This window comes from Procambarus clarkii, chromosome 48 (assembly GCF_040958095.1).
Source record: "Procambarus clarkii isolate CNS0578487 chromosome 48, FALCON_Pclarkii_2.0, whole genome shotgun sequence".
Lineage (NCBI taxonomy): Eukaryota > Metazoa > Arthropoda > Malacostraca > Decapoda > Cambaridae > Procambarus > Procambarus clarkii.
In genome coordinates, this window is record NC_091197.1 from 20,724,614 (window position 1) to 20,868,792 (window position 144,179).

Here is a 144,179-nt window from a genome sequence, read left to right on the forward strand (position 1 = left end):
GTGACCTAGAGCAGGTCAGATACCAAAAAGAGAGGGGTCCCAGTGTCAAGACGGGCAGGTTCAGGTGAGTCACAGGTAGACTTGAACCTCTCCACTCGCTAGGGGTACATATAAGGCCAGCTCTTAGCTGACTGGGGGTGCCCCAGGGCGAGCAATGGCACCTGGTACAGAGGGACGAAGGCCCGTGGGACGACCCCAACCATAGGTTGGAAGGGGGTGAACCTTGACAATTTATAATGTAAATCTCTCTTTTCAGCTAATTTTACTGGATCTGTTCACATTTGTAGAGTTGTGATTCTACAGGATAGCTCTATGCTGGAAAGTTTGCTGCTAAGTGGTGCAGCTAGAGTCACCTGTTATGTCCACCAGAGGCTCAACCCCAAAAAGACAGAGGTGAGTTTGTACATATATATAAAAGTAATATATATATATATATGCGAACAAGCCTGAATGGTCCCCAGGACAATATGCAACTGAAAACTCACACCCCAGAAGTGACTCGAACCCATACTCCCAGGAGCAACGCAACTGGTATGTACAAGACGCCTTAATCCACTTGACCATCACGACCGGACATAATGAGGTGATAGCCGAGGCTATTTGAACCACCCCACCGCCGGCACTCGGATAGTAATCTTGGGCATAGCATTTTACCAAATCACCTCATTCTTTGGGGCACACGTGAGGAACAGAAATGCGAACAAGCCTGAATGGTCCCCAGGACAATATGCAACTGAAAACTCACACCCCAGAAGTGACTCGAACCCATACTCCCAGGAGCAACGCAACTGGTATGTACAAGACGCCTTAATCCAATTGACCATCACGACCGGACATAATGAGGTGATAGCCGAGGCTATTTGAACCACCCCACCGCCGGCACTCGGATAGTAATCTTGGGCATAGCATTTTACCAAATCACCTCATTCTTTGGGGCACACGTGAGGAACAGAAATGCGAACAAGCCTGAATGGTCCCCAGGACAATATGCAACTGAAAACTCACACCCCAGAAGTGACTCGAACCCATACTCCCAGGAGCAACGCAACTGGTATGTACAAGACGCCTTAATCCACTTGACCATCACGACCGGACATAATGAGGTGATAGCCGAGGCTATTTGAACCACCCCACCGCCGGCACTCGGATAGTAATCTTGGACATAGCATTTTACCAAATCACCTCATTCTTTGGGGCACACGTGAGGAACACAAATGCGAACAAGCCTGAATGGTCCCCAGGACAATATGCAACTGAAAACTCACACCCCAGAAGTGACTCGAACCCATACTCCCAGGAGCAACGCAACTGGTATGTACAAGACGCCTTAATCCACTTGACCATCACGACCGGACATAATGAGGTGATAGCCGAGGCTATTTGAACCACCCCACCGCCGGCACTCGGATAGTAATCTTGGGCATAGCATTTTACCAAATCACCTCATTCTTTGGGGCACACGTGAGGAACACAAATGCGAACAAGCCTGAATGGTCCCCAGGACAATATGCAACTGAAAACTCACACCCCAGAAGTGACTCGAACCCATACTCCCAGGAGCAACGCAACTGGTATGTACAAGACGCCTTAATCCACTTGACCATCACGACCGGACATAATGAGGTGATAGCCGAGGCTATTTGAACCACCCCACCGCCGGCACTCGGATAGTAATCTTGGACATAGCATTTTACCAAATCACCTCATTCTTTGGGGCACACGTGAGGAACACAAATGCGAACAAGCCTGAATGGTCCCCAGGACAATATGCAACTGAAAACTCACACCCCAGAAGTGACTCGAACCCATACTCCCAGGAGCAACGCAACTGGTATGTACAAGACGCCTTAATCCAATTGACCATCACGACCGGACATAATGAGGTGATAGCCGAGGCTATTTGAACCACCCCACCGCCGGCACTCGGATAGTAATCTTGGGCATAGCATTTTACCAAATCACCTCATTCTTTGGGGCACACGTGAGGAACACAAATGCGAACAAGCCTGAATGGTCCCCAGGACAATATGCAACTGAAAACTCACACCCCAGAAGTGACTCGAACCCATACTCCCAGGAGCAACGCAACTGGTATGTACAAGACGCCTTAATCCACTTGACCATCATGACCGGACATAATGAGGTGATAGCCGAGGCTATTTGAACCACCCCACCGCCGGCACTCGGATAGTAATCTTGGGCATAGCATTTTACCAAATCACCTCATTCTTTGGGGCACACGTGAGGAACACAAATGCGAACAAGCCTGAATGGTCCCCAGGACAATATGCAACTGAAAACTCACACCCCAGAAGTGACTCGAACCCATACTCCCAGGAGCAACGCAACTGGTATGTACAAGACGCCTTAATCCACTTGACCATCACGACCGGACATGAGTTTTCAGTTGCATATTGTCCTGGGGACCATTCAGGCTTGTTCGCATTTGTGTTCCTCACGTGTGCCCCAAAGAATGAGGTGATTTGGTAAAATGCTATGCCCAAGATTACTATCCGAGTGCCGGCGGTGGGGTGGTTCAAATAGCCTCGGCTATCACCTCATTATGTCCGGTCGTGATGGTCAAGTGGATTAAGGCGTCTTGTACATACCAGTTGCGTTGCTCCTTTGAGTATGGGTTCGAGTCACTTCTGGGGTGTGAGTTTTCAGTTGCATATTGTCCTGGGGACCATTCAGGCTTGTTCGCATTTGTGTTCCTCACGTGTGCCCCAAAGAATGAGGTGATTTGGTAAAATGCTATGCCCAAGATTACTATCCGAGTGCCGGCGGTGGGGTGGTTCAAATAGCCTCGGCTATCACCTCATTATGTCCGGTCGTTATGGTCAAGTGGATTAAGGCGTCTTGTACATACCAGTTGCGTTGCTCCTGGGAGTATGGGTTCGAGTCACTTCTGGGGTGTGAGTTTTCAGTTGCATATTGTCCTGGGGACCATTCAGGCTTGTTCGCATTTGTGTTCCTCACGTGTGCCCCAAAGAATGAGGTGATTTGGTAAAATGCTATGCCCAAGATTACTATCCGAGTGCCGGCGGTGGGGTGGTTCAAATAGCCTCGGCTATCACCTCATTATGTCCGGTCGTGATGGTCAAGTGGATTAAGGCGTCTTGTACATACCAGTTGCGTTGCTCCTGGGAGTATGGGTTCGAGTCACTTCTGGGGCGTGAGTTTTCAGTTATATATATATATATACAACTTTAGAACACTTTCCCACCAGGAGACTCGAACCCTAGCCAGCACAGAAGCCTTCCAGCAACTGGCATAACAGGTACGCCTTAACCATATGCCAGTTGCTGGAAGGCTTCTGTGCTGGCTAGGGTTCGAGTCTCCTGGTGGGAAAGTGTTCTAAAGTTGTATACTTAACTCTCGTGTTTAGGAGAGTTGTGCCATATATATATATATATACTTTATATATATATATATATATATATATATATATATATATATATATATATATATATATATATATATATATATATATATATATATATATATATATATATATATATATATATATATATTAGTATGCTTTGGTAGCAGTCTTTCTTGTAAACATATATTGTTAAATATGACCGAAAAAGTGAGATTAATAATTCTAACACGAATTTTCTCAATATTTCTTATGTTTCTTTTTACTGTCGATGGTAATTGAAAAATCCAAAAATTCCAAAATTCATTTTTATTTCTAGTCTGACACGACGCTTGAACGCGTTTCGTAATAACTTATTACATTTTCAAAGAATTTAGTTTACACACACAACTGTAACCTGAAAACACTAAACAGAGTTTTACTTATACTAACACTAAACAGTTGTTTTTGTTGTTTCAGATTTAGCTACTCAGAATGAAGTGTCCATGTAGCACGGGCTATGGTGAGCCCGTAATTGAGTTCGGTTATTCGCGATAACCTTGTTTCTGTGATATTTGGGTCAAAGTTTTATATGGAGGTGGGGATTCCTCCTTTTTCCCTGTTTATTTATCGCTTCTGTTTTAGTGCACTGGTTTTAGTCTTGTTTTATTAACATTATCTCGGAGGCGGATGTAGATGCAGAATGCTCACTAGTGAGTCCCATTCCTCAACGGCTTTTTTAATCATTGTAGTCGCGGTGGAATGTGCATCTAATGCAGTTGCTGTCGTTGGATTAATGTTGAGTTTGATGCGCAGGCCTTCAGTAGCATCACATTTCAGTAAGTAGTGCAATAGTGGCGCCTCTGCTTCTGTTTCACAGATGTGACACTCTTTAACTATTGGGTTTATTACCTCCCAGCAGCACTTGTAACCAAGTCTGAGTCTGTGTATGGCTACTGCAATGTCTCTGGATATCTTTTTGCCAGGTTTGAAAGAGGAGTAACCAGTAGCTTGTTCGTACCATATCGCAGTGGATCTTCCTTCCGCTACTTTGGCTCTGTGACGACTTTTGATAGTTGAAAGTATTTTCTTCTTGATTTACTCCTTAATCTGCGAGAAACTTGGAGGTATTTGAACCTGTACAACAGGTAGAGCAGTGGCAGTTTTTGCTAGTGAGTCTGCCTTTTCATTATCATCTATGCCAATGTGACTTGGTATCCAATTTAGGGTGATTGACAGCCCTAGATTATGGGCTTCTTTTCCTATATGTTGAATTTCTGTGAGGAGTTGTATATTATCTCTGTGCTGACTGGATAACAATGCCTGGAGCGAAGATTTAGAGCCGGTATGAATGATGACATCATGTAAATTATTCTCAATTGTATAGTTTATTGCCTCCTTCAGGGCATATAATTCTGTTTGCAATGTTGAGTACCCACTATTCATGCTCCAGTAAGCTTCATGGTTGGTAGTGTAAACTGCTGCCCCAGCAGAACCTTTCTCTTGATCAACTGATCCGTCTGTGAAGATGTGAGTCGTTGTAGGTCTTGAGATGGTTTCCATTTGTTGTTCTATTACTTCCTTGAGCCTCTGAGGGTCACATGCTGATTTTTTAACTGGTAATCCTTCAATGATTATCTTTAGATTCAATTCTTCCCATGGAGGAGGCTGTCGAAAGTATTGATATGGTCTATCTTCCCCTTTGTTTTTAATGGTCCATTTCAGGTCCACTTTCTCTAGAACCTTAACCACATTATCCATCCATGAGCTTGTTCTATATTGAATGTTTTTCTGAAAGGATCTCTGTATGCTGTCTTCGATTGACAGTCTGGCGGTTGTTCCAGTAAGTTTTCCTATTATGGTGGCTATCCTTTGTTTCATCCTGTTTTCTAATGCTGGTAAATTGGTTTCCATTCTAAGATTCTCTCTACGCGTCTATATAGGTGCTCCCAGCATTATTCTCAGAGCATCATTTTGAGACACTTCCAGTTTTTCCCATTGGTTATCACTGAGGGATGTAAGAGTAGGGGCAGCACAGTCAATGAGTGACCTAACTGCTTGATCGTAGTACATTTTGAGTACTGGTAGAGATGCACCATCTCAAAGACTTGTCAGGGAGCGCAAAGCTGAGTTTCTGGCTTTACAGCGTTGTCGAAGATATTCAATTTCTTGAGTGAATTTCAACTGGTTGTCTATTATGACTCTCAGGTATTGAAAAGAGGTAACCCACTCAATTTCATGTCCTTGTATTGCCAGTCTGATGTCTTCAGTTCTCATTTTAACGGCCATTGCTTTTGTTTTATTGTTGTTTATTTTCACTGCTGCGTTCCGCTTCTCTGCTGATAATATCTAGGCATTTTTGTGCATGGTTCCTGGCGCCTTTGCCATTGTTGATGACCACAAAGTCGTCTGCATAGTTAAGAAGCTTGACTTTTGGTAGCTTGAGCTTCATGAATTGTTCCATGAGACAGTTGAAGAGGAAGGGGCTTAGTATTCCTCCCTGCGGAGTTCCATTTTCCAGCTTCTTTGAGGTCGATGTTTTTCTTTGGAATTTGACTTTAGCTTCTCGGTTAAGCAGGCTTCCTTTGGCAAAAGCAAGAGCGTGTCCTTTGATTTCCTTATCCACAGTGCTGGAGCACTGGCTAACTCGAAGGCTTTTTCAAGGTCTAGAAAAATAAGGATTCCAGGTTTGTCATTCACTAAACTGTCACTAAACAGCTTATCCGTCTTGCAGGGTCCGTGAAGTCTCCGTGGTGTAGTGGTAAGACACTCGCCTGGCGTTCCGCGAGCGCTATGTCATGGGTTCGTATCCTGGCCGGGGAGGATTTACTGGGCGCAATTCCTTAACTGTAGCCTCTGTTTAACTCAACAGTAAAATGTGTACTTGGATGAAAAAACGATTCTTCGCGGCGGGGATCGTATTCCAGGGACCTGCCCGAAACGCTACGCGTACTAGTGGCTGTACAAGAATGTAACAACTCTTGTATATATCTCCAAAAAAAAACAAAAAAAAACAATATACTCGCACTTGAGTGAGGTGTTATAGTGCAACAGTCTTGGATGAGGTGAACAAATTTGTGACAAATGGAAGACAGAACACGAAACGATGGGTATTAGTTGGATGGAAGTAACTGCAGAGGGCCTATTGCCCCATACTTCCTCACTAAACTCTGTTTAGTGTTTTCAGGTTACAGTTGTGTGTGTAAACTAAAGTCTTTGAAAATGTAATAAGTTATTACGAAATGCGTTCAAGCGTCTCGTTAGACTAGAAATAAAAATGAATTTTGGAGAATTGATTTTTCAATTACCATCGACAGTAAAAAGAAACATAAGAAATATTGAGAAAATTCGTGTTAGAATTATTAATCTCACTTTTTCGGTCATATTTAACAACTTATATATATATATATATATATATATATATATATATATATATATATATATATATATATATATATATATATATATATATATATATATATATATATATATATATATATATATATATATATATATATATATATATATATATATATATATATATATATATATATATATATATATATATATATATATATATATATATATATATATATATATATATATATATTGGTGTATACTGGCAGCAGGTTTTCTTTCAAACATGTTTCATTGAATATGACCGCATATTCTGTATTTATTATTTTCTGGTTTAGGGCTTCTATCCCTCTAACTATTTTCTTAGCATCAGGGCTTAATTGAAATAGGAGTTCTCCAAAACTCATTTTCGTACTTTTAAGGTGAAGAAAAGAAGTGATTTACTAATCTTTGTGTTTAGATAGGAGATGCCTCGTATGGGCCAATAAGCCTTCTGCAGCCCCTATCTTTATCCCTTATGTATCCCCCCATGTTTTCACCTTCATTGTATTATCACCTGACCTAATGCGGGTATAAAATCAACTAGTATTGTAAGATCTGTTCACTTGAGAATGAACCATGGAGGTTCGAAACGTCGTGCAAATTATACAAATAAGTGTAATACACTCTATAGTAAATCACTTCTTTTCTTCACCTTAAAAGTACGAAAATGAGTTTTGGAGAACTCCTATTTCAATTAAGCCCTGATGCTAAGAAAATAGTTAGAGGGATAGAAGCCCTAAACCAGAAAATAATAAATACAGAATATGCGGTCATATTCAATGAAACATATATATATATATATATATATATATATATATGTCGTACCTAGTAGCCAGAACGCACTTCTCAGCCTACTATGCAAGGCCCAATTTGTCTAATAAGCCAAGTTTTCACGAATTAATTGTTTTTCGACTACCTAACCTAACCAAACCTAACTTTTTCGGCTACCTAACCTAACCTAACCTATAAAGATAGGTTAGGTTAGGTTAGGTAGGGTTGGCTAGGTTCGGTCATATATGTACGTTAATTTTAACTCCAATAAAAAAAAATTGACCTCATACATAATGAAATGGGTAGCTTTATCATTTCATAAGAAAAAGATTAGAGAAAATATATAAATTCAGGTAAACTTGGCTTATTAGGCAAATCGGTCCTTGCATAGTAGGCCGAGAAGTGCATTCTGGCTACTAGGTACGACATATATATATATATATATATATATATATATATATATATATATATATATATATATATATATATGTCGTACCTAATAGCCAGAACGCACTTCTCAGCCTACTATTCAAGGCCCGATTTGCCTAATAAGCCAAGTTTTCATGAATTAATGTTTTTTTGTCTACCTAACCTACCTAACCTAACCTAACCTAGCTTTTTTTGGCTACCTAACCTAACCTTACCGATAAATATAGGTTAGGTTAGGTTAGGTAGGGTTGGTTAGGTTCGGTCATATATCTACGTTAATTTTAACTCTAATAAAAAAAAATTGACCTCATACATAGAGAAAAGGGTTGCTTTATCATTTCATAAGAAAAAAATTAGAGAAAATATATTAATTTAGGAAAACTTGGCTTATTAGGCAAATCGGGCCTTGCATAGTAGGCTGAGAAGTGCATTCTGGCTACTAGGTACGACATATATATATATATATATATATATATATATATATATATATATATATATATATATATATATATATATATATATATATATATATGTCGTACCTAGTAGCCAGAACACACTTCTCAGCCTACTATGCAAGACCCGATTTGCCTATTAAGCCAAGTTTTCATGAAATAATTGTTTTTCGACTACCTAACCTAACCTAACCTAACTTTTTAGGCTACCTAACCTAACCTAACCTATAAAGATAGGTTAGGTTAGGTAGGGTTGGTTAGGTTCGGTCATATATCTACGTTAATTTTAACTCCAATAAAAAAAAATTGACCTCAAACATGATGAAATGGGTAGCTTTATCATTTCATAAGAAAAAAATTAGAGAAAATATATTAATTCAGGAAAACTTGGCTTATTAGGCAAATCGGGCCTTGAATAATAGGCTGAGAAGTGCGTTCTGGCTACTAGGTACGACATATATATATATATATATGTCGTACCTAATAGCCAGAACGCACTTCTCAGCCTACTATTCAAGGCCCGATTTGCCTAATAAGCCAAGTTTTCATGAATTAATGTTTTTTCGTCTACCTAACCTAACCTAACCTAGCTTTTTTTGGCTACCTAACCTAACCTTACCTATAAATATAGGTTAGGTTAGGTTAGGTAGGGTTGGTTAGGTTCGGTCATATATCTACGTTAATTTTAACTCCAATAAAAAAATGACCTCATACATAGAGAAAAGGGTTGCTTTATCATTTCATAAGAAAAAAATTATAGTAAATATATTAATTCAGGAAAACTTGGCTTATTAGGCAAATCGGGCCTTGAATAGTAGGCTGAGAAGTGAGTTCTGGCTACTAGGTACGACATATATATATATATATATATATATATATATATATATATGTCGTACCTAGTAGCCAGAACTCACTTCTCAGCCTACTATGCAAGGCCCGATTTGCCTAATAAGCCAAGTTTTCCTGAATTAATATATGTTCTCTAATTTTTTTCTTATGAAATGATAAAGCTACCCATTTCATTATGTATGAGGTAAATTTTTTTTTATTGGATTTAAAATTAATGTAGATATACGATCGAACCTAACCAACCCTACCTAACCTAACCTAACCTATCTTTATAGGTAATGTTAGGTTAGGTAGCCAAAAAAAGCTAGGTTAGGTTAGGTTAGGTAGGTTAGGTAGACGAAAAAACATTAATTCATGAAAACTTGGCTTATTAGGCAAATCGGGCCTTGCATAGTAGGCTGAGAAGTGAGTTCTGGCTATTAGGTACGACATATATATATATATATATATAATGTACCTAGTAGCCAAAACGCAGTACTTGGCCTACTATGCAAGGCCCGATTTGCCTAATAAGCCAAGTTTTCCTGAATTTAAACATTTTTCGATTTTTTTTTCTTATGAAATGATAAAGCTATCCATTTCATTATGTATGAGTTAATTTTTTGAAATTTGAGTTAAAACTTACGTAGATATATGACCGAACCTAACCAACCCTACCTAACCTAACGTAACCTATCTTAACCTAACCTAAACTAACATAGTGAAGTCAATAATTTATGTTCTTTACATAATATAATAATAATAATTAAAATAAACTAATTGGAAAAAATTATTGAAAATAAAGAAAATCACTCGGCCTATTGGGCAAATCGAGCCTTGCATAGTAGGCCGAGAAGTGCGTTCTGACTACTAGGTACGACATATATATATATATATGTATATAACTTTAGAACACTTTCCCACCAGGAGACTCGAACCCTAGCCAGCACAGAAGCCTTCCAGCAACTGGCATAACAGGTACGCCTTAACCCGCTCCACCACCCGCTCAGACCCTTAAAAGAGATGGTAATTTCGGAGTATTTAAATAACCCAAAGATCAACATCTCCCAAGAGCACCAGAGCAAGTGAGGGGTCATTTATACGTTAATTTCATCAAGTCCCTGTTAATATGGGAAGACACAGTGTCTCTGCTTAAGGCACAGCTCTCCTAAACACGAGAGTTAAGTATACAACTTTAGAACACTTTCCCACCAGGAGACTCGAACCCTAGCCAGCACAGAAGCCTTCCAGCAACTGGCATAACAGGTACGCCTTAACCTTATGCCAGTTGCTGGAAGGCTTCTGTGCTGGCTAGGGTTCGAGTCTCCTGGTGGGAAAGTGTTCTAAAGTTGTATACTTAACTCTCGTGTTTAGGAGAGCTGTGCCTTAAGCAGAGACACTGTGTCTTCCCATATTAACAGGGACTTGATGAAATTAACGTATAAATGACCCCTCACTTGCTCTGGTGCTCTTGGGAGATGTTGATCTTTGGGTTATTTAAATACTCCGAAATTACCATCTCTTTTAAGGGTCTGAGCGGGTGGTGGAGCGGGTTAAGGCGTACCTGTTATGCCAGTTGCTGGAAGGCTTCTGTGCTGGCTAGGGTTCGAGTCTCCTGGTGGGAAAGTGTTCTAAAGTTGTATACTTAACTCTCGTGTTTAGGAGAGCTGTGCCTTAAGCAGAGACACTGTGTCTTCCCATATTAACAGGGACTTGATGAAATTAACGTATAAATGACCCCTCACTTGCTCTGGTGCTCTTGGGAGATGTTGATCTTTGGGTTATTTAAATACTCCGAAATTACCATCTCTTTTAAGGGTCTGAGCGGGTGGTGGAGCGGGTTAAGGCGTACCTGTTATGCCAGTTGCTGGAAGGCTTCTGTGCTGGCTAGGGTTCGAGTCTCCTGGTGGGAAAGTGTTCTAAAGTTGTATACTTAACTCTCGTGTTTAGGAGAGCTGTGCCTTAGGCATATATGTATATATATATATATATATATATATATATATATATATATATATATATATATATATATATATATATTATATATATATAATATAGTTATATATATATATATATATATATATATATATATATATATATGTCGTACCTAGTAGCCAGAACTCACTTCTCAGCCTACTATTCAAGGCCCGATTTGCCTAATAAGCCAAGTTTTCCTGAATTAATATATTTACTATAATTTTTTTCTTATGAAATGATAAAGCAACCCTTTTCTCTATGTATGAGGTCAATTTTTTTTTATTGGAGTTAAAATTAACGTAGATATATGACCGAACCTAACCAACCCTACCTAACCTAACCTAACCTATATTTATAGGTAAGGTTAGGTTAGGTAGCCAAAAAAAGCTAGGTTAGGTTAGGTTAGGTAGGTTAGGTAGACGAAAAAACATTAATTCATGAAAACTTGGCTTATTAGGCAAATCGGGCTTTGAATAGTAGGCTGAGAAGTGCGTTCTGGCTATTAGGTACGACATATATATATATATATATATATGTCGTACCTAGTAGCCAGAATGCACTTCTCGGCCTACTATGCAAGGCCCGATTTGCCTAATAAGCCAAGTTTCCCTGAATTAATATATTTTCTCTAATTTTTTTCTTATGAAATGATAAAGCTACCCATTTCATTATGCATGAGGTCAATTTTTTTATTGAAGTTAAAATTAACGTAGATATATGACCGAACCTAACCAACCCTACCTAACCTAACCTAACCTATCTTTATAGGTTAGGTTAGGTTAGGTAGCCGAAAAACAATTAATTCATGAAAACTTGGCTTATTAGGCAAATTGGGCCTTGCATAGTAGGCTGAGAAGTGCGTTCTGGCTACTAGGTACGACATATATAAATATATATATATATATATATATATATATATATATATATATATATATATATATATATATATATATATATATATATATATATATATATATATATATATATATATATATATATATATATATATATATATATTGACAGAATCTTCATTTTTTTAGGAGGGTGCCAGTCCACCCGCCGAGGGAGGGGTGACTACGCATAATAAGGAACATGACAAGAATTCTCCTACAAAGAAATTCAAATTAAGAGATGAAGAGGTAGAGGAAGAGGGCGAGATGGAGGTCATCTCAGACGATGTGGTAGAGAAGGCACTTGTCTCTGAAGATGTGGCTGAACAAACAAAACGTCCAGAGGTAGACAATGAACCAGAGGGGGAACAGAGCGATATACCAGAATAACAATGACAACATTAATAGAGACTTTGTATAGTAGTGCAATTAAAAACTTTAAACGATTGATTGATTATTATTTTCTTTATTGAATAATTGTAGCTATAGGATGGATGGAAACACACTCTCTCACTCAGTTAAACAAGTAGACTTTGATTCAGTCTTGGGCAGCTTCTAGAGACAAATAATGTTCTTATACTGATAAAGCCACACAAATATTTTCCATCCATTAATGATACCTGAAAACTGATGTCAACCAACGATAAACTCTAATAAGAGAGAGAGAAACCATGTAACTCGCAGAGACAAGTAAGATTCTGATAACACCACACAAATTACTTTCCATCTGTTGAGAGGTGGGACCAAAGACCCAAAGCTCAACCCTCGTACAGACACAAATGTAAAGCAAATACAAATAGTAAATACACACATGTTTTAACATGTTTGACCATTGAGAGGTGACAAATAGGTGAGTACAACTAGGTGAGCTTACACACACATACACACACACACAACCTGACAGTTGAGAGGCGGGACCAAAGAGCCAGAGCTCAACCCCCGCAAGCACAACTAGGTGAGTACACACACACACACACACTCACACACACACACAAATTCACTACAAATGACAAGGAAGTGTGTGAGGAACTGAATAAGAAATTCCAGGAGGTCTTCACCTTAGAGCAAGGAGAAATTCCGGAGATAAGACAGGGAATTGTTAACCAGGAACCACTAGAAGAGTTTGTGATTACCAGTGGGTAAGTAAGGAAGTTTTTACTAGAGTTGGATGTGACAAAGGCTATAGGTCCAGATGGAATTTCCCCTTGGATACAAAAGGAAGGAGCAGAAGCACTGTGCCTGCTCTCTCCTAGTGGATAACAAATCACTGGCAACAGGGGAACTGCCAGAAATTTGAAAAGCAGCTAATGTAGTCCCGATATACAAGAAAGGGGATAGACAGGCCTGTGTCCCTGACCTGCATACCATGCAAGCTGATGGAGAAGATTATGCGAAGAAAACTAGAGGAACATCTGGAGCGAAAGAACTTTGTAACACAGCATTAACATAGGTTCAGGGATGGCAAGTGCTGCCTCACAGGGTTAATTGAATTCTACGACCAGGCAACAAAATTCAGGCAAGAAAGAAAGGTGTGGGCAGACTGCATATTTTTGTATTGTCAGAAAGCCTTTGATATAGTACCACACAAGAGACTAGTGAAAAGCTGGAGATGCAGGCTGGAGTGAAAGGGAAGGTACTCTATTGGATAAAGGAGTACCTAAGCAACAGAAGACAATGAGTCACTGTGAGGCGTGAGGTCTCAGATTGGCGAGACGTCACAAGTGGAGTCCCGCAAGGGTCAGTCCTTGGACCTATACTGTTTTTGATATATTTAAATGATCTCCCAGAGGGTATAGACTCGTTTCTCTCAATGTTTGCTGATGATCCAAAATTTATGAAGAGGATTGAAACAGAGGATGATAGTAGGAGGCTACAAGATGACCTAGACAGACTGAATGAATGGTTCAAGAAATGGCTGCTAAATTTCAACCCGAGTAAATGCAAAGTAATGAAATTAGGCAGTGGAAACAGGAGGCCAGACACAGGATACAGAATAGGAAATGAAGTACTTCATGAAACGGACAGAGAGAAAGATCTAGGAGTTGATATCACACCAAACCTGTCTCCTGAAGCCCACATAAAAAGAATTACGTCTGCGGCATATGCGAGGCTGGTTAACATCAGAACAGCCTTCAGGAACCTGTGTAAGGAATCATTCAGAATCTTGTATACTACATCTGTAAGATCAATCGTAGAGTATGCAGCCCCAGCATGGAGCCCGTACCTTGTGAAGCACAAGATGAAGCTGGAAAAAGTTCAGAGGTATGACATTAGACTAGTCCTAGAACTAAGAGGCATGAGTTACGAGGAAAGGCTGCGGGAAATGCACCTTACGGACACTAGAAGACAGAAGAGTAAGGGGAGACATGCTCACTACCTACAAAATCCTCAGGGGAATTGACAAGGTAGACTGGGATAAACTATTCAGCACTGGTGGTGCGCAAACAAGGGGGACACATGTGGAAACTGAGTACCCAAATGAGCCACAGGGACGTTAGAAAGAACTTTTTCAGTGTCAGAGTAGTTAACAGATGGAATGCATTAGGCAGTGATGTGGTAGAGGCTGACTCCATGCACAGTTTTAAAAGTAGATATGATAGAGCCCAATAGGCTCAGGAATCTGTACACCAGTTGATTGACAGTTGAGAGGCGGGACCAAAGAGCCAAAGCTCAACCCCTGCAAGCACAACTAGGTGAGTACACACCCACACACACACGTTTAAACATGTTTAACTATTGAGAGGTGGGTCCAAAGAGCTGAAGCCCTACCCACGCACAGACACAAATATAAACCAAATACAAACAGTATATACACGCACACATGTTCAAAACATGTTTTAAACACACACTCACACACGCACAAAAGCATTTTTCCCGCTGAGAGGTAGGGGCCCCAAGAACTGCAGCTCAACCCCCACGTAAGCACAATTAGGTAAGCACAATTACACCCCTCAAACACCGAGGTGAACTCACACACACATGCGCACACACTCACTCAACAAAAACATTCATCCACTGATATGCGGGGTCCAAGAACTGAAGTTCAACCCCCACGTAAGCACAATTAGAGTTACATCCCTCAAAAACCGTGGTGAGAACAACTAGTGAGCGCACACTCACACGCGCACACGCACACACACAAAAAATCATTCTTCCACTGAGAGGCAGGGCCCAAGAACTGAAGCCCAACCCCACGTAAGCACAATTAGAGTTACACTCCTCAAACACTGATGCCAAACACTGATAATCACATTTAATCACTGATAATCTCTCTGAATGAATGGACAAAGCAATGTTCCTCGATAACATATCTGATAAGAACCACGGTTATATCAAGATCTTAGTACGATAACAAGTGTATCGCCCTGTCAATCAAGCAACTACTTGTCTGCGAGGACACTGGACAATCTGGACATAAATGGCATCGAGAGCCAAACTCCGAGAACCCAGTACAAGAGCTATACAAAGCATCCTGCTCCAAAGAGACAGGGACCGAGGCAAACACCCGGTCAATTGAGACAGCACGGAGCCCAGAAGAATCTGCACATACTGCACAGCTGCAATATGTGCAGCTGTGCAGTATATATAATTCCTGAACCTTACTGTGAGCCGAACCCAGAGCCAAGGCATCCATGAAGACATCAGTGAGGGTGGAAGGAAGGCACCAATTAACCAAACCTTGAAGAGCCCTAAGAGAAAGCTGGCAATACCAGCCAGTAAAGGGCCAATGGGACTTGCACACAATGATCACAGTGGGGATGAAAAGGACTGCCCCGGAGATACCAGAATAGTTGCCAATACTAAACCATGCCCAGATGAAAAACAAGGCAGGCAAAGTTTAGGCTCCTGGACAACTGATGAGTCTTAGGGGAGCTTACTCAACCCTAACAGACGGTGACGCTTCACCTGGATTTGAGGTCCAGGGAAATCATCCAAGAGTCAGTCTTGAAAATGAGACAGACCTGGTACAAAGTGATCATCTGGAAGGAAGGGGACAAGGAATGAACTGCTTCAGCTGCAAATGATCGAGGAAGAACAAGAGGTCCGGCGAGTCTCATTTTGGAACCAGGAAAAGGCGGAGAACCCAATTAAGAAATTAAATAGCTTCGACCACACCGGAAGCCACCCTTTCCGAGATGACCTAATGCAGGCGAGGAGAGGAAGCCTTCCCGGAAAGACGCGAATCCCAGGGATGGGGAAGAACTGACCAACTCCACTGCCGGCCTCGGTAAACAACCCTAAAAACCAACGAATTGTGGGACTAGGAGTCAGTAAACCTGATGACCCGATCCCCCCCACCCCCTGCCCTGTCAATAGGGCAAACTGTGAAAGGGCAGGTGCAAACCACGAGAGGCCACCTTTCGAAAAGGGCGAACACACTGCCAACCAGATGGAGAAGGACTTCGCCATCGAAAGCACATGCAACCCAGCATCTGACTCCACAGATAGCCTACTTTGACCAACAGCTGGCAATGCCCCAGCTCTACCCAACCGTCTTGATGATGAAGAATGAGAACCCTGAAAACAGAGGTAGTCTGAAATGGGTCATCAAGCTGCAGCCGCCGAAGAGAGGAACTGTGCAACATTATCTTCTGGAAAGAGGAGGGGAGAAAAGGGAGAAGCAGACAGAAGAGCAAGGACCCACACCGAATACAGAGAATGGGCCAGAAATGCTACCAAGGGCAAATACAACTATTTAGGAGAACAAGCAGAATGCTGGAGCCAACATGGAGCTAAGTATGCCATACATCAGCTATAGAACTGAAGATGGAGATGCGAGCTGACGGTGGCATCAGGTGGAGGTGAAGGTCTCATATCTGGGGACCTGCACCTCCCAAGCCCCAAAATGTACATGGATATTTGGAATGTGAGGTAGTAATTTGTTAACAGTAGTAGTTTGAGGAGGCAAATTTTTAAAGATGGCGAGTTTGATGTGCTAGGTTACTTTTCGATGATTTCGGGGCTCAGCATCCTCGCGGCCCAGTCCCTGACCAAGCCTGTTGCTGGACGGGTCAACCTAGGCTGTTGGATGCGGCTGCTTGCAGCCTCAAATGAATCACAGCCTGGTTGATCAGGTATCCCTTGGAGGTGTTTAACAAGTTCTCTCTCATGAACACTGTGAGGGGTCGGTCAGTTATGCCCCTTATGTGTAGTGGAAGCGTGTTGAACAGTCTCGGGCCTCTGATGTTCATAGAGTTCTCTCTCAGCGTACCTATTGCACCTCTGCTTTTCAACAGATGTATTCTGGATATCCTGCCATGCATTCTGGTCTCATGTGGTGTTATTTCTGGGTGCAGGTTTGGGACCAGCCCCTCTAATATTTCCCACGTGTAAATTATCATATATCTCTCCCGCCTGCACCCTAGTGAATACAGATTTAGGCATTTTAGTCGGTCCCAATAAGTGTAGTTGTTTTACCGAGTAGATTCTTGCAGTGAAGGATCTCTGCACGCTCAGTTCAGCAATTTCTCTAGCTTTGAAAGGGGCTGTTATTGTGTAACAGTTCAGTACTGTATTCCACTCTAGAGAGCACTAGCGTCTTGAAGAGAATCATCATTGGTATAGCAACTCTAGTTTGAAAAGTTCTTGTTATCCAATCTGTCATTTTTCTTGCAGTTGTGACAGCTACTTTATTGTATTCTTTAAAGGTAAAGGTCTTTCAAAATGAGTACTTTACATTGCTTTTTCGTTCTATGTTATGATTTGACTGTGTTTTGTACGTGGTTTCTGCTTTTATATTTTCATTTTTCCGTAGCACAAGAGCTGGAACTTATCTTCATTAAATACCATATTATTTTCTATAGCCCATTGAAAGACCTGATTTACATCTGATTAGAGGTTTGCTGTGCTCTCTATATTGTTACTCTTATAAAAATCCTAGTGCCATCTGCAAAGGATGATACAGTGCTATAAATTATGTCCTTGGCTGGACACAGAATACTGGAAGCTATGGAACATGTTTGATCTGCTAAGAGAAACATTCACTGTACCACTGCCCCAATTTTCCTGATTGTGACGCCCTTGTTGAGCGGCTCAAAGATTTGCAACATTACACGAGGAGCCTCAGGAAACACAACATCCTCGACTGTGAGACCCAATTACATACCTGTAATAGGTGTAACAAGGGTCAGCATTGTGCGGGGACACAGAAACAAAGTCTCCAACCCCCAGGGTGGAAGATAACATTCGCACCACAGTACAGTATTGCAAGGTGCGACAGAAAATTTGTGTCCTAGTAACAAAGACCAAAAATACTACAACTTTGCCTACTGCCCAACTCACCATCCAGATAAGAGGGCCAGGAGGGTCCATACCCGTAGGTTGTTTGACCCAGGGTCCCAGAGAACATACGTGACTGAAAGGGTGACAAATGACCTACAATTAAAGCCTGTAAAACAGGTGACCTTAAATATTTCGGGGTTCCTAGCTGACACTGGACCTCAAGTCTACCAGGTGGTACCAACATCAGTACGATTAGGCAGCTACGTCTGTCAAGTACAGGCCCTTGTGGTGGACACAATTCCAATAGACCTACATGTACAAGGTCTGGGAGCTACTGCCAAATTCCTGAGAAATAGAGCAATAAAATTTGCAGATAAAATTAAGTCTGATCATCTCACCGACTTCGGAATCCTTGTAGGTGCAGACTACTACCACCAATTCATCAGTAGCTCTACTAAATATCATGGTATAAACATGTTAAATTCTGCAGGAGGCAAAATTACTCAGAGGCCCAGTATTAAGCCTGAGGAGACCTATGCCTGCAGATAAACAATACCAGTAGAAACTAAATTTGTCAGCTGATTATACAACTCCAGTAGCATTACACTAAGGAGATTACAGCTGACTATATCAATAGAGGTTGATCTTAATATCATCAGTTAAAGCTGAAGATGAGTTCATGAGGCCTCAGTGACAAATAAGTGAAGCAGTAGCCTAAACAGCTACAAATCACTGCGACCAATGTCACTAAATCCACTGCAGTCTCAGACCCATACTTGACTTTAATGGTTGATTATTCAATCCTCTAAATCAATTAACCTAATTAAACATCAATTTGTCAGCCAAATAAACTCCAGAAAATAAGCACAAAGGAGCATGACTGACTATATAAATCCGAGGACAGATTTTGACACATTTATTATTTAATTAAGATGTATTCCATGGGCCTCAGTGTTTATATATATCAGTGACCAGTTACCTGAACAGCTTTAAGATAATATAACTAATGTCATTGTTCTCACTGCAGTCCCAGAATCATACTTGACTATAGTACTTGTTCACATTTAGTCTTCTGGGTTAAACAAAATGTAATTAGGCTAGAAATTTTGCCTCCTAAGAATTAGCAGGGAAATGGAATCGCCTAAGATTTTTACCCCCCCCCCCCCCCAGCAACTCGAGTACGGGGACATCCGTCCTGTACGAACTGACGCACAAATGTGTGATTACTAACTACTAATATCAAATTAATCTAATAATTCTGAGGATGATTATCGGTGTTCGTCAGTCCTAAGTAATGGACTTTGGCCTGTGTTCGGCCCCCTGCGAATTATGTCAGAAAACCCGACACCATTTACTACCATTCAATACAATATGCAGATAATATTGCTGCTGTTTGTAATAATAAATTATCTCTAGAAATAGTGATTTAATCACTCATAGAGGACCTGGCAAAGTGGAATTTCCGTCAATAGAGAATGGGGGACATCATAGCCACGTCGCTATTAATTTCACCAGCTAATTCTGTTGGGAATTATTCTTAATATAGCGGTCTCGGGACTGTAAACATCATAAAAACATTTCCCTTGAACCAGCTTAATTATCAGCATCAAAATATATTAAATGTGGGCCCTTTATCCACTTTGATAAAACGCATCAGGAGAAGAAGGGATGCATGAGTGGGAGGATGGCGTCAGTCGGCCATTGCTTTTAACAAGTTGTTTAGGCAAATTTAGCTCCAATAATTATCCCTTGGACAGCTGTGTTATGGGAGTAAAGTGCTTCCATTATCAACACACAACAAAGTCTACTATCCAGGGAGGTGTTTTTTTCCGATTCCTATACTATCTAGCTTATTAGAGACCTTTAATATTTATATTTAGTATATATTCCAGCTAGGACACGAGACAACGACAAAACCAAGGTAAATATTCTTTGGTCCTTATCTCAATCAATATACCAATATTTCCCCTGATATAGCTGTCATATATAGGATTACTGCTATTATTTGTGAGTGCCCTATGTCAGGTGTAATTGAAGAGGAAGAAATATAACTAGTTACCTAACACCAGTACATGGTATTGATGCCAGCCTCAACCACGAGGTGTGATCATTCTTGTTCATAACTGGTGGGCCAGGCCTACCAACAAAAAGATAAGGCCTCCTAATTAAATAAGTTACATGTGTAGTTCAATACTGGAGGGAATGTCTACTAATCAATAAATTTTGATTGAAAGATTATACATGTATATAAACCATAAACCCCCAATAATGTGTTAGGAAATTGATTTGTGGGAATTTTAAGCAGTTCACTTTTATTCATCATACAATTTGCTATCGAAAAATATAAATTAAATAAATATAAATCTCACATGTCATTTCCCCACACCTCAGACAACACACAGCTCTTCTGTTTAAATCCCTAAAAATGTTAAAACATACACTCACTTCACACATTCGTTTGTGATATTTTATTTACAATTACAAAAGCTTATTCCAAAATTCTAATCTGATTTTAAACAATTCTTTGATAGATGTAATATAACCCATGAGCATCATAACAGAAATAAATATGTCTTTGATATTTGACACACTGGAGCGCCTCACTTGGATCATTGTGTCCAAGCATGGAGACCTCATCTTCAGCAGGACATAGCTGCTTTGGAGTCACCGAGAGATTCCGCACCGCTCCTGTGCCAGGTAAGTCCACTACGGGCTCACCATAGCCCGTGCTACTTGGAACTTGTTCCGAGTAGCTGAATCTATAACAACAACAACATGCTTTGGAGTGACAAACAAGAAGCAATGGTTTCAAGCTCAACAAGTCACAATGAAGGACTAAAAACAGAAGATGCCTTTTCACCCACATGCAACTGCCTACCCGCCGAAGCCGTAAATGCCAAAACTCTGTTAAATTAACAAATCCAGCTGGAAATTTTTTTAAGGCAAATGGGGAAACCAGGGACCTCGCGGCTGAGCGGACAGCGCTCGGGGGTCGTAGTACTAGAGATCACGGTTCGATTCCCAGCCGAGGGGGAAAGATATGGGCAGAATTTCTTTCTTTCTTCCCTGTTCAACTAGCAGTTAATTGGTATCTGAAAGTTAAAGAGCAGCTATGGGCCGCTTCCTAGGGATATGTGTGTGTTTTGAGAGAAATATGTTTTATATTAGAATAGAATATAGAGAATTTGAATTTTGAATTTTTGAATTTTGAATATGTAGTAAACATAACAGAGGGAAAAAATGATTGGTTAGGAAGGCGGGATCCAAGAGCTAATAGTTCGAATCTGCAGGGCCAAATAGTAAATACAAATAATGAACACCAACAACTGACTAATCACTCACCAAAAATAAACAAAACTGTCAGAGTTACTTAACTACTCAGTTCATTCCTTTTATCTCTCTCTCGTGTACAGCGAAATCCCGAACACGAGTAAATACCCCGAGAACTAGGGAGGGTGGAGCGAGAGAGGAGGGGGAGGGGGGAGAACAAGAAGGAAGAGGGAAAGAGTGGGCTGGGAGAAGTAGGGAGAGGACTGAGGGAAGGGAAGAGGACAGGAAGTAGTGGCTGAGGACTGGAGGAAAGGGAGAGAGAGGGGGAGGGGAGGGGAGGGGGGAGAGAGAGAGGGGGGAGAGAGAGGGGGGAGGGGAGGGGTGAGGGGGGGGCAGCAGGAACCATATTTGCATATCATTACACTTGACTAATTAGGTCTCGCGAATAACCCAGCCATTGGGAAAACAAGCTCAGGGTATGAATTTATAACACGGCCGGGTCCTCCACACACGAACGAGCTTGTCAGAGCACAGTTCCCACCGCAAATATCCGCACATTACCCGGCCAAGGTAATCACTGTGAAAAATTAATTAGGCGCGCGAGGTAATGAAAAAAGTTAGAAGCTAAACATAGCAATTTTGTTCCACTGTTGGTTAGTGTGTTAATATCCACATCCTTTTCTATTGTCTGTATCTTATTTTCTCCTATTTTTGTCTGTATCTTATTTTCTCCTATTTTTGTCTGTATCTTATTTTATATTATTTCTGTTATATTTGTATCTTATTTTATTTTATTTTTGGAGTATTTCCTCTCACTAAGACTCTTTTCAAATTATCTATCATCTTTATAATATTTAAGACAAGTTGTATCCCTCTGTATGTCCAGGTACTTGGGTTGGTCGGTAGAGTGGCTGTCCTCATATCCCACCTCCTATTTTTCCTTCATACCCCGACTCCTATTTTATCCTCATATCGCACCTATGCAGACGATGAGTCATAATTTTTTTTTGTTTTGAGATATATACAAGAGTTGTTACATTCTTGTACAGCCACTAGTACGCGTAGCAGTTTCGGGCAAGTCCTTAATCCTATGGTCCCTGGAATACGAATCCCAGCCGCGAAGAATCGTTGTTACAACCAAGTACACATTTTACTGTTGAGTTAAACAGAGGCTACAGTTAAGGAATTGCGCCCAGTAAATCCTCCCCGGCCAGGATACGAACCCATGACATAGCGCTCGCGGAACGCCAGGCGAGGTCTTACCACTACACCACGGAGACTGTTATCTCCGTGGTTATCTGTTATAAATTGTTATAATAATGTGACTGAAGATATGATGACCAAACCACACATCAGAAAGTGAAGAAACGACGATGTTTCGGTCTCTCCTGGACCATTATCAAGTCTTGTAACTGAAGAGAGGATTGGGTAATTCCATGATGAAGATCAAGCCACCCAAGTAGTGGCACGGGCACGAGTAGCCTGTAAGTGGTAAGAAGAGAGGTGATTGACTGATTGATCGCAGAGGCTCAAAGCAGTCATTAGAACAATAAATGGAAACCATCACTAGACCTACAACTTTGCTTTGGAATTTTGACACAACGTTCCATTCAAATACGAGCGTGTTTTTATATACCTACTGTATAGATACCACACCTGTGACAGGTAAAAACATGTTTATTTTGAAAAACAGCGCCATCTGTTGGATGTAAAAGCAACACACGCTATACTAAATATTTTACGAAGTCCATTTCAATGTTTCCGAAAGTTCAGTCAGGCGCAGGCAGTCACAGTGAGAGGGTGTGTTAGCTGGAGCTCTGACTGTAGTAATATTATCATGGCAATAATGGAAGGTGTAGTGAAGGAACTGATGAATCTAGTTGGAGCTCTGAGGAGAGAGTTGGAATCCCTACGGGAGGTACGACAAATTAAGTTAAATTAAATTACATTTTTTATTCAGGGAAAGTACATACATAGATGCTGAGTTACAAATATAATGTTGGATTTATAAACAGAGTTAGTACATACAATACCTAAAGCCATTAATACGCATAGCATTTCGGGCAAGGTGTGGGGGAAAAACACTTAGACTAAAACTTAATAGTAATTGGGATTAAAGTACAAATTGTGTTGAAAAAAAGGAATTAAAAAAATCTGTAGCAACATCAGGAAGAAACAAAAGAGGAGACCAGTATTAAAAAGACCTCGTCTTGGAAAGTCGTAAAGGACAGGGATCTTAAGAAGACTTTGACAAAGCCGCCTACAGTTATCCTAAGGACTTCTAACTCATTTGCCGTGTTGGAGGACGAGTCCTGTAGTGAGCCTGCGGTTCGTTCGAAAGGGAAAGCAACGAAGCGCAGGTCCCTCTTAGTGCTCAGAAAGTAAAGGAATTTTGGTTGTGGGAGATTCCCAGGTGAGGTATTTGGATAGAACTTTTTGTGCCAGAGATAGGGGAAACAGGTTTGCTATCCGAGCGTTGGAATTGGTGATATTATTAACAACATGAATGATATGGCTGGAAATGGGAACAAACCCATTATTTGTATTAGTGCAGGTGTAAATGATGTTGGACGAATTAGAAGTGAGGCACTGATACAGAGGTTTAAGACAGCCATAGAATTAGTTAGGAGCAAGGGAGGAATCCCGATCATATGTGGCATACTTCCAAGAAAGGAAGTTGGGAATGAATGATTGTCGAGGGTACTTGGTGTTAATTTCCGGCTGGAAAAATATTGCAAATCAAATGCGATAATCTTTCATAGATAACTGGGAACACTTGTATGGAAGAAATGACATGTATGCTCGGGATGGGGTGCATCTATCGAGGGCTGAGGTTGTTGTTTTGCGAACTCGTTGGAACCAGTGGTTAGAGGTGTTTGTTTGGGTTTGGGTTTAAACTGTTAGAAGATAGTGGTATGGGAATTAATATGGAGGAAAGGAGGTAATAAAAGTATGTGTTTGTAGGGGAAAGAAATTGGCAAAATGATCAGGGAAAGAGAAGGGCCTCAAATAACAATACACTTAGGGTATATTACACTAATAGTAGAAGTCTAAGAAACAAAATACACGATTTAAATGCTCTTGTCTGCACATAAAAATAGGTATTATTGCACAGTACCGAAACGTGGATGAATATAGAAAATAGAGAACTATTAGCTGAATATCAAATAAATGGATTTAAACTATTTTACAAAGATATATTAGACGAGGAGGGGGAGTAGCCATATATGTTAGGGAAAATTTGAAATGAAGTCTTAAAGAGGGAATCAAAACTGAGCCACACACAGAAACTATTTGGATAGAATTAAACGAAAAAGCAAATAATCTTATAATAGGAGTTATATACAGGCCACTATACTTAGACAGGATGGAAGCAAAGCATCTATGGGATGAAATATCTAGAGCATCTAGATCTAACAGTATTTGTGTCATGGGTGTCTTTAATTTTAGTGGAATAAATTGATTTAACAGAACAGGGAATACTGAAGCAGAAGATTTTCTCGAATTAATTGACGATTGCTTTCTTAGCCAACACATTAAGGAACCAACGCGGGAAAATAATATTTTAGACTTAGTGTTAAGTAACAGGGAAACACAAATTAATGACATCTAAATAGGGAGTGAGCTAGGGAACATTGACCACAAAGATTTAGCATAGACTGGAATAGAGCTGCAGTAGAAAATTCTGTTAAAGTGCCAGATTTTCGAAAAGCTGATTTTAATAGCCTAAGAATTTTTTGGGGTTAAATAGATCGGAAAGTCTTGGGTATGGGGTGTGGGCCGGTCTTGGAGCTAGACGTGAACCCAGCGATAAGAACATAAGAACATAAGAACATAAGAACAAAGGTAACTGCAGAAGGCCTATTGGCCCATACGAGGCAGCTCCTATTCTATAACCACCCAATCCCACTCATATACTTGTCCAACCCGTGCTTGAAACAATCGAGGGACCCCACCTCCACAATGTTACGCGGCAATTGGTTCCACAAATCAACAACCCTGTTACTGAACCAGTATTTACCCAAGTCTTTCCTAAATCTAAACTTATCCAATTTATATCCATTGTTTCGTGTTCTGTCCTGTGTTGATACTTTTAATACCCTATTAATATCCCCCCGGTTATGTCCATTCATCCACTTGTAAACCTCTATCATGTCACCCCTAACTCTTCGCCTTTCCAGTGAATGCAACTTAAGCTTTGTTAATCTTTCTTCATATGAAAGATTTCTAATTTGGGGAATTAACTTAGTCATCCTACGCTGGACACGTTCAAGTGAATTTATATCCATTCTATAATATGGCGACCAAAACTGAACTGCATAATCTAAATGGGGCCTAACTAGAGCAAGATATAGCTTGAGAACCACACCAGGTGTCTTGTTACTAACGCTGCGATTAATAAATCCAAGTGTCCGATTTGCCTTATTACGAACATTTATGCATTGATCCTTTTGTTTTAAATTCTTACTAATCATAACTCCCAGATCCCTTTCGCAATCCGACTTCGCAATCACAACACCATCTAGCTCGTATCTTGTAACTCTATCATCATTACCTAACCTCAGAACTTTACATTTATCAGCATTAAACTGCATCTGCCAATCCTTTGACCATTTCAAAACCCTATCTAGATCAACTTGAAGTGATAGTGAGTCCTCCTCCGAATTAATTTCCCTACCGATTTTCGTATCATCGGCAAATTTGCAAATGTTGCTACTCAAACCTGAATCTAAATCATTTATATATATTATAAACAACAGAGGTCCCAGGACAGAGCCTTGAGGCACTCCACTTACAACATTTTCCCACTCTGACTTGATTCCATTTATACTAACTCTCTGTTTCCTTTGGTATAGCCATGCCCTAATCCAGCTTAATATAGCACCCCCAATACCATGAGACTCTATTTTTTTAATCAGTCTTTCATGTGGCACTGTATCAAAAGCTTTGCTAAAGTCAAGGTATACAACATCGCAATCCTTACCACTATCAACTGCCTCAACAATGCTAGAATAAAAAGATAACAAATTTGTTAAACATGAACGGCCATTTATAAAACCATGTTGCGACTCAATTATTAATTTATGTTTTTCAAGATGAAGACGAATTTTATTTGCTATTATAGACTCGAGTAACTTTCCCACAATAGACGTTTGGCTAATTGGTCGATAGTTAGACGCAAGTGATCTATCTCCTTTCTTAAAAACTGGTATCACATTAGCAACTTTCCAAAACTCTGGCACTCTGCCTGACTCTATTGATTTATTAAATATGGTTGACAGTGGGTCACAAAGCTCCTCTTTGCATTCTTTAAGCACCCTAGCAAACACTTCATCCGGCCCTGGGGATTTGTTTGGTTTGAGTTTTACTATTTGTTTAAGAACATCCTCCCTGGTAACTGCTAAACTCGTCAACCTGTCCTCGTCCCCACCCACATAGACTTGTTCGGCTGAAGGCATATTGTTAAGTTCCTCTTTAGTAAATACAGATACAAAATATTTATTAAAAATACTACTCATCTCTTCATCACTATCTGTTATTTGACCTGTCTCAGTTTTTAATGGACCTATCCTTTCCCTAGTCTTAGTACGATATAACTGAAAAAACCCTTTAGGATTTGTCTTTGCTTGCCCTGCTATGCGAACTTCATAGTTTCTTTTTGCTTTCCTTATCTCTTTTTTAACATTTCTAACCAGTTGTACGAATTCCTGTTCTAAAGTGACCTCCCCATTTTTAATCCTTTTGTACCAAGCTCTCTTTTTACCTATAAGGTTCTTCAAATTCTTTGTTATCCACTTTGGGTCATTAGTATACGATCTATTCAATTTGTATGGTATACTACGTTCCTGTGCTTTGTTTAGAATATTCTTAAATAAGTTATATATTGAATCCACATCGAAATCCCCATTTAAGTCACCTATCGCTGGGTTCATGTCTCGCTCCAAGACCGGCCCACACCCCATACCCAAGCCTTTCCAATCAATTTGACCCAAAAAATTTCTTAGGCTATTAAAATCAGCTTTTCGAAATTCTGGCACTTTAACAGAATTTTCTCCTACTGGTCTATTCCATTCTATGCTAAATCTGATTTCTTTGTGATCACTGCTCCCTAGCTCACTCCCTATTTCGATGTCATTAATTTGCGTTTCCCTGTTAGTTAACACTAAATCTAAAATATTATTTTCCCGTGTTGGTTCCTTAATGTGTTGCGTAAGAAAGCAATCGTCAATTAATTCTAGAAAATCTTCTGCTTCACTATTCCCTGTTTTGTTCAACCAGTTTATTCCGCTAAAATTAAAGTCACCCATGACATAAATACTGTTAGATCTAGATGCTCTAGATATTTCATCCCATAGATGCTTTGCTTCCATTCTGTCTAAATTTGGTGGCCTATATATTACTCCTATTATAATATTATTAGCTTTTTCGTTTAATTCAATCCAAATAGTTTCTGTGTGTGGCTCTGTTTTGATTCCCTCTTTGAGACTACATTTCAAATTGTCCCTAACATATATGGCTACTCCACCTCCTCGTCTAATATATCTATCTGTGTGAAATAGTTTAAATCCATATATTTGATATTCAGCTAATAGTTCTCTATTTTCTACATTCATCCACGTTTCGGTAAGTGCAATAATATCTATTTTTTCTGTGCAGACAAGAGCATTTAATTCGTTAATTTTATTTCTTAGACTTCTACTGTTAGTGTAATATACCCTAAGTGAATTGTTATTTTGCGGACCTTCTCTTTCCCTGATCGTTTTGCCAATTCCTTTCTCCCACAAACACATACTTTTATTACCTCCTTCCTCCAAATCAATTCCCATACCTCTATCTACTAACAGTTTAAACCCAAACAAACACCTCTAACCACTTCTTCTAGCGAGTTCGCAACAGCAACAACCCCAGCTCTCGATAGATGCACCCCATCACGAGCATACATTTCATTTCTTCCATAGAAGTGTTCCCAGTTGTCTATGAAAGATATTGCATTTGATTTGCAATATCTTTCCAGCCGGCAATTGACACCAAGTGCCCTCGATATCCATTCATTTCCCACTCCCTTTCTTGGAAGAATGCCACATATGATCGGGATTCCTCCCTTGCTCCTAACTAACTCTATGGCTGTTTTATACCTCTGAATCAGTTCCTCACTCCTGACTCGACCAACATCATTTCCTCCCACGCTAATGCAAATAATGGGATTGTTCCCATTACCAGCCATAATATCATTCATGTTGTTTATAATATCAATTGTTTATAAATATTGTTTATAAATGTTTATAATATTGTTTATAAAATGTTGGTTTATAATATCTATAGGTGACGTAAAACGGGAATTCGATGTGGATTCAAAATATAACTTATTTAAAAATATTCTAAGCAAAGCACAGGAACGTAGTATATCATACAAATTGAATCGATCGAATACTAATGACAAAAAATTAATAACAAAGGATCTGAAGAACCTTATAGGTAGAAAGAGAGCTTGGTACAAAAAGGATTAAGAATGGGAAAGTCAGTTTAAAACAGGAATTCGTACAACTGTTTAGAAACCTTAAAGAAAGAGATAAGGAGGGCAAAAAAAAACTATGAAGTTCGCATAGCAGGGCAAGCAAAGACAAATCTTAATGTTTTTTTTTCAGTTACATCGAACAAAGATTAGGGAAATGATAGGTCCATTGAAAATCGAGACAAGTCAGATAACGGATAATGACGAAGAGATGAGTAGTATTTTTAATAAATATTTTATCTCTGTATGTACTAAAGAGGAACTTCTGCCTTCAGCAGAACAAGTCTATGTGGGTGGGGACGAGGACAAGTTGACTAGTTTAGCAGTTACCAGGAGGAATGTTATTAAACAAATAGTAAAACTCAAACCAAACAAATCCCCAGGGCCGGATGAAGTGTTTGCCAGGGTGCTTAAAGAATGCCAAGAGGGGCTTTCTGAGCTACTGTCAGAAATTTAATGAGCTACTGTATTTAATTAATCAATAGTCAGACAGAATGCCAGAGTCATGGAAGGTAGCTAATATGGTACCAATTTTTAAGAAAGGAGATAGATCACTTGCGTCAAACTATCGGCCAATTAGCCTAACGTCTATTGTGGGAAAGTTACTTGAATCGATATTTGCAATTCGTCTTCATCTTGAAAAAGATAAATTAATAAATGATTCGCAACATGGCTTTACAAATGGCCGTACATGTTTAACAAAGTTGTTACCATTTTATTCCAGCATAGTTGAGGCAGTTGATAGTGGTAAGGATTGTGATGTTGTGTACCTTGACTTTAGCAAAGCTTTTGATACATAAGAACAAAGGCAACTGCAGAAGACCTATTGGCCCATACGAGGCAGCTCCTATTTATAACCACCCAATCCCACTCATCAATAACCACCCAGTGCCACATGAAAGACTGATTAAAAAGAAAGAGGTTCATGGTATTGGGGGTGCTATATTAAGTTGGATTAGGGCATGGCTATACCAAAGGAAACAGAGAGTTAGTATAAATGGGGTTAAGTCAAAGTGGGAAAATGGTGTAAGTGGAGTGCCTCAAGGGTCTGTCCTGGGACCTCTGTTGTTTATTATATATAAACTTTATGTTTATAATATATAGATTTAGATTCAGGTTTGAGTACCAACATTTGCAAATTTGCCGATGATAAAAAATCGTTAGGGAAATAAACACGGAAAGACTCACTATCACTTCAAGTCGATCTAAATAGGGTTTTGAAATGGTCAAAAGATTGGCAGATGCAGTTTAATGCTAATAAATGTAAAGTTTTGAGGCTAGGTAATTATGATAGTTACAAGATACGAGCTAGATGGTGTTGAGATTGCAAAGTCGGATTACGAAAGGGATCTGGGAGTTATGATTAGTAAGAATTTAAAACAAAAAGATCAATGCATGAGTTTGTAATAAGGCAAATAGAACACTGGGATTTATTAATGGATAGCGTTAGTAACAAGACACCTGGTGTTGTTCTTCAGCTATATCTTGCTCTGGTTAGGCCCCATTTAGATTATGCAGTTCAGTTTTGATCGCCGTGCAATAGAATGAATAAAAATTCACTTGAACGTGTCAAAGCTTAACAAAGATTAACAAAGCTTAAATTGCATTCACTGGAAAGGCGAAGTGTTAGGGGTGACATGATAGAGATTTACAACTGGGTGAATGGACATAACAAAGGGGATTAATAGAGTATTAGAATTATCAACAAAATACAGAACATGAAACAATGAGTATAAATTGGATAAGTTTAGATTTAGGAAAGACTTGGGTAAATACTGGTTCGGTAACAGGGTTGTTGATTTGTGGAACCGATGGGAGTCGGTCAGGTGAAGTTTGAGTCGGTCAGGTGAAGTCACAGTGAGAGGTTGTGTTAACCGGAGCTCCTGAGTGTTGTTATATTATCATAGCAATATGGAAGTTGTAGTGAAGGACCTGGTGACTCTAGTGGGAGCCCTGAGGACAGAGTTGGACTCTCTGCGGGAGGAGGTGCGTCAGCTTAAAAAACAACGAGAAGTAACGAAGGAGGAGACCAGCAGTAAAGGGACCTCGTCTTGGAGAGTTGCGAAAGACAGGGGCCTTAAGAAGACTTTGATAAAGCCGCCTTCAAACGCCATAGCAACTTCAAATTCATTTGACGTTTTGGAGGACGAGTGCTGTGGAGAGACTGTGGATCGCGCAAAAGGGAAAGCAACGAAGAGAAAGGAAGCGCAGGCCCCTCAGAAAGTAAAGGAAGTACCTAAGCAAACATTAGTTGTGGGAGATTCCCAGATAAGGTATTTGGATAGAACGTTTTGTGCTAGAGATAGGGGGAACAGGTTAAGGGTTTGCTATCCCGGAGCTGGCATTGGTGATATTATAAACAACATGAATGATATTATGGCTGGTAATGGGAACAATCCCATTATTTGCATTAGCGTGGGAGGAAATGATGTTGGTCGAGTCAGGAGTGAGGAACTGATTCAGAGGTATAAAACAGCCATAGAGTTAGTTAGGAGCAAGGGAGGAATCCCGATCATATGTGGCATTCTTCCAAGAAAGGGAGTGGGAAATGAATGGATATCGAGGGCACTTGGTGTCAATTGCCGGCTGGAAAGATATTGCAAATCAAATGCAATATCTTTCATAGACAACTGGGAACACTTCTATGGAAGAAATGAAATGTATGCTCGTGATGGGGTGCATCTATCGAGAGCTGGGGTTGTTGCTGTTGCGAACTCGCTAGAAGAAGTGGTTAGAGGAGTTTGTTTGGGTTTAAACTGTTAGTAGATAGAGGTATGGGAATTGATTTGGAGGAAGGAGGTAATAAAAATATGTGTTTGTGGGAGAAAGGAATTGGCAAAACGATCAGGGAAAGAGAAGGTCCGCAAAATAACAATTCACTTAGGGTATATTACACTAACAGTAGAAGTCTAAGAAATAAAATTAACGAATTAAATGCTCTTGTCTGCACAGAAAAAAATAGATATTATTGCACTTACCGAAACGTGGATGAATGTAGAAAATAGAGAACTATTAGCTAAATATCAAATATATGGATTTAAACTATTTCACACAGATAGATATATTAGACGAGGAGGTGGAGTAGCCATATATGTTAGGGACAATTTGAAATGTAGTCTCAAAGAGGGAATCAAAACAGAGCCACACACAGAAACTATTTGGATTGAATTAAACGAAAAAGCTAATAATATTATAATAGGAGTAATATATAGGCCACCAAATTTAGACAGAATGGAAGCAAAGCATCTATGGGATGAAATATCTAGAGCATCTAGATCTAACAGTATTTATGTCATGGGTGACTTTAATTTTAGCGGAATAAACTGGTTGAACAAAACAGGGAATAGTGAAGCAGAAGATTTTCTAGAATTAATTGACGATTGCTTTCTTACGCAACACATTAAGGAACCAACACGGGAAAATAATATTTTAGATTTAGTGTTAACTAACAGGGAAACGCAAATTAATGACATCGAAATAGGGAGTGAGCTAGGGAGCAGTGATCACAAAGAAATCAGATTTAGCATAGAATGGAATAGACCAGTAGGAGAAAATTCTGTTAAAGTGCCAGATTTTCGAAAAGCTGATTTTAATAGCCTAAGAAATTTTTTGGGTCAAATTGATTGGAACGGCTTGGGTATGGGGTGTGGGCCGGTCTTGGAGCGAGACATGAACCCAGCGATAGGTGACTTAAATGGGGATTTCGATGTGGATTCAATATATAATTTATTTAAGAATATTCTAAACAAAGCACAGGAACGTAGTATACCATACAAATTGAATAGATCGTATACTAATGACCCAAAGTGGATAACAAAGAATTTGAAGAACCTTATAGGTAAAAAGAGAGCTTGGTACAAAAGGATTAAAAATGGGGAGGTCACTTTAGAACAGGAATTCGTACAACTGGTTAGAAATGTTAAAAAAGAGATAAGGAAAGCAAAAAGGACCTATGAAGTTCGCATAGCAGGGCAAGCAAAGACAAATCCTAAAGGGTTTTTTCAGTTATATCGTACTAAGACTAGGGAAAGGATAGGTCCATTAAAAACTGAGACAGGTCAAATAACAGATAGTGATGAAGAGATGAGTAGTATTTTTAATAAATATTTTGTATCTGTATTTACTAAAGAGGAACTTAACAATATGCCTTCAGCCGAACAAGTCTATGTGGGTGGGGACGAGGACAGGTTGACGAGTTTAGCAGTTACCAGGGAGGATGTTCTTAAACAAATAGTAAAACTCAAACCAAACAAATCCCCAGGGCCGGATGAAGTGTTTGCTAGGGTGCTTAAAGAATGCAAAGAGGAGCTTTGTGACCCACTGTCAACCATATTTAATAAATCAATAGAGTCAGGCAGAGTGCCAGAGTTTTGGAAAGTTGCTAATGTGATACCAGTTTTTAAGAAAGGAGATAGATCACTTGCGTCTAACTATCGACCAATTAGCCTAACGTCTATTGTGGGAAAGTTACTCGAATCTATAATAGCAAATAAAATTCGTCTTCATCTTGAAAAACATAAATTAATAATTGAGTCGCAACATGGTTTTATAAATGGCCGTTCATGTTTAACAAATTTGTTATCTTTTTATTCTAGCATTGTTGAGGCAGTTGATAGTGGTAAGGATTGCGATGTTGTATACCTTGACTTTAGCAAAGCTTTTGATACAGTGCCACATGAAAGACTGATTAAAAAAATAGAGTCTCATGGTATTGGGGGTGCTATATTAAGCTGGATTAGGGCATGGCTATACCAAAGGAAACAGAGAGTTAGTATAAATGGAATCAAGTCAGAGTGGGAAAATGTTGTAAGTGGAGTGCCTCAAGGCTCTGTCCTGGGACCTCTGTTGTTTATAATATATATAAATGATTTAGATTCAGGTTTGAGTAGCAACATTTGCAAATTTGCCGATGATACGAAAATCGGTAGGGAAATTAATTCGGAGGAGGACTCACTATCACTTCAAGTTGATCTAGATAGGGTTTTGAAATGGTCAAAGGATTGGCAGATGCAGTTTAATGCTGATAAATGTAAGGTTCTGAGGTTAGGTAATGATGATAGAGTTACAAGATACGAGCTAGATGGTGTTGTGATTGCGAAGTCGGATTGCGAAAGGGATCTGGGAGTTATGATTAGTAAGAATTTAAAACAAAAGGATCAATGCATAAATGTTCGTAATAAGGCAAATCGGACACTTGGATTTATTAATCGCAGCGTTAGTAACAAGACACCTGGTGTGGTTCTCAAGCTATATCTTGCTCTAGTTAGGCCCCATTTAGATTATGCAGTTCAGTTTTGGTCGCCATATTATAGAATGGATATAAATTCACTTGAACGTGTCCAGCGTAGGATGACTAAGTTAATTCCCCAAATTAGAAATCTTTCATATGAAGAAAGATTAACAAAGCTTAAGTTGCATTCACTGGAAAGGCGAAGAGTTAGGGGTGACATGATAGAGGTTTACAAGTGGATGAATGGACATAACCGGGGGGATATTAATAGGGTATTAAAAGTATCAACACAGGACAGAACACGAAACAATGGATATAAATTGGTTAAGTTTAGATTTAGGAAAGACTTGGGTAAATACTGGTTCAGTAACAGGGTTGTTGATTTGTGGAACCAATTGCCGCGTAACATTGTGGAGGTGGGGTCCCTCGATTGTTTCAAGCACGGGTTGGACAAGTATATGAGTGGGATTGGGTGGTTATAGAATAGGAGCTGCCTCGTATGGGCCAATAGGCCTTCTGCAGTTACCTTTGTTCTTATGTTCTTATGTAACCAATTACCGCGTAACGTGGTGGAGGTGGGGGTCCCTCGATTGTTTCAAGCGTGGGTTGGACATGCATAAGAGTGGGATTGGGTGGTTATAAATAGGAACTGCCTCGTATGCGCCAATAGGCCTTTTGCAGTTACATAAGAACATAAGAACAAAGGTAACTGCAGAAGGCCTATTGGCCCATACGAGGCAGCTCCTATCTATAACCACCCAATCCCACTCATATACTTGTCCAACCCGCGCTTGAAACAATCGAGGGACCCCACCTCCACCACGTTACGCGGCAATTGGTTCCACAAATCAACAACCCTGTTACTGAACCAGTATTTACCCAAGTCTTTCCTAAATCTAAACTTATCCAATTTATACCCATTGTTTCGTGTTCTGTCTTGTGTTGATATTTTTAATACCCTATTAATATCCCCCCTGTTATGTCCATTCATCCACTTGTAAACCTCTATCATGTCACCCCTAACTCTTCGCCTTTCCAGTGAATGCAACTTAAGCTTTGTTAATCTTTCTTCATATGAAAGAATTCTAATTTGGGGAATTAACTTAGTCATCCTACGTTGGACACGTTCAAGTTTATTTATATCCATTCTATAATACGGCGACCAAAACTGAACTGCATAATCTAAATGGGGCCTAACCAGAGCAAGATATAGCTTAAGAACCACACCAGGTGTCTTGTTACTAACGCTTTGATTAATAAATCCCAGTGTCCTATTCACCTTATTACGAACATTCATGCATTGATCCTTTTGTTTTAAATTCTTACTAAACATAACTCCCAGATCCCTTTCGCAATCCGACTTCGCAATCTCAACACCATCTAGCTCGTATCTTGTAACTCTATCATAATTAACTAGCCTCAGAACTTTACATTTATCAGCATTAAACTGCATTTGCCAATCCTTTGACCATTTCAAAACCCTATCTAGATCAACTTGAAGTGATAGTGAGTCCTCCTCCGAATTAATTTCCCTACCGATTTTCGTATCATCGGCAAATTTGCAAATGTTGCTACTCAAACCTGAATCTAAATCAATTATAAATATTATAAACAACAGAGGTCCCAGGACAGAGCCCTGAGGTACTCCACTAACAACATTATCCCACTCTAACTTAACCCCATTTATACTAACTCTCTGTTGTTATATTATCATAGCAATATGGAAGTTGTAGTGAAGGACCTGGTGACTCTAGTGGGAGCCCTGAGGACAGAGTTGGACTCTCTGCGGGAGGAGGTGCGTCAGCTTAAAAAACAACGAGAAGTAACGAAGGAGGAGACCAGCAGTAAAGGGACCTCGTCTTGGAGAGTTGCGAAAGACAGGGGCCTTAAGAAGACTTTGATAAAGCCGCCTTCAAACGCCATAGCAACTTCAAATTCATTTGTCGTTTTGGAGGACGAGTGCTGTGGAGAGACTGTGGATCGCGCAAAGGGGAAAGCAACGAAGAGAAAGGAAGCGCAGGCCCCTCAGAAAGTAAAGGAAGTACCTAAGCAAACATTAGTTGTGGGAGATTCCCAGATAAGGTATTTGGATAGTACGTTTTGTGCTAGAGATAGGGGGAACAGGTTAAGGGTTTGCTATCCCGGAGCTGGCATTGGTGATATTATAAACAACATGAATGATATTATGGCTGGTAATGGGAACAATCCCATTATTTGCATTAGCGTGGGAGGAAATGATGTTGGTCGAGTCAGGAGTGAGGAACTGATTCAGAGGTATAAAACAGCCATAGAGTTAGTTAGGAGCAAGGGAGGAATCCCGATCATATGTGGCATTCTTCCAAGAAAGGGAGTGGGAAATGAATGGATATCGAGGGCACTTGGTGTCAATTGCCGGCTGGAAAGATATTGCAAATCAAATGCAATATCTTTCATAGACAACTGGGAACACTTCTATGGAAGAAATGAAATGTATGCTCGTGATGGGGTGCATCTATCGAGAGCTGGGGTTGTTGCTGTTGCGAACTCGCTAGAAGAAGTGGTTAGAGGTGTTTGTTTGGGTTTAAACTGTTAGTAGATAGAGGTATGGGAATTGATTTGGAGGAAGGAGGTAATAAAAGTATGTGTTTGTGGGAGAAAGGAATTGGCAAAACGATCAGGGAAAGAGAAGGTCCGCAAAATAACAATTCACTTAGGGTATATTACACTAACAGTAGAAGTCTAAGAAATAAAATTAACGAGGAAAATGTTGTAAGTGGAGTGCCTCAAGGCTCTGTCCTGGGACCTCTGTTGTTTATAATATATATAAATGATTTAGATTCAGGTTTGAGTAGCAACATTTGCAAATTTGCCGATGATACGAAAATCGGTAGGGAAATTAATTCGGAGGAGGACTCACTATCACTTCAAGTTGATCTAGATAGGGTTTTGAAATGGTCAAAGGATTGGCAGATGCAGTTTAATGCTGATAAATGTAAAGTTCTGAGGTTAGGTAATGATGATAGAGTTACAAGATACGAGCTAGATGGTGTTGTGATTGCGAAGTCGGATTGCGAAAGGAATCTGGGAGTTATGATTAGTAAGAATTTAAAACAAAAGGATCAATGCATAAATGTTCGTAATAAGGCAAATCGGACACTTGGATTTATTAATCGCAGCGTTAGTAACAAGACACCTGGTGTGGTTCTCAAGCTATATCTTGCTCTAGTTAGGCCCCATTTAGATTATGCAGTTCAGTTTTGGTCGCCATATTATAGAATGGATATAAATTCACTTGAACGTGTCCAGCGTAGGATGACTAAGTTAATTCCCCAAATTAGAAATCTTTCATATGAAGAAAGATTAACAAAGCTTAAGTTGCATTCACTGGAAAGGCGAAGAGTTAGGGGTGACATGATAGAGGTTTACAAGTGGATGAATGGACATAACCGGGGGGATATTAATAGGGTATTAAAAGTATCAACACAGGACAGAACACGAAACAATGGGTATAAATTGGATAAGTTTAGATTTAGGAAAGACTTGGGTAAATACTGGTTCAGTAACAGGGTTGTTGATTTGTGGAACCAATTGCCGCGTAACATTGTGGAGGTGGGGTCCCTCGATTGTTTCAAGCACGGGTTGGACAAGTATATGAGTGGGATTGGGTGGTTATAGAATAGGAGCTGCCTCGTATGGGCCAATAGGCCTTCTGCAGTTACCTTTGTTCTTATGTTCTTATGTTCTTATGAATTAAATGCTCTTGTCTGCACAGAAAAAATAGATATTATTGCACTTACCGAAACGTGGATGAATGTAGAAAATAGAGAACTATTAGCTGAATATCAAATATATGGATTTAAACTATTTCACACAGATAGATATATTAGACGAGGAGGTGGAGTAGCCATATATGTTAGGGACAATTTGAAATGTAGTCTCAAAGAGGGAATCAAAACAGAGCCACACACAGAAACTATTTGGATTGAATTAAACGAAAAAGCTAATAATATTATAATAGGAGTAATATATAGGCCACCAAATTTAGACAGAATGGAAGCAAAGCATCTATGGGATGAAATATCTAGAGCATCTAGATCTAACAGTATTTATGTCATGGGTGACTTTAATTTTAGCGGAATAAACTGGTTGAACAAAACAGGGAATAGTGAAGCAGAAGATTTTCTAGAATTAATTGACGATTGCTTTCTTACGCAACACATTAAGGAACCAACACGGGAAAATAATATTTTAGATTTAGTGTTAACTAACAGGGAAACGCAAATTAATGACATCGAAATAGGGAGTGAGCTAGGGAGCAGTGATCACAAAGAAATCAGATTTAGCATAGAATGGAATAGACCAGTAGGAGAAAATTCTGTTAAAGTGCCAGATTTTCGAAAAGCTGATTTTAATAGCCTAAGAAATTTTTTGGGTCAAATTGATTGGAAAGGCTTGGGTATGGGGTGTGGGCCGGTCTTGGAGCGAGACATGAACCCAGCGATAGGTGACTTAAATGGGGATTTCGATGTGGATTCAATATATAACTTATTTAAGAATATTCTAAACAAAGTACAGGAACGTAGTATACCATACAAATTGAATAGATAAGAACATAAGAACATAAGAACAAAGGCAACTGCAGAAGGCCTATTGGCCCATACGAGGCAGCTCCTATTTATAACCACCCAATCCCACTCATATACTTGTCCAAACCGCGCTTGAAACAATCGAGGGACCCCACCTCCAGCACGTTACGCGGTAATTGGTTCCACAAATCAACAACCCTGTTACTGAACCAGTATTTACTCAAGTCTTTCCTAAATCTAAACTTATCCAATTTATACCCATTGTTTCGTGTTCTGTCTTGTGTTGATACTTTTAATACCCTATTAATATCCCCTTTGTTATGTCCATTCACCCACTTGTAAACCTCTATCATGTCTCCCATAACTCTTCGCCTTTCCAGTGAATACAACTTAAGCTTTGTTAATCTTTCATCATATGAAAGATTTCTAATTTGGGGAATTAACTTAGTCATCCTACGCTGGACACGTTCAAGTGAATTTATATCCATTCTATAATATGGCGACCAAAACTGAACTGCATAATCTAAATGGGGCCTAACTAGAGCATAAGATCGTATACTAATGACCCAAAGTGGATAACAAAGAATTTGAAGAACCTTATAGGTAAAAAGAGAGCTTGGTACAAAAGGATTAAAAATGGGGAGGTCACTTTAGAACAGGAATTCGTACAACTGGTTAGAAATGTTAAAAAAGAGATAAGGAAAGCAAAAAGAAACTATGAAGTTCGCATAGCAGGGCAAGCAAAGACAAATCCTAAAGGGTTTTTTCAGTTATATCGTACTAAGACTAGGGAAAGGATAGGTCCATTAAAAACTGAGACAGGTCAAATAACAGATAGTGATGAAGAGATGAGTAGTATTTTTAATAAATATTTTGTATCTGTATTTACTAAAGAGGAACTTAACAATATGCCTTCAGCCGAACAAGTCTATGTGGGTGGGGACGAGGACAGGTTGACGAGTTTAGCAGTTACCAGGGAGGATGTTCTTAAACAAATAGTAAAACTCAAACCAAACAAATCCCCAGGGCCGGATGAAGTGTTTGCCAGGGTGCTTAAAGAATGCAAAGAGGAGCTTTGTGACCCACTGTCAACCATATTTAATAAATCAAAAGAGTCAGGCAGAGTGCCAGAGTTTTGGAAAGTTGCTAATGTGATACCAGTTTTTAAGAAAGGAGATAGATCACTTGCGTCTAACTATCGACCAATTAGCCTAACGTCTATTGTGGGAAAGTTACTCGAATCTATAATAGCAAATAAAATTCGTCTTCATCTTGAAAAACATAAATTAATAATTGAGTCGCAACATGGTTTTATAAATGGCCGTTCATGTTTAACAAATTTGTTATCTTTTTATTCTAGCATTGTTGAGGCAGTTGATAGTGGTAAGGATTGCGATGTTGTATACCTTGACTTTAGCAAAGCTTTTGATACAGTGCCACATGAAAGACTGATTAAAAAAATAGAGTCTCATGGTATTGGGGGTGCTATATTAAGCTGGATTAGGGCATGGTTATACCAAAGGAAACAGAGAGTTAGTATAAATGGAATCAAGTCAGAGTGGGAAAATGTTGTAAGTGGAGTGCCTCAAGGCTCTGTCCTGGGACCTCTGTTGTTTATAATATATATAAATGATTTAGATTCAGGTTTGAGTAGCAACATTTGCAAATTTGCCGATGATACGAAAATCGGTAGGGAAATTAATTCGGAGGAGGACTCACTATCACTTCAAGTTGATCTAGATAGGGTTTTGAAATGGTCAAAGGATTGGCAGATGCAGTTTAATGCTGATAAATGTAAAGTTCTGAGGTTAGGTAATGATGATAGAGTTACAAGATACGAGCTAGATGGTGTTGTGATTGCGAAGTCGGATTGCGAAAGGGATCTGGGAGTTATGATTAGTAAGAATTTAAAACAAAAGGATCAATGCATAAATGTTCGTAATAAGGCAAATCGGACACTTGGATTTATTAATCGCAGCGTTAGTAACAAGACACCTGGTGTGGTTCTCAAGCTATATCTTGCTCTAGTTAGGCCCCATTTAGATTATGCAGTTCAGTTTTGGTCGCCATATTATAGAATGGATATAAATTCACTTGAACGTGTCCAGCGTAGGATGACTAAGTTAATTCCCCAAATTAGAAATCTTTCATATGAAGAAAGATTAGGAGCAAGGGAGGAATCCCGATCATATGTGGCATTCTTCCAAGAAAGGGAGTGGGAAATGAATGGATATCGAGGGCACTTGGTGTCAATTGCCGGCTGGAAAGATATTGCAAATCAAATGCAATATCTTTCATAGACAACTGGGAACACTTCTATGGAAGAAATGAAATGTATGCTCGTGATGGGGTGCATCTATCGAGAGCTGGGGTTGTTGCTGTTGCGAACTCGTTAGAAGAAGTGGTTAGAGGTGTTTGTTTGGGTTTAAACTGTTAGTAGATAGAGGTATGGGAATTGATTTGGAGGAAGGAGGTAATAAAAGTATGTGTTTGTGGGAGAAAGGAATTGGCAAAACGATCAGGGAAAGAGAAGGTCCGCAAAATAACAATTCACTTAGGGTATATTACACTAACAGTAGAAGTCTAAGAAATAAAATTAAGGAATTAAATGCTCTTGTCTGCACAGAAAAAATAGATATTATTGCACTTACCGAAACGTGGATGAATGTAGAAAATAGAGAACTATTAGCTGAATATAAAATATATGGATTTAAACTATTTCACACAGATAGATATATTAGACGAGGAGGTGGAGTAGCCATATATGTTAGGGACAATTTGAAATGTAGTCTCAAAGAGGGAATCAAAACAGAGCCACACACAGAAACTATTTGGATTGAATTAAACGAAAAAGCTAATAATATTATAATAGGAGTAATATATAGGCCACCAAATTTAGACAGAATGGAAGCAAAGCATCTATGAGATGAAATATCTAGAGCATCTAGATCTAACAGTATTTATGTCATGGGTGACTTTAATTTTAGCGGAATAAACTGGTTGAACAAAACAGGGAATAGTGAAGCAGAAGATTTTCTAGAATTAATTGACGATTGCTTTCTTACGCAACACATTAAGGAACCAACAGGGGAAAATAATATTTTAGATTTAGTGTTAACTAACAGGGAAACGCAAATTAATGACATCGAAATAGGGAGTGAGCTAGGGAGCAGTGATCACAAAGAAATCAGATTTAACATAGAATGGAATAGACCAGTAGGAGAAAATTCTGTTAAAGTGCCAGATTTTCGAAAAGCTGATTTTAATAGCCTAAGAAATTTTTTGGGTCAAATTGATTGGAAAGTCTTGGGTATGGGGTGTGGGCCGGTCTTGGAGCGAGACATGAACCCAGCGATAGGTGACTTAAATGGGGATTTCGATGTGGATTCAATATATAACTTATTTAAGAATATTCTAAACAAAGCACAGGAACGTAGTATACCATACAAATTGAATAGATCGAATACTAATGACCCAAAGTGGATAACAAAGAATTTGAAGAACCTTATAGGTAAAAAGAGAGCTTGGTACAAAAGGATTAAAAATGGGGAGGTCACTTTAGAACAGGAATTCGTACAACTGGTTAGAAATGTTAAAAAAGAGATAAGGAAAGCAAAAAGAAACTATGAAGTTCGCATAGCAGGGCAAGCAAAGACAAATCCTAAAGGGTTTTTTCAGTTATATCGTACTAAGACTAGGGAAAGGATAGGTCCATTAAAAACTGAGACAGGTCAAATAACAGATAGTGATGAAGAGATGAGTAGTATTTTTAATAAATATTTTGTATCTGTATTTACTAAAGAGGAACTTAACAATATGCCTTCAGCCGAACAAGTCTATGTGGGTGGGGACGAGGACAGGTTGACGAGTTTAGCAGTTACCAGGGAGGATGTTCTTAAACAAATAGTAAAACTCAAACCAAACAAATCCCCAGGGCCGGATGAAGTGTTTGCCAGGGTGCTTAAAGAATGCAAAGAGGAGCTTTGTGACCCACTGTCAACCATATTTAATAAATCAATAGAGTCAGGCAGAGTGCCAGAGTTTTGGAAAGTTGCTAATGTGATACCAGTTTTTAAGAAAGGAGATAGATCACTTGCGTCTAACTATCGACCAATTAGCCTAACGTCTATTGTGGGAAAGTTACTCGAATCTATAATAGCAAATAAAATTCGTCTTCATCTTGAAAAACATAAATTAATAATTGAGTCGCAACATGGTTTTATAAATGGCCGTTCATGTTTAACAAATTTGTTATCTTTTTATTCTAGCATTGTTGAGGCAGTTGATAGTGGTAAGGATTGCGATGTTGTATACCTTGACTTTAGCAAAGCTTTTGATACAGTGCCACATGAAAGACTGATTAAAAAAATAGAGTCTCATGGTATTGGGGGTGCTATATTAAGCTGGATTAGGGCATGGTTATACCAAAGGAAACAGAGAGTTAGTATAAATGGAATCAAGTCAGAGTGGGAAAATGTTGTAAGTGGAGTGCCTCAAGGCTCTGTCCTGGGACCTCTGTTGTTTATAATATATATAAATGATTTAGATTCAGGTTTGAGTAGCAACATTTGCAAATTTGCCGATGATACGAAAATCGGTAGGGAAATTAATTCGGAGGAGGACTCACTATCACTTCAAGTTGATCTAGATAGGGTTTTGAAATGGTCAAAGGATTGGCAGATGCAGTTTAATGCTGATAAATGTAAAGTTCTGAGGTTAGGTAATGATGATAGAGTTACAAGATACGAGCTAGATGGTGTTGTGATTGCGAAGTCGGATTGCGAAAGGGATCTGGGAGTTATGATTAGTAAGAATTTAAAACAAAAGGATCAATGCATAAATGTTCGTAATAAGGCAAATCGGACACTTGGATTTATTAATCGCAGCGTTAGTAACAAGACACCTGGTGTGGTTCTCAAGCTATATCTTGCTCTAGTTAGGCCCCATTTAGATTATGCAGTTCAGTTTTGGTCGCCATATTATAGAATGGATATAAATTCACTTGAACGTGTCCAGCGTAGGATGACTAAGTTAATTCCCCAAATTAGAAATCTTTCATATGAAGAAAGATTAGGAGCAAGGGAGGAATCCCGATCATATGTGGCATTCTTCCAAGAAAGGGAGTGGGAAATGAATGGATATCGAGGGCACTTGGTGTCAATTGCCGGCTGGAAAGATATTGCAAATCAAATGCAATATCTTTCATAGACAACTGGGAACACTTCTATGGAAGAAATGAAATGTATGCTCGTGATGGGGTGCATCTATCGAGAGCTGGGGTTGTTGCTGTTGCGAACTCGTTAGAAGAAGTGGTTAGAGGTGTTTGTTTGGGTTTAAACTGTTAGTAGATAGAGGTATGGGAATTGATTTGGAGGAAGGAGGTAATAAAAGTATGTGTTTGTGGGAGAAAGGAATTGGCAAAACGATCAGGGAAAGAGAAGGTCCGCAAAATAACAATTCACTTAGGGTATATTACACTAACAGTAGAAGTCTAAGAAATAAAATTAAGGAATTAAATGCTCTTGTCTGCACAGAAAAAATAGATATTATTGCACTTACCGAAACGTGGATGAATGTAGAAAATAGAGAACTATTAGCTGAATATAAAATATATGGATTTAAACTATTTCACACAGATAGATATATTAGACGAGGAGGTGGAGTAGCCATATATGTTAGGGACAATTTGAAATGTAGTCTCAAAGAGGGAATCAAAACAGAGCCACACACAGAAACTATTTGGATTGAATTAAACGAAAAAGCTAATAATATTATAATAGGAGTAATATATAGGCCACCAAATTTAGACAGAATGGAAGCAAAGCATCTATGAGATGAAATATCTAGAGCATCTAGATCTAACAGTATTTATGTCATGGGTGACTTTAATTTTAGCGGAATAAACTGGTTGAACAAAACAGGGAATAGTGAAGCAGAAGATTTTCTAGAATTAATTGACGATTGCTTTCTTACGCAACACATTAAGGAACCAACAGGGGAAAATAATATTTTAGATTTAGTGTTAACTAACAGGGAAACGCAAATTAATGACATCGAAATAGGGAGTGAGCTAGGGAGCAGTGATCACAAAGAAATCAGATTTAACATAGAATGGAATAGACCAGTAGGAGAAAATTCTGTTAAAGTGCCAGATTTTCGAAAAGCTGATTTTAATAGCCTAAGAAATTTTTTGGGTCAAATTGATTGGAAAGTCTTGGGTATGGGGTGTGGGCCGGTCTTGGAGCGAGACATGAACCCAGCGATAGGTGACTTAAATGGGGATTTCGATGTGGATTCAATATATAACTTATTTAAGAATATTCTAAACAAAGCACAGGAACGTAGTATACCATACAAATTGAATAGATCGAATACTAATGACCCAAAGTGGATAACAAAGAATTTGAAGAACCTTATAGGTAAAAAGAGAGCTTGGTACAAAAGGATTAAAAATGGGGAGGTCACTTTAGAACAGGAATTCGTACAACTGGTTAGAAATGTTAAAAAAGAGATAAGGAAAGCAAAAAGAAACTATGAAGTTCGCATAGCAGGGCAAGCAAAGACAAATCCTAAAGGGTTTTTTCAGTTATATCGTACTAAGACTAGGGAAAGGATAGGTCCATTAAAAACTGAGACAGGTCAAATAACAGATAGTGATGAAGAGATGAGTAGTATTTTTAATAAATATTTTGTATCTGTATTTACTAAAGAGGAACTTAACAATATGCCTTCAGCCGAACAAGTCTATGTGGGTGGGGACGAGGACAGGTTGACGAGTTTAGCAGTTACCAGGGAGGATGTTCTTAAACAAATAGTAAAACTCAAACCAAACAAATCCCCAGGGCCGGATGAAGTGTTTGCCAGGGTGCTTAAAGAATGCAAAGAGGAGCTTTGTGACCCACTGTCAACCATATTTAATAAATCAATAGAGTCAGGCAGAGTGCCAGAGTTTTGGAAAGTTGCTAATGTGATACCAGTTTTTAAGAAAGGAGATAGATCACTTGCGTCTAACTATCGACCAATTAGCCTAACGTCTATTGTGGGAAAGTTACTCGAATCTATAATAGCAAATAAAATTCGTCTTCATCTTGAAAAACATAAATTAATAATTGAGTCGCAACATGGTTTTATAAATGGCCGTTCATGTTTAACAAATTTGTTATCTTTTTATTCTAGCATTGTTGAGGCAGTTGATAGTGGTAAGGATTGCGATGTTGTATACCTTGACTTTAGCAAAGCTTTTGATACAGTGCCACATGAAAGACTGATTAAAAAAATAGAGTCTCATGGTATTGGGGGTGCTATATTAAGCTGGATTAGGGCATGGTTATACCAAAGGAAACAGAGAGTTAGTATAAATGGAATCAAGTCAGAGTGGGAAAATGTTGTAAGTGGAGTGCCTCAAGGCTCTGTCCTGGGACCTCTGTTGTTTATAATATATATAAATGATTTAGATTCAGGTTTGAGTAGCAACATTTGCAAATTTGCCGATGATACGAAAATCGGTAGGGAAATTAATTCGGAGGAGGACTCACTATCACTTCAAGTTGATCTAGATAGGGTTTTGAAATGGTCAAAGGATTGGCAGATGCAGTTTAATGCTGATAAATGTAAAGTTCTGAGGTTAGGTAATGATGATAGAGTTACAAGATACGAGCTAGATGGTGTTGTGATTGCGAAGTCGGATTGCGAAAGGGATCTGGGAGTTATGATTAGTAAGAATTTAAAACAAAAGGATCAATGCATAAATGTTCGTAATAAGGCAAATCGGACACTTGGATTTATTAATCGCAGCGTTAGTAACAAGACACCTGGTGTGGTTCTCAAGCTATATCTTGCTCTAGTTAGGCCCCATTTAGATTATGCAGTTCAGTTTTGGTCGCCATATTATAGAATGGATATAAATTCACTTGAACGTGTCCAGCGTAGGATGACTAAGTTAATTCCCCAAATTAGAAATCTTTCATATGAAGAAAGATTAGGAGCAAGGGAGGAATCCCGATCATATGTGGCATTCTTCCAAGAAAGGGAGTGGGAAATGAATGGATATCGAGGGCACTTGGTGTCAATTGCCGGCTGGAAAGATATTGCAAATCAAATGCAATATCTTTCATAGACAACTGGGAACACTTCTATGGAAGAAATGAAATGTATGCTCGTGATGGGGTGCATCTATCGAGAGCTGGGGTTGTTGCTGTTGCGAACTCGTTAGAAGAAGTGGTTAGAGGTGTTTGTTTGGGTTTAAACTGTTAGTAGATAGAGGTATGGGAATTGATTTGGAGGAAGGAGGTAATAAAAGTATGTGTTTGTGGGAGAAAGGAATTGGCAAAACGATCAGGGAAAGAGAAGGTCCGCAAAATAACAATTCACTTAGGGTATATTACACTAACAGTAGAAGTCTAAGAAATAAAATTAAGGAATTAAATGCTCTTGTCTGCACAGAAAAAATAGATATTATTGCACTTACCGAAACGTGGATGAATGTAGAAAATAGAGAACTATTAGCTGAATATAAAATATATGGATTTAAACTATTTCACACAGATAGATATATTAGACGAGGAGGTGGAGTAGCCATATATGTTAGGGACAATTTGAAATGTAGTCTCAAAGAGGGAATCAAAACAGAGCCACACACAGAAACTATTTGGATTGAATTAAACGAAAAAGCTAATAATATTATAATAGGAGTAATATATAGGCCACCAAATTTAGACAGAATGGAAGCAAAGCATCTATGAGATGAAATATCTAGAGCATCTAGATCTAACAGTATTTATGTCATGGGTGACTTTAATTTTAGCGGAATAAACTGGTTGAACAAAACAGGGAATAGTGAAGCAGAAGATTTTCTAGAATTAATTGACGATTGCTTTCTTACGCAACACATTAAGGAACCAACAGGGGAAAATAATATTTTAGATTTAGTGTTAACTAACAGGGAAACGCAAATTAATGACATCGAAATAGGGAGTGAGCTAGGGAGCAGTGATCACAAAGAAATCAGATTTAACATAGAATGGAATAGACCAGTAGGAGAAAATTCTGTTAAAGTGCCAGATTTTCGAAAAGCTGATTTTAATAGCCTAAGAAATTTTTTGGGTCAAATTGATTGGAAAGTCTTGGGTATGGGGTGTGGGCCGGTCTTGGAGCGAGACATGAACCCAGCGATAGGTGACTTAAATGGGGATTTCGATGTGGATTCAATATATAACTTATTTAAGAATATTCTAAACAAAGCACAGGAACGTAGTATACCATACAAATTGAATAGATCGAATACTAATGACCCAAAGTGGATAACAAAGAATTTGAAGAACCTTATAGGTAAAAAGAGAGCTTGGTACAAAAGGATTAAAAATGGGGAGGTCACTTTAGAACAGGAATTCGTACAACTGGTTAGAAATGTTAAAAAAGAGATAAGGAAAGCAAAAAGAAACTATGAAGTTCGCATAGCAGGGCAAGCAAAGACAAATCCTAAAGGGTTTTTTCAGTTATATCGTACTAAGACTAGGGAAAGGATAGGTCCATTAAAAACTGAGACAGGTCAAATAACAGATAGTGATGAAGAGATGAGTAGTATTTTTAATAAATATTTTGTATCTGTATTTACTAAAGAGGAACTTAACAATATGCCTTCAGCCGAACAAGTCTATGTGGGTGGGGACGAGGACAGGTTGACGAGTTTAGCAGTTACCAGGGAGGATGTTCTTAAACAAATAGTAAAACTCAAACCAAACAAATCCCCAGGGCCGGATGAAGTGTTTGCCAGGGTGCTTAAAGAATGCAAAGAGGAGCTTTGTGACCCACTGTCAACCATATTTAATAAATCAATAGAGTCAGGCAGAGTGCCAGAGTTTTGGAAAGTTGCTAATGTGATACCAGTTTTTAAGAAAGGAGATAGATCACTTGCGTCTAACTATCGACCAATTAGCCTAACGTCTATTGTGGGAAAGTTACTCGAATCTATAATAGCAAATAAAATTCGTCTTCATCTTGAAAAACATAAATTAATAATTGAGTCGCAACATGGTTTTATAAATGGCCGTTCATGTTTAACAAATTTGTTATCTTTTTATTCTAGCATTGTTGAGGCAGTTGATAGTGGTAAGGATTGCGATGTTGTATACCTTGACTTTAGCAAAGCTTTTGATACAGTGCCACATGAAAGACTGATTAAAAAAATAGAGTCTCATGGTATTGGGGGTGCTATATTAAGCTGGATTAGGGCATGGTTATACCAAAGGAAACAGAGAGTTAGTATAAATGGAATCAAGTCAGAGTGGGAAAATGTTGTAAGTGGAGTGCCTCAAGGCTCTGTCCTGGGACCTCTGTTGTTTATAATATATATAAATGATTTAGATTCAGGTTTGAGTAGCAACATTTGCAAATTTGCCGATGATACGAAAATCGGTAGGGAAATTAATTCGGAGGAGGACTCACTATCACTTCAAGTTGATCTAGATAGGGTTTTGAAATGGTCAAAGGATTGGCAGATGCAGTTTAATGCTGATAAATGTAAAGTTCTGAGGTTAGGTAATGATGATAGAGTTACAAGATACGAGCTAGATGGTGTTGTGATTGCGAAGTCGGATTGCGAAAGGGATCTGGGAGTTATGATTAGTAAGAATTTAAAACAAAAGGATCAATGCATAAATGTTCGTAATAAGGCAAATCGGACACTTGGATTTATTAATCGCAGCGTTAGTAACAAGACACCTGGTGTGGTTCTCAAGCTATATCTTGCTCTAGTTAGGCCCCATTTAGATTATGCAGTTCAGTTTTGGTCGCCATATTATAGAATGGATATAAATTCACTTGAACGTGTCCAGCGTAGGATGACTAAGTTAATTCCCCAAATTAGAAATCTTTCATATGAAGAAAGATTAGGAGCAAGGGAGGAATCCCGATCATATGTGGCATTCTTCCAAGAAAGGGAGTGGGAAATGAATGGATATCGAGGGCACTTGGTGTCAATTGCCGGCTGGAAAGATATTGCAAATCAAATGCAATATCTTTCATAGACAACTGGGAACACTTCTATGGAAGAAATGAAATGTATGCTCGTGATGGGGTGCATCTATCGAGAGCTGGGGTTGTTGCTGTTGCGAACTCGTTAGAAGAAGTGGTTAGAGGTGTTTGTTTGGGTTTAAACTGTTAGTAGATAGAGGTATGGGAATTGATTTGGAGGAAGGAGGTAATAAAAGTATGTGTTTGTGGGAGAAAGGAATTGGCAAAACGATCAGGGAAAGAGAAGGTCCGCAAAATAACAATTCACTTAGGGTATATTACACTAACAGTAGAAGTCTAAGAAATAAAATTAAGGAATTAAATGCTCTTGTCTGCACAGAAAAAATAGATATTATTGCACTTACCGAAACGTGGATGAATGTAGAAAATAGAGAACTATTAGCTGAATATAAAATATATGGATTTAAACTATTTCACACAGATAGATATATTAGACGAGGAGGTGGAGTAGCCATATATGTTAGGGACAATTTGAAATGTAGTCTCAAAGAGGGAATCAAAACAGAGCCACACACAGAAACTATTTGGATTGAATTAAACGAAAAAGCTAATAATATTATAATAGGAGTAATATATAGGCCACCAAATTTAGACAGAATGGAAGCAAAGCATCTATGAGATGAAATATCTAGAGCATCTAGATCTAACAGTATTTATGTCATGGGTGACTTTAATTTTAGCGGAATAAACTGGTTGAACAAAACAGGGAATAGTGAAGCAGAAGATTTTCTAGAATTAATTGACGATTGCTTTCTTACGCAACACATTAAGGAACCAACAGGGGAAAATAATATTTTAGATTTAGTGTTAACTAACAGGGAAACGCAAATTAATGACATCGAAATAGGGAGTGAGCTAGGGAGCAGTGATCACAAAGAAATCAGATTTAACATAGAATGGAATAGACCAGTAGGAGAAAATTCTGTTAAAGTGCCAGATTTTCGAAAAGCTGATTTTAATAGCCTAAGAAATTTTTTGGGTCAAATTGATTGGAAAGTCTTGGGTATGGGGTGTGGGCCGGTCTTGGAGCGAGACATGAACCCAGCGATAGGTGACTTAAATGGGGATTTCGATGTGGATTCAATATATAACTTATTTAAGAATATTCTAAACAAAGCACAGGAACGTAGTATACCATACAAATTGAATAGATCGAATACTAATGACCCAAAGTGGATAACAAAGAATTTGAAGAACCTTATAGGTAAAAAGAGAGCTTGGTACAAAAGGATTAAAAATGGGGAGGTCACTTTAGAACAGGAATTCGTACAACTGGTTAGAAATGTTAAAAAAGAGATAAGGAAAGCAAAAAGAAACTATGAAGTTCGCATAGCAGGGCAAGCAAAGACAAATCCTAAAGGGTTTTTTCAGTTATATCGTACTAAGACTAGGGAAAGGATAGGTCCATTAAAAACTGAGACAGGTCAAATAACAGATAGTGATGAAGAGATGAGTAGTATTTTTAATAAATATTTTGTATCTGTATTTACTAAAGAGGAACTTAACAATATGCCTTCAGCCGAACAAGTCTATGTGGGTGGGGACGAGGACAGGTTGACGAGTTTAGCAGTTACCAGGGAGGATGTTCTTAAACAAATAGTAAAACTCAAACCAAACAAATCCCCAGGGCCGGATGAAGTGTTTGCCAGGGTGCTTAAAGAATGCAAAGAGGAGCTTTGTGACCCACTGTCAACCATATTTAATAAATCAATAGAGTCAGGCAGAGTGCCAGAGTTTTGGAAAGTTGCTAATGTGATACCAGTTTTTAAGAAAGGAGATAGATCACTTGCGTCTAACTATCGACCAATTAGCCTAACGTCTATTGTGGGAAAGTTACTCGAATCTATAATAGCAAATAAAATTCGTCTTCATCTTGAAAAACATAAATTAATAATTGAGTCGCAACATGGTTTTATAAATGGCCGTTCATGTTTAACAAATTTGTTATCTTTTTATTCTAGCATTGTTGAGGCAGTTGATAGTGGTAAGGATTGCGATGTTGTATACCTTGACTTTAGCAAAGCTTTTGATACAGTGCCACATGAAAGACTGATTAAAAAAATAGAGTCTCATGGTATTGGGGGTGCTATATTAAGCTGGATTAGGGCATGGTTATACCAAAGGAAACAGAGAGTTAGTATAAATGGAATCAAGTCAGAGTGGGAAAATGTTGTAAGTGGAGTGCCTCAAGGCTCTGTCCTGGGACCTCTGTTGTTTATAATATATATAAATGATTTAGATTCAGGTTTGAGTAGCAACATTTGCAAATTTGCCGATGATACGAAAATCGGTAGGGAAATTAATTCGGAGGAGGACTCACTATCACTTCAAGTTGATCTAGATAGGGTTTTGAAATGGTCAAAGGATTGGCAGATGCAGTTTAATGCTGATAAATGTAAAGTTCTGAGGTTAGGTAATGATGATAGAGTTACAAGATACGAGCTAGATGGTGTTGTGATTGCGAAGTCGGATTGCGAAAGGGATCTGGGAGTTATGATTAGTAAGAATTTAAAACAAAAGGATCAATGCATAAATGTTCGTAATAAGGCAAATCGGACACTTGGATTTATTAATCGCAGCGTTAGTAACAAGACACCTGGTGTGGTTCTCAAGCTATATCTTGCTCTAGTTAGGCCCCATTTAGATTATGCAGTTCAGTTTTGGTCGCCATATTATAGAATGGATATAAATTCACTTGAACGTGTCCAGCGTAGGATGACTAAGTTAATTCCCCAAATTAGAAATCTTTCATATGAAGAAAGATTAGGAGCAAGGGAGGAATCCCGATCATATGTGGCATTCTTCCAAGAAAGGGAGTGGGAAATGAATGGATATCGAGGGCACTTGGTGTCAATTGCCGGCTGGAAAGATATTGCAAATCAAATGCAATATCTTTCATAGACAACTGGGAACACTTCTATGGAAGAAATGAAATGTATGCTCGTGATGGGGTGCATCTATCGAGAGCTGGGGTTGTTGCTGTTGCGAACTCGTTAGAAGAAGTGGTTAGAGGTGTTTGTTTGGGTTTAAACTGTTAGTAGATAGAGGTATGGGAATTGATTTGGAGGAAGGAGGTAATAAAAGTATGTGTTTGTGGGAGAAAGGAATTGGCAAAACGATCAGGGAAAGAGAAGGTCCGCAAAATAACAATTCACTTAGGGTATATTACACTAACAGTAGAAGTCTAAGAAATAAAATTAAGGAATTAAATGCTCTTGTCTGCACAGAAAAAAATAGATATTATTGCACTTACCGAAACGTGGATGAATGTAGAAAATAGAGAACTATTAGCTGAATATAAAATATATGGATTTAAACTATTTCACACAGATAGATATATTAGACGAGGAGGTGGAGTAGCCATATATGTTAGGGACAATTTGAAATGTAGTCTCAAAGAGGGAATCAAAACAGAGCCACACACAGAAACTATTTGGATTGAATTAAACGAAAAAGCTAATAATATTATAATAGGAGTAATATATAGGCCACCAAATTTAGACAGAATGGAAGCAAAGCATCTATGAGATGAAATATCTAGAGCATCTAGATCTAACAGTATTTATGTCATGTGTGACTTTAATTTTAGCGGAATAAACTGGTTGAACAAAACAGGGAATAGTGAAGCAGAAGATTTTCTAGAATTAATTGACGATTGCTTTCTTACGCAACACATTAAGGAACCAACAGGGGAAAATAATATTTTAGATTTAGTGTTAACTAACAGGGAAACGCAAATTAATGACATCGAAATAGGGAGTGAGCTAGGGAGCAGTGATCACAAAGAAATCAGATTTAACATAGAATGGAATAGACCAGTAGGAGAAAATTCTGTTAAAGTGCCAGATTTTCGAAAAGCTGATTTTAATAGCCTAAGAAATTTTTTGGGTCAAATTGATTGGAAAGTCTTGGGTATGGGGTGTGGGCCGGTCTTGGAGCGAGACATGAACCCAGCGATAGGTGACTTAAATGGGGATTTCGATGTGGATTCAATATATAACTTATTTAAGAATATTCTAAACAAAGCACAGGAACGTAGTATACCATACAAATTGAATAGATCGAATACTAATGACCCAAAGTGGATAACAAAGAATTTGAAGAACCTTATAGGTAAAAAGAGAGCTTGGTACAAAAGGATTAAAAATGGGGAGGTCACTTTAGAACAGGAATTCGTACAACTGGTTAGAAATGTTAAAAAAGAGATAAGGAAAGCAAAAAGAAACTATGAAGTTCGCATAGCAGGGCAAGCAAAGACAAATCCTAAAGGGTTTTTTCAGTTATATCGTACTAAGACTAGGGAAAGGATAGGTCCATTAAAAACTGAGACAGGTCAAATAACAGATAGTGATGAAGAGATGAGTAGTATTTTTAATAAATATTTTGTATCTGTATTTACTAAAGAGGAACTTAACAATATGCCTTCAGCCGAACAAGTCTATGTGGGTGGGGACGAGGACAGGTTGACGAGTTTAGCAGTTACCAGGGAGGATGTTCTTAAACAAATAGTAAAACTCAAACCAAACAAATCCCCAGGGCCGGATGAAGTGTTTGCCAGGGTGCTTAAAGAATGCAAAGAGGAGCTTTGTGACCCACTGTCAACCATATTTAATAAATCAATAGAGTCAGGCAGAGTGCCAGAGTTTTGGAAAGTTGCTAATGTGATACCAGTTTTTAAGAAAGGAGATAGATCACTTGCGTCTAACTATCGACCAATTAGCCTAACGTCTATTGTGGGAAAGTTACTCGAATCTATAATAGCAAATAAAATTCGTCTTCATCTTGAAAAACATAAATTAATAATTGAGTCGCAACATGGTTTTATAAATGGCCGTTCATGTTTAACAAATTTGTTATCTTTTTATTCTAGCATTGTTGAGGCAGTTGATAGTGGTAAGGATTGCGATGTTGTATACCTTGACTTTAGCAAAGCTTTTGATACAGTGCCACATGAAAGACTGATTAAAAAAATAGAGTCTCATGGTATTGGGGGTGCTATATTAAGCTGGATTAGGGCATGGCTATACCAAAGGAAACAGAGAGTTAGTATAAATGGAATCAAGTCAGAGTGGGAAAATGTTGTAAGTGGAGTGCCTCAAGGCTCTGTCCTGGGACCTCTGTTGTTTATAATATATATAAATGATTTAGATTCAGGTTTGAGTAGCAACATTTGCAAATTTGCCGATGATACGAAAATCGGTAGGGAAATTAATTCGGAGGAGGACTCACTATCACTTCAAGTTAATATAGTTAGGGTTTTGAAATGGTCAAAGGATTGGCAGATGCAGTTTAATGCTGATAAATGTAAAGTTCTGAGGTTAGGTAATGATGATAGAGTTACAAGATACGAGCTAGATGGTGTTGTGATTGCGAAGTCGGATTGCGAAAGGGATCTGGGAGTTATGATTAGTAAGAATTTAAAACAAAAGGATCAATGCATAAATGTTCGTAATAAGGCAAATCGGACACTTGGATTTATTAATCGCAGCGTTAGTAACAAGACACCTGGTGTGGTTCTCAAGCTATATCTTGCTCTAGTTAGGCCCCATTTAGATTATGCAGTTCAGTTTTGGTCGCCATATTATAGAATGGATATAAATTCACTTGAACGTGTCCAGCGTAGGATGACTAAGTTAATTCCCCAAATTAGAAATCTTTCATATGAAGAAAGATTAACAAAGCTTAAGTTGCATTCACTGGAAAGGCGAAGAGTTAGGGGTGACATGATAGAGGTTTACAAGTGGATGAATGGACATAACCGGGGGGATATTAATAGGGTATTAAAAGTATCAACACAGGACAGAACACGAAACAATGGATATAAATTGGATAAGTTTAGATTTAGGAAAGACTTGGGTAAATACTGGTTCAGTAACAGGGTTGTTGATTTGTGGAACCAATTGCCGCGTAACATTGTGGAGGTGGGGTCCCTCGATTGTTTCAAGCACGGGTTGGACAAGTATATGAGTGGGATTGGGTGGTTATAGAATAGGAGCTGCCTCGTATGGGCCAATAGGCCTTCTGCAGTTACCTTTGTTCTTATGTTCTTATGTTCTTATTAACAAAGCTTAAGTTGCATTCACTGGAAAGGCGAAGAGTTAGGGGTGACATGATAGAGGTTTACAAGTGGATGAATGGACATAACCGGGGGGATATTAATAGGGTATTAAAAGTATCAACACAGGACAGAACACGAAACAATGGATATAAATTGGATAAGTTTAGATTTAGGAAAGACTTGGGTAAATACTGGTTCAGTAACAGGGTTGTTGATTTGTGGAACCAATTGCCGCGTAACATTGTGGAGGTGGGGTCCCTCGATTGTTTCAAGCACGGGTTGGACAAGTATATGAGTGGGATTGGGTGGTTATAGAATAGGAGCTGCCTCGTATGGGCCAATAGGCCTTCTGCAGTTACCTTTGTTCTTATGTTCTTATGTTCTTATGTTTCCTTTGGAATAGCCATGCCCTATTCCAAGTTAATATAGCCCCCCCAATACCATGAGCTTCTATTTTTTTAATTAGTCTTTCATGTGGCACTGTATCAAAAGCTTTGCTAAAGTCAAGGTACACAACATCACAATCCTTACCACTTATCAACTGCCTCAACTATGCTGGAATAAAAAGTTAGCAAATTTGTTAAACATGAACGCCATTTGTAAAACCATGTTGCGACTCATTTATTAATTTATGTTTTTCAAGATGTAGACAAATTGTATTTGCAATTATTGATTCAAGTAACTTTCCCACAATAGACGTTAGGCTAATTGGCCGATAGTTTGACGCAAGTGATCTATCTCCTTTCTTAAAAATTGGTACCACATTAGCTACCTTCCATGACTCTGGCACTCTGCCTGACTCTATTGATTTATTAAATATGGTAGACAGTGGCTCGGAAAGCTCCTCTTTGCATTCTTTAAGCACCCTGGCAAACACTTCATCCGGCCCTGGGGATTTGTTTGGTTTTAGTTTTTCTAATTGTTTAATTACATCCTCCCTGGTAACTGCTAAACTAGTCAACCTGTCCTCATCCCCACCCACATAGACTTCTTCGGCTGAAGGCATATTGTTAAGTTCTTCTTTAGTAAATACAGATATAAAATATTTGTCAAAAATACTACTCATCTCCTTGTCATTATCCGTTATTTGACCTGTCTCAGATTTTAATGGACCTATCCTTTCCCTAGTCTTAGTTCGATATAACTGAAAAAACCCTTTAGGATTTAACTTTGCTTGCTCTGCTATGCGAACTTCATAGTTTCTTTTTGCTTTCCTAATCTCTTTTTTAACATTTCTAACCAGTTGTATGAATTCCTGTTCTAAAGTGACCTCCCCATTTTTAATCCTTTTGTACCAAGCTCTTTTTACCTATAAGGTTCTTTAAATTATTTGTTATCCACTTTGGGTCATTAGTATTCGACCTATTCAATTTGTATGATATACTACGTTCCTGTGCTTTGTTTAGAATATTCTTAAATAAGTTATATATTAAATCCACATCGAAATCCCCTTTTACGTCACCTATCGCTGGGTTCATGTCTCGCTCTAAGACCGGCCCACACCCCATACCCAAGAGTTTCCAATCTATTTGACTCAAAAAATTTCTTAGGCTATTAAAATCAGCTTTTCGAAAATCTGGCACTTTAACAGAATTTTCTCCTACAGGTCTATTCCATTCTATGCTAAATCTGATTACTTTGTGATCACTGTTCCCTAGCTCACTCCCTATTTCGATGTCATTAATTTGTGTTTCCCTGTTAGTTAACACTAAATCTAAAATATTATTTTCCCGCGTTGGTTCCTTAATGTGTTGCGTAAGAAAGCAATCGTCAATTAATTCTAGAAAATCTTCTGCTTCACTATTCCCTGTTTTGTTCACCCAGTTTATTCCACTAAAATTAGTCACCCATGACATAAATACTGTTAGATCTAGATGCTCTAGATATTTCATTCCATAGATGCTTTGCTTCCATTCTGTCTAAATTTGGTGGCCTATATATAACTCCTATTATAATATTATTTGCTTTTTCGTTTAATTCTATCCAAATAGTTTCTGTGTGTGGCTCAGTTTTGATTCCCTCTTTGAGACTACATTTCAAATTGTCCCTAACATATATGGCTACTCCCCCTCCTCGTCTAATATATCTATCTGTGTGAAATAGTTTAAATCCATTTATCTGATATTCAGCTAATAGTTCTCTATTTTCTACGTTCATCCACGTTTCGGTAAGTGCAATAATATCTATTTTTTCTGTGTAGACAAGAGCATTTAATTCATTAATTTTATTTCTTAGACTTCTACTGTTAGTGTAATATATCCTAAGTGAATTGTTATTTTGAGGCCCTTTTCTTTCCCTGATCATTTTGCCAATTCTTTTCTCCCACGAACACATACTTTTATTACCTCCTTCCTCCAAATCAATTCCCATACCACTATCTACTAACAGTTTAAACCCAAACAAACACCTCTAACCACTGGTTCCAACGAGTTCGCAACAGCAACAGCCCCAGCCCTCGATAGATGCACCCCATCACGAGCATACATTTCATTTCTTCCATAGAAGCGTTCCCAGTTGTCTATGAAAGATATTGCATTTGATTTGCAATATCTTTCCAGCCGGCAATTGGCACCAAGTGCCCTCGACATCCATTCATTTCCCACTCCCTTTCTTGGAAGAATGCCACATATGATCGGGATTCCTCCCTTGCTCTTAACTAATTCAATGGCTGTCCTAAATCTCTGTATTAGTTCCTCACTCCTAACTCGCCCAACATCATTACCCCCTGCACTAATACAAATAATGGGTTTGTTTTCATTTCCCGTCATAATATCATTCATGTTTTCAACAATATCACCAATTCCAGCTCCCGGATAGCAAACCCTTAATCTGTTCCCCCTATCTCTGGCACAAAACGTTCTGTCTAAATACCTCACCAGGGAATCTCCCACAACCAAAATTCGCTTCGGTACTGCCCTAACTTTCTGAGCAGCCTGAGGGGCCTGCGCTCCGCCGTTCCTCGCTGATTTCCTCGCTGCAGGCGCACTACAGCACTCGTCCTCCAACACGGCAAATAAATTTGCCGTCCTTAGGGCGTCTGTAGGCGGCCTTGTCAAGGTCTTCTTAAGACCCCTGTCTTTCACTACTCTCCACGATGAGGTCTCGTCAACACTGGGCTCCTCCTTCGTTTCCTCTCGAAGTCTCAGCCGTCGTACCTACTCCCACAGGGAATCCATCTCTGCTCTCAGAGCTCCAACCAAACTCACCAAATCATTAACTAATCCTTCCATTATTGCAATAATAATGTTGATTATTATTCATACCGACTCTAAATCTTCGCTCCAGGCATTGTTATCCAGCCAGCACAGAAATAATATACAACTCATCACAGAAATCCTACATATAGGAAAAGAAGCCCACAATTTAGGGCTATCATTCATCCTAAATTGGATACCAAGTCACATTGGCATAGATGGTAATGAAAAAGCAGACTCACTAGCAAAACCTGCCACTGCTCTATCAGTTGTACAAGTTAAAATACCTCCAAGTTTTTCACAGATTAAGGAACAAATCAAGAAGGAAATACCCATAACCATCAAAAGGCGCCACAGAGTCAAAGTAGCCTAGATCCACTGCGATGTGGTGCGAACAAGTCACTGGGGTACTACTCTTTCAAGCCTGGCAAAAAGATATCCAGAGACATTGCAGTAGCCATACACAGACTCAGACTTGGTTACAAGTGCTGCTGGGAAGTAATAAACCCAATAGTTAAAGAATGTCAGAACTGCGGAACAGATGCAGAGGCGCCATTATTGCATTACTTACTGGAAAGTGAAACAACTGAAGCCCTGCGCATCAACCTCAACATTGATTCAATGACAGCAGGTACATTAGATGCAAATTCCACAGCGACTACAATTATTGGAAAAGCAGTTGAAGAATGAAACACACTAGTGAACACTGAATGCACTACATCTGCCACCAAGATAATGTAATTAAAACAAGACTAAATCCAGTGCACTTAAACAGATGCGAAAAAGAAACAGGATGGGTATGGGGGGGGGGTCCTCTACCACCCACAGGATGGGTAAGGGGTGCACAATAAATGAACTATTCTAAAAAAATAATTAATACATATATCTATGACACTTTAAGAGGAGCTTATTAAGGGAAAAATACGGAAAAATCGTAAAATACCGAAATATTTGTAAAAATACTACGTAATTGTGGCAACACCGTGGTGCAAACCTATTATTTTTATGATGAAAACTTACGTAATATGGTAAATTTGCAGCCGCAATTGTACAGAATCCGGTGACCCACGGCTCGGGTGCCCGGAAGGGTATTGCGCCATACGTATACATTCTAAACGTAATTTTTGTCGTAATAATGTAGAAAATATCTTCTTATGCATAAATAATACACTCATTGTTGACCAAACCACACACTAGAAAATGATGGGACGACGACGTTTCGTCGTCTAACAAACGTGACCTAGCATGAAGCTTACCCTTCCATTTATCTTTCTCTATCCTTCTATTTTTTTAAGTTTTCCTTGTTTTCTCTTATGATCCCTTGCCTATTCCTATTAATATCCCTTTCTTATTCCTATTGCTAACCTCCCTTCTTATTGAGTGAGTATAAATAGGAGCTGCCTCGTATGGGCCAATAGGCCTTCTGCAGTTACTTTTGTTCTTATTCCTATTACTATCTCCTTTATGACACCTTATCTTTCGTACCTTTGCCTTGCTCTGCAAGGGTGCCAATTTTGAAAGAAATCAGTTGACCTCAACCTCACCCACTGGCGGCCAAACTTTAAACTTATTTTACTCAAGTAAATAATATACAACTTAATGGTACCTGGACTCTTTCATTTATTAATCAATTTACATAAAAATTACACATTATATGTAAGGTTTAATAAGACACTTTATTCCTATGCCCATTTATTAATTTTATAAATATTTATAAACATCAGTTTGTTGCATATTTCTGGGGGGAACTTTGAAAATTTTTATTATTGCACTAAACAATTTTTTTTAAATTGCTTATAGAAATCCTTTATTATATGATGAAATGATAGCTGAGTGTCATAGAAATGATTTTAGTTGATACTTGTGTTTGTCCAGACATTTTGAAAAGCTTTGAAAATTTGTTGAATAATAGGTTTTTATTTTTTTCTCCATTTCTATTTAGGCTGCGATGCTAAAACTTGGATCAGTTGCAGCGCGTTTCATATGCAACTAGCAAATAAAGATTGAACAAAATTAAATAACGTTTAATTTCCCTTAATAGTAGGCATCCTTCAGTCTCGGGAGACTATGGAGTTGCGCCCTAGTTGTCAATCCTGGTGCAGCGTCTGGTGTGACTGATGAGGCCAATCCGAGAGTGGCAGTCCATCCCACACCGAGCACAAACGAAGTCCGATTCTGGTCTGTCTTCCTGGCTACCGGCTTTCCTTCTCTGTCTCTTTGCCTCCGATTCCTTGGCAAGTGACTCCTCGAACTTGGAGAGACCTCTTTGAACAGACTGCCTCCAGGCTAAACGGTCTGCAGCCTGTGTCTCCCATATAGCTAGATCGACGTCCATGGCTTTCAGGTCCCTCTTGCATACGTCTTTGTACCGTAGCTGGGGCTTGCCTGTTGGACGCTTTCCCTGCATCAGCTCTCCGTACAGGAGATCCTTGGGGATTCTGCCGTCGCCCATTCGCACCACGTGTCCGAACCAGCGCATTCGTCTCTGTTTCAGCATTGTGTACATGCTGGTGATTCTTCCTCTCCCAGGACGTTGTTGTTTGTCACCTTGTCCTGCCAGGTGATGTCCAAGATGTGTCGAAGGCAGCGCATGTGGTAGGCATTCAGCTGTCTTTCCTGACGGGCGCGGAGTGTCCAAGACTCACTGCCATAAAGGAGAGTGCTCAGGACACAGGCTCTGTAAACCTGAATCTTAGTATACTCAGTTAGCCTATTGTTGGCCCACACTCTCTTTGTCAGTCTGAACATGGTAGTAGATGCCTTACCGATGCGTTTGTTTAGCTCCGTATCAAGAGAGAGGGAGTCAGAGATTGTGGAGCCCAGGTACACGAAGTCGTGAACGACTTCCAGTTTGGAATCGGAGATGCCGATGTCAGGTGGGGAGTCCACTCCTTGCCCCATGACTTGTGTTTTCTTCAGACTGATGGTGAGTCCGAAAGCCTGAGAGGCCTCGCTGAAGCGGGTTATGAGCCGTTGGAGGTCTTCAGCTGAGTGGGCAGTGACTGCTGCGTCGTCGGCAAAATGGAAGTCGCGCAGACACCTCAGCCGAACCTTCGTCTTGGCTCTCAGCCTGGCGAGGTTAAAGAGCTTTCCATACAACCTGGTCCGGAGGTAAATGCCTTCCGTGGCAGATCCGAAGGCGTGCCGCAGCATAACTGCGAAGAAAATCCCGAATAGGGTTGGAGCCAGTACGCAACCCTACTTTACTCCACTTCGGATGTCAAAGGCGTCTGATGTTAGGCCATCTAAGACCACGGTGCCCCTCATGTTCTCATGGAAAGATCTGATGATGCTGAGGAGCCTGGGTGGGCATCCGATCTTGGGGAGGATCTTGAACAGGCCATCCCACCCTATCCCATTGAAAGTCGCACCCTATTTCAAGAACGGCGAAGAAGGTTAGGTAGAGAAATAGAAACAATTGAACTCAAGCTACACGAATCATACAAAACCCAGGAGAGGCAAAGAGAGCAAAAGGCCATCAGTGAAATAGAGAGAAATCCGAAATATTTTTTCTCCTATGCAAAATCAAGATAAAAAACCACATCTAGTATCGGGCCCCTGCGAAAGGGAGATGGAACTTTCACCGATGACAACAAAGAAATGAGCGAGCTACTGAGGAAGCAGTACGACTCTGTTTTCAGCGAGCCATTAAACGCACTAAAGATTGATAACCCAAATGAATTTTTCATGGATATGATACCAACATCAAATCATATATCAGACGTCACCCTATCCCCACTGGATTTTGAAGAAGCCATAAACAGTATGCCTATGCACTCTGCCCCAGGCCCTGATTCTTGGAACTCGATATTCATCAAGAACTGTAAAAAACCACTATCGCAGGCCCTCCACATTCTGTGGAGACAAAGCCTAGATACTGGCGTTATTCCTGATATACTAAAAACAGCAGAGATAGCACCACTTCATAAAGGAGGAAATAAGGCAGAGGCAAAAAATTACAGACCGATAGCACTAACATCGCACATCATAAAAATTTTTGAGAGAGTGCTAAGAAGTAAGATCACAAAATACATGGAATCACAGCATCTCCATAACCCCGGACTACATGGTCTCAGAACAGGGCGCTCTTGCCTGTCGCAGTTGCTGGACCACTATGATATGGCATTAGATGCTATGGAAGACAAACTAAACGCTGATGTAATTTACACAAATTTCGCAAAAGCTTTTGATAAATGTGACCATGGTGTTATTGCACATAAAATGCGTTCAAAAAGAATTACCGGAAAAAAATAGGCAGATGGATCTACAATTTCCTGACCAACAGAACCCAATGTGTAATAGTCAACAAAATAAAATCCAGCCCATCAACTGTGAAGAGCTCAGTCCCCCAGGGTACTGTGCTTGCTCCAGTACTTTTTCTCATCCTCATATCGGACATAGACAAGAACACAACCTATAGCACTGTATCATCCTTTGCAGATGACACTAGGATCTTCATGAGAGTAGGCAACATAGAGGACACGCAAACCTCCAGTCAGATGTAGATCAGGTCTTTCTATGGGCTACAGAAAATATTATGGTGTTTAACGAAGATAAGTTCCAGCTCATGCGCAATGGAAAAAAATTAAAATATAAAACCGGAAACCACATACAAAACTCAGGCAAATCATAACATAGAAGGAAAAGGCAATGTAAAGGATCTGGGTGTACTCATGTCGGAAGACCTTACCTTTAAAGAACACAATAAAGTATCCGTCACAACTGCAAGAAAAATGACAGGTTGGATAACAAGAACTTTTTACACTAGAGATGCTATACCGATGATGATACTTTTCAAAACGCTTGTGCTCTCTAGAGTGGAGTACTGCTGCACAATGACAGCCCCTTTCAAAGCTGGAGAAATTGCGGACCTGGAGAGCGTGCAGGGATCCTTTACTGCTAGAATCAACTCAGTAAAACATCTAAACTATTGGGACCGACTAAAGAGCCTAAATCTGTACTCCCTTGAGCGCAGGCGGGAGAGATACATAATAATTTACACGTGGAAAATATTAAAGGGGCTGGTCCCAAACCTGCACACAGAAATAACATCACATGAGACAAGAAGACATGGCAGGATGTGCAGAATACCCCCGTTGAAAAGCAGAGGTGCAACAGGTACGCTGAGAGAGAACTCTATCAACATCAGAGGCTCGAGACTGTTCAACACGCTTCCGCCACACATAAGGGGCATAACTGGCAATCCCCTCACAGTGTTCAAGAGAGAACTGGATAAGCACCTCCAAAGGATACCTGATCAACCAGGCTGTGACTCATACGTCAGGCTGCGAGCAGCCGCGTCCAACAGCCTGGTTGATCAGTCCAGCCTGATCAACCAGGAGGTTGATCAGGAGGCCTGGTCGACGACCGGGCCGCGGAGACGCTAAGCCCCGGAAGCACCTCAAGGTAAGGTATCCCTGCTGACGAGGTCGAAGGCCTTCGTCAGATCTATGAAGGCTACGAAGAGTGGCTGCTTCTGTTCCCTGCAGTTCTCCTGCAGTTGTCTGACGGAAAAGACCATGTCGATGGTGGACCTGCCAGCTCTGAATCCCCATTGTGATTCTGGATAGACTCTCTCTGCAAGTACTTGGAACCTCTTCAATGCGACTCAATTTCCCTTAATAAGCCCCCATAAATTGACTGTTTTCTTGACATTGGGAAACCTTAGGAAGACGAGCTGGATCACTGCGAGCAGCAAATTTATGCTTCGAATCTGATTATATATAAAAAGTCATACTGAGGATTTAAATATGAATTGACACATTTATTATTGATCTGTTATATTGATCATGATTAGTTATTATTATTATTTCATTGTGTCTATTGTTCTGCTTAGGTTTGTGAGTATGTGCATGCCAGACGCAATGAACGGGAGGTGAGTCATCATTATCAGTATAATTGTGTTAATTAAACTTGATAAATATTTATCAAAACTGCGAGGCGATTGTCCGAAGATTATATTTGTATTAGTATTTGGGTCTCGCACTCAGAGGAGTTTTGAGTTTGTATGAAGCTGCTAACTGCATTTTTTACATGTTGTTTATTAAATGTTTTATATTTATGCAATATTTTTCCTTTCTTATCTCTGCTTGCCTAGTGCGATGAGAAATGTATAAGTGTGTTACAATTGCTGATAATCTTCCCCAGAAAAAGAGTGGGACAGATTAGAGAGTTTCAAGAGAGAGGCAGTCTAATACACAAATGGAGATATTAACCAAGGGACAGCCACCCCAACTATGAAAATACAAACGTTTACGAATAATTTTTTAATATGAATTTGATTTCCAAAGAAGATCCAAGTGACGGGCTTTCAAAGGTAGGTCCACCGATGTCCTGGTGAACATTATCTCCAAGTATTCTGTGAGGCTGTAGGTAGGGGTTGATACTAGTGCTCGAGTGAGTGCTTGTCTCTTGCTGTGGTGGAGCGACTAGAAGCAAGGCAGTACAAGCTGGAAGGACTCAGTCTCCAGGTAACAGTAAACTGATCCCTGCGTCTCACCTCTCCCCGTCCCCCCCCCCCCCACCACCTACACGCACATTCACCAAACCATTTGGTCACCATAAAAATCTGCGTCACCGTACAGTCTGCGCCCCCGTACAGTCTGCGTCATCTACAGTCTGCGTCACCAACAGTTTGCGTCACCAGCAGTCTGCGTCCCATAGAGTCTACATCACCATACAGTCTGCGTCATCATGCAGTCTGCGTCACCATAGAGTCTGCGTCACCAACAGTCTGCGTCACCAACAGTCTGCGTCACCAACAGTCTGGGTCACCATACAGTCTGCGTCACCAACAGTCTGCGTCACAAACAGTCTGCGTCACCATACAGTCTGCGTCACCAGCAGTCTGCATCACCAACAGTCTGCATCACCAACAGTCTGCGTCACCAACAGTCTGCATCACCAACAGTCTGCGTCACCACACAGTCTGCGTCACCAACAGTCTGCGTCACCAACAGTCTGCGTCACAAACAGTCTGCGTCATCAACAGTCTGCGTCACCATACAGTCTGCGTCACCAGCAGTCTGCGTCACCAACAGTCTCCGTCACCAACAGTCTGCGTCAACAACAGTCTGCGTCCCCAACAGTCTGCGTCACAAACAGTCTGCATCTCCAACAGTCTGCGTCACAATACAGTCTGCGTCACCAACAGTCTGCGTCACCAACAGTCTGCGTCACCATACAGTCTGCGTCACCATACAGTCTGCGTCACCAACAGTCTGCGTCACCAACAGTCTGCGTCACCAACAGTCTGCGTCATCAACAGTCTGCGTCACCATACAGTCTGCGTCACCAGCAGTCTGCATCACCAACAGTCTCCGTCACCAACAGTCTGCGTCACCAACAGTCTGCGTCCCCAACAGTCTGCGTCACAAACAGTCTGCGTCACCAACAGTCTCCGTCACCAACAGTCTGCGTCACCAACAGTCTGCGTCACCAACAGTCTGCGTCACCAACAGTCTGCGTCACCATACAGTCTGCGTCACCATACAGTCTGCGTCACCAACAGTCTGCGTCACCAACAGTCTGCGTCACCAACAGTCTGTGTCACCAACAGTCTGCGTCACCAACAGTCTGCGTCACCAACACTCTCCGTCACCAACAGTCTGCGTCACCAACAGTCTGCGTCACCAACAGTCTGCGTCCCATACAGTCTGCGTCACCAACAGTCAGCGTCACCATACAGTCAGCGTCACCAACAGTCTGCGTCACCATACAGTCTGCGTCACCAACAGTCTGCGTCACCAACAGTCTGCGTCACCATACAGTCTGCGTCACCATACAGTCTGCGTCACCAACAGTCTGCGTCACCAACAGTCTGCGTCACCGTATAATCTGCGTCACCAACAGTCTGTGTCACCAACAGTTTGCGTCACCAACAGTCTGCATCACCAACAGTCTGCATCACCAACAGTCTGCGTCACCAACAGTCTACGTCACCAACAGTCTGCGTCACCAACAATCTGCATCACCAACAGTCTGCGTCACCAACAGTCTGCGTCACCAACAGTCTGCGTCACCAACAGTCTGCGTCACCAACAGTCTGCGTCACCAACAGTCTGCGTCACCAACAGTCTGCGTCACCAACAATCTGCGTCACCAACAGTCTGCGTCACCAACAGTCTGCGTCACCAACAGTCTGCGTCACCAACAGTCTGCGTCACCAACAATCTGCATCACCAACAGTCTGCGTCACCAACAGTCTGCGTCACCAACAGTCTGCGTCACCGTATAATATGCGTCACCAACAGTCTGCGTCACCAACAGTCTGTGTCACCAACAGTCTGCGTCACCAGCAGTCTGCATCACCAACAGTCTGCGTCACCAACAGTCTGCGTCACCATACAGTCTGCGTCACCAACAGTCTGCATCACCAACAGTCTGCGTCACCAACAGCCTGCGTCACCAACAGCCTGCGTCACCAACAGTCTGCGTCACCAACAGCCTGCGTCACCAACAGTCTGCGTCACCAACAGCCTGCGTCACCAACAGCCTGCGTCACCAACAGTCTGCGTCACCAACAGCCTGCGTCACCAACAATCTGCATCACCAACAGTCTGCGTCACCAACAGTCTGCGTCACCAGCAGTCTGCATCACCAACAGTCTGCGTCACCAACAGTCTGCGTCACCAACAGTCTGCGTCACCAAGTCTGCGTCACCAACAGTCTGCGTCATCATAGTCTGCGTCACCAACAGTCTGCGTCACCATACAGTCTGCGTCACCATACAGTCTGCGTCACCAACAGTCTGCGTCACTAACAGTCTGCGTCACCATACAGTCTGCGTCACCATACAGTCTGCGTCACCAACAGTCTGCATCACCATACTGTCTGCGTCACCATACAGTTTGCGTCACCATACAGTCTGCGTCACCATACAGTCTGCGTCACCAACAGTCTGCGTCACCATACAGTCTGCGTCACCATACAGTCTGCGTCACCAACAGTCTGCATCACCATACAGTCTGCGTCACCAACAGTCTGCGTCACCAACAATCTGCGTCACCAACAGTCGGAGTCACCAACAGTCTGCGTCACCAACAGTCTGCGTCACCAACAGTCTGTGTCACCAACAGTCGGAGTCACCAACAGTCTGCGTCACCAACAGTCTGCTTCACCAACAGTCTGCTTCACCATACATTCTGCGTCACTAACAGTCTGCATCACCAACAATCTGCGTCACCAACAGTCTGCGTCACCAACAGTCTGCGTCACCAACAGTCTGCGTCACCAACAGTCTGCTTCACCATACATTCTGCGTCACTAACAGTCTGCATCACCAACAATCTGCGTCACCAACAGTCTGCGTCACCAACAGTCTGCGTCACCAACAGCCTGCATCACCAACAGTCTGCATCGCCAACAGTCTGCGTCACCAACAGCCTGCGTCACCAACAGTCTGCATCACCAACATTCTGCATCACCAACAGTCTGCGTCACCAACAGTCTGCGTCACCAACAGTCTGCATCACTAACAGTCTGCGTCACCAACAGTCTGCATCACTAACAGTCTGCATCACCAACAGTCTGCGTTACCAACAGTCTGCATCACTAACAGTCTGCGTCACCAACAGTCTGCATCACTAACAGTCTGCGTCACCAACAGTCTGCGTCACCAACAGTCTGCGTCACCAACAGTCTGCATCACCAACAGTCTGCGTCACTAACAGTCTGCATCACCAACAGTCTGCATCACTAACAGTCTGCGTCACCAACAGTCTGCGTCACTAACAGTCTGCATCACCAACAGTCTGCGTCAACAACAGTGCGTCACCAACAATCTGCGTCACTAACAGTCTGCGTCACCAACAGTCTGCGTTACTAACAGTCTGCATCACCAACAGTCTGCGTCAACAACAGTCTGCGTCACCAACAGTCTGCGTCACCAACAGTCTGCGTCACCAACAGTCTGCATCACTAACAGTCTGCGTCACCAACAGTCTGCGTCAACAACAGTCTGCATCACCAACAGTCTGCGTCACCAACAGTCTGCATCACCAACAGTCTGCGTCACCAACAGTCTGCGTCACCAACAGTCTGCGTCACCAACAGTCTGCATCACTAACAGTCTGCGTCACTAACAGTCTGCATCACCAACAGTCTGCGTCAACAACAGTGCGTCACTATCCAGCAAGTTGTTAAGTCAAGACAAAAATGCAAAACAATTCGCTCGTTGCTAAATTTTGACATTAAACAATATACAGTGGGAAAGGACAAATTATATTTAACTCTCCAAATTGTGAATAAGTTAATTAAGAAGCAGTTTGTAGGATGAATGAAAAAAAATTACTGACTTATTTATGCAGTTCCGAAAGTTGAATTGAAAGTAATATTTAATTCTGAGAGTTCTGTGATTTTTATAATGGAACAGCTTTAAGTCTCTCTCTCTCTCTCTCTCTCTCTCTCTCTCTCTCTCTCTCTCTCTCTCTCTCTCTCTCTCTCTCTCTCTCTCTCTCTCTCTCTCTCTCTCTCTCTCTCTCTCTCTCTCTCTCTCTGTCCGTGTGTGTGTGTGTGTGTGTGTGTGTGTGTGTGTGTGTGTGTGTGTGTGTGTGTGTGTGTGTGTGTGTGTGTGTGTGTGGGGGTTATCTTGAGATGTGTGTGTGTGTGTGTCTGTCTGTCTGTCTGTCTGTCTCTCTCACACTTATTTGGTATTAGGTAAAATTTGCATGGTGTTCTCCTCCCGATGACAGCACGAGGGGTTTCACTCCCAGCGGCACACCAGTGTTCATAAGGCAAGACCTGGATAGTGTCGAGGTCACCATTTGTGTTACGAAAATGACGACAATAACATCATGTGACGCATGATGACAAAGTTAGTGTGCTGTGGTACTGGTGTCAGCTGTTTGTTGTTCTGCACAATGTGTCTAGTTTATTATTTATGAAAATAATTTTGTGAATGGAATTATGTTTGGGAGTTATTACAATTCATGTAAGTTAGGTTAGGGTAGGTAAGGTTTTGGTTGGATTTCAGTGATATCAGAAAGCTCTAGTTCCTCGCTGCGGTAGTGGTCCACTATGATTAATGTTCTGCTTGTTGGGTCGTATATGGTGCACTGTGATCTTTAACCAGGATGGTGGTACCACAACAATCACTTGGTGGATGAGGAATCAGTATCAATCAGGATACATAATAATAAATCAATGTGTCAATCAATTTAGTGTTTTTAAATTTGTTAAGGTCCTCAGCTACCCACCACATATATGCCATACAAAAATATCACCTACCACCTGTTCCACAAAAAAGGTGTACACCGGTAGTTACTATCCATCTGCTATGACCCCACATACACCAAGTATGGCTGGTGTATGATGTCATCATACCTTAGTATAAAATAGGCAGTGTAGCCTAACCTACTGTTTCTTAAATATATGATTATATGTATCTGTTTTTAAATTCTATACATTACTGTATATAACATACTTCATATATTCTTATGTACCTTGTATACATTTATATGCCTGATGTGTTATGCCAGAAATACGTATGTATTATGATATATCTATTTCCTAGCTTAGGAATAGTAGGAGGGATGGCAGCTTAAACACAATTTTTTTTTAAATTCGCATTTACGCTGCCAGGGTTTCTAGGTCAAAATTCGTTGCTGCGCTGCCAAGGTTTCCAGGTCAAAATTTCGTTGATACGCCGTCGGGTTTCCTTATAAATTTTCCAGTTTCTGATTTGGAGTTTAAGGTTTCTTATAGCAGAAATTGAAAATAATTTCAGAGTTCATAGAAATTTCTAATAGAAAAAATCAGGGGCAAAGTCCGCTCCCGTCTTACTGAGAATAAACTCTTCAGTTAATTTTTTTTTTTTTTTGGAAGCTCACTCATTTAGAGTTAAAGAGTTCTTTTGGGGAAAATTCAGACCAAAAAATCACTCATACGTTCTTAAAGAGTTCTTATGGAGGAAATTCAAAATTTTTTAGAGTTCAGTTTTATGAAAATATTTCAGAGTTCATATAATCATAGAAGTTTATTAAAGAGTGTAAGACCGAAATTTGTAAAAAAAAAATGACCATTTGTCGGAAAACCCGACGCCATTTAATAATATTACATACAATAGGCAGATAATATTGTTGCTGTGTTGTATACACAAGTTACCCATAGAAAATGTAGCTTGTAGTGGAATTTTCCGTCAATTGAAAACGTGATATCATTGCCACATAGTACTATAAATTCACCAGCCATTCTGTTGGGAATTATTCTTAAATGCAGTAGTCTTTGGACTTATTACATCATAAAAACATCTCATTTGAGTTAACTTAACTATGCTGTTGGTGGTGTTGTGTTCACTGGTGGTGGTGTGTTCACTGGTGTTGATGTGTTCACTAGAGATGTTGCATTCACTGGTGTTGATGTGTTCACTGGTGTTGATGTGTTCACTGGTGTTGAGGTATTCACTAGAGGTGTTGCGTTCACTGGTGTTGATGTGTTCACTGGGGCAGCGATAGCACTGAATCTGCTGCTATGTGCCGTGGCTCGTGTTGCATCCTCATGTACCAAGTTGCAACCTGCTTAAATCGTCTGGAACAAGTTCAGGCCCTGCAGAATGTGAAGTATGTCCTCCTGGGTCTTCTGGATTGTACATAGGGTATTCTCAAGTTTATTTTGCTTGCTCATTAGTTCTTGCATGAGTGGGTGATTTTTTATCACGTGGGTAATCATTGCTTCCAATGCAATGATTACCCACGTGATAAAAAATCACCAGCACATGACGGTGGTACAACACCGCCAGTACACACACTCTCACCAGCAACAACACCGCACACAGCACATCTGATGGCCAACACCTCCACGATGGATAACCACGGTGAAGAAAGTCTCACTATACTGCAATGGAACTGCGATGGCGTTCGCAATAGAATTAATGACATCATACAATACGCTCGTGAACACCAAACTGACGTCATAGTGCTACAGAAGACGCTGGTAGGTGATGACTTCAACCCAAGGTTCAGCGGTTATCGCAAGTTCTCTCTGCCCTCTGGGGAAAGAAAACGGGGTCTCATCACTTTTGTAAATAACAACATTCCCGCACAGATTATTGATGACCTGCACATGGGGGATGAGTTTGAATCATTGGGAGTAACCCTTCACTTAAACAATAATGCTCTACATATAATCAACCTATATGTGCCACAGAGTAAACTTGACCTTGACACACTGCCTGAGTTTGTTAATGAAGAACCTACCCTTAAGGAGCCGGTCGGCCGAGCGGACAGCACGCTAGACTTGTGATCCTGTGGTCCTGGGTTCAATCCCAGGCGCCGGCGAGAAACAATGGGCAGAGTTTCTTTCACCCTATGCCCCTGTTACCTAGCAGTAAAATAGGTACCTGGGTGTTAGTCAGCTGTCACGGGCTGCTTCCTGGGGGTGGAGGCCTGGTCGAGGACCGGGCCACGGGGACACTAAAAGCCCCGAAATCATCTCAAGATAACCTCAAAATAACCCTGCTGGTCGGTGACCTGAATGCCAGACACCCACACTTTGGTGCCAACTGTCATCAGCCCAATGTCAATGGACGGAAACTGTCACTCTTTGTCTGGGGAAGTGAAAACCTTAGAGTCCTGGGTGATGAACAGCCAACTCACCTCAGAGGAGGAAGATTAGACTATGCTCTCCTGCTGAATGCACAGGACACGGATGCCAGTACACACATTGTGCACAGTTTATGTAGTGACCATTGGGCACTGATTACCACCGTCGACATGAGCAAGAGAAGGAAAGAGACAAATAAAAGAAAAAGTTATCACTCGGACCAGATATGAGGCCACACTTCATAAACAGGATGAGTGACTGGTTCACGGAATACCAAATCCCAGAAGACATTGACACATTTGTTGATGACCTTAATTACCAAATTGAGCACTGTCTCCGAGTTCCGCGCCGCACGACTGGGCGAAGTAACCCTCAGAGGAAGAAAATAAAATGGTATGAGAACGATTATATAAAGATGCTTAACGCAAATGTAAGAGGCATGAGTAGAGAGTACCGGAGACATCCCACTGACAGTAACCAAGAGTTGTTTAAAACTGTGTGTCAAGTAGCCAGGGAAGAGAAGATTAAAGAGAGGGAAAGACAGTGGCTTGAGTTTACTAGCTCTATTGGACGGGAAACATCTGCAAGACAAGTGTGGACAAAAATTCTGATAGCTAAAGGGGGGCAGAGCCCGGCCTGCGGCTCACAAAGACCCCCAGGGTAAGGCCGAGGAACTATTTCACAAGTGGAGTGATGCAGCATCCTCCTCCTCCCTCCCTCCAGAAATCAGCAAGGAACAGCTCCTGCGACATGATGACAGAAGAATTAGGACAACAAGAGCACTGTCTAGTGATGACGAATATGGGGAACCAATCACATCCCAGGGAGTAAGGAGTGCTATGAAAATGGGTAAAAGTACAGCACCTGGTGAAGATGGCGTCACCTACGACTTACTCAATGCACTGTGTGAAGTGTCTGGGAATCCACTACTCCACCTGTTTAAAAAGTTATTCCTAAGAAATAGCCATGTTCATCATGTTTTCTTGTCGTTTCTTAACTTAAAGTGTTCGTCAATCAACTAAAAATAGTCACTTTCGTCATATTTTCTTGTCTTTTATTAACTCAAATTATTCTTCCCCCCTCAACTAAAAATAGTCAAAGACACTCTTTGAGACATCAAGGACACACTCAAACACATCAATAACGCACTCAAAGATATCAAAGACATAAGACTTAGTCTCCATGGTGTAGTGGTAAGACACTCGCCTGGCGTTCCGCGAGCGCTTTGTCATGGGTTCGTATCCTGGCCGGGGAGGATTTACTGGGTGCAAATCCTTAACTGTAGCCTCTGTTTAACGCAACAGTAAAATGGGTACTTGATTGTAAAAACGATTCTTCGAGGCGGGGATCGTATTTCAGGGACCTGCCCGAAACGCTACGCGTACTGTATAAGAATGTAACAACTCTTGTATATATCTAAAAAAAAAAAATCAAAGACATCAATATTGCAATCAATGACGTCAACAAATCTACTCATATCATCAAAATTGATTCTCAAAGACGTCAAAATACTACTCATGTCTTCAAAAGTTATTTCTCAGAGCCATCAAATGTTAATCTCAGTCATCAAAGTTATTCTCTAACTCTCCTTCGTTCATCAAAATTGTTCTCTAACTCTCCTTCGCTCATCAAAGCTGTTCTCTAAGACATCAAAGTTGTTCTCTAAGACATCTTCAGGCATTAAATAACACTCCCAAATGTAACTAGTTCAGCTTTTCATATCAAACTTACACTTCTGATAAAATATATTTTCTTAGTAACTTTATCTTAAAACTGTTCTCTGAAGAACAATGCATCATCCTATCTAACCTAACCCTAACCTAACCTAACTTATTCTAACCTATTCCTCCCCTACCTGATGTAACTTGCCTAATCAAACTTACATAACCTAATGTAACTTAACTAAACTTAACTTACCTAACCTTACTAACTTAACATAACTTACCTAACCTAACCTAACTTAATATAACTTACCAACACTAGCTTAACTTACATAACCTAACCTAACTTAACTAACCTAACCAAACTTAACCTTACCTTACTAACTTAAATAACATAATTTAACCTAACCTAACCTAACGTAACTTACATAACCTAACTTAATTAACTTACATAACCTAACCTAACTTATCTAGCCTAACCTAACTTACCTAACCTAGCCAAACCTAATCTAACGTAACTTACATAACCTAACCTAACTTAACTAATCTAACCTAACTTAACATAAGTTACCCAACTTAACATAACTTACTTTACCTAACCTAACTTATCTAACCTAACCTAACTTAACTAATCTAACCTAACTTAACATAAGTTACCCAACTTAACATAACTTACTTTACCTAACCTAACTTATCTAACCTAACCTAACTTACATAACCTAACCTAACCTAACCTTACCTTACTACTTAGGTTACATAATATAACCCAACCTAACTTAACTAAACGTAACCTAACCTAACTTAACATAACTTACATAACCTAACCTAACTTAACTTACCTAGTTCAACTTATCTATTCTTCTCTATCTGAGCTACCTAATCCATCCTCACCTAACCACCGTACATAACTAACTTAACCTATATAACGTATCATAACTTATCTACCATTACCTACCTATCCTCCCCACCTAACTTTTACTTAGCTTATATTCTCTCATATATTCTCTCATTAACCTAATGTCTTTTGACCTTAGTGTAGTTGTTATGTTTGATATAATTGTTCCTATTTTCATCCCTTAACCTAACCTCTTTTTGATCTTGATGTATGCATTGTGTTGAGTATAATTTGTTCTTAATCTTTGACCTTTAACCTAACCTTTCAGATATAGTTTATTTCTTTATGGTGTTTGGATGTATTTGTTGAATATATTATTCATATCCTAACCTTTTAGATATAGTTCTTGTTTATCATCTTTGTCTATTTTATCCAAATCCACCATCCCACTTAATCCACTTCCTTCCTTTAAAGCAAATGTTTTAACGCAAACATTTGCTTTCCCAATATTTTGTCCACTTCCTGAGACCTCAACGCTATCCCAAATGTAGTCTGTTCGGGTCCACCGGTAGGATTCTACAATCGCATTCTTTCCTGACTCATCTCATTTTGGATGAGTCAGGAAAGTACCCCTAAGACTTCGCCTTCGAAAGGCGAAGAGTTAGGAGTGACATGATATAGGCTTACAAGTGGATGAATGTACATAACAAGGGGGATATTATTAGGGTATTAAAAGTATCAACACAAGACAGAACAAGAAACAATGAGAATAAATTGGATAAGTTTAGATTTAGGAGAAACTTGGATAAATACTGGTTCGGTAACAGGGTTGTTGATTTGTGGAACCAATTACCGCGTAACGCAGTGGAGGGGGGTCCCTCGATTGTTTCGAACGTGGGTTGGACATGCATATGAGTGGGATTGGGTGGTTATAAATAGGAGCTACCTCGTATGGGCCCATAGACCTTCTGCAGTTACCTTGTTCTCACGTTCGTATGTTCTTATCTGTTCTGGATCATCGGAAAACACTGATATGGAGGATCCTACCTAATGAGACTTATCACTGTCCTGATATAAGTTAAAGGAGAATACAACTTGGGAAAATGAACTGTTTGTCCGTGAACTGCCAGTTTGCATGTACCTTAGTAAACAAAGAATTGTAAGGTATAAAATTGCCTCTCCACTCAGCGGTCTGTTGTCAGTGCCAGCAGGGAAATAAAAGCCTCGAAGCAGCTTATACTATTAAACACATTTCACCACAGACGAGGCTGCCTGTGTTCAGGCTACATAAAAAACATCGTCGCCGGAAAAGGTCGCAAAACGCTTAAAAAAATGTAAACCCCGCGTCCATAAAAGCAACTTAGATGAAACTTTTTGTGAGTACCTCATTCAGTTCGGCAAAAAAGAAAGCGTCCACATATTCAGCGAGATTCACTCTCACCGTTGCAATGTTGCAGGTGGTTAGAGTTCTCTTTTCTCCTGACATTTGCATGGTCGATGCTTGCATGAGTGCCAGAGGTGATGGCTGCCAGAGTGCCAGTTTTGATGGCTGCCAGAGTGCCGGTGGTGATGGCTTACAAAGAGCAAATAGTGATGGCTGCAAGAGTGCCAGTGGTGATGGCTGCCAGAGTGCCAGTGGTGATGGCTGCCAGAGTGCCAGTGGTGATGGCTGCCAGAGTGCCAGTGGTGATGGCTTACAAAGAGCAAATAGTGATGGCTGCAAGAGTGCCAGTGGTGATGGCTGCCAGAGTGCCAGTGGTGATAGCTGCCAGAGTGCCAGTGGTGATGGCTGCCAAAGGGCCAGTAGTGATGGGTGCCAGAGTGCCAGTGGTTACTGCTGCCAGAGTGCCAGTAGGAATGGCAGCCAGAGTGCCAGTGGTTATTGCTGCCAGAGTGCCAGTGGGAATGGCTGCCAGAGTGCCAGTGGGGATGGCTGCAAGAGTGCCAGTGGTGATAGCTGCCAGAGTGCCAGCTAGTAGGAATGGCTACCAGAGTGCCAGTAGTGATAGCTGCCAGAGTGCCAGTGGTGATGACTGCTGGAGTGCCAGTGGCGATAGCTGCCAGAGTGCCAGTGGGGATGGCTGCCAGAGTGCCAGTGGTGATGGCTGCCAGAGTGTCAGTGGTGATGGCTGCCAGAGTGCCAGAAGGCGATATCTGCCAGAGTGTCAGTGGTGATGGCTGCCAGAGTGCCAGTGGTGATGGCTGCCAGAGTGCCAGTGGTAATGGCTGCCAGAGTGCCAGTGGGAATGGCTGCCAGAGTGCCAGTGGGAATGGCTGCCAGAGTGCCAGTGAGAATGGCTGCCATGGTGCCAGTGGTGACGGCTGCCAGAGTGCCAGTGGTGATGGCTGCCAGAGTGCCAGTGGTGATGGCTGCCGGAGTGCCAGTGGTGATGGCTGCCAGAGTGCCAGTGAGAATGGCTGCCATGGTGCCAGTGGTGATGGCTGCTGGAGTGCCAGTGGTGATTGCTGCCAGAGTGCCAGTGGTGATGGCTGCCAGAGTGCCAGTGAGAATGGCTGCCAGAGTGCCAGTGGTGATGGCTGCCAGAGTGCCAGTGGTGATGACTGCCAGAGTGCCAGTGGTTATGTGGCTGCCAGAGTGCCAGTGATAATGACTGCCAGAGTGCTAGTGGTGATGGCTGCCAGAGTGCCAGTAGGGATATCTGCCAGAGTGCCAGTAGTGATGACTGCCAAAGAGCCAGTAGAGATGACTGCCAGAGTGCCAGTAGTGATGACTGCCAATGAGCCAGCGGTGATAGCTGCCAGAGTTCCAGTGGTAAGGGCTGAAAGAGTGCCAGAGATAATAGCTGCCAGAGTGCCAGTAGTAATAGCTGCCAGAGTGCCAATAGTAATAACTGCCAGAGTGCCAGTGGTAATGGCTGTCAGAGTGCCAGCAATAATAGCTGCCAGAGTGCCAATAGTAATAACTGCCAGAGTGCCAGTGGTAATGGCTGCCAGAGTGCAAGTGGTGATGGCTGCCAGAGTGCCAGTGGTGATGGCTGCCAGAGTGCCAGTGGTGATGGCTGCCAGAGTGCCAGTAGTGATTGCTGCAAGAGTGCCAGTGGTGATGGCTGCCAGAGTGCCAGTGGTGATGAGTGCCAGTGTGGATGGCTGTCAGAGAGCCAGTGGTGACGACTGCCAGAGTGCCATTGATGATGACTGCCAGAGTGCCATTGATGATGACTGCCAGAGTGCCATTGATGATGACTGCCAGAGTGCCATTGATGATGACTGCCAGAGTGCCATTGATGATGACTGCCAGAGTGCCATTGATGATGACTGCCAGAGTGCCATTGATGATGACTGCCAGAGTGCCAGTGGAGATGACTGCCAGAGTGCCATTGATGACGACTGTCAGAGTGCCATTGATGATGACTGCCAGAGTGCCATTGATGATGACTGCCAGAGTGCCATTGATGATGACTGCCAGAGTGCCATTGATGATGGCTGCCAGAGTGCCAGTGGTGATGACTGCCGGAGTGCCAGTGGGGATAGCTGCCAGAGTGCCAGTGATGATAGCTGCCAGAGTGCCAGTGGTGATGACTGCCAGAGTGCCAGTGGTGATGACTGCCGGAGTGCCAGTGGGGATGGCTGCCAGAGTGCCAGAGATGATGGCTGCCAGAGTGCTAGTGGTGATGACTGCCAGAGTGCCAGTGATAATGGGTGCCAGAGTGCCAGTAGAGATGGCTACTAGAGTGCCAACGGTGATGGCTTCCAGAGTGCCAGTGGTTATTAATGCCAGAGTGCCAGTGGTGATGGCTGCCAGAGTGCCAGTGGTGATGGCTGCCAGAGTGCCAGTGGAGAGGGCTGCCAGAGTGCCAGTGGTGATGGCTGCCAGAGTGCCAGTGGGGATGGCTGCCAGAGTGCCAGTGGAGAGGGCTGCCAGAGTGCCAGTGGTGATGGCTGCCAGAGTGCCAGTGGTGATGGCTGCCAGAGTGCCAGTGGGGATGGCTGCCAGAGTGCCAGTGGTGATGGCTGCCAGAGTGCCAGTGGAGAGGGCTGCCAAAGTGCCAGTGGTGATGGCTGCCAGAGTGCCAGTGGTTATTAATGCCAGAGTGCCAGTGGTGATGGCTGCCAGAGTGCCAGTGGTGATGGCTGCCAGAGTGCCAGTGGTGATGGCTTCCAGAGTGCCAGTGGTTATTAATGCCAGAGTGCCAGTGGTGATGGCTCCCAGAGTGTAAGTGGTGATGACTGCCAGAGTGCCAGTGGTGATGGCTGCCCGAGTGCCATTGGTTGTGCCTGCCAGAGTGCCAGTGTTGATGACTGCTAGAGTGCCAGTGGTGATGACTGCCATAGTGCCAGTAGTGATGGTTGCCAGAGTGCCAGTGGTGATGGCAGCCAGAGTGCCAGTGGTGATGGCTGCCAGAGTGCCAGTGGTGATGGCTTCCAGAGTGCCAGTGGTTATTAATGCCAGAGTGCCAGTGGTGATGGCTCCCAGAGTGTAAGTGGTGATGACTGCCAGAGTGCCAGTGGTGATGGCTGCCCGAGTGCCATTGGTTGTGCCTGCCAGAGTGCCAGTGTTGATGACTGCTAGAGTGCCAGTGGTGATGACTGCCATAGTGCCAGTAGTGATGGCTGCCAGAGTGCCAGTGGTGATGGCAGCCAGAGTGCCAGTGGTGACGACTGCCAGAGTGCCAGTAGTGATGACTGCCATAGTGCCAGTAGTGATGGCAGCCAGAGTGCCAGTGGTGATGGCAGCCAGAGTGCCAGTGGTGATGGTAGCCAGAGTGCCAGTGGTGATGACTGCCAGAGTGCCAGTGGTGATGACTGCCAGAGTGCCAGTAGTGATGGCTGCCAGAGTGCCAGTGGTGATGGCTGCCAGAGTGCCAGTGGGGATGGCTGCCAGAGTGCCAGTGGTGATGGCTGCCAGAGTGCCAGTGGAGAGGGCTGCCAGAGTGCCAGTGGTGATGGCTGCCAGAGTGCCAGTGGGGATGGCTACCAGAGTGCCAGTGGAGAGGGCTGCCAGAGTGCCAGTGGTGATGGCTGCCAGAGTGCCAGTGGTGATGGCTGCCAGAGTGCCAGTAGTGATGGCTGCCAGAGTGCCAGTGGTGATGGCAGCCAGAGTGCCAGTGGTGACGACTGCCAGAGTGCCAGTAGTGATGACTGCCATAGTGCCAGTAGTGATGGCAGCCAGAGTGCCAGTGGTGATGGCAGCCAGAGTGCCAGTGGTGATGGTAGCCAGAGTGCCAGTGGTGATGACTGCCAGAGTGCCAGTGGTGATGACTGCCAGAGTGCCAGTAGTGATGGCTGCCAGAGTGCCAGTGGTGATGGCTGCCAGAGTGCCAGTGGGGATGGCTGCCAGAGTGCCAGTGGTGATGGCTGCCAGAGTGCCAGTGGAGAGGGCTGCCAGAGTGCCAGTGGTGATGGCTGCCAGAGTGCCAGTGGGGATGGCTACCAGAGTGCCAGTGGAGAGGGCTGCCAGAGTGCCAGTGGTGATGGCTGCCAGAGTGCCAGTGGTGATGGCTGCCAGAGTGCCAGTGGGGATGGCTGCCAGAGTGCCAGTGGTGATGGCTGCCAGAGTGCCAGTGGAGAGGGCTGCCAAAGTGCCAGTGGTGATGGCTGCCAGAGTGCCAGTGGTTATTAATGCCAGAGTGCCAGTGGTGATGGCTGCCAGAGTGCCAGTGGTGATGGCTGCCAGAGTGCCAGTGGTGATGGCTTCCAGAGTGCCAGTGGTTATTAATGCCAGAGTGCCAGTGGTGATGGCTCCCAGAGTGTAAGTGGTGATGACTGCCAGAGTGCCAGTGGTGATGGCTGCCCGAGTGCCATTGGTTGTGCCTGCCAGAGTGCCAGTGTTGATGACTGCTAGAGTGCCAGTGGTGATGACTGCCATAGTGCCAGTAGTGATGGTTGCCAGAGTGCCAGTGGTGATGGCAGCCAGAGTGCCAGTGGTGATGGCTGCCAGAGTGCCAGTGGTGATGGCTTCCAGAGTGCCAGTGGTTATTAATGCCAGAGTGCCAGTGGTGATGGCTCCCAGAGTGTAAGTGGTGATGACTGCCAGAGTGCCAGTGGTGATGGCTGCCCGAGTGCCATTGGTTGTGCCTGCCAGAGTGCCAGTGTTGATGACTGCTAGAGTGCCAGTGGTGATGACTGCCATAGTGCCAGTAGTGATGGCTGCCAGAGTGCCAGTGGTGATGGCAGCCAGAGTGCCAGTGGTGACGACTGCCAGAGTGCCAGTAGTGATGACTGCCATAGTGCCAGTAGTGATGGCAGCCAGAGTGCCAGTGGTGATGGCAGCCAGAGTGCCAGTGGTGATGGTAGCCAGAGTGCCAGTGGTGATGACTGCCAGAGTGCCAGTGGTGATGACTGCCAGAGTGCCAGTAGTGATGGCTGCCAGAGTGCCAGTGGTGATGACCGCCAGAGTGCCAGTAGTGATGGCTGCCAGAGTACCAGTGGGGGATGGCTGCCAAAGTGCCAGTGGGGATGGCTGCCAGAGTGCCAGTGGGGATGGCTGCCAGAGTGCCAGTGGTAATGGCTGCCAGAGTGCCAGTGGGGATGGCCTCCAGAGTGCCAGTAGTGATGGCAGCCAGAGTGCCAGTGGGGATGGCTGCCAGAGTTCAGATAAGATCCTCCACAGGACAAGGACGACGAGAAAGAGTGGAGAGACAAGGAGGCGACTCTTGAGGACAAGAGGCAACAGGACCGCCAGACGGACAGAGACGCTACAGAGGGAAAGGTAATCTGTGGCCCCTGTAGGGATAGTAAAGCTAACCTGGTCCCCAAAGGGATTTGAAAGCCAATCTGCGTCCCCCCCCCCCCCCGTACTTCAAAAGTTCAGTGACATTTTTAGTTCATAATTCTTTATTTGCTACTTTATTTGTTTGTCTATTTATTTAATGGACTGAATGTTATTTGCTTTAGCCAATCCTCAGGAAGCAGGAATTGGAGTGCATCTGTGACATATACATGTAGTGTCATCCCTCACATACTGTGTTGTAACGTATCGGAAATTAAAGGACGAAATAAGGAAACTCATAGGGAGTGAGGGAGGTAGAGAGATGGAAGGGAAGAGTGGCCAGGAGAAAGGGAAAGTTTTTGAATGAGAGAACATGGGAGGAGAAGGAAAGCGGCAGAAAGGAGGAAAGTGTTAGAAAGTAAAGTAGGAAAGTAGAAGAGTAGAGTAGAAGAGTGTTGCCGCCATCCATTAATTTTTTAATTATAAGACAAGGAAGGGAACATGTCTATACAACAATATAATCTGATGTTATCCCGTATGAACTGTGAGCATGTAATCATATAGTCAAGGATTTTACGTCATCATCATGTGCAAGTATAGATGAGAGTCACTCCAGCTTCCAATATATCATACAAAATCCAATATCTTAGGATCAGAATTAAAGACAATTTAAAAGTAAATTAATCAATTATATATTTACTTTTATGGGTATCATAATCAACCATTTCACTTGATGTTCAAATGTCAACATTAATTCAGAATTTGAGTCACCACACATGAAACTGAAAGCAACTACGGGTGACTGGACCTCAGGAGGCCTGGTCGACGACCAGGCCGCGGGGACGCTGAGCCCCGGAAGCACCTCAGGGTAAGGACTGGCCCTGAAAATATAAGTATAAGTTGAAAACGCAATATAGTCACCCTTACAATTCACTCACCAAGGTGTCTGAGGGAGGTGGTACGGCTGACAGTCCCCCACCCGACCAGAGACAGGCCTGGTCTGGCTGCTGGAACCTCTCTCTCTCGAGTAGTGATCTATCTGTCTGTCGCTATTCTCCTCACTGTCTCAAACGTACAGTTCCACAGGTATTTATGGGGGAACCGGGAGCTAAGCTCCGCCTTGCAAGAGAGAGGCGATCTTCCCACCACACCTAGACAGCGGCTCGTTTGATGGAAATTACACAACAGAAACCCGTCTGTAATTAACAGCTTAGCAGAAGCGAGGTCACCTCACATGACCTGACCCCTGCTCAACCTGTGAACATTATGTCGCGTAAGGTGTGACTTTATAATTGCCTTGGGCCGACAACCTGGCACCGCCGATATCCTGTGTCAATGAACTCTCGCTGTATGTGAAAAACCCACATATGGTGTTACAGTGTCATCTGTCACAGATACAGTGTCATCTGTCAGAGATATAGTGTCATCTGTCACAGATATAGTGTCATCTGTCACAGATACAGTGTCATCTGTCACAGATACAGTGTCATCTGTCACAGATATAGTGTCATCTGTCACAGATACAGTGTCATCTGTCACAGATATAGTGTCATCTGTCACAGATACAGTGTCATCTGTCACAGATATAGTGTCATCTGTCACAGATACAGTGTCATCTGTCACAGATATAGTGTCATCTGTCAGAGATATAGTGTCATCTGTCACAGATACAGTGTCATCTGTCAGAGATATAGTGTCATCTGTCACAGATACAGTGTCATCTGTCACAGATATAGTGTCATCTGTCACAGATATAGTGTCATCTGTCACAGATATAGTGTCATCTGTCACAGATACAGTGTCATCTGTCACAGATATGGTGTCATCTGTCACAGATACAGTGTCATCTGTCACAGATATAGTGTCATCTGTCAGAGATATAGTGTCATCTGTCACAGATACAGTGTCATCTGTCACAGATATAGTGTCATCTGTCACAGATATAGTGTCATCTGTCACAGATATAGTGTCATCTGTCACAGATACAGTGTCATCTGTCACAGATATGGTGTCATCTGTCACAGATACAGTGTCATCTGTCACAGATATAGTGTCATCTGTCACAGATATAGTGTCATCTGTCACAGATACAGTGTCATCTGTCACAGATACAGTGTCATCTGTCACAGATATAGTGTCATCTGTCACAGATACAGTGTCATCTGTCACAGATATAGTGTCATCTGTCACAGGTACAGTGTCATCTGTCACAGATATAGTGTCATCTGTCACAGGTACAGTGTCATCTGTCACAGATATAGTGTCATCTGTCAGAGATATAGTGTCATCTGTCACAGATACAGTGTCATCTGTCACAGATATAGTGTCATCTGTCACAGATATAGTGTCATCTGTCACAGATACAGTGTCATCTGTCACAGATATGGTGTCATCTGTCACAGATACAGTGTCATCTGTCACAGATATAGTGTCATCTGTCACAGATATAGTGTCATCTGTCAGAGATATAGTGTCATCTGTCACAGATACAGTGTCATCTGTCACAGATATAGTGTCATCTGTCACAGATACAGTGTCATCTGTCACAGATATAGTGTCATCTGTCACAGGTACAGTGTCATCTGTCACAGATATAGTGTCATCTGTCACAGGTACAGTGTCATCTGTCACAGATATAGTGTCATCTGTCAGAGATATAGTGTCATCTGTCACAGATACAGTGTCATCTGTCACAGATATAGTGTCATCTGTCACAGATATAGTGTCATCTGTCACAGATACAGTGTCATCTGTCACAGATATGGTGTCATCTGTCACAGATACAGTGTCATCTGTCACAGATATAGTGTCATCTGTCACAGATATAGTGTCATCTGTCAGAGATATAGTGTCATCTGTCACAGATACAGTGTCATCTGTCAGAGATATAGTGTCATCTGTCACAGATATAGTGTCATCTGTCACAGATATAGTGTCATCTGTCACAGATATATTGTCATCTGTCACAGATATAGTGTCATCTGTCACAGATACAGTGTCATCTGTCACAGATATAGTGTCATCTGTCACAGATACAGTGTCATCTGTCACAGATATAGTGTCATCTGTCACAGATATAGTGTCATCTGTCACAGATACAGTGTCATCTGTCACAGATATAGTGTCATCTGTCACAGATATAGTATCATCTGTCAGAGATATAGTGTCATCTGTCACAGATATAGTGTCATCTGTCACAGATATAGTGTCATCTGTCACAGATACTGTGTCATCTGTCACAGATATAGTGTCATCTGTCACAGATATAGTGTCATCTGTCACAGATATAGTGGTGTCCGTTCTTCTCCTCACAAGGGTGGTGTCCGTGCTGTCGTGTGTTGTCTGTACCCGGTAACATCTCCGTCTCATGTCACCACTGTGGAGAAATGTCCGACAGACCACTGGAACATTACCTAACACAGTGCACAGTTACAACCACAACAGACCACTGCAACATTACCTAACACAGTGCACAGTTACAACCACAACAGACCACTGCAACATTATCTAACACAGTGCACAGTTACAACCACAACAGACCACTGCAACATTATCTAACACAGTGCACAGTTACAACCACAACAGACCACTGCAACATTATCTAACACAGTGCACAGTTACAACCACAACAGACCACTGGAACATTACCTAACACAGTGCACAGTTACAACCACAACAGACCACTGCAACATTACCTAACACAGTGCACAGTTACAACCACAACAGACCACTGCAACATTATCTAACACAGTGCACAGTTACAACCACAACAGACCACTGCAACATTATCTAACACAGTGCACAGTTACAACCACAACAGACCACTGCAACATTACCTAACACAGTGCACAGTTACAACCACAACAGACCACTGCAACATTACCTAACACAGTGCACAGTTACAACCACAACAGACCACTGCAACATTACCTAACACAGTGCACAGTTACAACCACAACAGACCACTGGAACATTACCTAACACAGTGCACAGTTACAACCACAACAGACCACTGCAACATTATCTAACACAGTGCACAGTTACAACCACAACAGACCACTGCAACATTATCTAACACAGTGCACAGTTACAAACCCATTAAGATTTTAAGTTAGATTCAACAGAGCAGAAGAAGTTGTTAAACACATTGGGTATAATCTTACTGAAGCGACCAAACGAGTCATAAATACTCATACTCCGCCCAAGTAAAATAGAAACGAGACACCCTTCGTGGCCAGCCAGAGGCTTAGGGCCCGCGCAGGACTATCACTGACAATAAACACTGTGTACGAGGCAGGTGTTGGGCTGTGATACTGAGCACTGCATGAACCCGCAGGAACTATTGGTCCAGACTTGTTTTATAGTATTTTTTCAGTTGACTGGTGCTTGCTGGGATATTGATAACAACATATTGATAACATCAGAATAAAGTCAAATATTAGCCGCCAGAGACTGGGAATTAAAGCAGTAACCACAGAGATGGAAGCCAAGCTGCTTCTCCACAGAGAAAAAAAAAGTGAAATAAAAACCTCCAAGGATAGGGAAGGGAAGTAGGACCCTTACAGCGGGTGAGATACTCATCAGCCCTTAGGCAAGCTTACCACATCTCTGTTGGCTTTGATATGGAAATCACGTCGGAGAATTTCCCAGAAATCTTCCCGCTTGTCTGCAGAATATCAACTCTGTATCGAGTCTGCTCAGGTTTCTTTTCTTATCTCAATGCTCTTTTGATGTAGGAGATCTTGTGTGGTAAAGGCTCCGGGGGACGGAAGGAGCTGGGTCTACACCCGAGCCTTCCAAGGGGACGACCCGACTATGTCAGCGGTGGACGACACCTGGCTGTATGAGGGACGACACCTGGCTGTATGATGGAAGACATCTGGCTGTTTGAGGGACGACACCTGACTGTATGAGGGATGCCACCTGGCTGTATGAGGGACGACAACTGGCAGTATGAAGGACAACACAAGGCTGTATGATGGACAACATCTGGCTGAATGAGAGATGACACCTGGCTGTATGATGGAAGACATCTGGCTGTATGAGGGATGCCACCTGGCTGTATGAGGGACGTCACCTGGCTGTATGAGGGACGTCACCTGGCTGTATGAGGGACGACACCTGGCTGTATGAGGGATGACACCTGGCAGTGTGAGGGACGACACCTGGCTGTATGAGGGACGACACCTAGCTGTATGAGGGAGGACACCCGCCTGTATGAGGGAGGACACCCGCCTGTATGAGGGACGACACCCGCCTGTATGAGGGACGACACCTGGTTGTATGATGGAAGACACCTGGCTGTATGAGGGACGACACCTGGTTGTATGATGGAAGACACCTGACTGTATGAGGGACGACACCTGGTTGTATGAGGGACGACACCCGGCCGTATGAGGGACGACACCTAGCTGTATGAGGGAGGACACACAGCTGTATGAGGGACAACACCTGGCTGTATAAGGGACCACACCTGGCTGAATGAGGGACGACACCTGGCTGCATGAGGGACGACACCTTGCTGTATGAGTGACGACACCTTGCTGTATGAGGGACGACAAATGGCTGTATGAGGAACGACACTTGGCTCTATGAGGGACGACACCTGGTTGTATGAGGGACGACACCTGATTGTATGAGAGACGACACGTGGCTAAATGAGAGACGACAACTGGCTCTATGAGGGACGACACATGGTTGTATGAGGGACGACATCTGGCTGTTTGAGGAACGACACCTGGCTGTATGAGGGACGACACCTGGTTGTATGAGACATGACACCTGGCTGTATGAGTGATGTCACCTGGCTGCATGTGGGACGACACGTGCCTGTATGAGAGACGACACCTCTCTGAGTGAGGGACGACACCTGATTATTTGAGGAACGACACCTGGCTGTATGAGGGACTACACCTGGCTGAATGAGGGACGACACCTGGCTGTATGAAGGACGACACCTGGCTGTATGAGGGACGACACCTAGTTGAATGAGGGACGACACCTGGTTGTATGTGGGACGACACCGGGCAGTGTGAGGGACGACACCTGGTTGTATGATGGAAGACACATGGATGTATGATGGAAGACACCTGGATGTATGATGGAAGACACCTGGATGTATGATGGAAGACACCTGGTTGTATGATGGAAGACACCTGACTGTATGAGGGACGACACCTGGTTGTATGTTGGAAGACACCTGACTGTATGAGGGACGACACCTAGCTATATGAGGGACGACACCTGACTGTATGAGGTACGACAGCTGGCTGTATGAGGGACGACGCTTGTCTGTATGAGGTACGACCCCCTAGCTTTATGAAAGACGACGTCTGTCTGCATGAGGGACGACACTTGGTTGTATGAGAGACGACCCCATTCTGGATGAGTGACTACACCTGACTATTTGAGGGACGACACCTGTTTGTATGAGGGACGACCCTTGGCTTTATGAGTGACGACACCAGCTGTTTGATGAACAGCTGGTGTATAGGGTTAAATAACAGATTAACAATAATTACAATAACAGATTGTATAACAGATTATAGTATAGGGTTAAATTGGGGAATGTTAGGTTTATATGTGAAAATATATTCCTACCTTAAATATATAGTATAATTTCGAGGTAAAGGGGGGTCTAAACCCTCTAGTTATAGGTTGGGATAAGGAAAATTGGGTAAATGGTAATTAAATAATTTTGGTGAGTTATATTCCTCTCTAACTAAGGTTAGGTTAAGGATGGTTAAGTTGAACTGATGTAGAGAAAATTCCCATTATTATCATATTTTCCATTAACCTCCCTCCCCCCAGGTAATAGAGGTTAGGTTGAGGATGGATGAATTATGCGAAAAAAAATATGCTACGAGTATGATGCAATGTTGAACCAAGATTCGTGTATCAGAGGTTAGGTCCAGGGAGGTTGGGTTGATGCATAAACAACACCTTCTTCCCATAAATACAATAAATTTGAAGTTTGATAAATGGAGGTTAGGTCAAGGACGGTTGGGTTGATGCACAAACAACACGTCCTTCCATATTTACGATAAATTTGAAGTTAGATGAAGGAAGGTTAGATCCAGGACGGTTGGGTTGATGTGTAAAAACAAAACACATACCCAACACTATATCTACAATATTGAACACAGTTCCAAGTTTTAAAGGAGAGGGGCTGTTAGGTCCATATCCAAAACATCATTTTTTTATGAATATGGTTACAATGTTTAACAAAGAACCTAGCAGGTTAGGCACAGTGCGGATAGGTTCATATCCAAAACTTCAGTTTTCGAAGAAAAATAGATAAAATATTCAACAAAGCTCCAAGACCCTTGCAGGTTAGGCACGGGCATTTAGGTTCATATCCAAAAAACATCACTTCTCTGAGTATATGTCGCATCAGAGGTTGGGTCCAGGTTTAGTCGGAATGGGTGAAAATGTGGATAAAATAGGTTTTGGCTGTGCTATGATACACAACATTTAGGCATATTTGGTGGAAATTGTCTCCAATTTGATGGCGATAGCTTAAATTTCCCCAACTTTAATCAAATCTGCTAGGTCAGGGATAGGTAAGGCTATGTAGGGTAGGTTGGAATATGTGATAACTCGGCTAAAATGGTCTTTGGCTGAGCTATGTAACAAAACATTTTGGGTATATTGGGTAGAAATTGTCTTAAATTAGGTTGAATTTAGGTGAGTAAGCATAAATTTCACGAACTCTAATCAAATCTAGTTTGGGATATGCTAGGTCAGGTTAGGTAAGCTGTGTAAGGTAAGATGGAATAGGTGAAAAACTTGGGTGAAATGAACTTTGACCATGCTAAGATACAAAACATTTGGGTATATTCGGTGGAAATTGGCATAAATTAGGTAAAATTTAGGTGGGAAAGGCATAAATTTTGCCAACTATAATCAAATCTGACTTTGGATATGCCAGGAGAGGCTGGGTAGGGTTGTCTAGGGCAGGTTGGAATAGGTGAAAACTCAGCTAAAATGAACTTTGGCCATGCTAAGATACAAAACATTTGGGTATATTCGGTGGAAATTGGCTTAAATTAGGTAAAATTTAGGTTGGAAAGGCATAAATTTGCCAGCTATAATCAAATCTGACTTTGGATATGCCAGGAGAGGCTGGGTAGGGTTGTCTAGGGCAGGTTGGAATAGGTGAAAACTCAGCTAAAATGAGCTTTGGCCGTGCTATGTTCCAAAACATTTTTGGGTATATTTGGTGGAAATTGTCTTAAATTAGGTCAAATTTATATGGGATAACTTTAATTTCGCCGACTTTAGCCAAATCTAGGTTTGGATATGCTAGGATAGGTTAGGTAAGGTTGCGTAGGGTTGGATGGAATAGGAGAAAATGTAGGTAAAAATGGGCTTAGGCAGTGCTGTGATACACAACATTTGGATATATTGGTGGGAATTGCCTTAAATTAGGTCGAATTTAGGTGGGATAGCTTAAATTTCGCAGACTTTAACCAAATCCAGGTTTGGATATGGTAGGATAGGTTAGGTAAGGTTACGTAGGGTAGGATGGAATAGGAGAAAATGTAGGTAAAAATGGGCTTTGGCAGTGCTGTGATACGCAACATTTGGGGATATTTGGTGGGAATTACCTTAAATTAGGTCAAATTTAGGTGGGAATAGCTTAAATTTCATCAACTTTAACCAAATCCAGGTTTGGATATGCTAGGTCAGGTTAGGTGAGGTTGTGTAGGGTAGGATGGAATAGGAGAAAATGGGCTTTAGCAGTGCTATGCTACGCAACATTTGGGTATATTTGGTGGAAATTGCCATAAATTATGTCGAATTAAAGTGGCATAGCTTAAATTTCACCAACTTGAACTAAATCTAGGTTTGATTATGCCAGGTCAGGTCAGGTGAGGTCGTGTAGGGAAGGACATATATAATATCTTAGGGTAATGAACTAGTATGTTTATGAAATAGTGTAAATTTTCCTATTTGGGGTTCGAGCTATATGGCAGACTCATATAATGTATGGACAGAGACGACGTAGGCTTGTATGTGAGGATATGGGATGCTCATATTTAGTTAGTTTAGCTAGGTTGAATTTAGTAAAATTTGCGTAGTATAAGTATATTTTTGATAGATTTAGATGAATTTAAGTTTTAACAAGATGCATTTTGATAAGATATAGCAAATTCGTCTAAAATTATCATAGAAAATACTGACTTCACCTAACCCCACCTGCCCTAACATAACTAAGGCTAGAACAAATAAGCCTGTTAGATGGTTTGAATAAATACATAAATATGGGTGGTCTGATTAGAGAGGATGTAACAAGGAAGGTATTAATAAGACATAAAAACAGTGGACATATGTTAGATGAATAGTTTAGCACTAATAATGTTGATATCTTAATGGAAAAAGAATGTGTTATATATTGAGCTCATCGGAAGTCATATGTACCATTTTTATATGTGAAATTCTGACTTTTGGGGAGTTGGTTAAACTCAGCATATTATAATTAATGTCCTAAATATACCCAGAAAAATATCATGCAAATTGTGTATTGTTTGACCTAGTTGGTTGTGTTTGTACATATATAGTACAATTAATAAACTTGTGTATTAATTGTGGAGATTATGTATTTTGCATAAGTTGTATGATTATTGCAATTATGTATTGATTATATTTCTATAAATTGTGTATTGTTTTGTGCAAGTTGTATGTATTAATTGTATATGTTTTTGTATGTGTATTTGCGGAAATTGCTTAGTTGTGTATTTAATGAATATGTGCTAGTTATGTATTGTTCATATTTTGGTAAGTTGTGTATTGATTATATTTTTGAGCAAGTTGTGTAAATGTCGCAATTGTATTTGTGTAAATCGTGTATTTATGCTAGTTGTGTATTTTCATATTTGGGGTAGTTATGTATTGTACGTATTTGTGCTAGATATGCATTTGTACAAGTTGTGTAATAATTATGAAAGATGTGTAATATTTTTATAAGTTGTGTATTAATTGTGTATGTTGTGTAATTGCATATGGACGAATTGTTTATTTATACCTTTGTGTATTGATTGTCATTGTGCGAGTTGAGTAATTATATAGCAAGTTTTCTTGTAATAATTGTGCAAAGATGTAAAATAATTACACAAACTGTGTAATAATTGTCCATGTTTTATAATAATTTTTGTGATAATAGTGCATTTATGCAAGTTGTGTTTTTAATTTGTTGAAGTGGAACTGGTGCAACTGTATTTGTGTGTGAAAATTGTGTATTTTGTGTAAGCTCTGTAATCTGATAAAATAGATCTTCATGGTGTAAGTGTATTTTGGTTTATGAGACAATGTGTGGGTATTTTGTGAAAATTATGTTTGTGAAATTGTGTAATTTTAGTGAAAGCGCATTTTTGATTGTCTAAATGCATAAGCATTTTGATATATTTGTGCAAAATACTGTACTTTGTGTAAATGTCATACTCTGAGTGTCCATGCAATATTGCGTAAATGCTACATTTTCATGTCCAACTGACATATTTTTGCATGTAAATGTTATATTTTTGTCTATAAATGTCATATTTTTGTGTGATGGCATATTTTGAGTGTAAATAATATATTTTGTGCATAAATGGCATATTTGGTGTGTAGATGCTGTATTTTTTGTGTGCATGGCATAAATTGCATCTGATTAATGGGGAAATGGCGGCAAAAAACTAGGCTATTCTCTATGAATGTATAGGTTGTGGAGTATGAGTAGTTTGTATGCTTGTATTTGCGACTGTTTGTTTAGAAACAAGTTACCTGATTTGCGTAGCAAGACTAGGATTCTTTGAGGTATAGAAATGATTTGCCTATGAATATAGTGGCTAGCATCCAGCTGAGTTGCTAGATGGATGAATTGAGGTGCTACATTTGGATATCTATTTGATGGATGTGAGGACAGTTGACTAGCCTATGAACACAGCCACTAATCTGCTGTACTGCCAGATGTGTGTTAACTACCTGTGGATTATAGCAGAATATCTAGCTATAGGGTTTCATAATTGCTGTTGTGTATAAAACTAGAATAAGAGCTATTTATTAAAACTATTATTGTAAACTAATACTTTAAGTGGGATCCCTTGGTTGTTTTAAGCATAGGGTGGACATGAATGAGATTGGGTGGAAATATATAGGAGCTGCCTCGTATGGGCCAATAGGACCTCTGCAGTTACCTTTATTCTTATGTTCAGCTCACCTGCTATGCTGCCAGATGTACGATTCTGCTTAAATTGCAGTACGACATTTGGGCTTCTATTTGAGTTTTGAACTTATCACTGAATAATGATTACAGTTGTGGATGACTAAAATGTATGTTCTTAAACCTCTGATTAGGTTAGGTGGGGATGGTTAGTCTAGTCATTTTTGAATAATAATATCAAATACAGTACATATACAGGTAGGATGCTAAAGGTCGCATTGGTTGTCTGGTGACGTCATACATAGTTGACAAGTCAGGTGCTGTAATACCTTCACACCTATGTGCTAATGGCCAGCAATACCTTATCCCTATACCTGTGGTCGCTTTTCACGATGTCACTAAACAACAACAATAACTGTTCTGTAGAATGTATTTGTTTGTTATATATAATATGTTAGGTTAGGTTAGGATGGTTTGATAGGGTTTATGAATAACAGAAAATATAAGCAATGAGCGAAAATACGAGCTATTGTAGCTGAATATCAACTTTGATGAAGCACAGAGTACAGTTGAGGTATTAAGCCAGATTAAGAGTTCACACTTATGTGTGAACCTCCTGGGATCCACATTTAGCGCGCCTCGCGCCGCAGAAGGCCTTATTTTAAAACATGAGAGGATTGCTTTTACTGAATGAGTTTTTTTTTTATTTGTTAAATGCTACAGTAAGGTGTGGGAGGTATGTTTTTGAGCGAATGTGAGACGTGTATGTGGTTAAGGACAATATTGGTTTACTACTGAACACGCATTGAAATCGCCAATGCCCAGGGCTCTGTTTTTTCATATAAACGACTGATAGCATTTTTTTCATTTTATTTTTTGCCCTATGCATAATAAACGATCCTTTAAGAAAGATTGTCAAAGCTCAAATTACATTCTCTAGAACGACGACGAAGAAGAAATAGGGGTGACATGATAGAGGTGTGACTGAATGGTCATAGTAAAGGGGAATATTAATAACCTATTAAACGTATCAACATGAAACAGAATAGGAATGAATTGGATAAGTTATATATTTAGGAAAAAGACCTGGGTAAATACAGGCAGCAGGGGACAAACTTGAAAATACACACATAACTTCTTGCAGTACTGAAGTTATGTTCTTCCCTCACATACATGATCCCCTTTGATAAATGTAATGGGCGATGGTTGGAAGTAAATATGAAATTAAAAATAGACTAGGGATGATGGTATTTTACATTAGGTTTCAAGGTCACTGTTGTATCGCAAAACACACGACTCATAGACCGGCTTTTTAATCCCCTTGAACATGCCGGTGCAGGAACGCTGAGGGGCTAGCTGGTGACGTCATTGACCATTAGCAATGTCTGTGCAGGGTCACTGAGCTAACGAAATTTGGGGATGACTGGAGGCGGCCGTTTAATCCCCTTGAGCGAAAATGGCAGGGGCCATAGAACGACTTGTAGAAAACCCAGGGTGCGTAGACCGGCCCCTGAAAAACCAAAACGCACGGTCTATGTCGTACTTCAAGTTCGTGACACTTGGGGTGCGTAGACCGGCCCCCGAAAAAAAAAACCAAAACGGCGGGTCTAAAAGTTGAAAATAACCCGGCGCCATAGACCGGCCGTGGGAAAAAGCAAAACGGACGGTCTACGTGCCTACTTCCATTACTGCTGTATGAGAGAGGACACCTAGCTGTATGTGGGACGACACCTGGTTGTATGAGGGACGACACTTGGCTGTATGAGGGACGACACCTAGCTGTATAAGGGACGACACCTGGCTGTGAGAGGGACGACACCTGGCTGTATGAGGGTAGACACCTGACTGTATGAGGGACGATATCTGGCTGTGAGAGGGACGACACCTGGCTGTATGAGGGAAGACACCTGGCTGTATGAGGGACGACACCTGGTTGTGTGATGGAAGACACCTGGCTGTATGGGGGACGACACCTAGCTGTATGAGGGACGACACCTGGCTGTATGAGGTACGACACCCGGCTGAATGAGGGATTACACCTGGTTGTATGATGGAAGACACCTGACTGTATGAGGTACGACAGCTGGCTGTATGAGGGACGACGTTTGTCTGTATGAGGTACGACCCCCTAGCTTTATGAAAGACGACGTCTGTCTGCATGAGGGACGACACTTGGTTGTATGAGAGACGACCCCATTCTGGATGAGTGACTACACCTGACTATTTGAGGGACGACGCCTGGCTGTATGAGGGACGACCCTTGGCTTTATGAGTGACGACACCTGCTGTTTGAGGAACGACACGTGGCTGTATGAGGGACGACACCTGGCTGTACGAGGGACGACACCTGGCTGTATGAGAGACGACACCTGGCTGTATGATGGACACCACCTGGCTGTATGATGGACAACACCTGGCTGTATGAGGGACGACACGTGGCTGTATGAAGGACGACACCTGGTTGTATGAGGGACGACACCTGGCTGTACGAGGGACGACACCTGGCTGTATGAGGGACGACACCTGGCTGTATGATGGACAACACCTGGCTGTATGAGGGACGACACCTGGCTGTATAAGGGACGACACCTAGCTGCATAAGGGACGACACCCGGCTGTGAGAGGGACGACACCTGGTTGTATGATGGAAGACACCTGGCTGTATGAGGGACGACCCCTGGTTGTATGATGGAAGACTCCTGACTGTATGAGGGACGACACCTGGTTGTGTGATGGAAGACACCTGGCTGTATGAGGGACGACACCCGGCCGCATGAGGGACGACAACTGGTGGTATGAGGGACAACACCTGGCTGTATAAGGGACGACACCTTGCTGTATGAGGGACGACACCTGAATGTATGAGGGACGACACCAGGCTGTATGAGGGATGACACCTGGCTGTTTGAGGGACGACCACTGGCTGTATGAGGGACGACACCTGGCTGTATGAGAGACGACACAATGCTGTATGAGGGACGACACCCGGCCGTATGACGGACGACACCTGGCTGTATGTAGGACGACGCCTGGCTGTATGAGGGAGGACACCTGGTTGTATGAGGAACGACACTTGGCTGTATGAGGGACGACACCCGGCCGTATGAGGGACGACACCTGGCTGTATGAGGGTAGCACCTGCTGTATGTGGACGACACCTGGCTGTATGAGGACGACATCTGGCTGTATGAGGGACGACACTTGGCTCTATGAGCAATGACATCTGGTTGTATGAGGAACGACACCTGGCTGTATGAGGGACGACACTTGGCTCTATGAGCGATGACATCTGGTTGTATGAGGAACGACACCTGGCTGTATGAGGGATGACATTTGGCTGTATGTAGGACGACGCCTTGCTGTATGAGGGACGACACTTGGCTCTATAAGCGATGACATCTGGTTGTATGAGGAACGACACCTGGCTGTATGAGGGACGACACCTATCTCTATGAGCGATGACATCTGGTTGTATGAGGGACGACACCTGGCTGTATGAGGGACGACACCTGGCTGTATGAGGGAAGACACCTTGCACTATGAGGAAAGACACCTGGCTGTATGAGGGACGACACCTGGCTGTATGAGGGACGCCACCTAGCTGTATGAAAGGCTAAGTCTGTTTGTATGAGTGACGACACCTGGCTGTATGAGGGATGACACCTGGCTGAATAAGGGACGACACCTGTCTGTATTTGGGACGACACCTCCTTGTATGAGGGACGCCACCTGGCTGTATGAGAGACGACGTCAGTCTGCATGAGGGACGACACGTGGCTGTATGAGAGACGACACCTCTCTGAATGAGGGACAACACCTAACTATTTGAGGGACGACACCTGACTGTATGAAGGACGACACCTGGCTGTATGAGGGATTACACCTGGCTGTATGAGGGACGACACCTGGCTGTATGAGGGACGACACCTGGCTGTATGAAGGACGACGCCTGGCTGTATGAGGGGCGACAACTTGATGTATGAGGGATGGCATCTGGCTTTATGAGGGACGACACCTGGCTGCACGAGGGACGACACTTGGCTCTATGAGGGACGACACCTGGCTGTATGATGGAAGACACCTGGCTGTATGAGGGACGACACCTGGTTGTGTGATGGAAGACACCTGGCTGTATGAGGGACGACACCCGGCCATATGAGGGACGACACCTGGCTGTATGAGGGACAGCACCTGGCTGTATGAGGGACAACACCTGGCTGTATAAGGGACGACACCTGGCTGTATAAGGGACGACACCTGGCTGTATGATGGACGAAGCCTGGCTATATGAAGGACGACGCCTGGCTGTATGAGGGACGACACCTTGCTGTGTGAGCGACGATACATTCCTGTATGAGGGACGACACCTGGCTGTATGAGGAACGACACTTGGCTCTATGTGGGACGACACCTGGTTGTATGAGAGACGACACCTGGCTATACGAGGGACTACACCTGGTTGTATGAGGGACGACACCTGGCTGTGTGAGGGACGATACCTGGCTGTACGAGGGACAAAACCTAGTTGTATGATGGAAGACTCCTGACTGTATGAGGGACGACACCTGACTGTATGAGTAACAACACCTGATTGTATGATGGAAGACAACTGACTGTATGAGGGACGACACCTGGTTGTGTGATGGAAGACTCCTGGCGATATGGAAGACGGCCTCTGGCTGTATGGGGGACGACACCTGGCTGTATGAGGGACGACACCTGGCTGTATGAGGGACGACACGTGGCTGTATGAGGGACGACACGTGGCTATATGATGGACGACATGTTGCTGTATGAGGGAAATCACCGGTGTTGGAAATTTCCAACACTAATAAACTACTATTGTATTATAATACATCATCATCATTATATACTAACTACAGTAGTTATTAATTTCGCTAACGGAAGTGTAAACATAAATTAACCATTTCATCTGCGTATTAGTGCTAGAATTCTCAATAAATCGAGTAGCAAAATTGCGTCAGATAATGTCTAGTTAGACACGTTTAATACCAATGTGTTAGAGAATTGAATCTGGTTCTCAAAAATTATCAGTATTCCGTGTAATAATTACCTACGGATAATATGACTCCCGATAATCTAAAACCGAGAGTTATTAACTGAAATTATTATCAAGTAGCAGTTTTATCTGTTACGTATGAATGCTATGGAAGAGAATAAAAACTTCTCCATTTCTCGTTTAACATCATTAAACGAGAATATGATAATATTTAAGTCCCTATAATTGCAACCCAGTTCTTATTAACGTATTACATCAATAATCACGCAGAAAAGAATTATCCGTGATTAATAATTTCTGTGGTGAATGCGAAAGACGGGTTGAGGGAAGGCGGAGACGCCATTGTACACGAGGCGTCTCTGGCGTGAAGAGTGGCGAGACACGTGGTAGTGACTGAGGACTTTTTATCGACAAGAATTACGTTGATACCCGTTTAATAGTCAACAATTACCTATTCACGTGTTCTATAGTGCCCTGCCAGTTAATAAAGTGTCAACAATTGAAGCCAAGACCTATAATTACACGTACACAGCAGTGGACGCCTGGGACTGGCTGACGCGGTTTCGGCAGACCTTAGTATTTGATACGCTCATGTTAAGTATACCATTCTCGTTTGATGCATCATCCTAGATTGTATATTTGTGGGTAGTCTGTCGTTATACAGCATGGATACCTAATACGCAACGTTAGTTGATTTTCCACATTTTCTCCGTTTTCATGAATATTTGAAATAATTCGTAGCCTAATCCAATGCTACTTAAACTTCTTTGATTTCAGCGTGTATACGAGAAGTCGACAAGTTGTTTCTCTTCATTCGTGATATTCACCTCGGGTTCTTTCTTTATTGGGATCCTGTGACCACGAGGATGAATGACGAAATGGCGTTACAGAAATCGTCTTACAGATAAGACATTTATTTCGTACAAATTTATCTAAGATTATTACTGATTTCCATATAATTCATATAGGATCTTTACAGTGAATAAATTATTGCCAGAAATGATGATTTGGTGATTATTGTGTTTGCTCTTACTGTTGCTCAATAATTCATAATCTTTAATATTCATAATTTGAGTTATCATATCTTTGAATCTATTGTAGTTTAGATAAACTATGTTACTAACTCAACAATGAACTAGTGACGAACCACACTGGTTCCTAGATATATATGAACTTCTAGAAATATCCCCCCAATGTTGATATTTGAGGCTTTGACTTTAATTAATTAATAATACAGTCTATTTATTATTTTCAAGTGATTATTCATTTAATTATTATCCATAGGCACTGGTTCTCTAGTGTCATTCTAATGATCACTATTATTCGTTTTCTCTCTTTTCTCAAAAGTGAGTGGTCCTTCGATTTATTTAAATACAGTAATCAAATAATTAAATATATGAGTCAAGCCCCAGAAATCCAACATTATGGTCCTTAACGAACCGGATACATACCAATTAACATTACTAATTAGTCATAACTAATCACCGTGTGAAGTAGTCTAGACTAACCACATTTTATTAATTGTGGCTACCGGCAGAGTACCACATAGGTTAGCCTAATTCACATCAATTTATTTGCTGCTTATACCTCATGTATAAAGTAGCACTCGTGGGACAGTCAATTGCCCACAACACTCAGACCTATACCTCACACTGAGGTAAGAATCTTCAGGTCACCAGGAGCAACAGCTCATAACTTCTATAATAACTCCACATTAAAACCTGCGTTAGAGTGGCATCACCATCTAACTATTATTTACCTAGGTGGTAATGACATCCATCCTACTCGACACCCAGCTGAGGTAATTAATCACCTTAAAACAATAATTTCCTCATTTAAACTTGTTAGGAGTTCAGTAGTGTTCACATTGGTGGAACCTCGCCAACTGAGCAATAATAATCGTTGGGGAGTGAGTCCAGAATATTACCAAAGGGCTGCCAAATATATAAACTTTCGACTGAGAAAGAGAGTAAGATTGGATGCCACTTACAATTTGCCAATTTACAGCTAGACCATACAGGCAAAACCTGGCAAGAGATGGTGTACACCTGTCAGGTGAGTCTAGGTCACATGTAGTTGACAAGTTGGTCAACACAATCAACCACCATAAAAGACTGTGGCTTGCAAGCCAAAATTAACTGTACATATTTGTATTTTCACCTGTGTGTGCAAGTGCACATTTATAAAAACTATAAAATCCCCAAAACCCAAAAACACAGCACAACTATATATTCACATTATTGCACCATAAATTAATTTATGCCAACCTTTATTAGGTAGGAATTTAGGCTGTGATTGTGCTGAGTTTTGCACAAATGCAGACTAAATAATTTTCTTCAGTAGAAATCCTTTCAACTAGTCTTGGACAAGTCAGTAGTGCTTACATTAGTCATTCTTGTGCTGACCCTACCAAAGGTGGGGTTCAAACTTTATAGGAACTCTGATTAGTGTATATACATATTAATTATTTTGTGTATTAATTATTTGTGTGTATGAATTTTGAGTGCTGCTGAATGATCACTATTACATCTAATGGTGATAATGAAGAGCTAACCAGAAGAAAGTTTAATGGTGACATTCAAACACTGCTCAAAATCCTTAGCTACTTATTGTTAGGTAGGTACATTTAATCTCGAGTGAGGAAGAGTATAATTTAGCCAGATTAATTTAGGCTGTATTCAATTTACTTGTCGACTAATGAGCAAGTACCCAATATACATTAGCAATACTTATTCAAGTCCTATGAAACTTGAACTTAAAGCCACCCATGGCTACTCCTGAACAGTTAATTAGAACCTATATTGGCCTTAAAGGCTATTAACCAGACTAATTAATAAGTCTGATACTTTGTCTAAAGCAACTCCCATTGATTACCATCAATCAGAAACATCATTGAGATTATCTGATCTCAAATTTGATCAAGTCAGATCTACAATCCAGTCTTATCTCAACATACTGAATGCAGCTGAAACTGATCCTGATGAAATAGATCAAACTCTAGCAGAAATTTCTCAGTATGAAGATGAGACTCAAGATAAACTTAATGTACTATCCAATATAGTAAATCAACATAAATACAATGCAAATAATACTATGTCTCAATCCAGTAATCAATTACATGAGGTTCGTCTGCCTACTTTAGACTTACCTACATTTGCAGGGCTGGATGAAGAAAATTGGGACACATTTTGGACTTCATTTGAAGTTCATATACAAAAAAAAACCTTCTCTTGACAAAGTTTGTAAATTCTCTTACCTAATCAGTCTTCTCAAAGGGGAGGCTAAAAAGGTCATAAATAACCTAGCTCTCACTGAGAGTAATTATGAGGAAGCTATAAAACTACTAAAGTTGAACTACTGCAACAAGGAGTTGAGTATAGCTAACCTGTATTATCAGTTGCTGGATCTGAATGCACCAAGTAACCGACCAGACTCACTTCAAAGCTTCAGGGATAGATTAGTGCATAATATAGAGAGATGAGAGCAGAGTTAGGTACATAATATCTGATTTTGGAGAGTATCCCAACTGTTTTAGAGACTTTTTTAGTTATGTGTTGTATGTGGGTGCTGAAGTTGAGTCTCTTGTCTAGGAATAGGCCGAGAAACTTTCCATCATTTTTATTACTAATGTTTACATCGTCTATCTGAAGCTGAATTGCATTTGTAGATTTGCTTCCAAATAAGATGTAGTAGGTCTTTTCTATGTTAAGTGTTAGATTGTTGGTTGACATCCATAAGTGGACTTTTTTTAGTTCATTATTAGCAACATTATTTAGTGTATGTGGGTTGGGGTTAGTGTAGATGAGGGTAGTATCATCAGCAAACAAAATAGGTTTCAGAATGTTAGAGACATTAGGCAGATCATTGATGTATATAAGAAATAGAAGAGGTCCTAAGATACTGCCATGTGGCACTCCAACGGTTATTGGTAGAGTGGGAGAGGTTATATCATTAATGGCTACATATTGGTGTCTATCACTAAGATAGGATTGGATATAGTCCAGTGCATGGCCTCGGATTCCATAATGAAGGAGTTTTACGTAAGAGGTAGTTGTGATTAATAGTATCAAAGGCCTTTCTCAGGTCAATGAAGAGTCCAATCGGAAACTCATTTTTGTCAAGGGCTGAGTAAATTATATCAAGGAGACTAATAATTGCATCGTTGGTACTCTTTTGGGAGCGGAAGCCAAACTGACAGGGGCTAAGAATGTCGAATTTTACGAGGTAGGAGTAGAGCTGTTTGTAGATAATTTTTTCAAATATTTTTGATAGTATGGGTAGGTTTGATATTGGTCTATAGCTGTTTATGTCTGCCGGATTACCTCCTTTATGAACTGGCGTTACTCTTGCTTTTTTAAGGATATCAGGGAAGGTATGATACTCAAGGGATTTGTTGAACAGCAGAGCTATAGGTGGCGCAAGGGCATGGGAGGCGCTCTTGTATACAATGGATGGGATTTCACTGATGTTCCCAGCTTTGATTTTTAGTGAGTGTATGATGGACACAACATCTGTCAGGCTGACTGGTGAAAGGAGAAGAGAGTTTGGATAGCTGCCTGAGAGATATGTGTTGATATGTGTCTGAGTCTGTGGGATTTTACTGGCAAGGTTAGCACCAACTGATGAAAAGAAGCTATTAAATTCATTTGCCATTTCTAAATCAGTTGACGGTGTAAGGCCATCCTTAGAGAGTGTTATCTGGTTGTGGGAGTGTTGTTTAGTTCCTAGGATATTAGAGATGGTATTCCATGTGCTTTTCATGCTGCCTTTTGCTTCTTTGAATCTAGTCTTATAATATGAAAGTTTAGCTTTTCTTATCATGTTGGTAAGCACTGATGAGTACCTTTTAACTACTTCCTTTGTAACTTGGTCAATCCTAAATTTCTTTTCATATTCATGCTTTTTTGTTGATTGATTTGAATATGCTACTTGTGAGCCACGGATTGTTTATTCTTTTGTCAGTTACTTGTTTGGTAAGGAGGGGACAGTGAGCGTTGTAGAGGCTTAGAGTTTTGGAGAGAAAGAGGATAGTTAATGAGTTTATATCCTGTGTATTATTGAATTCTGATTCCCATATAATATTGTGAAGTGCATTAGAGAGATTGCCTAAAGCTGATTCACTGTGTAGCCTGAATGAGAGTTTCTTGCTTTCTGGTGGTGTTGTGTCCATGTTTGCTATGAGGAAGGTAGGATAGTGGTCAGTTGTTCTGTCATAGATTGTACCAGAAGTAAGGGGACCTGTTATATAAGTCCATAAGTGATCCAAGGTAGTGGCAGATGTTTGAGTGCCTCGAGTGGGCTTGGTGATTGTGGGCATTAGCATACAGGAGTTCATGCTGTTACGGAAATAGTCAACTTAAGGGTCATTTTGTAGACCCAGGTCAATATTGAAATCACCTTCTAGAATGATGTGATTTTTGTTGAGATTGTTATTTATGATAAGATTCCTTACGTTGTCTGAGAATGAAGCTATGTTGGTATTAGGAATTCTATAGATGGCACCGATAGTCAGGGAGGATTTAAGGGATTTACTGGAGAACTTGGCAAAGGTATATTCACAATAGTCGTCTCTATCACTAATGACACTATTGCAGATGAAGGTATCTTTGTAATATATTGCTGTATCACCACCTTTTTTATTAGGCCTGCAGTTATGAATGGCTTTATAACCAGCTAAGTTGTAGAGTTGGGTATAGTCTTTACTTAGCCAAGTTTCTGTTAAAATGATGAATGATAATTTAGTACCTAGTGCTGTGAGTAGTGCATTTATATCATCAAAATGTTTACCAAGTGATCTAACATTTTGGTTGTAAACTGATAAGCAGGTGTTATTTAGGAGTTTGTTTTTTGCAAGATTTGCTGTGTAATACCTGCAAGAATGATGATCAATGTGCTGATTTGTGTGGATGTGAGACAGAAGATTTCGATCAGGATCAATATCAGTAAGCATATAGATGCAATAATGTCACGATACAATAAGACAAGCAATTACAAGAACAATTAAATACTAAATCTGCTGTAAATAGAAAGTAATTATAACAAAACACAACAATAAATGTAAGTACATAAAAAATAGAAACAATTTGAAGTAGAGTAAAGATCACCGTAGATAGCCAGGAAGGATACAGAAGTTAGGTTACGAGAGAAGACAAAAAAAAAAGTAGACTGACAAGATATAGCAAAAAAATAAAGAGGCAAATAATAATCGTAAATAAAAATAATCTTAAAAATAAATTATTTTATATAGCTTAGTTGTGAACCTATAATTAGTATGTACTTAAGAAAACAAAATGAACTCAATAATTAATTATAATAAATGATATATAAATCAAATTACAATTAAATTTAAAATTAAAAAAAATACAGGGTAAGATTATATTTATGAGCAAGATTTTACTATGACACTGAGGTAAATGCTTACATAAATACTAAGTCTGGTGTAATTAGAAAATTATTATAGCAAAACACAACAATAAATGCAAGAACACAAAAAATTGTAACAATTAGAAGTAGAATAAAGATCACTAGATAGCCATGAAGGATACACAAGTTTGGTGGAGAAAACAAAAAATCAGTAGAGACTGTCAAGAATAATATATATAAAAAAATAATGAGACAAATGATAATTGTAAATTAAAATAATCTTAAAGATAATTAATTTTATTTAACTTAGTTTTGAACCTATAATTAGTATGAACTTAAGAAAACAAAATGAGATCAATAATTTATTTCAATAAATGACACAAATCAGTACAATTAAATTTAAAATTAAAAAAAAATATGGTAAATCCTGAAGTATGCGGCCCCAGCATGGAGCCCGTACCTTGTCAAGCGCAAGATGAAGCTGGAAAAAGTTCAGAGGTATGCCACTAGACTAGTCCCAGAACTAAGAGGCAGGAGTTACGAGGAAAGGCTGCGGGAAATGCACCTTACAACAATGGAAGACAGATGAGTAAGGGGAGACATGATCACTACCTACAAAAGCCTCAGGGGAATTAACAGGGTAGACAAGGATAAACTATTCAGCACTGGTGGTACACGAACAAGGGGACACAGGTGAAAACTGAGTATCCAAATGAGCCACAGGGACGTTGGAAAAAACTTTTTCAGTGTCAGAGCAGTTAACAGATTGAATGCATTAGGCAGTGATGTGGTGAAGGCTGATTCCATACACAGTTTCAAATGTAGATATGATAGAGCCCAGTAGGCTCAGGAATCTGTTCACCAGTTGATTGACGGTTGAGAGACGGAACCAAAGAGCCAAAGCTCAACCCCCGCAAGCACAACTAGGTAAGTACAACTAGGTGAGTACACACACAAGAGTATATATAACAATGACATGTTATCATTGAAGATAGTTTCATCTCCACCACAATGGCAGATGAGTACTTATACTCGTCGTGTCCATAATACAATTGTTTTACCACAATGAATCACTGCCATGCCGTTCTCCTAAATATGCTCTTCGGCTATTAGAGAGAACGTAAATTTTATGGTGAACATTTCTAAACTATCCCCAAGTAGATCATATCGAAATTGGAATTTATACAAATATTTATTCTCGTGACTCCCGTCAGAGTCAGCTTTACGAAACCGCACAAAACTTAGTGACGCGCTCGCGCGCCACTGAGTGGCGAAAGTGTTATGGCATCTGTGCATGGGGTTCAACCACTGCAAACCACCTCAAGTCCATCATCACCCAGCAAAAATCTGCTATCAGAATAATAACAAATTCTGCTTTCAAACAACACTCAGCCTCCTTGTTTAACTCCCTAAACATGCTAAACATAATCTCACTCCATACATTCTCTTGTGTCAACTACATTTACAAAACCCTGTTCTTAAATGCAAATCATGCTCTGAAACTCTTCCTGGACAGATGTAATAGGATCCATTATCACCACACCAGAAATAAATATCTCTTTGGTATCCCCAGAGTCAAACTTAATCTGTGTAAACACTATACAAATAAAGGGACCCAGTCTATGGAACTCACTCCCTAATGAATTGAAAAGCTGTCCAACTTTTGCGTCATTCAAAAACAAAACAAAAAGTACCTAATTTCATCTTCATAGTTTTTTATCTTGTTGCTTTAAAATTGCACTGTATCTATTGCTACCCAATCTCCCAATCTTTATGTACCCAATTCAAACATCTTTACCATTGTGATCATTGCTGTCTTATATGTGCTATCAATCTGCTGTATGGTGTCTATTAATCTTGTTTAAATTACTAATCAAGCTGTCAATGTAATCAATCAGAGCTTTAATATACCAATGTGCTTTAATATACTTACTAATCTCTCTCATCTCATTTTTTTCTTGCAATGTATTTGTTTTAATTTTATTAATTCTGATAGAATTTACCTACTTAAAATTATCTGTTAGATTAAGGACCTGCCCGAAACGCTGCGCGTACTAGTGGCTTTACAAGATTGTAAATACTATGCTATGTATTCTCACAAACCTAATGTACCTTCTTGTATAGAAATAAATAAATAAATGAAAACCAATAAAAGATTGGTTTTCTGCAGTCTCCGTGGTGTAGTGGTATGACACTCGCCTGGCGTTCCGCGAGCGCTATGTCATGGGTTCGTATCCTGGCCGGGGAGGATTTACTGGGCGCAATTCCTTAACTGTAGCCTCTGTTTAACGCAACAGTAAAATGTGTACTTGGATGAAAAAACGATTCTTCGCGGCAGGGGATCGTATTCCAGGGACCATAGGATTAAGGACTTGCCCGAAACGCTACGCGTACTAGTGGCTGTACAAGAATGTAACAACTCTTGTATATATCTCAAAAAAAAAAAAAAAAAAAAAAAAAAAAAAAAAAAAAAAAAGTGCCGGTCGGCCGAGCTGACAGCACGCTGGACTTGTGATCCTGTGGTCCTGGGTTCGATCCCAGGCGCCGGCGAGAAACAATGGGCAGTTTCTTTCACCCTATGCCCCTGTTACCTAGCAGTAAAATAGGTACCTGGGTGTTAGTCAGCTGTCACGGGCTGTTTCCTGGGGGTGGAGGCTTGGTCGAGGACCGGGCCGCGGGGACACTAAAAAGCCCCGAAATCATCTCAAGATAATCTCAAGATAACCACATATGGGTATACAAGATTCTGAATGATTCCTTACACAGGTTCCTGAAGGCTGTTCAGATGTTAGCCAGACTCGCATATGCCGCAGGCGTAATTAATTTTATGTGGGCTTCAGGAGACAAGGTGTGGTGTGATATCAACTTCTAGATCTTTCTCTCTGTCCGTTTCATGAAATACTTCATCTTCATGTGTGTGTACTCACCTAATTGTACTCTCCTAATTGTGCTTGCAGGGGTTGAGCTCTGGCTCTCTGGTCCCGCCTCTCAACTGTCAATCAACTGATGTACAGATTCCTGAGCCTACTGGGCTCTATCATGTCTACATTTGAAACTGTGTATGGAGTCAGCCTCCACCACATCACTGCCTAATGCATTCCATCTGTTAACTACTCTGACACTGAAAAAGTTCTTTCTAACGTCCCTGTAGTTCATTTGGGTACTCTTTTTTTCCATCTGTGTCCCCTTGTTCGCGTACCACCCATGTTAAGCAGTATATCTTTATCTACCCTGTCAATTCCTCTGAGAATTTTGTAGGTAATGATCATGTCTCCCCTTACTCTTCTGTCTTCTAGTGTCGTTAGGTGCATTTCTCGCAACCTTTTCTCGTAACTCATGCCTCTTAGTTCTGGGACTAGCCTAGTGGCATGTCTCTGAACTTTTTCAAGCTTCTATATAAAAAACAGTATGGGTCCAAGGACTGAACCCTGCGGGACCTCACTGTACTCACCTAATTGTGCTGCCGGGGGTTGAGCTTTGGCTCTTTGGTCCCGCCTCTCAACTGTCAATCAACAGGTGTACAGATTCCTGAGCCTATTGGGCTCTATCAGATCTACATTTGAAACTGTGTATGGAGTCAGCCTCCACCACATCACTTCCTAGTGCATTCCATTTATTAACTACTCTGACGGTCGGCCGAGCGGACAGCACACTGGACTTGTGATCCTGTGGTCCTGGGTTCGATCCCAGGCGCCGGCGAGAAACAATGGGCAAAGTTTCTTTCACCCTATGCCCCTGTTACCTAGCAATAAAATAGGTACCTGGGTGTTAGTCAGCTGTCACGGGCTGCTTCCTGGGGGTGGAGGCCTGGTCGAGGACCGGGCCGCGGGGACACTAAAGCCCCGAAATCATCTCAAGATAACCTCAAGATAACATTGAAAAAATTCTTTCTAACGTCTCTGTGGCTCATCTGGGTACTAAGTTTCCACCTGTGTCCTGTTCGAGTCCCACCCGTGCTGAAGAGTTTGTCTTTGTCCACCCTGTCAATCCCCCTGAGAATTTTGTAGGTGGTTATCATCATCATGGATTGGTGAGTCAAGATTGGAAAATGTGAAAAATTCGTCCCATCTTGTTGCAATTGTCGAGGCAACCACAATGCTGGTTCCTATCTATGCCCCATGAAGCCTCATCTGAGTGACCCCAGGACGGGTCCTGCAAGCAGGATAGATGTTTCCTCGAAGGAAGGAAAGTTTGTGCAGCAGGAACATGGAGGAAACAGCTGGAAGCCAACGACAGCGCCTATGAACAATGTGTGGGAGAAAGGAACGGAAACAATTAAGGCGAGCCTAGGGCAAGTAGGTAATGCAGTTGAAAAAATGAAACCTTGTGGGGGACAAGGGTCAGGACAATATGGTGAACTCGGAGGTTGGGAATCAAATATTGGAATATCTAAAAAAATAGACAAGAGGATTGAGGCATTGGAAAATTTGGCAATAGAGGGTAGACGGGGTGAAGATGGTGGTGAAACAGGACGTGAAATAGAAAGTGAAACAGGACGTGAAATAGAAAGTGAAACAGGACGTGAAATAGAAAGTGAAACAGGACGTGAAATGGAAAGCGAAAGTGCGTAGAAGAAAGTAAGGAAGAGCATGACGTATCGATGATAGATGATAGTCGGGAAAGTACACTTTCTAGTAGTGTTCGCGGTGTTCAACCTCCTGTAGTGACAAATGTTGAAACAAAGGTTAAAGTAAAACGGGTTACAGAAATAACAAAGAAAATAGATATGAATAATATTACCTTCGATGTTAGTAGTAGTTGTGAAGGTGAAGAGAAAGAAAAATGTTACGGTGTTGGAAGGAAGTTTCTAAGGTACTCTCGTATCTCATGGAATGTGACGGACAGGGCAAAGGTAGTTTTATTATTAATCATGGATGAAAGTAAATTGAGAATATTATCTTGGAACGTTAATGGATTAACTAGGGTGGTGGATGTACACTATTATACTCTTAGAGAGAATATTGACATAGTAGCACTCCAGGAAACTGGGAATAGGGATGGTAGCATTCTGAGGCTAAATGGCTATAGAGGTTTTCACTTATATGCTGATGGAGGAACTACAGGGGGGGGGGGTCTCATGTAATGTCAAAAGTACCATACCTGCCGAGATAACTGGAATTCCTCAGAGATATAGAGGTATTGCAAGTATTAGTTTACGGATACAATTACAAGACCGAGTTAAATTTCATTAATCTATACATCTCAGATCTAATCAAATGTTTATTCAGGTAAAAGTACATACATAAAAGATTAGTTACAAACATAATGTTGGATTTATAAATAGAGGTAGTACATACAATACCTAAAGCCACTAGTACGCAGAGCATTTCGGGCAAGGTGAGGTGGGGACAAAAAACACTTAGACTAAATCTTAATAGTAATTGAGCTTAAAGTATAAATTGCGTTGAAAGAAAAAAATAAAAGGTAAAAAAAGGGGTGGAACATGGTAGACAATAGCCAATATACAAGTTGGTCAACAAACAGCATTGTTTAAAAATAGTAAGACATGGGTTGACATTCAGGGGTAAGATAGGTTACATGGAGTTAATTAGGTAGTACATACTTAGTTTTCGTCATAAACTAGTTGAGAGAGGTTCAGCCTTTGACATGATTGGGAAGGTCATTCCACATTCCTGGTCCCTTGATTTGTAGAGCATTTCTAGTCTGATTAAGTCGTACTCTTGGAATATCAAATAGGTATTTCTTTCTGGTGTGGTTCCCATGGGTTCTGTTACAACCTTCTAAAAAGCTTTTAAGGTCAGGATTGACATTACAGTTCAGAGTTTTAAATATATAGAGTACACATGAGAGGATGTGCAGTGACTTAATATCTAATATATTCAGAGATTGGAGTAAGGGTAACGAGTGATGTCTGGGGCCAGAGTTTGATATTGTTCTAATAGAAGCTTTGTGTTTGGTAATTAGAGGATGTAAATGATTTTGGGTAGTAGAACCCCAAGCACAAATACCATAGTTGAGATAAGGATAGATGAGAGAGTAATAGAGCGTCACCAGGGCAGGGCGAGGTACATAATATCTGATCTTAGAAAGAATGCCAACAGTTTTAGAAACTTTTTTTGCTATATTTAGAATGTGTCCCTGGAAATTCAGCTTGTTATCGATGAGGACACCAAGGAATTTACCATCAACTTTACTATTGATTTGTATATTGTTTATTCTTAGATTAATTTCATTTGAGGATTTATTACCAAACAAAATATAGAAAGTTTTGTCAGTGTTGAGGGTGAGTTTGTTAGCAGTTAGCCAAAGATGGACTTTATTTAGCTCAGTATTCACTGTGACATTTAGAGCAAGAAGGTCAAGACTTGAGAAAATGAAAGTTGTGTCATTAGCAAATAAGATTAGTTTGAGGTGTTGAGAGGCAATTGGAAGGTCATTAATGTAGATGAGAAAGAAGAGAGGGCCACGTATGGTGCCCTGTGGAACACCAATGTTCATGGGTATTGTAGGAGAAATGGAATTATTCACAGAAATATACTGGAGCCTGTCAGTAAGGTAAGACTGAAGGTATTGCAAGGAGTGCAATACCTTCCTCTGACTCCATAATGATGTAATTAAAGAAGAAGGTTTTGGAGGTTGACAGTGTCAAAAACCTTACGTACGTCCCAACAAATAATCCAACAAAGAACTCATTTTTATCAAGAGCTGTATGTATCAAGTTAATCATACTAATAAGTGCAACGTTAGTGCTTTTATTGGGTCTGAAACCATATTGACAAGAGCTAAGTATATTGAGTTTGGCTAGATATGAGTAAAGCTGCTTGTAGATTAGCTTTTCAAATATTTTTGACAAGGTTGGCAGAATTGATATAGGTCTGTAAATGTTGACATTAGTGAGATCACTACATTTGTGGGCTGGGGTTACTCTCGCTATTTTTAGAATATCCGGAAAGGTTTGAAGTTCAAGTGATTTGTTGAAGAGCAATGCAATGGCAGGAGCTAGAAATCTGGAAGCTTTTTTTGTAAATTAGAGTTAGTATCTCATCAAGGGCTCTTGACTTAGTTTTAAGGGAGAGGATTACCTCATTAACATCAGAGGAATTAGCAGGAGCTAGGTACAGAGACTCTAGATAGTTACCTGTAAGGTAGTCTTTAATATTAGAGAGTGAGGATGGAATATCATGAGCAAGGGATGTTCCAATGGATGAAAAGAACATATTGAATTCAATAGCAGTGTCTGAGGCCGAAAGCACACCATCGTCATTGGATAGGAGAATTGTTTTTTTATTCAAAATCTTTTTGGATCCTAATATTTAGGAGATAGTGCTCCATGTTTTCTTAATCTCTGATAGCTCCCTTGATTTAAGATACTTGCCAGATTCCTTCTTTTCTGAAGATACACTTGTGGTAGGGGATTGTAATGCCAGACACCCAGCTTCAGGATCAAGGGGTAAAGCAAATAGGAATGGTTGCAGATGGTACCAGTTTTTGCAGGAACATGAAGATGTTCAACTGCTGGGCGAGCACTCTCCTTCTCATCTGAGGGGAGGGAGATTAGATTATGCTTGTTTAATAAATGCCGAGAGCATAGAGGGGGGATTTAAGAGCATCTTCCTCCAAAATAATCTTTCCTGCCTCTACTCTACACAGACGCCGTCTTATAGAATCGGCTCTGATACACAATGTACCCAACATGAACTTGAGTCCTGGCTTTGTTGCTGTGGACTCTTCCCTTTCACAGTATATACTCAAATGCTCTAATCTTTCTAACAAACGTGACTTAACATAAGCTAACCCCTTCCATTTATCTTTCTTTCTCTTTCATTTTCTTTCTCTCTTCTCCCCTTTTTCTGTTCATTGTCTTCTCCTACGCTCCCTTGCTATCCTCTTCTTATTCCTATTACTATCTCCTTCGGTGGTTGTAATAGGAGCTGCCTCGTATGGGCCAATAGGCCTTCTGCAGTTCTCTTTATTACTACTATCCCCTACACCTTACTCTCCTCCTCAGCTCTCTCTTGCCTATTTATTGCCTGTCTCTACCTCCTCATCACACGGGAGACATCTCTCGTCACGCAGGGTGCAGTCGCACCTCCACAGATCTCCAGTATCATCTATTGATTCTGGTAATGGCTCAAAAGGGCCACCACTTACGGGCTATTCATGCCCTTGCCATCTTTTGGGTGGCTTAATCTTCATCAATCAATCTCCTCATCACAATCGACTTGAGAATGGTCCAGGACGGACCAAAACGTCGTCGTCCCTTCAACTTCTAGTGTGTGGTCTGGTCAACAATATTGGCAGGAGTTTGCAGAGAAAGTTGGGAGTAACAGAAACTTGAAGGAAATCTGGAAATCAAGACGTAAACATAGTAAGGGGTAAAAAGCATAATTTTGTTGCACATCCTGACCCGCAAGGAATTGCAAATGGTTTCGTAAATAAATGGGCGGAAGCTGCCAAACTTAGTTCATTGCCCGCTGTAACGAGAGAGTCATTAGATTCTTGGAAAGATCTAAGAAAGGATTTTATACTTACAGCAGGTAACAGTGGTGATGTCACTTGCACAGGTATTACCAGAGAAGAACTAATAACGGCGATTAAAGTTGGGAAATCTACCGCACCTGGGGAGGATGGAGTGACTTATGAAATACTTAATGAACTTGCCATTATGACGAAAAGCCCACTGTTAGACCTCTTTAATATTAGTTATAAAGAGGGCAGTATTCCCAGTAAATGGAAAAAAGCTATGATCATCCCTACCCCTAAAGCCAATGGAGAGTACAGACCTGTGTCCTTAACCTCGTATTTTTGTAAAATGATGGAGAGTATCAATTTAAATAGAGGAGCTCAGTCGATTAAGGCAGTGTCTGGGATGCTCCCGGACGCATGTTCGAATCCTCGTCACGGCCCTTGTGGATTTGTTCATTTAAATAGACTCTTATATATAATAGGTGACCAGCTGTCTAGTAATTTGTTCGGGTTCTTCAGAGGCAAAAGTATCTCCGACTGTATTATTAAATGTCTAGCTAATGATAATGATTATTATAGAACTTTTATTGATTTACAAGGAGCTTTTGATAAAGGCAACAAAGAGGTTATCTTATATGAATTAGCTGGTCTCGGTGTTAAAGGGAGATTATTGCGCTGGATAGGGGACTATCTTTACGAAAGGAAAGCTCAGGTGTGGTATCAAGGTTGTATGTCAGGTGTGAGAAATCGTGTGTGTCAGGTTTGAACTTGGCTTACCTCAGTGAGGAGTGTTGAGTCCCACCCTGTTTAATGTACTAATGAATAAGATAGCATCTGAGAGATATTCAAATGGGGTAACTCCGATCATATATGCCGATGACATTTTGTTTCAGGACAAAGATATTTCAAAGGTTCAAACAGTGTTGGACAATTTCGGAAACCTGTGTCACCATATGGGACTGGTGGTTAATGAAGACAAAACTAAGTTTATATTGAAAATAAACGGTAAAAATATAGAGAGAGTTAATATATATAAATATTTAGGCATATATGTTGGATATACCCATGATAGTTTGGAAGCTGAGATGAACAGACTGTTGGGTCAATGTCGGAAGAGATTACAACCTCTGAAGGCCTTGGCATGCTGTGGAAAGGGAGTGGGAGTCCCTGTGCTACGAATGATATACTTGAGTACTGTAAGATCTCTTATTGATTATGCTGCACCTGTCATTTCTTGTTTTGGTAAAGGTAGGATGGGCAAGTTAGAGAAGGTACAAAATGATAATTATCTTAGGATGCCCAAGAAATGCTCTGATTGAGATAATGAGGATGGAGTTGAATCTGAAGAGTATTGTGGATAGAATTCAGAGATAAATGTAGCCTCTGCCATCAGATTAATGAGAGGTGGGGTTATCTTGAGGTTATCTTGAGATGATTTCGGGGCTTTTTTTAGTGTCCCCGCGGCCCGGTCCTCAACCAGGCCTCCACCCCCAGGATGCAGCCCGTGACAGCTGACTAACACCCAGGTAACTATTTTACTGCTAGGTAATAGAGTCATAGGGTGAAAGAAACTCTGCCCATTGTTTCTCACCGGCGCCTGGGATCGAGCCCAGGACTACAGGATCACAAGTCCAGCGTGCTGTTCGCTCGGCCGACTCTCCCTGGGAAGTTAATGAATTAATCCTCTCGATTCAAAAGGTGGGAAGTAATGAACAAAGTATGGTAAAGAAGAGAGCATATATGAGTACCTTATGTTCTAATGTTATAAAGTATGATGTTATTACAGAGTGTATTGCTCTGCCTAAGAGACAATTCACACCACCATGGGAGGAGTGTAATGTAGATGTAGTAATTATTCCCTTGCAGAAGAAAAAAGTATATATGAAATATGAGAGCTGAGGGCAACATATGATTGTATAATTAGAAAATTACCTACAGAAAACACTCTACATGTATATTGTGATGGGTCAGTAGCTAGGGATGGGAAGGCAGGATGTGGAGTCTTGATCAGGGAGTACACTGACATCGGCACTGTAGATACTGTTATTGGACGCCGCTTAATTGACAATGTCTCTTCAACGCAGGCTGAACTCCAAGGTGTATTAGCAGGATTACAGGAAGTAGTCAAATGTGGTAAAAATGCTTGCTTCTTTATTGACAGCAGAGGAGCGTTAGAGTCTTTAAATAGCAGACGCCCAGTATATCAGAATATTGTGATAGAGTGTAGAGAGAATGTTAAGAGACTAGAAAAAACTGGGTATAAAGTAAGATTCATGTGGATCCCTTCACATGTGGGAATACTGTTGAATGAGGTAGTTGATGACATAGCGAAGAGAGCCACTGAAAAAACTCTTGTTGATGTCGTCACGGCCCTTGTGGATTTGTTCAGTTGATGTTGTATGTCAGCTATGTTGTATGTATGTTGTATTTGTTCAGTTGATGTTGTATGTATGACATACATAGCTGTATGTCATACATACAGCTATGTCAGCTGTATGTATGTTAAACAAATAAAAACAAGAATCAAGATGATCCAAGAGGGTGAAGAAATGATAAAGAGAATGGCAATGGTGGACAGTAGTAACACTTAAGAATTATTCAGTAATAAATACAAACTCGTCCTTCACCTATGGTAGATGAAAGTCTACTTGAAAGGATTCAATTTACATGAGATTAAGATTAGGATACAAATATATCTGGCAATACGGTGTTAATGTCATTGAAAAAGATAAGGAGTGTAAATTATGAAGTATGCCGCACGCCCACACCTTAGAACATTATGTATTAAAGTGTCAACTTATTGATAACTAAAGAAATAAGGAAATAAGTAGTGTACCACATCTAATTGTTTGGATGTGTGATAATGGTAAGATAGACAGTATACTTAGGAGCTACAAGAATTTTGCCCCAAGAGTGTAACACTAATATGCTGTACTTACTATATTAACCGGCAATGTTATATGGGATTCTTGTATTGTGATTTGTGTATTTGTACTCACTGAATTTGTGCGCCCTTGATGAACTTTTTTATTTTTTTTTTTATTTTTACATGCAAGCATGCGTAAAATTTACAATAAAAACAGAACAAATATAACAGAGAACAAAAGTACAAAGCACACATATGTACAAGGACAAAGGAACAAATCAAGAGAAGACCAGCCAGAAAGGCTGACCACAAAACAAAAATGCATATACAAACATAACACAAATATAAACACAGCGTAAGACAAACATAAGGGAAAACCCCAGGACAAAATGCACACAAAACAAGCCTGCTAACACCTCAAACACATACAGAGAGGCGAGAAACATACAAGAATAAGGACAATAACAATAAAGAAAACAGATCCGCCATAACAAACGGAAGGCAAAACAACAAAGAGCACACGCCAACAGCCTGAAGGGCACACAATATGACAAACAAGCGCACACGACATCCATAACCGAACACACAAACGCATAGGAACCGCACACCCCCCACGAGCCATACAAGAAAACCCACAATACAAACCGGAGCACGCAGGAACCGGGAACAACACCCACCCCACCCACTCACAGACACACCCCACAACCAGGCAACACAAAATACATAGAAATCACTTGCGAGGAACAACGTGAGAAATGTACTTCTCCGGGAAAAGATCATGAGGATATTTCGCCTTGTAAGCTTCCCAGATTAGATCTTCAAGGTCGGTAGGGTTTTCGACCCCCCGCTCTCGAGCGGGTATCATAAACTCGGGAACATCTATATCTGGCGGCATCGGCCAACGCCCAAGGTCACTGACGCAAGTCGCATAACGAGGCTGGGGAGCGCCAACCACGCCCTTCGAGGAAGCAGATGACACTGAAGAAGCAGACGAGGGTCGCCGAGCCTGCCACGCCTTCGCCATCGGAGCAGGTGCCGGATGCTGAGACGATAGCACTTCCACGGATACCGCAGGAGACACGGAAGGGACTACAGGAAACTGAAGAGGCGGCAAGACCGCTGCCGAGGAAACGGGTAACGAGGAAGGGGCCACAGAACATCCAGAGCGAGCATCCTTTCTCAACATCACCACCAGGCCACCCCGCTCACCACCAACTACAGCAGGGGAAACCACCGCCCATGAAGAACCGGAGCCATCCGACGCATGCAACGCACCTGAAGCAGGACCCTCGGACACCGGACCAGAGGTTGAGACCGAAACGCCGGCACCGGCATCCTCAGGCAAGTGTACCTCCGCCACCACCGTAGTGTGCACCACATCCGGAGCCACTCCACCGTCAACGGAAGGACGACACTCGTCGAATTCGCCAACTTCAGCCCACGCAGAAGAACGCCAGGAACGCTTAGGCTCGGGCCGCACATCATCAGACCCGGAGGCAGACTCAGCGACCCGCGCAGCACCAACCGAGCGAACCGACGCACGCCGCAGTACGGCAGCCTCCTCAACCACACGGGGCACCAGGCCAGGCACAGGAGGGAATGCCGGATCCACCCCAGCTCCCAGCACAGCCGGAACAGACGGCGAGGGTGCAGGGACCGGGACAGACACAGCAGAGGAAGAACTGGAAGACGAGGGGTCCGAGCAAACGGCAGTCGGAAGAGGCTCAGGGACACCAGCCGGAGCAGGCGGAGCACTAGGCGAGGACCCAACCTCCGGAGGAGACGCGGCAACAGGGGGCGCAACAGGCGGAGCAACAGCTGCTACAGAGGGCACCTCCTCAGCCGAAGAGACGTCCACACCCACCGAATCATCCCCCACAGGAAGGGGCGGAAAATCCTCCTCACTGAAGACATTCACTGGTGCAACAGCAGGCGCAGAACAGTCAGCAGCCTGATGGCCCAAAAGACCACAACGATAACACGTCCGCGGCTGACGGGCGTAAAACACCCGAACGTTGTACCCCATAAGGCGCACAGAGGACGGAATATCCGCCCGGAGTCTCATGCCCAGGGTGCGAATGTTAGACCTCACACCCTTAAGAGGATTAAAAGACACCACGTTCACTCTCACACTAACAACTGCGCCAAACCGGCCGAAATACCGTCGTAGCAGAGCCTCTGGAAACTCCAAGGGAGCCCCATGCACACTGATGTAAGTAAGTGCACCACTTCTATCCGAGAGGGTGACAGTGCCCGCACCATCCGGCAGGGGTAGTGTCCGCCCCTCGTATCGCCGGAGAAAATCGCGATACGCCACCTCCTCTGCGAACTTCACAATTGCCCTACGGGCTGTTACCAACTCGACCCCATAAATCGCAAACACAGGGACAGAGAGCATTTCACAAGCCAGGGTAATCTCCGGGTAACCAGCCCGCACAGAGAACTCTAGTCCCACAGACTAAGCCCGGACGACAGGGGGTAGAGGGACCCCCATCGTAACGCCACGTCAGCACAGGCGAGCAGAGACACACCCGCCCCCAACCAGCCGAAACGGGCAAACAACACCAACTGCTGGAGCGCCGATTCAACACGTCTGCCCCGTACCGAAGCTAGGGCCAGACTCCATCTTGATGAACTTGAAGTAGAGGGGGAGGGAGGATAGAAATAGCCTAAGCTACTCTATCCCTTTGAGATATATTTTTTCTTGTCTCAATAAACATACATGAACCGGGGGAGTCGCGAGAAGATATAACGGCCCTATTCACGTACGAAAGAGGCGTCCGTTCAATTTCAGCGTAGGGGTACGCTCGCCAGAGTGATGAAGCGAGTCCATAGGGACGAACTATAGTGGCCGGGAGTTTGTATGCGAGTACGTCATTACGGCGCAGGAATTCGACGTCCATGATGTCCCCATCTATCAACCTGCAGTTCTGAAGAGACTGAATTGATGGATGGGGGTGGAGAACTGTCTCGCTGGATTGAGTGTTATCACCACAGTTGTTATAGATTCAGCTACTCGGAACAAGTTCCAAGTAGCACGGGCTATGGTGAGCCCGTAACTTACCTGGCACAGGAGCGGGGCAAGTAGCACGGGCTATGGTGAACCCGTAGTGGACTTACCTGGCACAGGAGCGGGGCAGTAACTTCAACACCACGGTGTGAGCCTGGGCTTAAGTATACAGCGGTGGCAGTAGGGAATATGAGGGGGATGGTGTGAGGGGGGGAAAAGGGGGAAAAGTTGAAGGCCCCTCCTCCTCCTCCACAGGTGTAGAGAAACTTTCATATAAGCCTCGGGACACTTCAAACGATGTGATCAAATCACAATACCTGAAGTTTAATTGTTCCACTCTTCGTATTTCAGCCAAAATTTCTTCTTGAGAATAAGAGGCATATTTTTGACTGCCCTCGTTCAAACGAACAAAATCGTTCTGTTGGAGAGCTCATCATAAATTGGTCATATAGGCTTTCCACAGAGCTGAAATTACACTACAATTATGACTCGCATAAGAGTCATAACTTTCTGGGTTACGAGTCTCTTCAATAATAATTATCTGGTCTTTCCTTCCACAGCGGCCAAATGCGATGTTTCCTCCATGATAATTCTTCAGTAGCTAATATGATATAACTTTTATAGGCGTTTAATAGGCGTCCCAGATTGGTCTACTTCTGTAAACAACAGCTAATGCCTCGCTCGATAATTTCGTACGAAAGTCGGCTACATTCGGACGAATGGCGCTGGCAATACTTTCTAGCTCTTGTCGTTTCAAGGTCTTAATAGGTTTATTGCGTTTTTGACGTGATAAATTATTGAGAAGGAACAATAACTCGTGGTGTTTTTCAACGAGGGACTGTTCCCATGATAGCATTATTTACATTAATGATATTGTGAGATTTGACGCACGGATTAGAAGTGGCTGGATATCCTCGCCAGTTCACATAATATTCACGCTGCCCACTGGCAGTTTTCCTGGACATGCCCCTACATCCAGGGGCAGGCTGCTTATACTGGCAGTGTGTCTCGCCTTGTCAAATGGGGAACTACTCAGACAGTCTGATCCCGTTTATTCCCATTTCCATTGAGTGGACCATCAGTGCCGCCTCCTTTACTGTGGCTTTACGAGACATTCGGGCACGTGTACCTCTGTGTCAACATGGACTCCGTATCTTCTCTTGAGTGCGGCCTTGTTCCTTGTCTGTAAAGCCCTCACGGTGGATGTCTTTCAGCTGGACTGATTGAGGTGGGGGTTCCTGTATTTCCTTCCTTGGTTCAGCTGTTGCTCTGAGTCCTGGCCAGGTTGAAATCCTACCAGGAAAAGGCGAGATGATCCTTCTGGTTCCTTGGTGGATGGCTCAGCCTTGGTTCCAAATTCTGCTTTCTTGGTGTTCAAACCCGGGTGTTTTTCTGTGGCTCCGCCTCTTATCAGAAGGTTGACTCAGTAACGTCGTTTGCTGATTCGACTTTCTCCACTGTTCATGTCTATTACTTTTTATGCGTATTTATTGCCATCCTCTGTGTACTTTACCTGAATAAACATTTGAATTTTGAATTCGAATTTGAATCCTTACAGCAAGTAGGTGCCTTCTTTGATGATGTCCCATCTGGATTCTTCTTATCTGTGGCAGTATGAGGTTTCGTGTTGCTTCTTTTAGCATTGTGCTTTCGTTTCTGAGCGTGTTCTGCTCTCCTTTCTTTCTCTGCTTTTTCTTGATCAGTATCTCACACCAAATACTGTCGCCTTGTATCATGTAGTGCTGGCAGAAACACTGCAGCTTGTAATGGAGGTCGAGGCTACCTCTGCTCCATTTTACAAGCTGTCTTACTCATTGTTTCACCTCCGGCCTGCTCATGTGCCACTGGAGCCTGCTTCATTTCTCTTCCTCTTGGTTTACAGTGTCCCCTTCTGTCTGTGATTGTTCCTTTAAGTCTTTATTTTGGGTTTCTTTTGCTTCCATCTGTTGAACTGGGGAGCTTCGTGCTCTCCTTCACAAAAGGTGATTTTGTTCTTTTAGCCCTGGTGAGTATTTTATTTTGCAGCCAACTCTTCCTTTTCTGGAGAAGAGCAAGGCGGTTGGCTTCCTGAAGGATCCTTTAGTCATTGATGCTTGGTTGGTTTAGTTGGGGATGCATCAGATGTTGTCTGGTGGTGGCTGTGCTACCTTCGTGCCAGCAATTCTGCTGGTGTGGATACCTTGTAGGGTCCTCTTACCTTGGCCACCTATTCCAAGGATTGCATTTTTCAGGTCATCTGCAGTCTAACCAGCCTGTGGCCTACCCTCAAGCCCATGATATTAGGAAGTACAGTATTCTACTGTGTTGGTGGCATTCACAAACATGTCGTGGCCTGATATTCGGGAATGGGGATTTTGGAGTTCGAACAGGGTTCTGGCAGCCCAGTATTTGGTGAATGTTCCTGCCTCAGCGCCCATGTTTGACTTCGGGTCGTCTGTCTCAGCCTGGTGTCTCCTCTTCGTCTTGAATCCTGCATTGCTTTTTCCTCCCAGGTGAGTTTGCATGTCTCTTCCTTCTCTGTAGATAGTTTCAGGGAGTCACAATGAGTTTATCTCTGAAAACCAGCATTGAATGTAATGAAATGCCAAAATCTGGGTAAACCTCAGTGGCTCCCTGATCCTCTCCCTCCCTCCCAGGTTGTTTTTAGTTCTGAGTTTATTTACATAGTTGGGGGGAGTTCTTTAGGTGGGTTTCAAGGCTTTGCTCCCTATTGAGGCCAGCAGTGGTTTGTGTTGACTTGCTGACTTTCTGGTTGCCTTCCCTGATGAGGTTGAAAAAATAAATGTGCCTGCGCCTCTGATGGAGGCCAGGTTCTGGTACTGGTCCCTGGTAGGCCTCGAAAACTCCATGGCTGGTACAACCTTGTAGATGGTACCATATCAGTATATATAACTTAAGGGAGCCACCGGGGCTTGCCCAGCAATTGGCATTTTATTACATTAAACACTGTTTTTTTAACCTTTAGTAAGAAGAAATTTAGGGAAGATGAGTTCCCAGCCCAGCCCCAACCCAGATGACGAAAGTTACATGCACCACATTGTGATGGGTAGGTTACCACAACTCTATATCGCATCTTTGCTTGTGTGAAGTTACTGGTAAAATATTTGTATAATAAGGTTATACTACACTTTGTCATATATAATTTTATTTTCATATTAATATACAGTAGCAGGATGGCATCTTATTAAATTAAAAATACAAAGTTATAATGCAAAACTGGCAGTCATAAGATATATTTATAATGTTCAGTTTATCTCTTGAGAGAAAAAATCCTGACTCAAAACTATGATATGTGTCATATCCTTGGTACAGTATATTAATCCTGGTAATTGTACTGACAAAAACTGCTAAGCATCCCAAAGATATTACTGTATTAGATATAGTTTATTTTACAGGTCCAATTGAAGAATTGGAATTTCACAATTCACTTTATTTTGCCAATTCTTTCCAGGAAAGAGTGCCACAAACTAGAGCAGGTTATTAGACTTGGTTTGACAATTCAAACATTGCATACAGAATATAGAAAAAAATGTAACGTATTTGCTGGTGTATAGGATACATATTTTTGGCCCACCACCAGCTGCATATTCAATATATTGTATTTACATGCAGAAAAACATCAGTTTTCCCCTACAAAGCCACCTGAAAAATATATTTCAATAAATATATGATAAAACATACTAAAATGCTTTTTTTCACTAAATATCCTTGAAAATTTGGTGCATCTATGCCAGCAAATTCAGTAAATATTCCATCTTATAAAATTCTCTACTTAGAGGTTTCACTCATATGATATATTGTCAGCTTTAACTCATTTTTTCGTGCTAAAAAATAGAATAATATTTGTATAATAATCACGACAAAGCATTGGCAGTAACCCTCTGACACTTGCCATTTATCTTCCTTCACTGTGTGTGCTACATAGTCTTCCTGCTTAGTGCCTTTTGATAATTACTTGCTTTCATTTATTGAAATTATTATCTGAACATCTACTGTTGGCCAGTTAAGAAAAACATATTCTTGCACGGTAATATTTGACACGTTCGTAATATATAACCCTTCAACTGCGCAACACAACTGGGGATGTTCTCATCAATTGTCCATAAACTGTGCAACACAGTTGGATATTTTAAAAGTACTGTGCCATGTAAGATTTAAAACTCTGGCAGGTACACAGGGCTCACATTTGTTTCCTTAGGCCTCCAGTAAACAGATGCCATCTTGGAAAAATATCATGACCCATGATCAAAAATATCCTGGGAGTACTGTACTGAGAGTGTGACCATGAGTAGTGCACGCAGCAGCAGCTCACAGTACTGGCATGCAGCACGTTCTCGCAGCACTGTCATGAGGTTTGTGCCCACAGTATGACTTATGTTGCATTATGCAAGTAAATGTTATTTAATGATAGTGTCATAGGAGATCCTAACAGTGATAAAGACTATTTATGAGGTTCAGATATAAGTGAATCCAATACTTATGATGTTCAAAGCATGAAGATATTCACAGCTGCAGTTTGATGCATCTATGGATCGTGAAAGGGAACCTCGTGTTCCTTTAAAAAATGAATTTGTGTAAAATTATTTATGTTCAGGAGTTAGTGACCAGGATTCTGACAAAAGCAGTGTTTTGGCTAGAGTTAGTAACGTGTATAATATATTGGGAGGCACTTTGCTTTGACAGGTGTCTTCGGCAACTGACTAGTGTGTTGCACTATGCTGTACTTGGATTATGAGATTACCACACCCACCAGAACTGCATAATTATTCAAAATGGTGCATAAAAATGTAGACTGTTATATACTGTATACTTTGCATATATAGTGTAATAACAGCAAAATCAGAATAGTTTATTGTTCAAAGAATATAATACATGTATTGTGCTCATATTAGTGACATGAATATCTGCACCTACCCATGTTCTACATGATTTGTAATATAAACAACATTATTTACAGCCCAGTGCATTAATGCATTTCAAAAACCATAGTAAAAGCATTAAAAGTACTAAGAAAACATAATGATTTCAATGCATGCAGTTACATCTTCATGCAAAATTTGCAGGGAAGGCTGAACTCTGATCATTGGTTAAAAGATTATTGCACCAACTAAAATTGTTTAGTGTTTGTAATGGTGCATAAAAAGTAAGTACTGTAGTTATATACAACATATATGCAGTTAAATAACAGAATGTGCAACTGAGCTGATCATTCCACTCCAATTAATATTCCAGACAACCTTGTGCACAGGAATCCTAGCAGATACTGGAAAATATGGAAAATACTGGAGGGCCAGGTCCCAAATCTACAGAGTAAAATAACAACATACTGGTGTGAACGATATAAAAGGAAATGCAAAGTAGAACCATTGAGGAGCAGAGGTTCCTTAGGCATAATCAGAGAACACTGTATAAACATCAGAAGTTCACGGTTGATAAACATACTGCCAGCGAATCTTAGAAATATTGCCGGAACAAACGTGGACATCTTCAAGAGAAAACTGGATAGTTTTGTTCAAGAAGTGCCAAACCAAATGGGCTGTGGTGGATATGTGGGCCTGCAGGCCACTCCAAGAAACAGCCTGTTGGACCAAGCACTCTCAAGTCAAGCCAGATCCCAGGCCAGGCTTAAGGAGTAGCAGAACCCTATCCAGATACAAATACAGTTTATTAGTTTTTGTTGCATGGTTGACTTGCATCACTGTCTACCATCTCACAAGTCTGAAGAGTAAACACATTTACTTTATTCCTGTCTTTCCAATGCACCTCCAATATTGTCACTTTTTCTTGTCTGACATTCACCTACTGAAATACTTTGATCAAACGCTGACATTTTTTTCGTTTGTAACTTTTCTATACCCCATGCTCCAGTATTGTTAAACCAGGAACCTAGTTAGCAAGGGACTGATATAATAATTATCTATAAACTGTGGCCCTTGTTTAGCAATGGAGCTCTTAGGATCTACCCCACTGCCTGAAAAACCAAGAGAATCATTACTGTAATGTCTACTTCGATGCCAGAATAAATTATCATGTCACCATTCATGTTTCACATTCACACATAATAAAGTATTTGGCCAAATCTGTGGTATTTTAAGGGGGTACAGTGCTTGAAAGTAAGAGGTTCTTTGAAAAGCACAATTGACTCGTCAATCGCTAGCTTCTGACCTGGTACATAGAAATCTTTGTACTTTCCATTCACATCACTGAAATGCCTCAATTTCCACAATCTATCATTTGCAATCTGGTTGTCACTACAGTATTCTCAAAATGAAAGACACCTGAAAATTAGAAGGTACATATCTCGAGACGTGCATCTCCCAAAAAAATGGGGTCGGAAAGAGGATGTCTTTGTCCAATAATCCTGGATGACATGTAACACCATCTTGAGGTTATCTTGAGATGATTTCGGGGCTTTTTAGTGTCCCCGCGGCCCGGCCCTCGACCAGGCCTCCACCCCCAGGAAGCAGCCCGTGACAGCTGACTAACACCCAGGTACCTATTTTACTGCTAGGTAACAGGGGCATAGGGTGAAAGAAACTCTGCCCATTGTTTCTCGCCAGCGCCTGGGATCGAGCCCAGGACCACAGGATCACAAGTCCAGCGTGCTGTCCGCTCGGCCGACCGGCTCCCTTAGTGACATGTATTCGACCTCGAACAAAACTATGTTGGCTGGGAGATGAGGCTCTTATAATATGTGCAGGTTTACGAACATACGGCACGAACATATGAACTTGAGAGGTCAATCTTCCCTCAGTTTTCCCATGTAACATCACAGTGTCATTTTGCAGGGTGAGGTGCTGACACAGCAGACCTCCACCTAGTAACATCGTGCAGTGCTAACAATAGAAATAAATTCTTAGGGTGTCTTACCTTACAGAAACACGAAATATTCTAGATTTTTTCTTTGTTGTGAAAACTACGATTGTCTTTTCAAATAAGCTTTCACAAATAGATCCAGATGTTCAGGTTATAAATCAATGAATTTGTTTTTACCCCCTGTTATTTTTTTTATTTGAATGGGTCATTGCAAAGGCAACAGTGCTCACTCAACAGTGCCTAACCTTTAGAAGGAAAAAAATTCATGTGAGCTCCAAATAAAGTTCTATAGATGGTTTATAAATAATTGAAAATCAAAGGTGTCTCCACAAATTGGCTGTGGGATGGAAAAAAAACAGCCTAATAGTCAGTTTTTGAATAATAACACAAAACAGATGTTATGTTCATAATAATTCTAACAGGCGAGAGTTACAAATCCAACTGACAGCTGTAACAAATCCAATTCATAACTGTAATCAACAAATCCAACCAACAGCTGTAACAGATCCAACACACTGGCATAAGTAACAAATCTGACTAACAGAGCCCCACTACTGCTAAACCAAGCAACTGAAGGGTAATGCTTCACAGTGCACACCAAATATCTGATATCAGTGAATATGGTGATTGCTTACAATAATCATTTACTTTGGAGTATACATTTATGTATAAATAAATGCATCTTTGAGGAACACTAAAACAAAAATACTGAAATTTGAGAATACAAAATTTGTATACAAGTTTTATTTTAGCTCAAAACATGTATATTGTATGTTATATTGCATCTTTTGCATATGAACAAAAATTTATTTGTTTAAAATGAACCTACATTAATATAACATATATCATTTTGAGTGTTGTTCTTAGAAGGAACATAGACATTTATGTCTTATCATAAGCTTATGATGTGTCATTTGTCAGTGAGAGTGTGTGCAACAGTGATACACAACCAGCTGCATGTTGGTGGCACCCTCTAGTATGTCTGACTGCCTTCCACCTTTCATAGGCTTAAGAATCATTGGTGCACACAAACAAAAAAAAGTTTTCATAGGCTCGGGCTGATAATTAGTGCTGTATTACGAGAGTGTGATTAGGTAGTAAACAGTTATTGATTGATTTTGCTTATTCTGGAACTGAACACAGTATACAGTAGAAATGTATAACAGAATATTATATTTTGGATTAGGCTGAAATACGTTGGGGGGGGGGGGGATAGAAATAGCCTAAGCTACTCAATCCCTTTGGGATGTATTTTTTCTTGTCTCAGTAAACATACTTGAACTTGAACTCTATATTATTACTTTAAAAAAAGTTGGTACTTGTTTATAATCTGTAGTCGGTATACGATAAGATATGGATCATTTAAGGGTCTTGGTAGTACAGTCTGGATCATTCTCAACCCTCAATCTGGAATCCATGGTTCGAATCCTGGGCGGGATAAATGGGTGGACACATTTCCATCACCTAATGCCGCTGTTCACCTAGTAGTAAATAGGCAACCCAGGAGTGAGTGAGCTTGTGGGGGTTGCATCTTGAAGAGGGTCAGTAGTGTGACCTTTAGGAGACGTCAATAAACACCTTATGTATATATACACAGGCTACTTGTTCCTGGCAAAATGAATTACTGTATTACAGTAATATATTTATGTGGTTAATCAGTAGCTGCAAATTAATACAAACATCAATACAGTAACTTGACTATTATAGTAATAAAAAAAATTTAAGAGATATTTTTGCTATTGAAGCTTGAAAGTAAGCATTCCAGCACTATTGTGCTTCCCATTCTAATGTTTATATATAATTATTATTATACAATACAGTATTTTTAAAAATAAGAGGCAACGTAATTCAAAAATGAATATCTAAAATATAAAATGTTATGATAAAAAAATACATTCCAGAGTTATTACAACAGCGTTTATCTGTAATCAACACGACTGCTGCCATGATACACAAGGGTGCTGATCTGAGGCCCAGTACAGGAAACGTAAGTAGTAATACAGGTACTAGTAAATATACACCACATATGAATACACAATTCAGAAAAAGTACAAAGGGTGTAATTACAGAAACCCTGAAAATCAAAGAAAATACACTGCAAAATTAAAGCTACAGTACTAAACTAAGTGTAAGCACACTTAATTGAAGTCATATTTACAAATTATATACTGTTCATTCCCACCCATTACAAGCGTTGAACTATTAGCTATATTTATAAATTTTGTGCGCGTGTATGTGTGTGTGTATAATATATTTATAATATAAAACCAGCGTCGAATGTAATGAAACGACATTTTCTGGGTGAGACCCCGGAGGCTCCCCGGAGCTATCCGGCTGATACGGATGTATAAGTTTTGGGCATCAGTCAATGTACATGGAGTTATAGGTCTACCGGGAGGCCATGTGCCAGAACCTGGCCCCCTCACAGAGGCGTGAGGAGCAATGGCCTATAGAGACACCTTATATATGGTTTAGAAGTACTGTACTCTATGTCTGCAATCGACCGGGTCGGGCGCCCCCCACCTCCCCCCCTCCCCCATTATTCTGGTGAAGAAATTCTACCAAATGCTGAACGAGAGGATAGAACTCTACATGAAGAAAAACGATCAAACGAACATGGCGTCATCTCGTTATCAACGCGCCGCGGCCTGCGCAACCCCCTCACCCTCCCCGGGAAGGGGGAGGGGGAGTCCCAGATTCCCCCCGCCGGCTACCCGAGCCTGTCAGTTCTTAGGCTGGATGTCAAAAACACATGAAAAGAACCGCCGACCGGAGGGAGAAAGGGATGCCGGGGAGCCTCCGGATCTCACCCAGAAAATGGATTTTCATTACATTCAATGCTGGTTTTCCGGGGGGGGGGGGGAGTCCCTTCGGCTCCCCAGAGCTAACTACCCAGAGACAGGGATGAAAGAGGTACAAATCTGGGAGGCGGAAACCACATGCCCGAAACCCGAAAGCAAGACAACTGGCAACACTAAACGACCCAGAGGACGACCCAGGAGCCCCGAGCCCCGGAACAGGAACGAAGGGAACCCAGGCAGCGCAAAGCATATCCAGGGGCCACAGAGGCCATGACACGCAAGCAATGCAGGCAGCCACAACTGGACCCAGGAAGATGCACTCCGGTCAAATCCAACAAGCATCAACAACCCCAGGGACCCCTCCGGAAAACAATCCAGAATCGAAGGAGCCCCAAGAAACTGAGGGAAAAGAAGAGAGCCCCAAGGCCAAGACCAGTACGGCCAGGCAGCGCATAAGCCGGCCAGAGGTGAAACAACGCCTGAGACAGCATGCGAAATGGTGCAGAAGAAACATCAAAAACCGAAAGCAAGCCATAACGGCTCCGCCAGTGCCACACGAGGTACAGCGAAGCATGCAGATGGGACCCCCCTCAATAAAGCCACCTGATCAAACAGATGGTGACAGACTGAAGTCAAAAAGCACCAAATGCAAAGACTCGAGGAGAAGACCGAACCAGCCACGTAACGGACCGAATCGAGCATCTGAAAACGGCGGAGCCGTGGGAAAAACCCTGGTTGCTGACACCAAGCAAGCAGCGCCCGATCCAAGGCAGGCAGGGAACCAGATGGAACCTCCGCTAAGACACCAAGGAATCTGAACCAGGCGAGCTGGGAAAGGACCTAATCCCTGGTGAGCAGAACCGCCCCATCTGAGAGGCATTTCCTCCCCCTGGACCGCCGACGAACCGACAAGGACCAGAAAGCACCACAGCAGGGAAAGAACAAGGGGAAAGCGGACCAAACTCTGGCCAAAATGACCCACACTCCAAAGTCTGGGACTATAAGCAAAATGGGGCAGCCACAGGGCTTCCGGGGTAGCAAAGAACCTAGCACGTTGCAGCAAAATACCAAGCTTGCAACGCCAGAGCTGCCAGCACCAGGAGAGTGTCATCAGTGGACTGGGTGAACAGAGTCACAAACAAGCAACAACTCGCAGGGCTCTGGGTCGAAGGTGTAACCGACTCAACAGGCAGCTGGACGGAGGCAAAACCGTGAGTGCCACCCTGAGAGAAGGGGACAGAGCAACCCTCAATCAAACTCGCAAAATGCAAGTGGGGACTCAGGGGTCACATCCAACGGACCCACACGCCCCCATGGGGTTTCCCAGGGCCCTTAGCTTTTCAATCTCCACTGAGTGAAGCCCAGGCAGGGTACTACTAACCGGCTCCCAATATTACCAAGCAAACTTCTAAGACTGCACCTCTGGGATGTGTCTGCACACGGGGACCTAGATGGGGTACCACCAATATATGTACAGAGGATGTGACCCAACTCAAGGGCAGACACTCCCGCTAAGGCAACGAACAAAAAGAAACAAAATATCCCGCAAGAGGGCAGCGTACCCAAAGGATGCAGAGCCAGCCGCTATGTGAGTTGAAAATTAGCTGTGTCAGTACCCTGTGCCCCTACCAGTGACGAATACTACCCCTATCCAGAGACAAAAAGAAGAGCAGGAAAACCCCCCAGCTGACTCCAAGAGCGGCCAAGTACAAAGCAGTAATTGACACAATGGAGGTAGTTCCCAAGGCGACTTGTGGAAGGAGGGTCCCAAGCCCCAAGGGCAGTACTTACAGGGCGCTTAGGGAAGGGGACCCTAAGCGCATGCAGCCCAAGATCTTGTGAATATACTCCCAGCTCACACACCACCGAAGCAAGTACAAAGAAGAAAAACCATAGCTGGAGGTACACAACCGAAGCCCACCGACATCAGCCAAGAACTGACAGGCTCGGGTAGCCGGCGGAGGGTCTGGGGCTCCTCCTTTCCCCTCCCTGGGGAGGGGGGTTGCGCAGATGGTGGCACGTTGGTAACGAGATGACGTCATGCTCGTTTGATCGTTTTTCTTCATGGAGAGTTCTATCCTCTCGTTCGGCGTTTGGTAGCATTTCTTCACCAGAATGGGTGTGTGTTTTGGCCCACCTATCTTTCTGGGTGCCCGACCCACTCGATGGCCGACATAGAGTACGTCTAAACCATATATAAGGTGTCTCTATAGGCCATTGCTCCTCGTGCCTCTCTGAGGGGGCTGGGTTCTGGCTCGTGTTCCCTGGTAGGCCTAGAACTCCATGTATATTGACTGACACCCAAAGCTTATACATTCGTATCAGCCTGATAGTTCCGGGGAGCCGAAGGGGATCCATCCAGAAATACCTGTATAATATACGTTTAATATATATACAGCATAATATAATATACATATAATATATTTATAATATACATATAATATATTTATAATATACGTATAATATATTTATAATATAATACACATAAAGGTATAGAGTATTTATAATATATAACACACAATATAATATAATATAATATACTATAATATAAGAACACTACTCGGAGCACCTCTGGGCCACAATGCCATTGCTGCAGTCCATGACGAAAAGTTTAGAGACCTAAAGAGGATGGAAGAGAGAATTGGGGACTTGGACTCCCACGATGCCCTCTACCTTCTCACAAAGTGCCTTACCTTGCCCAGGCTAACATACTTCTTAAGGTGTGCACCAACTTTTGGCAACCCACTTCTACATCAATATGATGAGCTCCTCAGGTCAATATTCAGGAAGGCGCTCAACCTAGATTTAGATGACAGTCAGTGGGACCAAGCAACACTACCAGTGAGATTTGGAGGGATAGGCATACGAAAGGCAACTGAGGTAGCACTTCCAGCATTCTTATCCTCATGTACAGCAGCCAACGAATTGGTAGGGCAGATCCTACCAGAGCGTATGAGAGAGACAGCGGGAACTCATGATCAAACGTTCATCGAAGCAGCTAGACAATGGGACACCATGGCACACCCTCAACCCCGACCACAAGTCCCAAAAGACCACAAGCAGGCCCACTGGGATAGCCCCATAATGGAAAAGACTGTCACAGCAATGATTGACAACGCTGATGCTGAAAAAAAAGCCCGCCTCCTAGCGGTAACAGCACCCCACGCCGAGGATTTTTTATTTGCTGTGCCCAATGCAGCCCTGGGAACTCGCTTCAGTCTTGACGCTCTCCGCATTGGAGTTGCCCTTCGCCTTGCCGCCCCCATCCTCACCGAACATAGGTGCATCTGCGGAACTGCGATGGCAGACCAATATGGTCGTCATGGTCTGGTATGTCGTAAATCACAGGGTAAAATTGCAAGACATGAAGAAGTCAACGACATCATCAAGAGGAGCCTCGCCACAGCCCGCTGCCCGGCACAAAGAGAACCACACTTATCCAGACCTAACGACCCTCAGAAGCGCCCTGATGGGGTCACCTTGCTACCTTGGAAGGGTGGTAAGCAAGTGGTATGGGACTACACGTGCGCTGCCACACTGACCAGTACCTACCTCCACTACAGCACACGTGAAAGCGGTGGTGCTGCTTCTTTCAGGGAATCGCAGAAAATTATTAAATACAGAAGTCTAGCACACTGCTACAGCTTTGTTCCGATCGGCTCGGAGACCCTCGGTTCGTAGGGAAAATGTGCATTGAAGTTTCTGAAGGAATTGGGGGACAAATTGATCAGCGCTACAAAAGACCAGAGAGCAAAAAGTTTCTTGTTCCAGCGCCTCAGTGTTGCGATTCAGAGGGGAAATGCCTGTTGCGTCTTGGGCACTAGTCCAACTTCAGAGGAATTCGAAGAAGTGTTTGACTTGCAACAATGATCGAACCCGTCTGTGACATTCATCAATGTTTCCCATTGTTGTGTTTATCAAGAGATATATAATATAATATAATATATAATATAATATACACACACGAGTGTGTGCATGTGCACAAAGATCTCAGGAGACACTAAAGGTGCCAGGCAGGTGTACAACATTGGTGGTCTCACTGTTCTCTTCACTGGCAGGAGGGGAAAGCAGCAAGGTGTTGTTTGGGATGGTTTTGAGTTTGTTTTGGATTCATTCTTGGCAAATGTTTCTCTACAAGCATTGTGAATTTGTTTGTGACATCCCCCCCCTTTTCTCATCCCTGACCTTTTCAGCAATTTTGGCAGGGTTTTTCTCAGTACAGTATATAGGATGTATGAGTAATGATTTCCTTGGGTTCACCCTCTTCTTTGAGGAGACAGAATTTTGGTACCTGCTCCCAGTAGGTTGTGAGATGGTCACAGATGCCTGATATATTGTATCTGGCCCTAGGGTATCAGTGCTTACCCCAGCATTAACTATGGGGGAAATGAGATCTTGCTCTATATGCCCTGTCTCCTAGCCATTTATACCTGGCTTGCTAATTCTCTATCAGCATTAAATTTTCAATTTTTTTTCTTAAAGTTGTGCATGGAATTTGCTTCAACAACCTTCTCCTCCAATGCATTCCACTTGCCGACCATTAGTACAGGAAACAATAACTTCTTTACATCTCGCAATGACTTGACTGTGTGTCCAGCTTCCACCAATGTCCATCTTGTCGACCTCATAATTTAAATTTCCTTCATTTGTCCACTTTGGACCAATTTCCCACAGGGTGTTTAAATGTATTGATCAATATCCCCCTATTTCTTCTCCCCTAAGGTTGTGAGAGTGAGTTCCCTCAACCTGTTCTCATAGCTCAGCTCTCAATTCTGGTAATAATCAAGTAGCAAACCTCTGAACTTCCACAAGCTTCTTTTTTTGTGCTTCACAACATATGGGTTCCACGCTAATGCTGCATATTCAACTAATAGTCTCACATAGCCAGTGTGTATGGATGTGAAAGCCTCTAGTTTAGTTTCTTAAATTATGTTCTAATGTTTGCCAACTTCCCATATGCTGCTGATGTTACTTATTCATATGAAATATTAGTGTTAGTGTTATGATTATGTATACTTTTAGGTCTTTATCTTTTATTGGTTCTTGCAATTGCCTTCCCCCTTATAGTGTTGTTAAATGGAGGTTTCCTATTCCCCTTAACCATTTTGATTACAATCATTTCGATTTAATTCCAGCAGCCATTTATCTGCCCGGTCCTCAAGTTTGTCAAGGACATCTAGCAGTTAGTTCTTAATCTCCTCGTTAGGTTTGCATCACCTATAAACACTGACATGTTTACAGATGCATTCTCATAGATAATTGAATTCCCTCTAGGTCATTTACATTAATTAGGGAAAAAAAGAGCAATGGTCCTAGGACAGAGTCCTGTCAAACACCACTTTCCGCTTCTCTCTATCCCCTCTGATTATGGAGTCCGTTCTCTTGATTTGCCACAATGTACAAAATACAACGTGTTAATCTAGCCAGATGTACACAAACGTAACCACCCACATCCTAACCTATGGTTCCATAGAAAACAAATTTTTGTGAGCCACTATTTTTCATTGTACAGGTACTTTGTCGGGAACTATAACATGCAAAATGAGATACATTAGTTAAGAGAACGGGTTGTGCTATGACCCTTTGTATCCTGTCCATCACTCCAATGCCTTTCCTATTATTCCTGCTTGTCTCTCCATCTTGTGTAATATTCTTTTGTGGAGAACTGTATCAAAAACTTTCTGGCAGTCTAAGAAGATGCAGTTTTCTCAACTTTCCTTCTCTTGTCTTAGTTTGGTGACCGTCATAAAATTCAATCAAGTTAAGCATGATTTTCACTCTGAAGCAGTGTTGTGTTATAAAATTTACTTTCCCAATATGTCTTACAATTCTTTTACTATTGACTTTTTCCAGCATTCTACATGGAATACATGTTAAAATTGCTATATTAATATGTCTATACTATTTCAAGTCCCGATTTCTGGTAGCTCTCCTGTCTCATATAATGTTGAACAATATATTGAGCAGTTAATTAGTAACTGTATGTCCCTACAGCTTCGGTACCCCATGGTGATATACGGTCTGGTGGTACCACTTTTGTTACATCCAATTCCTCTGGGTGATTTTTACCTCTTCTGCATTAACTTCAGTTTAATCTAGTGTTGTTTCCGGTCATTAGTTGTCACTTGGACACTAGTCTAGTTCTGGAATGTAGCCCTCCTGGAACCTTTTCTAGAGTTCAATACACACTTTTTGTATTCTTCAAGAATGTTTCTTCCTGTCGGCACAGTCTGATCACATAGCTTCATACTATTGTCTTTTCTCTATATTTGACTATGCAGGTTTAGGTGAGCTCTTTTCTTTTGCTGCAATGTCAATTTCAACCTGCTGCTCTCCTGATTCTAGTGTACTATCTGGCCCTTTTTAAGTGCATTAATTTTGGGGAGCCACTAAGGCAGGGGGGGGGGGGGCATGACAAATAACCTCAACAATATTATTTCTACTGATATAATTAACTCCTTGAGGTTATCTTGAGATGATTTCGGGGCTTAGCGTCCCCATGGTCCGGTCCTTGACTATGCCTCCTTTTTGTTACTCACTCCCAGGAAGCAGCCCATAGCAGCTGTCTAACTCCCAGGTACTTATTTACTGCTATGTATCAGGGACATCTAGGAGACAGAAATTCTGCCCATTTTTGTTTCCGACTCAACCAGGGATCGAACCCAGAACCTCAGGACTACGAAACTGAAGCACAGTCCACTCAGCCGGCAGGCCCCTCACCTTTGTATCTACTTTACTTAGTATCTACTTTACAGTTATATGAGAATATAAATTTACATGGAAAAGAATACTGCTTAGTATTTCCAATATTTTGAACATTGTTGTCAGTCAGAAACAAAATTTGACTTCAGTACATATTGGAAGAATATCTTCCAATTCTGAAATTGGAAGATGTCTGTCCAATAAAGCTTAAAATGTTGCCTAAAAGCTGAGTTTTCTTGTGTTAAAAAAAGCAAAATGTATAAATTTTAATGGGAACGGCTCTTATATCTAATACAAATTGTTTTGAAGATGCAGAAGCCAGAGCATTATAGGCTAGTACTGGTTACACAGGAAGATTCAGGCTGGTGCTCCTGGGTGCACAAGCTTATTTACTTGGGTAAGGATGGCAGATGGCCTAGATGGACCTTGATGAGACTAAAAGTGTCCTAGTACAGTTCACACACTACTATGTAGTCACATATTCTCAACGAAGACAGTTATATTCATGTAGCATATAAGAATGTGAAAAAATATAAACATTCCTGTACAATTTATAATAATCACAGATACAGCTTTTAACACAGAATTAGCTGGTTTCTTGTTTTAAGGCAATAAATGAACATATGGAATATTCTGCTGTTACACCTTCCCCCCCCCCCCAACTCCTCAGAACACCTCTTAAAGAACAGGTACAGGAGGCAAATTAACTGTCTTAGGACCTTTATCTTGGATCTCCATATGGGGTGTCATATCAAAAGTGATGGCCTTGAGTCCTAAGAAGCCTCCAGAGCCAGGCTGACCTTTGTGAAAGAGCTCCACACCAGACCACCAAGAGCCCGGAGAAGGAGCCACTGGCTGTGCATCAAAGAAAGGTACAGTTAGTTGAGCAACATCCTTTGCTCTGTCAGTGGGGCCAAAACGTATGAATGAGTCTGGATTGGAATACACACGGGAGAGGTCTGAGAACTTTGCTGGGTCATCAGGTGAGTAAATCATGACTTCAGTCCTTGGGTTTTGGGCCATAGCAGGTGTGTTGTCATTGCTGATCCAGTAGCTCTTGAAGGGATCGAGCTTTCCTGTTGTGTAGTTTACAGGTGTAATTTGTGCCTGGGGAAAATATGGAAGAAAGTTTCTCAGATTACATATAGATTATACAAAATTTTGTTCAGCAATGTTTGTAACCCTTATAATTTGTTTTGAAAGCTCGAAAGTATATTCTACAATTATGTGTGTATACGGTACTGAATATTATGCGTGTATATGGTACTGAATATGGACCACTACTATATGAAAGATACAGGATTACACATCAGAATCACAGATATTAACACCAAGTAAAATATGATAACACCCAGCACTTCCACAAATACGATAACATCTTTTCTGTGGGGAACCCCGTCGAGTCCTTGAAGCTATCCGAACTGATATAGTGCTATATTAGTTTGGGGTCATCAGTCACAAGAGTCCTTTTGCCTACCGGGAACCATGAGCCAAAACCTGGTCCCCTCAGAGAGGTGCAGGGAGCAATGGCCAATGAGAACTTTACATTTAAAGTATATCATAATTGCCATCGACCGAGAAAGCACCCAGAAAGATAACCGAAACTAAACAGACCACAATCTGGTGAAAATTGCGACCAATGTCTGAAAAGAGCAGAGTCTGTCTGAGAAAAGAGAAAAATATGAAAACAAACAAGCAAAACTTCACCCAACTAGCACTCCTGCTCGTTGGATGCTAAGCCCACTCCCACTCGTTGATGCCTAGTACCTGGTTGATACCTGGATGATGGGGTTCTGGGAGTTCTTCTACTCCCCAAGTCCAGCCCGATGCCAGGCTTGACTTGTGAGAGTTTGGTCCACTAGGCTGTTGCTTGCAGCAGCCCGCAGGCCCACATATCCACCACAGCCCTGGAACCAACTGGAGTGCCGGTTGGTCGGGCACTCCTTGGAGAAACTGATCAAGTTTTCTCTTGAAGATGTCCATGGTTGTTCTGGCAATATTTCTTATGCTCGCTGGGAGGATGTTGAACAACCGCGGACCTCTGATGTTTATACAGTGTTCTCTGATTGTGCCTATGGCACCCCTGCTCTACAGTGCTTCTATTCTGCATTTTCTTCCATATCGTTCACTCCAGTATATCGTTATTTTACTGTATAGATTTGGTACCTGGCCTTCCAGTATCTTCCACGTGTATATTATTTGATATCTCTCTCGTCTTCTTTCTAGTGAGTACATTTGGAGAGCTTTGAGACAATCCCAATAATTTAGGTGCTTTGTTGCATCTATATATGCCTAATATGTTCTCTGTATTCCCTCTATTTCAGCAATCTCTCCTGCTCTGAAAGGGGAAGCGAGTACTGAGCAGTACTCAAGACGGGACAGTACCAGTGATATGTTTAGTACAACCATTGTGATGGGATCCCTGGATTTGAAAGTTCTCATAAACCATCTGATAATTTTTCATGCAATATTTGCTTGGTTATGCTCCCTAAACGTTAGGCTGTCAGACATCATTATTCCCAAATCCTTTACATGCTGCTTTCCTATTATGGGCACATATGATTGAGTTTTGTACCCTGTATTATGTTTAAGGTCCTCATTTTTATCATACCTGAGTACCTGGAATTTATCACTGTTACACATCTTGTTATTTTCTGTTGCCCAGTCAAAACTTCATCAATACGGGGTACCTCGGTTTAAGAATTTAATCCGTTCCTGGAGATGGTTCGTAACCCAAAAATTCGTATACCGAAGCGAATTTCCCCATAAGAAATAATGGGAAATAAATTATTCCGTTCCTGACTCCCCAAAAACTTCACTTCAAAGTAAATTTTATACCTAATTCATCCAAACCCTCACTACAAAAGTACATTCAAGTTATTACTTACTCTTACTTGACTCCTGTTGGCGTATGGAAGATGGTGAGGAGGGGGGTGGAGGAGAGGTGTTACTGTTTGGAAGGGAGTCCCCTTCCATTATAACATCAGGCAATGAAGTAAGTAATTATCAGAAGAAGGCACCAAACCGAGAAGGCTATGTAGCACCATCAAATGTGCGGAATAATCAGAGGGCACTAAATATCACCAAGGATGCCAATGCGAGACCAAAAACGCATAAGGCGTACGATATCATAAGTATCCGAGTCACCAAGAATTCTATTGAGGGACTGGCGACTGCGAGGGGCGGTCGGAAAGCAAGACACACGCTCGTCCTGGAAGTCAGGACATTCAAGAAGGACATGCACGACCGTAAGAGGGACAATGCAATTAGGACAATAAGGAGCAGGGCGACGCTCCATCAAGTGACCATGGGTTAAGCGAGTATGGCCAATACGCAACCTCGCCAAAGCTGTTTCCCATCGCCGGTTACGGTGGTAGGAGGACGACCACGAGGACACACAACATTTAAGAGTACGCAGTTTGTTAACAGTAACAGACGACCAAGAAGCCTGCCAATGGGTAAGGATAGAAGAATGGATAACCGGGTAAAAGTTGGAATATGGAATACCTTTACGAGAGATGGGACAAGAGCGGACAGCTTCCATGGCGGCAGCATCCGCACGCTCGTTTAAAGACACACCAATATGGCTGGGAACCCAACAAAACTCAACCGACTTAAATTTACTGTGAACAAGAAACAGCCAATGCTGGGTCTCGACAACTACTGGATGAACCGGATTAAAGGACCCGAGAGCCATGAGGGCACTACGAGAGTCAACAAGAACTACAAAGGAAGACTGACAACGAGAAACCAGGAGACGAAGAGCATAGAGAATAGCATAAAGCTCCGCTGTAAAGATGCTAGTCTCCGGAGGTAAGCGACACATATAAGTGCGATCAGGAAAAACAACAGAGGAGCCAACATCGTCCACAGACTTAGACCCATCGGTGAAGACAGAAACGGAGCGGGAGTGAAAAGAAAAGTGCTCAAGGAAAAGGCGTTTTAGAACCGTAGGAGGGGTAAAAGCTTTAGTGATGCGGGTCAAGGATGCACAAAACTGCGGAAGGGGGACTCTCCACGGGGGCAAAGAAAGAACAACACGAGGAAAAACATTAGAAACATGAATGGAAAGAGAATCCTGTAAGCGAGATAACCGGACAGAAAGAGGGAGGTGGTGAAGAGGAACAGGAACCGCAGGAGTGGTAAAAGTTAAAGCACGACAGAGGCAAGAGGAAGGAAGTTGTAAGGACCGTGCAAGATAGCGAAGACAGTAGCGATCACGGCGGTCCTGGAGAGACAGGAAGCCAGTGTCAACATACAAGCTAAGGACGGGAGTCAAACGAAAGGCACCAGAACTGAGGCGCAACCCAGTATGGTGCAAAGCATCAAGACAGCGAAGAGTAGAAGGAGAAGCAGACGAGTAAGCAGGGTAACCATAATCGAGCTTAGACAGGACGAGAGAGGAATGTAAAGCAAGGCAATGAAGATTTCCCTGGAGTGCACTCTCTGGCACGTTTTGCCTGCATACCACTAGGTCCTGGTTGTGGCTCACTGCTTGATTTTCTCACTTTTCTCACAAGGAAACGTTCCATTGAAGATTGTTTTTCCATTCTTTGCAACACTTGTCTGTAGTGAGGCATCATATTTTCATTGAAAAGATTAATTCAATGGCCTACTACAGCTTTCTCTGGGTGATTCTTGTCAGCAAAATTTTGCAGTCCTTCCCATACTGCACACATTTTCTTAATTAATGAGGAAGGGACATCCTCTACTGACTTCTCTTCCTCTCCTGAAGATTTGTTGTGCTGCCTAGCTAGTTCAACAACACGAGTACCATTTTCATGTTTACGAATGATCTCTAGTTTTTTCCTCTATGGTCATTCTCACATGTGATTTCTTGCCTTGAATCTTACCACTGGCTTTCTTGGGACCCATAGCGAGATATATAGATACAACTTTTATGCTCAAATGGCCAAAAAACCGACAAAAAACTGTAAATCCTTGTGAAGAATTCAGGCGGGATAGTCACTGGGCGCGAGGCACTGGTAAACTGAGGTGCGATCGCCGTGCCACCACGCGCTAGGTTGGCCGTACGCGTATCAACAAACTCGTATCCCAATTCAAATTATCTGAACAAATCAGACTTATAATCCGAAAAGTTCGTAAACAGGGACGTTCGTAAGTCCGTAAGTCCGAGGTACCACTCTATCTGCTTGTAGTTTTTCAATGTCTTTAGCCGAATAAATGTTCATGCTGATTTTTATGTCATCTGCAAATGATGATACGAAGCTGTGACTTGTATTTTTGTCTATATCTGATATGAGAATAAGGAAATGTAGTGGTGCAAGGATTGTACCCTGAGGTACAGAGCTTTTAACTGTGCTTGGACTCGATTTTATATGATTGACTGTTACTCGGTGTGTTCTATTCGACAGAAAACTGAGTATCCAACGTCCTACTTTACCAGTTATTCCCATTGACCTCATTTTGCATGCTATCACTCCATGGTCACATTTATCGAATGCCTTTGCAAAGTCCATGTATACTACATCAGCATTCTGTTTTTCTTCTAATGACTCAGTGACTTTGTCGTAGTGGTCAAGTAGCTGTGAGAGGCACGATCTTCCCGCTCGTAACCCATGTTGCCCTGGGCTATGAAGGTCATTAGTCGCCATGAAACTGGTAACCTGACTCCTAATCACTATCTCAAATACTTTTATTATGTGGGACATTAGTGCAACTGGTGTATAGTTCTTTGCAGATGCTTTGCTCCCCTCCTTGTATAGAAGGGTTATGGCTGCTACTTTAAGTGCATTTTGGTATCTTCCATGTGTCTAAGCTCTTCCTCCACACTATACTGAGTGCCTGTGCTACTGGCACCTTGCATTTCTTTATAAATATTGAATTCCATGAATCTGGACCCGGAGCTGAGTGCTTGGGTATGTTTTCAATTTCTCTTTTAAAATCTAGTACGCTCGTGTTGATATCAGTTATATCTACAGGGGTTTGGATATCACACATAAAGAAATTGTTTGGATCTTCCACTTTCATGTTCTTTATTGGAGTGCTAAATATGTCCTCATACTGCTTTTTTAGGATTTCGCAAATTTCTTTGTCATCCTCCGTGTATGAACCTTCACTCGTATGAATAGGTCCAATACTGGCAGTGGTTTTTGCTTTTGATTTCGCATATGTGAAGAAGTATTTTGGATTTTTCTCTATTTCCTGAATTGGTGTGCCACTCGGTCGTGCACACCATCCCACAGTTGTGGTTTGTTGTCATACTCTCCTTGCATATGGCTGCCAGGTGGTTGGATGTTTATCTTTCCTTTTCGGGTCGTTTTTCGTTTCTTTAATGAACCATTGTTCTTCCCGGTTACTCTGTCATTCCCTTTTATATGACTTGTCTCTGGTGTCGGTTATGTCTGCCGTGAAATAGGTGGGGAGGTGCGCGAGTAGTTGTGTGCATCCTCGTCACTGCCGATGTGTCGTCTGCTGGTTTGGTAAGTTTGTACTCACTTCATTGTACTCATCTAGATGTTCTTGTGGGGGTTGAGTTTCGGCTTCTTTAAGACAACCTCTCCTCTGTTATTCTCCTGGTGTACCCATTCCGGGGCATTTTCATCTCTACTTTTGATGTTGTATGGGTGTCATCCTCCACCACATCACTGCCTCCTGCATTCCATTTTTTACTATCCCACTGAACATATTCTTTCTAATATGTCTGTTGCTTCTTTGAGTACTCAGCTTCTGCCTGTTTCTCTTTTTGTGTGTACTACCCGTGTTGTCATCTATATTTTCTTCCCTGCTCGGTCCCCTGTGGATTTGTGGGTGATGGTCATGTCTCCTGGTCTTGTGTTCCCGGGATAGTCTTGTCTTGTGTCCTGGACTGTGGTACTTCTGTATGGTCTTTCCTCAGTCTTGTGGTCACCAACTGTGGTCATTCGGCTTGTTTTCAATATTTTATTTTTCGTACCATAATACTAATTTAGCTTGTTTTCATTGTTTTCTTTTAGGCACCGATTTTGTGCCTAGTAACTTTGCTCTGTTTGCTCATCTGGCTTCCTAGCCTAAGTCGCTCGGTCTTCCATTTGTTTTTGACTACTTTAGAGGTTGGGCACTTTTTCTGTGAAAAAACATAACCAATATGTGTCTTTCTGCCAGCAAATGCAGTAGGTAGGGTTTCCCCCCCACCCCCAGATTCGTTTTCTGGTACCCTAGGATTCCTTGGATTCGTCGTTTTGGAGCTTTTCCTCCTCTCGGCTTACCCCTGTGGAGGTTCAGGAGGCCCTTGGTGTGTACCTCCAATGAGACACAGATTACGCCTGTGTTGGATCCGGTTTTGTTTGATTTTGGGTCCTCTTCCCCTGATTGTGTGTGTTCCGAGGATCCGGTGCCTTCCTGGCTGGTAGCCTGCCTCGAAGACTGGTTGGTGTGGACTCTCAACCGATCTGCTTGTCAGCTTGCTGGGGTTCAGATTCTTTTCCAGCTTGCCAGGTTTTGGTTCCTGGTAACTTGGCAGAAATTCCAGTTGGTTCTGTCCCAGGTTCAGACTTGGCTGGGGCTCGTTCTCAGACTGGATCTGTTTCTCTCCCTCCTGCGACTTTATTCTGGCTGCAGTCCTGCCTTCTGCTGTTTATGAGGAAATTTGGGTCGCTCGGCAGTTGCTTGAGCAGCTGTGTGGGAGCCTGCTCTTGCTCTAATGGGTTTCCATTGGGCTTGGTTTGACTTCGGAGGCTATTGTGGTGTCTTTGGAGCGGCTTCTTTCACCGCTCTTACATTTGCTGGGTTCGTTTCCTGATGTCCTTGCGCCAGTTGCTCCTTACCCAGCTTCGTCTTTGGGGTTTGAGCCTTTGGCACCTTCCTCTTCCCTCACTCGATATGGCGATGTGGGCGCTCCTTACGTCGAGCTCACAGAACGATGCGGGTCATGGGGCAGTGTGGCTGGGGCTCCCCCGTGGCTCATTTTTTCACCAGGACAAGGGGGAGGGGGTGTCCGTTCAGTGGCCCTTTGCAGCTGTTCGCTTTAGGTAGACGAAGTGGACAGTCATTGCAGATTACCTCTTTTCGCTTCGCCGAATGTGTGGGTACCCAGGGAGTGGCCCTCTTGGCGTCAGTTTGGTCTCTACATTCTCACATTGTATGAGGCGCCGATTCCCGCCTGTGAGGTTTGCGGTTAATGTTAATAGGCAGGACTGGTCAAGGTGGCGGTTCCTGTGCCTTTTCCCTCGGTCCAGTTGTTGCTCTGAGCTTCTGCTCGGTTGGCATCCTATTGGGAAAGTATGCTTCTCTTTGTTCCATGGTGGCAGGCCCAGCCTTGGATTCAAGCACTGCTTGCTCAGTGTTCGAACCCTGGTGTTTCTTCGTGGCTCTACCTTTTGCTACAGTTCGGGCCGGTGAGGTACCTTGCTGGTTTGACTTGCTCTTCCGCTCTATGGGTCTGGCCTTTCTGATGCGGGTTTATCGGCATTTGTGCGGTGATTAGGTGGCTTCTTTGATGGTGTCCCACCTGCTGTCTTCCATCTCAGTACCTGTCTACAGTTTCTTGGTGGGCTTTTCACCATTTCTTTTCTCTTGCCTACCATCCTCGGTAGGAAAAACTGAGGATTGCTCAGGTGGCGCATGAGCAGGATGGAGGTGAAACAAAGCATGAGAAGCATACAGAACAGGGCGGATGTGATGTCCACCATGAGCGCAAGCTGGACCGGCTCCGCCAGCTCCACACGATACGAGACGACAGTAAGAAGCATCAAATGACGGTCCTGAAAAATAAAAAAAGGACAAGACAACCCAATCCGAAAGAGAAGACAACCTACGAAGAGCAAGAAATTGGCAAAAAGAAACCCCAGGAAACTTCAAACGGTCGCCGAGACGAAGTTTGCAGGTGGGACACCATCACGAAGCCACCTGATGACTATAGAGATGGTGAAACACCCGCGTCAAAAAAGACCAGACGCAAAGAGCTGAGGAGAAGGCCGAACCAGCCACGTACCAGACAGGTCCAACCTGCCGAAAGAGGCAGAAGCAACATCTAGGCCGGGGAGAAGAGGTACAGGTAATTCCATCTCGACCAGACCTGCCGAAAGGCATCCACCACAAATGCCTCACAGGTGGAGAAGGGCGCCATGGGAGAATGTGAGACACCGAAACCACGCCAACATGATGATGTCCATGTTCGGGAGTCTGTACGTCCGGT

The 144,179-nt window shown here is 41.7% G+C and overlaps 5 protein-coding genes across 7 annotated transcripts in view; 3 read left to right on the top strand and 2 right to left on the bottom strand.

Annotated features, from left to right (window-relative positions):
• Positions 1-20,953: 20,953 nt before the first annotated feature.
• Positions 20,954-67,426, top strand: LOC138351144 (streptococcal hemagglutinin-like). Its single transcript, XM_069302780.1, has 2 exons — positions 20,954-21,026; positions 65,775-67,426. The coding sequence occupies exons 1-2, from the start codon at positions 20,954-20,956 to the stop codon at positions 67,424-67,426; spliced, it is 1,725 nt and encodes a 574-aa protein (XP_069158881.1).
• Position 67,427: 1 nt separating this feature from the next.
• LOC138351145 (streptococcal hemagglutinin-like) lies at positions 67,428-68,345 on the top strand. The gene has a single exon (XM_069302781.1). The coding sequence runs from the start codon at positions 67,428-67,430 to the stop codon at positions 68,343-68,345; it is 918 nt and encodes a 305-aa protein (XP_069158882.1).
• A 3,643-nt stretch (positions 68,346-71,988) lies between these two features.
• Positions 71,989-77,201, top strand: LOC138351146 (keratin-associated protein 6-2-like). Its single transcript, XM_069302782.1, has 2 exons — positions 71,989-72,120; positions 76,683-77,201. The coding sequence occupies exons 1-2, from the start codon at positions 71,989-71,991 to the stop codon at positions 77,199-77,201; spliced, it is 651 nt and encodes a 216-aa protein (XP_069158883.1).
• Positions 77,202-77,805: 604 nt separating this feature from the next.
• LOC138351147 (mucin-5AC-like) lies at positions 77,806-85,264 on the bottom strand. The gene is made up of 3 exons (XM_069302783.1): positions 83,261-85,264; positions 78,455-81,622; positions 77,806-78,333 (listed from the first exon to the last, which is right to left on the bottom strand). Exons 1-3 carry the CDS (start codon positions 85,262-85,264, stop codon positions 77,806-77,808), a joined length of 5,700 nt encoding a protein of 1,899 aa, XP_069158884.1.
• A 36,588-nt stretch (positions 85,265-121,852) lies between these two features.
• Positions 121,853-144,179, bottom strand: part of LOC123764809 (uncharacterized) — a 430,287-nt gene continuing 407,960 nt past the window's right edge. For all 3 annotated transcript variants that reach the window (XM_069302648.1, XM_045752985.2, XM_045752984.2), the window contains one exon: positions 121,853-136,150. In XM_069302648.1, coding sequence (XP_069158749.1) covers positions 135,722-136,150 — 429 coding nt within the window. In that variant the 3' untranslated portion in view covers positions 121,853-135,721. The remainder of the gene's footprint in view (positions 136,151-144,179) is intronic.

Bases quoted from the DNA above. Each gene is read 5' to 3' on its own strand.
- LOC138351144 (XM_069302780.1), top strand. From the start codon at position 20,954: ATGGAGACCTCATCTTCAGCAGGACATAGCTGCTTTGGAGTCACCGAG. The intron at 21,027-65,774 runs GTAAGTCCACTA...GTCACCGTACAG, and splicing joins CCGCACCGCTCCTGTGCCAG to TCTGCGCCCCCGTACAGTCT.
- LOC138351146 (XM_069302782.1), top strand. From the start codon at position 71,989: ATGGATAACCACGGTGAAGAAAGTCTCACTATACTGCAATGGAACTGC. The intron at 72,121-76,682 runs GTAGGTGATGAC...GCAATGTTGCAG, and splicing joins TAGTGCTACAGAAGACGCTG to GTGGTTAGAGTTCTCTTTTC.
- LOC138351147 (XM_069302783.1), bottom strand. From the start codon at position 85,264: ATGAGACGGAGATGTTACCGGGTACAGACAACACACGACAGCACGGAC. The intron at 81,623-83,260 runs GTGGGTTTTTCA...GCACTTTGGCAG, and splicing joins ATGACACTGTAACACCATAT to CCATCCCCCACTGGTACTCT. The intron at 78,334-78,454 runs GTCATCATCAAT...GCTCTCTGACAG, and splicing joins TCATCAATGGCACTCTGGCA to CCATCCACACTGGCACTCAT.
- LOC138351145 (XM_069302781.1), top strand. From the start codon at position 67,428: ATGCGTCACCAACAGTCTGCGTCACCAACAGTCTGTGTCACCAACAGT.